Source organism: Hyaena hyaena, unplaced genomic scaffold, assembly GCF_003009895.1.
Source record: "Hyaena hyaena isolate Hyena2069 unplaced genomic scaffold, ASM300989v1 scaffold_381, whole genome shotgun sequence".
NCBI lineage: Eukaryota > Metazoa > Chordata > Mammalia > Carnivora > Hyaenidae > Hyaena > Hyaena hyaena.
The window spans coordinates 502,034-646,212 of NW_024081012.1; the positions used below are offsets into that span (position 1 = coordinate 502,034).

The 144,179-nt window shown below is 35.4% G+C and overlaps 1 protein-coding gene and 1 pseudogene across 1 annotated transcript; one reads left to right on the plus strand and one right to left on the minus strand.

Annotated features, from left to right (window-relative positions):
• Positions 1–234: 234 nt before the first annotated feature.
• On the plus strand, positions 235–116,097 carry KYNU (kynureninase). The gene is made up of 14 exons (XM_039250734.1): positions 235–287; positions 8,111–8,293; positions 25,259–25,379; positions 33,582–33,664; positions 42,119–42,180; positions 43,347–43,418; positions 44,590–44,664; positions 47,279–47,425; positions 67,660–67,758; positions 68,584–68,657; positions 104,487–104,539; positions 107,138–107,223; positions 113,379–113,609; positions 115,752–116,097. The coding sequence occupies exons 2-14, from the start codon at positions 8,125–8,127 to the stop codon at positions 115,887–115,889; spliced, it is 1,410 nt and encodes a 469-aa protein (XP_039106665.1). The 5' UTR covers positions 235–287; positions 8,111–8,124; the 3' UTR covers positions 115,890–116,097.
• Positions 48,461–49,465, minus strand: LOC120244312 (annotated as a pseudogene).
• Positions 116,098–144,179: the final 28,082 nt, after the last annotated feature.

The window sequence follows — 144,179 nt, forward strand, 5'->3', positions numbered from 1 at the left end:
AGAGCCGCCTGTTGCTTAGGTGTTTGTCATTGAGTGGAGATTTACTATCAGTTTAGAGAAAGGGGGAGGAACTAAAGTTGGCTCACAGATTCGCAGCTGGGTGGAGTTTAAGCAGAAGTGCCTGGAGTTTCTCACTCTGAGTTCCGACCTGTAAATCTGCAAGGAAACTTTGAGAGTTTTTCTTTTTCCTTCTCCTTCTTTCTTTCTTTTTTCTTTTCTTTTCTTTTTTTTTTTTTTTAGAGGAGGCAGGGAGCTGTGGATCCATCCCATCGTCGGAATCCTAGCTGGTAAGCACAGAGACACAGATAAAACACTGTACACAAATATAGAGTCAGTGATTGTTCCAGAGGAAAATTCTCTCTGCTAGAATCCTTGTTACAATGTGTCAGAGGTTTTTTTCTCTTATTTCCCCAAATTGTCGTCATAAATGTGACAGAGTCCGCTAATGCCCTCCTCTCGTTTAAAATGTTTGATTATATAAAGAGATTTTCACCAATGTAGTGAAAAAGAATTGCTGTCAATAGTATGGTGCAATTCATTTACTAAAAGATGATTATATTTGACAAATTAAAGTAATCCTGCAGTTACTTGAGTTTAAGTGGCAAGATTAGATAAAAGTTCACATCTTTAAATAAGCATGAGGTCCTCTGTTTTCTGGTAATTCTAGTTGTCTTGTGGTGCTATTAGTCATATTAAATATTTATCTGGGGAAGTGAAAATGTCTATTTCATGAGCAGGGTTTCTTCCCCTTTCATTTTATGAAAGATTTGCCTAAGAATGGAGAGTTAATATACTTTTTTTTAAATAAGTAGTTTTTTTTTTTTCTTTCCTGCTTTATTTTGACAGGGGTGGGATTTTTTTTTTTTTTTTTTTTTTGGTAGTAACATTGAAGCAAATGCATTGGTCTTAATAATGTGAAACTCAACATGTAGCTCATATTCCTTGATATGAAACTCAGTTGTGACAATGTCATTCATTTCTCAAACAATGATACATTTAAAGAACATTGCTCTGTGCGCATATATTAAACAATAATTTATTTCTTTTTCAATGAAATGCCATGCGCTTTCTTTATAATTTGCTTTGTCAGGTTCTAAACTTTGAACTCATGTGCTTAATTGGCTCATTTCAGGCATGAAAACTGAAGCTGTGTAAAGATTAACCACTGAGTATTCAATAGTCATTTATTTAACTATTTAAGCTTAGTCCTGTGGGTGACTGTAAGATCCTGAATTCCATGACTCCCTAAAAACAATCAACTTTTTTTTATTTAAAAAATGTTTTTAATGTTGTATTTATTCCTGAGAGCAGAGAGAGACTGAGCATGAGTTGGTAGGGGCAGAGAAAGAGACCTAGAATCTGAAGCAGGCTCCGGACTCTGAGCTGTCAGCACAGAGCCCTATGTGGGACTCGAACCCACGAACTGTGAGATCATGACCTGAGCCAGTCAGACACCTGACTGAGCCACCCAGTGCCCCCAAACAATCATTTTTCATAAAAGTTTGAGCTTTAAAGTTGTAGCTGTCTAAATAAAATTGACAAAACACAGTTTTTAAAATTTCAAAAGCTAACATGAGGTTAAAATGGCAATTTTCATCACAGGGCGTTAATATTTAAAGATAACACGAGCATACTTTTTATCTCTTTATAAAGGAACTTACCAAATTAATTTCATTTGATCCTAACCATGATCCTCCAAAGAAAGTAGAACTGAAATTAGTTTTATATAACATTTCAGAACAGAAAAGTTAGGTGGCTCGCCTAATACCAAATGTGTATATAATACACATTCCACCTTCTTAATAAAATTAATATTAAATATGTGACATACACAATTTGTAGTTTTTAACTTGGATTAAATTTTTTGATTTCACAATAAGGGCTTGACAGTTTACCTGAAAATGCTAAACCCACATAAGGCATCAAATTATGGCTTGTGAAGCACTAATTGTCTTAGATGGCAGAATGAATGCAGACTGAAGCAGCAATTAATATGAGTTAATAAATCGCTTCCTTGGAGTGAGGGCACTGTGGTATTATGGGCACTGAAGACTGTATTAGCCTCTGGTGACGGCTGTGCCTGAGAGGCCAGGTGTGTTCTCTCAGAAAGACTATTTTGCCAGCAGGTATCTCACTGTCAGTTCAGGTGAGGTTGTGACATCTGCCTGACCAGGACTGTATTGGAAGAACTGATTAAAAAGAGTAGATAGATTCATTGCCTTCGGTATTTTGCAGACTGAGTACAGGGCTGAAAAAAATCATGAAGGGGTAGAAAAAAGGGATCAGCCAAAGAGACATTTTTCAAAAATCATAAAACAAGATGAAAGGAAAAATAAATTGAGAGGGCCAGGAATTCTGCTCTGTATGTTCTACCCGCAGAGTTTTATTTGACTGAGTTCCTCAAGTGAAGTAGAGTCCCAAACAGAGAGCTTTGTTACCCTAATACCTTTTTATTTCTACTCTGTTGATTCCAGAGTTTGGTCTGGAAATGGGAGGAAGTTATTCTGATCCCTCAGGATTGTTACAGGGATTAAATAAGAAACAAATATAAACAAGCTAATGAATGAATATGAATATCTATTTTAATAAAGAAAGTTGGATTTTACTGGGAATATAATGGTAGCAAACTAATCTGTATATTTATTTAGGTAACCTAGTTAGAGTTTACAGTCAGCCCCAATGAACCTTCCAAATGCTTACTTGGGGCACCTGGGTGGCTCAGTCAGTTAAGCATCGACTTCGGCTCAGGTCATGATCTCACAGCTCATGGGTTCAAACCCTGCATTGGACTCTGTGCTGACAGCGTAGAGCCTGGAGCCTGGTTTGGATTCTGTGTTTCCCTCTCTCTCTGCCCCTCCCCCTCTCACACTCAGTCTCTGTTTTTTCAAAAGTAAAACATCAAAAAAATTAAAAATAAATAAAAAGGAGCACTGACTCTCCAAAGACATTCCTAAATATAAGGCAAGCTCTCTTGATTCTTAGTCTCATTGAAAGTGTTTTTAACTTCCATATGGTTGGAATAAGAATGGTATCCTCTGTGAACAGTCATTAATCATGTGAAATAATTCAAGCTATTTTGTGCATTCTTGTTCAACTGCTGTTTTAGGGGAACACTCTATCTAAAAGTCACTGCTAAGGAATGGAATGGCTACAAAGATAAATTAAACAAGATTCAGGCCCCCAGGTAGAATACAGTTTAGTAGGGTAGACCAGCAACTCAATCAAGCCATGGTAAGTAATAGGTTTATAGTAAAGACACACTTGATAGGCAGAAAATAACTTCTGGGATTTTTAGAACCAAGTAGGTGGCCCTCCAGACCTTACACATAATTTGTTGCATGGAAGGATTTGGTGACTCTCCAGACTGGCCTGTCCTGGACCTTTCAGGGGACATGGCTATTCCATCACCTGTTGTTGCATAACTAAGTTGATTCTTACTTGCTATTGAAATCACTTCATACTTTAGCAACCAGTGGCTCTGTTTAACTTTAAAAAAATGAGTCACTCCTGACAGTACTCCTTCTACACCCAACCATTTTATCATTGCTTTCTATGATTTTTTAAATTTTTGCTCCTATTTCTAACTGCATAAATAATTGTATCTCCTATCTCCAGTTCCTGCAAGAATTTGATTAGATGCCCAGCTAAATATCATCATGCCTGTTTGGCTAAAGCATTCACAGCAAGTCCCTCGCAGACCACTGAAAGAACAGCTACATTGTCTCCCGTGGGTCAAGTGTCCTGTAGGGGTCTAATCCAGTGTGCAACCAGGCAGTTGGTAATGTCAAGTGGTAGAGGCACAGTTGTCTCTTGTCAAAAGGCAGGTTATTTCATCAGAAGGCAATAAGGAGGAATCCATGTGGAATCAAGTTGTAGGCATGGAAACCCGTTTAAGCTTTCCCAAACATGTATGCATCTAAATAATTATAGTGTCTGACAATATGCATTACTTATCAATTAAGATGTGCTCTTAAGTGTTACATGTATCCAAAGGAAAAAAACCTACATTTAGCTGGGACAGCATGACAAGACTTCTAGGGTAAAAAAAGTAACATTGGAACTAGGCCTTTGAAGGTGACTCGGATATGAAATGTGTATGAAGGGAAGTAGAGCATTTTATTTTACTATCTTATTTTATTTTATTTTATTTTATATTTTTATTTATTTCTAGGATAGAGAGAGACAGCGTGAACAGGGGAGGGTCAGAGAGAGAGGGAGTCACAGACTCTGAAACAGGCTCCAGGCTCTGAGCTGGCAGTCAGCACAGAGCCCGACGCGGGGCTCGAACCCACAAACCACAAGATCATGACCCAAGTGAAAGTCAGACGCTCAACAGACTAAGCCACCCAGTCGCCCCAGTATCTTATTTTATTTTTAATGTTTATTTTTGAGAGACAGAGAGACCGAGTGCAGGCAAGGGTGGGGCAGAGAGAGAGGAGACACAGAACCCAAAGCTGGCTCCAGACTCTGAGTTGTCAGCACAGAGCCTGATGCGGGGCTGGAACTCATGAACTGTGAGATCATGACCTGAGCTGAAGTCAGATGCTTAACTGACTGAGCCACCCAGGTGCCCCAGGAAGTACAGCATTTTAGGCAAAGGGAAGGACGTGAGAATGACATGAAAAATCACACAGAAAAGTTCATGAAAAAGACAATAATTTAGTATGGTCACATATTGACAGAACAATCAACACCAATGTTGAAATCACTGACTTTTGTACAAGCATGGACTGGAGCAATTTGTAATCATTATTGACATCAAAGCTAAGAACATTTTCATATCAAGATCAGTATCCTTCTTTGAGAATATACAGAACAGCTCATCAGGGAGACCACTCAGTTGAGAAACGAAGAGCTCAAATAAATAAGCAGAAGAATTTAAGTTTAGAGAACAGGAAGTATGCTTGTTTTACTGACATTGTACAACATTCAGACATGTTTATTGCCTAACACTGGGGGTGTTGGTTAGGGTGGGAGAAGAAAGTGTGATGAGTAAAAGACAGATGATTGAATTGAGATTTGAGAGCCTCCTCTCTGTTAGTTTTAGTTGGTTCTTAGGATTTCTAGGCTATAAGTATAGTCTATGAGTTGAAAAACATCAAGCTTATATCTTGTGATGTAATTTTCTTCTGAGCTATAGAACGTAACATCCAATGTCCAGTTTGATATTTCTACTTCAAACTTCATGTGCCCTACATAGAACTTTGATTTCTCTCTTCAAAATTTTTCTTCCCTGGGTGTTTCTTATTTCACCACTTCCAACATATTTGCCCAGATCCCACACCAGAGAAAAATCTATTTGCATTTTCTCCAAAATATATACTGAATCCACACTTTTCTCTACTCTTCGTCACAGTTAATCCATCATCACTTTCCCCCTGAACTACTAAAATAGCCTTACTTTGCCTCTCTTTTTCAAGTCTTCTAATTCATCAGAGAGCAGAAAAAGTGATTTTTATTTTGTGCAAAATTATATCATATCATTTTCCTACCTCAAGTCTCTCCAATAATTTCCCATTAAACTTAGAAGAATATTCAAACTCCATTCTAGCTTCAAGGTTCTTCATAATTAACTTCTGCCTCTGCCTCTTTTACCTCATAGTCTCTCGTTCTGACTGCTTCCCTTAGTGCATTAGCTGAACAGGCCAAGACTGTCTCCACCACAGGATCTGTGTACTTGCAGACATCTTCTCTAGTTCTTGGTCCTCACATGTTTGACTCCATAACATGACTCAGATATGCATGTATATCCCTGCCTCAGAGAGATGCACTTACCTGACCCTCTCCCTGAGGAAGCCATTCCATACCTCAATGACTCTTTTTCCCATTACTCTGCTCTGTTTACTCCTAGCTGTTGAAAGGATCTGAAATTACATGTTTTAAAATTATGTTTTCATTTTCCACTAAAAATTTGTTACTTATACACCATCTTTTTCACTGTTCTATCAGTGCTCTGAACTACATGGTTGATGTTCAAAAAGTACTAGTTGAAAGGTAAGTAAATGGAGGCATGTATAAGTGGAGCAACAGAAGTATAAACTTGTAAATCAAGCTCTATTTTTTTTTCTCTGATACTATTCTTGCTCAATTTCAAAGAAACCTAAACCTTTGGGAAATATAAATAAATCGATACAAAGAAAACTTGGGTAAAGTTTAAGAATATATATAGTTAAATTTCCATTGTTATTTTTCCCCTCCAGAAAATTGAGCTTTCTTTCCAAAATTGTGGGAAATTTAAATGATGATTACACAGAGCAGGATGTGGTTTCACAAAATATCACAGGGCCCTGTTTTCTTCTAAGATGGAATTTATAGTTATGTGAGAGAAGTTTCTCGTTATGAGCGGCAGGAACAGCTCTTTGGTCTTCCTATGGCAAAAATCAACATTACTTAAGGTAAACTTACCTTTTTCATTCACAATAAAAACTTTATTAAGGTTTTATTGCATATATGTCCCTAATTTTAAAACTATGATATAAGGGGCACCTGGATGACTCAGTAAGTGTCTGACTTCAGCTCAGGTCATGATCTCCCAGTATGTGAGTTCGAGCCCCATGTGGGGTTCTGTGCTGATAGCTTGGAGCCTGGAGCCTGCTTCAGATACTGTATCTCCCTCTCTCTCTGCCCTTCCCCCTCCCCAACTCACGCTTAGTCTCTTTCTCTCAAAAATAAATAAACATTAAAAAATTTAAAAAAAATTAATGTCTATTTATTTATTTTGTGTGTGTGAGAGAGAGAAAGAGTGTGAGCAGGAGAGGGTCAGAGAGAAGGAGACACAGAATCCAAAGCAGGCTCTCGGCTCTGAGCTTTTAGCAGAAGAGCCCAATGCAGGGCTTGAACTCACGAATCACGAGATCATGACCTGAGCCCAAGTCGGTTGCTTAACCAAGTGAGCCACCCAGGCTCCGCCAAAAGAGTTTTCTTTTTTTTTTTTTTTAAATATATGATCCAAGAACCTTTGGGAGTAAAATCAAAATGGGATAGGGAGAAGGACAAGCTAGATGGAGTACTGTTTCTCTACACTTCTCACAAAAGCATTTTTTTTAAGTTTATTTATTTCGAGACAAAAAGAGAGAGAGAGTGAGCTGTGTGCATGCATGTGAACAGAGGAAGGGCAGAAGGAGAGAGGGAGCAAGAGAATCCGGGATCTAAGATACCAGCACAAAGAACCATGCAGGGCTCGGTCTTACCAGCCATGAGCTCATGACCTGAGTCCGAGTCAAGAGTCCATTGCTTAATGGACTGAGCCACCTTGGTGCCCCACAAAAGCATCTTTACTGTTACCCCAGTAAGACATCTAGAGGAAAAGGTGATTAAGTTATATATGTTTGAAAGTCACTAATTTGGACCATTACCCAGAAAATAAAAGTGAAAAGGGCTAACATTTATTGAAACCATATACCCTTTCCTGACTACCACTGCCTAATTTATTCCTTTCAACATCCCTAAGTTACTGTCATTTTCTTTATTTCATCCATGAGAAAAACTCAAGCATGAGGTTTAATGCTGTTAGGTTAATTAAAATTATTCTGAGGTTGGAAATGTGAGAATGTTATTTAAGACAAGATTCTTGGGACACTTCGGTGGCTCAGTCGGTTAAGTGACCGACTCTTGATTTCTCCTCAGGTCATAATCTCATGGTTTCATGGTTTTGTGAGTTTGAGCCTGGTATGGGGCTTTGTATGCTGATCATGCTTGAAATCTGCTCAGGATTCTCTCTCTCCCTCTCTGCCCCATCCCAGCTTGTACTCTCTCTGTCTCCCTCAAAAGAAATGAACTTAAAAAAAAAAAAAGAAAGAAAAGACATCAGGCGACTGGATGGCTCAGCTGGTTAAATGTCCAACTTCAGTGCAGGTCATGACCTCACGGTTCGTGGGGTGAGTCCCACATCAGGCTCTGTGCTGACAGAAAGCCTGGAGCCTGCCTCTGATTCTGTGTCCCCCCTCTCTGTGCCTCCCCTGATTGCACTCTGTCTCTCTCTCAAAAATAAATAAACATTAAAAAAATTTAAAAAAAAAGACAAAACATTATTACTTAAAAGGCTAATTTTCTACAGGAAAAAAAAATGATGGTAGCTAAATTATTTTTAATTATTTTTCTTCACTTTTAGAGAAACAACTTGTAATGGAGCCTTCACCTCTTGAGTTACCAGCTGAGACACTTCAACGCATCGCATCTGAACTTAGATGTCACCCGGCAGATGAGAAGGTTGCCCTCCATCTTGATGAGGAAGATAAGCTGAGGCACTTCAGGGAGCATTTTCATATCCCCAAAATGCAGGATCTACCTAAAAGTAAGAACACTGAAAAGGATTCTATTTTTCTTAATTAATTTATTAATTTATTTTTGCCACTGCATGTGTTTATCATAAATCTTTGAAATCGTTGTTCTCTTACATAATAGAGCCATTATAATTACCTCTGAAAAACAGAAAGTTCCTGATACTACTAAATCAGCCTGTCAGCCAACCTTAGCCTCAGATTCTTTATGTTCCTTTTCTTCTTCTGAATAAAATACTTACAGGGTTTTTATACTGTCATCTACTTCTCTTAACAATAGAGTGACTGACTGAAAATTATAGGCAGACGCATTTACTTATTCTCTAAGCACTTAGAGCTCAAAACAATTTCTTTTCAATACAGTATTAGAATATCTCTTATTTGTGGCACCTAGTTTATGATAGCATGATATTAGTCTTAGAGGAAATATTATTTTGGGATTTGGGTATATTAAGATGATATTATGTGAAGAACCATCTTTGTGTGCTGTGAGTAAAGATGGCATGTATAAGAATTACCAAAAAAAAGAAACATCAGTGACTAAGAAATGCATACTGCATTTTATTTTCTTTTAAAAAATATGGTAAGCTGATTCTGTTTTTGGTTTGAGGATATCCTATTTTTAAAAAATAGGCAGTACAAGTATAAAAATAAGACATTTTTAAAATATTTGACTTTGTTCAGTTTTACAGGTTGAATAGAAGCAATCTGTCACAATGGTTTTCAGATTCTTTATAATAAAATTTAATTTTCAGTTTTCTATAGATAAAGTGAGGCAGTATACTCATAATCCAAAAACATCAGCTAATATGATTCTAGGATGAGATTGGGTCACAAAGCTGTCTTGGGTCACATTGGCTGTCTTACTTGGCTTATATGTTGTTATGTAACAAAGGAAAGCACCCTGTGGAATTATAGAAGGATGAAATAAGAGGAAGCATTATATCCAATTTAAAGTTGCTTAATATCAATTGAGGAAGACGTTGGTACAAATGACAACTTTGTGAAACCTGATAAAATGGGTTAAGTGAAGGGAACTGACATCAAAGGAAAAAAGTAGATATTTCTGGAATCTAGTTTGAAAGAGCATTTTGATTTAAAAGTTAAGGGATGAAAAGAACTTTATGTGTGAAAAATGAGGAAGTTAAGTCTAGGGATATTCTTTCAGTGCTGTGAGAGAAGGTTGCCTGGTGACATGCAGCACAGAGGGTGCAAGTCCTCTGAAATCCCCATGACCCACCTGAGACAAGTCAGCTCTCGTGACCCTGCCCCAATGTGCTCTCCAACCTGTGGGCTGCCTGGGTGGTTTGATGGGCTCCGACATCAGAGATGACAGTAGAAGCCTGGAGGACCACAAAGCTTTAGGTGGCCTTCTCAGTGTGCAGCAAGAACTATAAATCAAGAATTAGGACTCTAGAACTTTTTTTTTTTGGTATTTATTTATGTATTCAGAGAGAGAGAAAGAGAGAGAGGAGAGAGAGGGAGAGCATGTGTAAGCTGGGAAGGAGCCAAGAGAGAGAATTCCAAGCAGGCTCCATGCTGTCAGCACAGAGCCAGACACAAGGCTCGAACTCACAGACCATTAGATCATGACCTGAGCTGAAATCAAGAGTTAGAAACTTAACCGACAGAGCCACCCAGGTGCCCCAGGGCTCTAGAACTTTATGACATAGAAAGTTGTCATTTCCTCAAGATTCAAAAAAATTATTCCTATTCATGAATGGAAAAGCAGACATAGCACAGTAAGCAAACAAAAATACGAACAAAATATATTTAGTGAAAACAAATGATGGTATTACAGAGAGAAGGGAGAACATAGAGAAGCATTGGGGAGAGAAAGTGGCCAGTGGTCTAGTATGGCTGCCGTTTGGGCTGTCTTGGGGAATGAGGCTACACAATGGCCACATCTAGATACACATTTATAAGCAATGACTACTTCCTGCACATGGGAAGTGATGCATTAGGGAGTTTGGTTGCCTTGTCTGTCTTTTCTTAAGATGGCTTTCTTCTATATAAAACCATTAGAAATTTGCGGTAGGACTCAACTCTGAATTTCTAAAAATAAGACTGTTGAAAAGAAGGGGTACATGGAAAGTTAAAACGATTTTGAATGCATCACTTTTTCTGTTACTAAACCTAAGATTCATTGACTAACACGATTGTCAGCCCCATGCTGAATCACTTTTATTCAACAAAATATTTATTAGTTACCTTTTCACATTCCCCTCTGGGCCTTGAAACTTGCTTTCTACACCACCTCTCCCAGCTCAATGGATTTGAGACACAATTAACAAAACTCATAGTGTCTGTCCTGGGAGGCATTGTAGTCTTGAGATTTTGGTGGCTTCCTGCTCTAACTCTAGCTAGAGTGAGTTTGAGAAACAAAGTAGCCTCTCAGAGCAAAAGTTCCTCTATGTGGAAAAGACAAAAGACAAATACTGTTCCAAAATGTATAGGGACTTTCTGAGCATCAAAATTAGATTATATTAAGTGAGCCTAGGACAGGGCCAGGATATTAGGTTCCATGCCCCTTTAACAGAATGTTTTTTTACTTTAATAAGGATTTTTAATACTAGATCAAGACAAGACTCTTCTACTAAGCTTTGATATAATTTAATTGGAACCCAGATAAAGATAGCATCATATATCTAGTCACTTACCCAGACTTAAGAGTTGACTCTAGTATCCTTATTATAGTTATAACATTTGTTTTAATTAGATATCAATAGGAAATAACATAAAAAATTACAATCTGAGATAAATTAATCCTGATTCCTTAAGAAATGTAAAGAGAAGGAAAATGAATCGATTCAATAAAGAATATGAACAATTTATTTGTTCAAAAAATACAATTTTGAATAATGCAAAAATTTACTTCATTAACCCTAAAAGTTCTTCTAAATTCATTATTGTCAAAGTACATGGTTTCCTGACCAGCTACAAGAGGATCACCAGGAAATTTACTAGAATATGCAAGTTCTTGGGTCCCAAACCAGAATTACTAAATCAGAGTCTCTGAGGGGAGCCCACTCCTCTGTTCTAGATCTCTTAGGATGGTGCCGCAGAGAGGTGAATTCAGTTTATTCTTGTTTTCACCATACTACCTCTAGGTGCTTCTTACTTGCTAAAAGTTCATTCTTTCAACAAACATTTATTAAGCCCTTACTCCGGCCAAGATACTATTCTCAGAATAGTTTATCAGTGAACTAAAGAGCAAAGGTGTGCTCAAAGTGTTTGGAGGGCTAACAGATACCCATAATCATCTGGGAAGAAAACCCTGATGAGATGACACCAGAGCAGAGACCAGAATGAAGTGAGGAAGTGAGCCTTCTGATTAGAGGGGTCAAGATGAGCCCAGGGGACAAGGTACACCAGACTCAGAGGCAGATGGTGTTCATATTTCTTTCCTTTTCCTTTTTTTTTTTTTTTTTATGTTTTATTTATTTCTGAGAGAAAGAGACAGCGTGAGCAGGGGAGGGTCAGAGAGAGAGGGAAACAGAATCTGAAACAGGCTCCAGGCTCTGAGCTGGCTGTCAGCACAGAGCCTGATGCCAGGCTCGAACCCACAAACCATGAGATCATGACCTGAGCTGAAGTCAGAAACTTAACCGACTGAGCCACCCAGGCGCCCCTTTCTTTTCTTTTTCTGACAAATAAGAATTCATCAAAAAATTAGTACTTGTCTCTTAGTAAAACCTTCCAAGAACATCTGAAAATGATAATGCTTCTCGATAGCACTAAGACACTAAGAACAAATGTTTGTTAGTATCTCTGAATAATGAAAAACAAGAACAGGGGTGCCTGGGTGGCTTAGTCGGTTAAGCGTCCGACTTTCACTTAGGTCATGATCTCGCGGTTCGTGGGTTCAAGCCCTGCATCGGGCTCTGTGCTGACTGCCAGCTCAGAGCCTGGAGCCTGTTTCAGAGTCTGTGACTCCCTCTCTCTCTGACCCTCCCCTGCTCACGCTGTCTCTCTCTCTCTCTCTCCTAGAAATAAAACATTTAAAAAAAAGAAAAAAAAAACAAGAACATAAACAAATTTTGAACAAATAAAAAGGATCACAACTCCCAATGTAGGCTTAAAAAATTCCAACGAAAGGCTGTATGCACAGCTTGTGGCTTCTGGTATTTTGCCATTCCATGTGATGTTTGCTCAGGGTTTCTAAGAGAAAGTTTTGTCAAAATACATACAGGTTTTATTTTTCTTTTCCTAGATGGTTCTTTAGACATTGTTAGAGAAAAGGGTCAAAATTATTTTTACTGAGCTGATGTTGCACTTATGTTCAAAGTTATCCTAAAGACCAAACCCTCAAAATAAAACATGCACACATACATGCACACACAAGCTCACACACGCTCACACACGCTCACACATGCTCACACACGCTCACACATACACTTATCAAGAAAAAGAAAGGAAGGAAGACATGCAAGGCATAAATATTGGAAAGACTTGTCTAAATATCTTGAAATTATTCCTGTTTGAAATATCCTTGTTTCTAAATCTCTGAGAGGATACTGGATACTTCCATAAGATATATTGTTATTTTCAGAGATACAACACAAAGTTTTTATGACCTACCTATCAACATACCAAACTGACGTCCACATTTACATTTACATTTCCTCCAGAAATAAAATCATTTGTGTCATAGATATCTTTGCTTATTCAAAGAAGGAAAATCAAAAATTGTTACTTCCTTGTTTGAATTTGCATATCTTGGACCAGTGTTTGAAATTTGTATTAACTCCTTGGCCATTTGCTTTTTTTAAAAAGTTGTAATTTTTTCTTCATGTATAAGATTTATTGCTTCTAGGTATTTTATTTTTTAATTGATTTGAAATTTTTTTAAGTCTTAGTTATATTAACAGCTTGTTCTCTGTAAGGAATTTTAAATGAATTTGCCCAGTCCATGTAGCTGGACGATATAACCAGAAATGAATCCCAAATTTTGAGACGACTTCTCCAGTTGTCTTGACTTAGAGTTATTCCTTTTTAAAAGATTACTCTAGGGGAACCTGGCTGGCTCAGTCAGTAGAGCATGGGTCATGAGCCCAAGCCTCACGTTGGGCATAGAGCTTACTTAAAATAGAAGTTACTCTATTGAGTTGGAATTTATATACCATAGAATGCACTTTGCTTTATGCTCTGTAAGATACCCCAGGATTTGTTTATCTTATAACAGAGAGTTAGTAATGTTTGACTACTTTTACCTATTTTGCCTACCCCATGCCTGTCACCTTTGGCGACTACCACAAATCTGTTCTCTCGATCTATGAGTTCATTTATCATATTTGTTCATTCATTTATTCATTCATACATTCATTCATTCATTCTATTCCTCATATCAGTGATATACAATATTTTCTTTCTTTGTCTGACTTACATCATTTAGTATTTTAAGCTCACAGTTCAGGACATCTGGATGGCTCAGTCAGTTAAGTGTCAGACTTTGGCTCAGGTCATGACCTCATGGTTCATGGGTTCAAGCCCCAAGTCAGTTTCTATATGCTGAGAGCTCAGAGCCTGGAGCTTGCTTCAGATTCTTTGTCTCCCTCTTTCTCTCTTCCTCCCTCACTTGTACTTGTACTCTCTCTGTCTCAAAAAGTAAATAAACATTAAAAAAGTATTTTTAAGTGCATTGTTTAATAGGTGTTTATAGTTTGATGATCATCATCACAACCTGATTCTTCACTCCCCTTTTACACCCCCAGCCCCAGTGGCCAGTAATCTACCAAACCTTTTACTATTTTGCTCTATATAGACCATTAAATCAGAGAATGTCCTTACCAGTAACTAGTATTTGAGAGAATTTTTACACAAAGAGTTGCTTTAAAATGATTAAGGAAGACAATTTAGATGCTATAGACTTTATTTCACACTTAACCGAAACTGGCAATTTCCATTCCCTAAGGTCCGGGGAACTGCAAAATGGGTGGGAGACAGGAAGCTTTTATAGGACAAAGAATAAAGAACCAGGAAGAGAAAATAGAAAATGTCTGATTTGCTGGGGCCACATAATCAAACTTGTTTGGGGCAAGAAGGAATAAGGTAATAAGTTTAGAGTCTAGCATGGGCGTGGCATTAGGATTGGCTGACAGAATGTACTGCCTTCCTGGCCAAGCAGAACATTAACAGGGATTAGGGAAGTCACCTAAATTTCCATGCTGATGTATCATCCTGGCCAGAAACTGCTCCATCTTCAACCTAGAAAGCGATTTCAACAGTATTCCTATCACTGTTTCTTTCACACTCAAATATTCCCCTCTTTCAATTTTATCATATATTCAGGAAAGATGAGAAAATTGTCATCCAACTTTAATAAGTTAAATTGAATGCTCTCCAAACAAGATCTACTACTAGTATGATTTTGTGATATTATCCTATTAGATAAAATTGGCATGGAAAACTGCCATGCTTGAGTTTATCTCCAGGGGATCCATGTAATATAATAAAGCCTCTTCAGTTCAACTATTGTTAGGCTCAGACCTTAGTGACAAGTATGAGCTATCAGTGAATGAAATATGGGAAAGTATGCTTTTTAGCATGAAGTGTAATCGTTTATTTAACAGTACCTAACATGTTAAATAAAGGCTTTATCCAGCTATATTTATGACTATAGAATATCAATAATGACTTACATATCTAATTTATATAAGAAAAACAAGATTATGTCTTAGTTAAAATTTTGACTATGTAGACATTTTGAACTTCTCATTCCACTTGTATTCTGTAATTTTTGGACTTGTAATCTTATTTTTTAAATTTGTTTAATGTTTGTTTGTTTTTGCTAGAGAGAGAAAGTCAGAGCATGAGCAGGGGAAAGGCAGAGAGAGAGGGAGACACAGAATCTGAAGCAAGCAGGCTCTGACCTGTCAGCACAGAGCCTGATGCGGGCGGGGGCTCTAACTCAACAATCACGAGATCATGACCTGAGTGGAAACCAAGAGTTAGGTGCTTAACTGAGCTACACAGGCGCCCAATGGACCTACTTGTAAATTTGTCTTTCCTTTTGTATTAGACGATTTGTACCCTGAAAGCAAGGGCTGTCTTATTTTTCTATGTATGAATGGGAGTCATCAAGACAGACCCTAAGGTGGAGGTGGCCAGTGAGGTCTTATCCCTCAAAAAGAACAGCATTTGTAAACACACACAAGCAAGAGACAGCATAGTTGCCAAAGAATTAGAAGATGTGTGTGTATGTGTGTGTGTGTGTGTTTCTTTTTATTACTGTGCTGTAATGTTTGAATTTTTGCTGAGTTTATACGTAGCTGTGGAAAAATGTTTAAGCTTGGAACCACAAAACTGTATATTAATGTTACTAATATCATTTCATCAAGAATGTAGACTCATTGAAGAGGGCAAAATTAGAATTAAGGAAATGATTTAAAACACTTTTGCAGAAATCCAAAAGGAACTGTAAAAATCCAAGTAAACGCATTGGAAGTGAAAAAAGGGAGGAGATTCAAGAAATATTTTAAATACTAATTGAATAAACCTGAATTCATTATTCAATGAATAAACTGTTAACTGGGAGAAAAAATTCTGGTGTTAGACACATTCATATTTGAGATTGTTATATCTTCTTATTGAATTGATACATTATCATTATGTAATGTTCTACTTTATCCCTGGTAATTTCTTTATTCTGTAGTCTTCCTTGTCTAATATTCATATATTAATCCAGGTTCGTTTTGATCAGTGTTTCCTTAGCATATCATTTTCCACCTACCTATATCATTGCAACTAAAAAATACACTGTCTACTTATAGACAGAATATAGTTGGATCTCTTTTTTAAATTCACTCTGGTAATGAGTTTTAATTGGCATATTCATACTCTTTATTTTTAATATAATTATTGACAGTTTAGATTTAGATCTGCTATTTTATTTTTTTTTCTGTCAATTTTCATTTTTCTCTTTCCCTCCTTTGCCTTTGCTTTGATCATCTATATATTTTTTGATGTCACATTAAGTTTTATATTAAGTTTTGTATTATATCTTTTTGTGTAGCTTTTTGTTGGTTTGCTTTAATGGTTGCTCTATACATAAAATATACATTATCTCTATAATAATTATTAATATATATTAAATATGTATTAAAACTTTTTACTTGATTTAGAAACAATATTTTATCACTTCAAGTAGGATGCAAAAAGCTTACTAAATAGGATGTAGCAAATTATATAATTAGCTCTCTTTATCTCTTTTTATGTCATAGTTATCATACATATTACATCTGTAAACTCTGAAACCCCAATCAGATACTGTTATCATTTTTTCTTTTCAATATTTATACTCTATGTCATATATTTTAAAATATTAAAGAAAAAAATCTTCTACATTTACCTAAATATCTACTACTTCTATTGGTCTGTCTTCATTCCTAACGTCCAAACATCCCTCAAGTATTATTTCTTCTCACCCGAAAGAACTTGCCGTAGTATTTCTTTTAGACAGATCTACTGAGAAAGGCTTTTCCTTATTTTCCTTCACCTGAGAATGTCTTTATTATGCCTCCATTTCTGAAGAATATTTTTGCCGGGAATAGGATTCTACACTGACAATTAGTTTCCTTCAGTCACTTCTTAAAAATTTTCCTCCATTGGTTTCTGTCCTCCATGGTATTTGATGAGAAACTGTCATCATTATCATCATCATCTGTTCCCCAATAGGTAAAGGACTACTTTCTGTGGTTGCTTTAAAGATTTTTCTTTGTCTTTAATTACCAGCAGTTTGATTATAATGTGCCTGGGCATGCATTCATTTGAGTTTATCCTCCTTGGAGTTCACTGAGAATTTTAAGAGTTTAAGTTTAAATTTTTGACCAGTTTGGGGAGTTTTTAACCATTATTTCTTAAACCATTTTTTGCATCCCATTCTTTCTTCCTTTCCTTCTGATATTTCAATAATACAAATACTATACCTTTTGGCATACATATTGGCGTACATATTCTTGAGATCATATTCATTTTCTTACAACTTCTTCCCACCTCCCCCCACCGATGTACAAATTGGATCATTTCTATTGATCTGTCTGTAAGTTCAATGACTCTTTCCTTTGTCATCCCCATTCTGCTTGAGTCCATTTTGGAACTTCTGAAATTTCATTTATTGTATTTTGCAGTTCTAAAGTTTCAGTTTGTTTCTTTTTAAAATATATTACTTCTCTGCTGAAATTTTTTATCTTTTTATATTCATTTCAAAAGTGCCTTCCCTTACATCTTGAATTATATTTATAAAAGCTACCTTATGGTCTTTGACAATTCCAAATTCTGTTTTGTTTTGGAGTTGATGTCCATTAAGTTTCATTTCCATTAAGGTATGTTGGAACGGTTCTGATTCTTCCTGTGTTGAGTAAATTTGAATTGCATTCTATACATTTTAGTATTATCCTATAAGTCTTTGTCTTTTTGAATTCTATGAAGAATATTGAATTGTTTCCTTCCTTTGGTTTGCTTTAGCAAGCAATCTACTCAGATAAGTTGTTTGCAAGTTCCTACCCACCTTCTGTGGATGGTGGTTCCAATGGTAACTCAGTTTTCAAAGCCTTTGCAGTATTATTTGTATCTGTCCTGTGTATGTGACACTCAACCACTAATCTGAGATCTAGGTTCAGTTCTCAAAGTTTTGTTGTATCTCTTAGAATTAGATCCATTCAGGCACAGTACAGGGGTGAGCTCAAAAGTTCTTGTACAACTTTATATAATCATTTTCCTAAGCTGCCTCTTTGCATGAGGCCTAACATTTCCTTGCTCCCCAGGGCCCATCTTCATTTTCATCTGGCTAGAAACTGGATATTTTAATTGATACTTTTTGTTATGCATTTCCTATAACTATGCTTGCCTCTGATGCTCAGAATCAAGAGGACAGAGAGAACAAAACAACTGGAGTTATCCCACATTCTTAGAACCATTCTTCCTCTAGTTAGAGGGAAGCTTTTCCTTTCTCAGTGATTTGGATTTCTGTGCACCTGTTGTTATTATAATTGCTGCCACTGTCACAGAATTGACTAGTGGTTACCATGGAAGAGAACAGAAATAAATGAAAGAAAAATGGAAAAGCCAACAAGATTTCCCCCACTCTCACTCTCTTTTTTTCGCTGGCCCTTAGTAATTCTCTTTATAACTCTCCACAATAAGGGATAGTGGGCTTCTCTTGGAGTTCTTTTAGTTCACATTCACTATATAGTTTGGAGTTTCTGGCTTTTTTTGAAAGCAAGCCTTAAGAGACTCCTCAGAAGAAGAAAGAAAATAAGAAGCTCAATGCCAAATTGGTGGTATTTCAAATTCTGGCTATCTTCCCCAGTATACTTACTATCATTTATATTTCAGACTCCTCAGATTCTAAAATGCTACTCAATGCATTTTAGTTACATTCATTGTGTCAGAATCTACTTCCCCATGTCAAATTGTGTCTTAAATTTTCTAAAGTATAGAAGGCAAGAAATGTTTCTCTGTGGTTCAAGAAAAAAAAGAAAAAGAAACACTAAATCTAAACTATACTTAGAGGAAAAAAAACATTTATTTTAAAACTTTTTTAAAGATTATGTTAGCGAACTAGTTTTTTTAATGTTTAATTTTAATTTTATTTTAGAGAGACAGAGAATGAGTGGGGGAGGAGCAGAGAGAGAGGGAGACAAAGAATTCAAAGAAGGCTCCAGGCTCTGAGCTGTCAACATAGAGCCTGATGTGGGACTGGAACCAGTGAACCATGATATCATGACCTGAGTTGAAGTCAGACATTTAACTGATTGAGCCACCCAGGCTCCCCAAGCAAGCTAGTTTTTCATTCTGATGATGAGAACCAGAACTGGTCCTTGGGGATTTTGAGATGCAGTACTCTAGGGGTTATGTAATAAAAGTGAGGTCTTGGCCCCCCCAATGGTTTGCATCTGGAGATTATTTGTTTATTGATAAAATTTTGACAGAGTTCCTCAGAGGACTATGGTCTCAGAGACTTATAGACTTAAGTATCAATCTCAGTTCAGCGATATTCCAAATTGTCCATATTGGATTCAGTACTGCCAACAATAACAACAACACAAACCCAATCATATTAGTACCACAAGTATTTAGATTGAGACAATTTTACAATTAGACAGTTCTTATCCAATAAATTCATAAGATCTGCTTATAATCTTCTTAGTATTACCAGGTTCCAAATAATGAAAACACAAATGAAACCAACACAGCTTAAATCTCTATGCTTTCCATTACGATGACAATACAATCAGCAATAATTTCATGTTTTCTAATCTTTGAGGAGGGTCTTTTTAAAAGTTGTTCTTTCTTTCCTTTTTTCTTTTCTTTTTCTTCCTAAATTTGAGAACAGAATTTCTTCCTTAAAATAAATAAACATAAATTTAGCTCAGATTTATCAGGTAAACCTAGAATGTTAAAATTTTAGCCTAGGATTTCTAACCAGCACGGCTCTGCAGTGAGGCCTGTAAACCTACCTGTTGAATGACCCTTTGCTGGGTAAAGCATTTCATCTTTTCATACACATATGGAGGAAACAAGCTCTTAAATATAAATTCTTTCAAAACAAATAAATATATTTCTCATGGGGGTTGACTTTCACAGACATGTTTCTTTCTTTTTTTCCCCATTCCTGCAGACAAAAAGAAAATTTGTTATGAAAATCTTTCAATCACAGCATCCAGCCCAGGACATTGCTTACCAGAGTAACTTTTGAGCAATCTGTCCTTTAACTTTGCTTCTTTCCATCAAGTTGTATCATAGATTTCTGAAGTGAAACAGGCAGGAAGTGGAATTTTCTTGTTCAAGAGAAAAGCATCAATTCAAACTAACTGTATTTAAAAGGAAGGAAATTTATTTTTTGAGAAGAGTAAGGTATCTTCTGTGACCTGGAGAAATCAGTTAAACTTGGGAAATCGCAGTTTTGGTTTTGTTTTGTTTTTAATAGGGGGGCTAGTGCCAGGACTTCTGAAATGGGCCATATAAGGAACTGTTTGGAAAGATTTTTTTTTTTTAATGTTTTTTATTTATTTCTAGGAGAGAGAGAGAGAGAGACAGCGTGAGCAGGGGAGGGTCAGAGAGAGAGGGAGTCACAGACTGAAACAGGCTCCAGGCTCTGAGCTGGCAGTCAGCACAGAGCCCGACGCTGGGCTCGAACCCACGAACCGTGAGATCATGACCTAAGCGAATGTCGGACGCTTAACCGACTAAGCCACCCAGGCGCCCCAGTTTGGAAAGATTTTAAAACAATGTCTATCTCCAGGCCCCATACAGACCAGTTAAATTGGAGTCTCTGTTAAGCTTAGGCACTGTATTTAAGTAAAGTTCCTGGTATGATAAATTAGTACATAAATCCAAAAAAATCTATACAGATCATAAATATCTAATATCCGTCTTTTTAAAATGATCATTTCTTGAATAGATTATCATAACTAGTTTAAAAAGTATTATACCTGCATATCTATGACTATAAATAATAATACTTAAAAAAATTTTTTTAACTTTATTTATTTTTGAGAGAATGAGCAGGGGAGTGTCAGAGAGAGAGGGAGACACAGAATTCAAAGTTGACTCCAGGCTCTGAGCTGTCAGCGCAGAGCCCGTTGCAGGGTTTGAACTCACAAACTGTGAGATCATGACCTGAGCTGAAGTTGGAAGCTTAACCGACTGAGCCACCCAGGCCCCCGAAAATAATATTTTATATCTTTCAAAGAGAGCAGCTAGTACTGGTATCCAACAGTATATCTGCAATTACATCAATATTTAGCCAACTTCAATAAGGTTAAGTGGATGCTCTAAACATACTATTTTTTTTGAAAAGCATGGTAATAGGAAATTCATATTTGTAGAAGACATAAAACTTTACTCAAGACTTTAAAATAGTTACAACTCAAAGTTTAAAATAACTTCATTAGCATTAGAATTACTGTATTAAGGGAGCATATGTCTCTTGAGTTAAGTGAACCCCAGTGACAAGTAGCAGAATTTAGAGCGTTCCAAAAAGACCCTACCAGAGAAAACTGGTAACATCGGCAGAAAGAATCTCGACATATACTATCAAGAGGTGGGAGTGGGCGTGGTAATGGGTAGGATCAAAAGTTATCAACTGGAGTTCCTGTGACCTGTTCAGAGCAACTGGAGGTTGGAGGACTCCACTGAGGGGGAATTTCTAAAGGACCCACAAAAAGGGAAACTACCAATAGAATAAAGGCACCAAAGTCAGACTAACATTTTCCTGCCTCTATTATTTATTTTCTCGCTCCATTGGAGGGATTAAAATAGCAGCAGTGAGGAAAAACAAAAAAAAACTGTAATAGACCTATTCCTTTGTTCCAAACTATAATTTTTTAAAAATTAGATCACCCCTGAGCTGAGGATGCAGAGAAACTTTAAATCTAAAGTGATGTTGAAACTTTGACTTATATTTAAGCAAACATGAAACTGTTCCTGGGTAAGTCTTGAAACATACAGATAAACTAAAAGAGTAAGCAGGCAAGGTCTACAGTGACGGACATTTTTGATGCAGTACAATGTTACTCAGAAGCAACCAAGTGAATTTCCAGAATCATGAGCTCTATAACAGCAACTTTTGTGAAGAAATGGGACTTTCAGACAAATGGCTGTAGAATTGTTGACTTAAGGCCCAGTTGAGGGCCTGTTTGTAGAAAGCTGAAACTCTTGAGCTTTTAGGCCATTTAAACCAAGTGAACCTTTAGAGAGGATGTTATGGGTTGAACTCTGTCTCCTAAAAGTGACTATGTTGAAGTTCTAATCCCTAATATTACAGAATGGGACCTTATTTGATCTTTGCAGTCCTTGTACAGCAGCTACCCGAGGGCTCTCTCAGTACCCTCCAGGGCTCTTCACCGCTTTCACTTGAGGCCTATATCTCCTCCTGAATGCATCCATCCTCCCTGACCTATCATAGCTACTGTTTCTCGGAGTTGGCGACTGACACCTGGACAGGGGAGGGCCATTGTTGTACAGTAGGTATGTATGAAGGGGGAGGTGGTTCTTCCCAAACTTAGGTCTCAGCTGTCCTTCTCACATTGCCAGCTTAATTCTCCCTTTTCTCCAAGAGCATAAACCATTATGGCAGTGCTGAGAGAGAGAGAGAGAGAGAGAGAGAGAGAAGAAACTTAATCTGTAATACCTACAAGTGTGGGACCTATACGAGATATCACACAGGAAGATGAATGTGTCTTAAGTAAAATGTGTTTGAAGAGCAGTGGTTTGAGAAAAATAGTGAGTTCATAGTTTATTCTACAGAATCCAACTAGGAAAATAAACTAGTTCCCAATGTTCATTACACTTAAGAGGAATGAGAGATCACTATGAGAAAGAGGATCTTTTATTTGGTGCAATTAAAAAGTCATTCTTGGGACACTTGGCTGGTTAGTTAAGTGTTCAACTTGTGATTTCGGCTCATGATTTGTGAGACTGGGATTTGCTCTCTTCCTCTCTTTCTGCCCCTCTCCTGTTTATACTCTCCTTCTCTTTCTCTCTCTCTCTAAATAAGTAAATACATATTTTTTTTTAAAAAAAGATCATTCTTATTTATCCTCCTAATGGTCTGAATTACTATCCTTATTTGAATACTTAGTTGAAATTTCAGCCATGGTACATCAATTAAAATATATAGTAAGGGATATAATATTCAGTTTCACACTGGAGGTATAAAAATGGTATAGTTTTTCTTTTTTTTTTAATTTTTCATTTATTTCTGAGAGAAAGACAGCATGAGCAGGGGACAGTCAGGGAGAGAGGGAGACACAGAATCTGAACAGGCTCCAGGCTCTGAGGTACCTGTCAGCACAGAGCCCGATGTGGGGCTCGAACCCACTAATTCAGATATCATGACCTGAGCCAAAGTCAGACGCTTAACTGACTGAGCCACCTAGGCGCCCCTAGTTTTTCATTTTTAAAAAAAGGAATAAAATTGGACACCTACCAGATTTCATGGAAAATCTTGGTTTCTTGATTTGGGAATTCTCCTTTGCTCTTCCTGGGGGTCCAAAAATTTTTGGAGGCTTCTTGGTATCTTAGAAAGAGGTCTGTGGTGAACTATCTTAATCTCCCTTGGCCTGCTTTTGTGGCTATTTGAGAGCAGGTGGCTTCATTGGCAGCAACCTCTCCTTCCCATCAGTGTCTTACCGAGTCCCCAGACACACCTGGAAAGCCACTTCTGTCATGCCTGGGGTCTTCAGTGGGGCCACGTGCAGAGGACACATTCCTTCATTCTTTCAGTCTTATGGAAAGCAGTTTCATCAGATTGGTTCACCTGCTTTTCCTTCAACCTTTGGAGGCTTTGTTGTTTTCTGTTAGCAGCCTATGCTGCTGTAGGGAAGGAAGAATATCTTCTTTTCCCTCTACCTTTGAAGTTCTAGGCCAAAGCCCTATAACAAAAAGACAAATTAACACAATAAAAGCATACAATTTTTTTAAATTACAAGTTTTACATGACAGAGGAAACTTCAAAAGGAAATGAAGACCTGAAAAAGCAGTTAAACCTGAGTTTTTAATGCTAGCTTTGATGAAGAGTGGAAGGTCATGCGGAAATGTGACAAGTAACAAAGGGTATGAGCTAAGTGTAGTAAACTGGGAACACAGTGAGGCCTATTTATTTCAATTCCTCTCAGTGTCTTAGAGATAAAGATGTATGGGGAAGGGGGCACCTCTCACAGGAAGGTTCGATGACTTACTTAGGGGACGGTCAGAAAGTCCTTCTTGCACTTGCCATTTCTCAAATTCTCTCAGCCGAAAATATTTAGTATGCCGAGGTGCCATGTTTTGGTGTAAATGACAGTCTTGAATCCTATTGCTGCCAAGGACGCCAGTTTTTAATAACAAACATTTATCACCTTTCTGGAACAAGAGAAGCCTAGGCCCCGAGGATTACATTTCTGCTTGTCTTTCATGTTGCACAGATCCAATGGGACTGAGGTGGAAAGTGGTAGGCAATCTCTTTCTTGTCGTGGGTTTTCATAAAATGTGTTTCCCAGATATTCTATTCTACCATATTACACAATGCCAATTGAATTATCACATAATGTAATTTGATGTGCTTTGAGAATTCTTAAACCACCAACTCAACTAAGAGGAACATAGTGAAAGGAGATGGGGAAGCATACTTTGGTCTGGCATAGGACAAGGTAATTTCGTTTACAATTCTGCTTTTCTCTCACATTGAACACACTTTAAACATGACTTCCTCAATATGAGCAGCCCACTATTTATTTGTGTGTAAAAGCATCAGCAATGAAAACACAAGAAAAGACAATGGGAACAGACATATGGGTGATTGGCTACTCATGTTGGGGCATTGCTGAGGCTGACGTGCACAGAACATGTTGCATCTTCAAACATGAATTGGTTTGCTAATGAAACTGCATTTGTTGCAGTCAAAGGAGAGTTATAAGATAGACAAATCACTAAAATTCTGATTTGAGTAAGACATAGATACAGAGAATAATCTTTGCAAATGTGTATGATAATATATGTATATAACCAGAGTGAAAAAATATATAAATCTAATATATCTACTTCAGATATGTAAATACTCATTTAATTTTTTATTTGTCTTATCTACAACACCAGTTATTGAAGAGAGTGAGTACTTGTTTAGACTCTGGTAAACTTCTAATATGACAAGATGGGCTGATATACTTCCTATAAAAATTCTGCTACTAACTTTTTCTCTTGCCTTCATCCATTTATGATTGGGTACAGTTGCTAATTTGATTTCCTCACGGAGCACAGTAAATATGAGAGATCTCAACAAAAGTCTATAGATTTAAATTATATTTTAAAATATAAATGTAAAAGAATAATTATTTTTCTGAGAACCTGATATTATCTTTGGAAAGAATTATAAGTTATTTATTATCCTTATTGGAGTTAATTACATTAATTATTTGTACTGAATTAACAATGCCAAATGGAAGAAGGTTAATTAATTGAATAAATGTTTTTTTCTTTTAAATTTCTTTCTGTTTCAGTTGATTTATCTTTAGTGAATAAGGATGAAAATGCCATCTATTTCTTAGGAAATTCTCTTGGCCTTCAACCAAAAATGGTTAAAACATATCTGGAAGAAGAACTAGATAAGTGGGCCAAAATGTAAGTATTATTTCAAAAGTTATCATTCAGCATCTTACACAAGAACTTTATTTTTTCTCCAAATTTTTATTTAAATTCCAGCTAGTTAACATGCAGTGTAATGGGTTTCTGGTGTAAAATTGAGTAATTCATCACTTACATGTAACACCCAGTGCACATCACAAGTACTCTTCTTAATCGTCATCACCTATTGAGCCCACCCCCTGCCCATCTCCCCTCCAGTAACCATCAGTTTGTTCACTATAGTTAAGAGTCTGTTTCTTGGTTTGCCTGTCTTTTTTCCCCCACTATGTTCATCCAGTTTGCTTCTATAATTCCATATATGAGTGAAAAAATATGGAATTTGTCTTTCTCTGACTGACTTCCTTTCTTTAGCATAGTATACTCAAGTTCCAACCACATTATTGCAAATTACAAATTTTCCTCCTGTTTATAGCTGAGTAAAATTCCATTGCATATATACCTTTTTCATTTTAGATAGACAATTGGGTTGCTTCCATAATCTGGCTATTGTTCATAATGCTGGTCTAAATATCAAGGTGCATGTATTTCTTCTAATCAGTAAGAACTTTGAAAATCACACTAGGTTTTCTAATATTTTGAAAGGTGTACATTAGACTCTTGGAAGTTTAGGACACAGAAGAACCTTAGGAATCATGGCATTCAATACTCTCATTTTATTAATGACATAACTTGGATCAGTAAATAAGATCATATGGAAAATTAGTGGCAAAGTGAAGAGTAACACTTTTACAATATTAAAAAAAAGTGTCTCTCCCAAGTGGATCCATTTAAATCATATGTATTCATTTTAATTTATTCAATGACTAATTAAAGGAATTAATATTTAGAATTAAATTCAGTATTTTCATGATCATTCTTGCTAAACTCTATCACACTAATTTTTATAAATAAGAAAATACAAATTATTGAGTGGGGGGAAAGGTAAGTGGAGCAGAAGGTACTGCCATCCCCAAACTGAGCATGCTTACTAAGAAGATGCTCCATTTGGGCTTAGCTACATAGATTTGCTCCCACCATGCAGGAATCTGAAATCTTAAATCCGTTTTTTTCCACCATCTCTTCTGTTCTATGTTTACTCTTCTGCCGATGAAACCCTTCATACCTTCTGCTTCCTTGGATGCTTACCTTTCGTAATCCCAACCTTCTCAACCACACAGATGATCTCTTCTCCCCAACTGCCCATTGCATTAGTTATCACTGCTCTGAGATAAGCAGTTTGGAGGTATCTACTTTCATTAGCCTCATATTCTCAGCCATATTATAAATCCCTTTAGGGAAATAACTTAATCTTTTGTGCTTCTTATCCTTTCTCAGTAGTTACTAATAAAGCTGAAACTAGAAATTTTTTAAAAATACTTTTAACGCTTAAAAAATATATTTTTTACGGTTTCTTTCTTTAATTTTGAAAGAGAGAGAAAGCACAAGTGGGGGAGGGGCAGAGAGAGAGGAAGAGAGAGAGAATCCCAAATAGGCCCCACGCTCTCAGTGTGGAACTGATGTGGGGCTCGAATCTACGAACTGTGAGATCGTGACCTGAGCTGAAGTTGGACACTTAACTGACTCAGCCACCCAGGAGCCCCCAAAATTTTAATATTATTTTAAACTGTTTAATATTTAAAATATTAAAAATATGACCTATGAAAAGATGCTCAACATCACTCATCATCAGGGAAATGCAAATCAAAACTACAGTGAGATATCACCTCATACCCATCAGAATGGCTTGAATAAAAAACACAAGAAATAACAAGCGTTGACAAGGATGTGAAGAAAAAGGACCCTCCACTGCTAGTAGGAATGCAAACTGCTGTGGCCACTGTGGAAAACAATATGGGGGTTCCTCAAAAAATTAAAACTAAAATTACTCTATGATCCAGTAATTCCACTATTGGATATTTACCCAAACCAAACGAGCATTAATTTGAAAAGATGTACGCATCCCTATGTTCATTGTAGCATTATGTACGATTGCCATGGTATGGAAGCAATTCATGAGTCCATCCGTAGATAAATGGATAAAGATATATTTATATGATTCAGCCATAAAAAAGAATGAAATCTTGCCATTTACAACAATGTGGATGGATCTAGACTGTGTAGCACTGACTGAAATAATTCAGGCAGAAAAAGACAAATACCATATAATTTCAATCATTTGTGGAATTTAAGAAACAAAACAAAGGAGCAAAGGAAAATAAAAGAGACCAAAAAAACAAACTCTTAACTAAAGGGAAAAAAATGATGGTTACCAGAAAGGGGTGGTGGGCGGATGAGTGAAATAGATTAAGAGGATTAAGAGTATATTTGTAGTGGTGAGCACTGACTACAGTATAGAATTTTTGAATCATTCCATATACACCTGAAACTAATAAACTCTGTATGACATTTATACTTGAATGTTTTGAAAAAGAAAAAAAATATTAAAAATAATTAGTTATATTTTAAAAATATATTCTGATTATTAGAATCTCAAAATAGATATGAAGTGGAAACAAAACCTGAAGATCAGAAGAAAATGCAGGAAAATGAAACCAAATCAATTATAATAAGAATTCTGAGCAAGACATTTGACTCTCCTAGAAATTCTGTCTTCTCCCTCTTCAGTTTTCATGCCACTGGTCTTACATATTGGGAACAGTACCTCTTTTTAAAATGTATTTTATATTGACTGTGCTAGTACCACAGGCATTAGATAACACTGCAAAGTTCTTTTTTTTTTTTTAAGTTTATTTATTATGAGAGAGAGATAATGTGGGTGCAGGAGGGGCAGAGAGACAGGAAGAGAGAGAGAATCTCAAGCTGACTCCATGTTGCCAGCACAGAGCCCAATGTGGGGCTTGAACTCATGAAACTGAGAGATCATGACCTCAGCCTAAACTAAGAGTCAGATGCTTAACCAACTGAGCCACCCAGGTGCCCCATACACTGCAAAGTTCTTAATTTCAGTGGTTGAGAATATAAATTCACAACTCTATGCAAAAATCATAGAGACATATACAATTTATTAAGCCCATTCTAACTTTATCTGCATAACTTGTATGCATAAATTGAAAAATAAGTATCACCACATTTGGAAGCCTTTTGCACTAGCAGGTTTTAGTAGTTAAAAAATGAGGGTCATAGTTAATAAAAATGGTTAATATTCATTTTTGGCCTTAATATAAAAAAGAGCAGAGAATTAGATTGGATTTGAACTTTAGAGAGCGTCCTTGCCTCTTGGATATTCATTCAGCAAGGCTGTGCATTTTTATCCTTTAGGCATTTAAAAAAGATGCTGACCTGCTCTCCTATTCATCTCCTTATGATTATCACACTTTATTAGGGGGCTGGTTGATTATTTTCAAGACTTTAAAGTTGTATTCCAGGGAAGTGCCTTTATGTGATAAGACCCTTCTATTGTTGTTGATTTTAAATTTTATATTTTACCTTGTGACAATGGGAAAATTATATAATCTTAAGCCCTTCTACCTATTTCTCATTAGACAGATGGTTCAGAAAGGAGGTGCATATTAATGCTTCAAGCAATGTCTACTAAATTTTAAAAAGACTTCTGAGTAGAGGATGAGGTAGTTTGTTTTATTTTGTCTTTCTTTTATTTTGTCTTCTTGCTTTACTTTTTAAAATTAGTTTATTTATTTTGAGAGAGAGAGACAGAGAGAGAGGAGAGAGAGAGATAAGGAGTAAGGGAGGGGTAGAGAGAAGTCCAAGCAGGCTCTATGCTGTAAGTGCAGAGCCCGATGTGAGGCTCAAACCCACGAACTGCAAGATCATGACTTGAGCCGAAACCAAGAGTCAGAAGCTCAACCAACTAAGCCACCCAGGTGGCTGAATCTTCTTGCTTTAAACCATGGTGGCCCAATCAACATCATGTCCCCTGTCACCCTATAGATGTCAATGGTGTTTGAGGACCATGATCAAAATCGTGTTCTATTCTATCCTACTGCCCATCTTTGATCTCAAAAGTGTTCATTGTTTCTTTGATCCTAAATATTTAGCTTAAAATTTTTCTCTGGCCTTTTCCAGCTAAGGTTCTGTTGGGAGGAAAACTTGTCCTCTACTAGTTCACATCCTTTTGGTTGAGGGTCTGCAGGTTAATTGATATGAGAGAGGAGAAGTTTCTCTCAGGGGCACACAGAATACTCAACAAAAAAGTGATTCACTAAGTAGTCGGGGGGTAAGGGTGTATATACCAGTCAGTTTGGCCAAAGGGGATGGATTTAGGACTTCCATAGGAAGTACAGGAAGTGCTATTGGACCTCTCATTCTGATGATAATGGGCATAGCCTTCCTGGCTAGAAGCTCCCTGAGAGGGAGATTGATGGCACCTGGATTTGCACCTCCTGGTGCTGTGTCACCTTCCACCTGGGTGTGGGTTAATGGCAGCTATATTTTCAGGAGACTCTCCCTAAGTCTAGTGTTTCTTGGGCTGCTGTTTGTTCATATGCCTTTAGTTTAAAGTAATCTTCTTGCCACTATGGTGGACTGTTGGTCTATTCACTTTCCTGACTTCTGCTTTTATTTTTTGTACTAAGTACCCCCACATATGTTTGGTTTGCCTCTAGGCCCAGGGCCTCCCATTATTGTGGGAAAATACCCCACTGAATTACACATTAGGAGCAAACAGCCTGGTGTGTAGACAGTGCCTGACTTGACATGGCAATGCATTCAGGGAGGGTGCTGGTGACACACGTGGGGAGGTGTGCTCCTGCAGACACCACAGTCTCATTCAATGCAAATGTTTCTGTAAAAAAAAAAAAAAGAAAGAAAAAAAAGAAAAGTGTATTCTAGGGGAGAAAAATGCTCCCTTCACTCCCCCACATTCAACAACTGGTCTATAAAATAAACTGACAACACACAGATCAATAAGAAATAATAATTTTTATTCATTATGCATGAGACCATCGCAGGAAAAAAAAAGTGAAAACCAAAAAAAAAAAAAATCAGTGAGATTTGAGAGCATATATATGATCTTAAGAGGGAAGATGAAGAAAATGTAGGCCACATAAGGGAGAAGAAATTATTTTTTGGAAGGGTGAAAAGCACTTAGAAGAATAGGTAGGAGACCTGAGGGTTTGTGACAAAATCATCTGGGTGTGGTGTTGACTTGTAGGCTCCTCTCCTGGCACATGAGTCAATCTTCCCTGGTTGATAAAATTCCTGGGGAGGGACTGATGATAGTTGAGTTCCTTTGGAGAACCTGCCTTAAGACAGATGGGGGAGTTCGGAGGAAGCTAGTCCCTGCACCTGCTGCCTTCAGCTCAAGGTATTCTTTATGCCAAAGAGGCAAATTTTAGTGTGGAGCTGTCTGCCAGCCTTCTGTATGAATAAGAAAGTACATGGAATGACATGTTACAAAGATTTTCCTGACATCTGTGTTGGCTAATTATTAATGTCTTATTTATTTATTCATGGGCGGGGCTGGGAGGAGCTTTTAAAAGCCAGGCTAATTTTTATTTTGTAGGATGGTTAAAACATGGTCCTATTTCAAACAGGATCCACTGTTAACTTTCTAATTAACTTTTATGTCCTGAGATCTAATTTCATGAGCAGATAGCACTCTGTAGACATCTCAGAGAGAGCACCCCACTCGGGGAATGATTTATGCTAAGATCGGGATTGAACTGTCTGCCACACTCTTTTCCTTCCCACCACTTGTAAAAGAACATTCCAACTGTGCTTCAAGTATTTTAAGTAGTTTTGAATGAGAGCAATATCATCGTTTTCTTCGATACATATGTTTAAACCTGCACTGTAATCTACATCAACCCTTTATAAAGACAGGACACTTTAGCTGGAGTTTATTGGGGTAACAACTTCCTAAATACATTTCACTACCCCAGGCTAGTAGACTGACAAAATGAAGAAGCAGACTGTGTGTGATATTTTAAAGGGGGTGGGGGGGAAGGAGAGGAGACGGCAAATGCATTGCAGGAAGAAACATACTCTTAAAGATTATTACCATGGTGTCTACCAGAGTGAGAAGTAGGTGGCATAATATTCTTAGATATAAATTCTCTGAGGCAGAACATAGAATTTTACTACCTAAATGTAATAAGATGTATTGTGCTTTCAGCAAGGCCACAGAGCTCTATGTGATTAAAATAAAAAAGGATCCAAGTATCTGCCTTTAACTACCTTTTAATGATAATGATTTTTGTCTTTAGCATTTATACTGGACATCAAGAAGAGGCAAGCTACAGGCTATCTAATAATAATATGAATAATAATAACTAGCAATTGCCCTTCTCTTCCTCCTTAGCTCTTACAGTCCCTGTTTGTTCTCAAGAAAGTCCTCTTCCCTCATCTCAGTTTATGTGGTAATCAAAATATTAGTTTAAAAATTGCATTGTAAGGTACATGCCCAAGAAGGGAGTTGTAGCATTAGATTTATATTAGGGAATAGTCAGAAAAGAGGGGTTATGCGCGAATCTCTTTTACATGTTGCCTTATTTCATAGCGATCCTTTAAGGTACATATTGCCACACATTTCCTTTTACTTTTACAGGCCTTATCAGCTTTTAATACATGTAGCATCATAACCAGTGGTGACCTGGAGTTCACTCTGACCAGGCAGTGAAAACCAGTCATTAAATTTTGAGGATTTTTGTGGATGCCAAGAAATGGACCATAGGGAATATTCACACCATCATAATCAACAAAAGCTAATAACAAGGGTCCTTTCCTCCTGTTACCTCACTGCTCTCTCAGAGAGAAAAAAAAATATTTCTCCATATCTTTCTGAGTTCTTAGCTGAGACCCCCCTATAATAAAAGATTAGCAAGAGAAGAAAAAACCACATTTATTAGCCTGTATACCTCATGTACACTTGGGAGACACTTGGGGTTTTTGAAAAGGAACTCTGCATAATGATTTAGAATTCAGGCTTCAGTCCTGTCGTAATAGGGAAAGAACAGGAGGATATAAGCCACAGAGGAGAGAATAAGTGATTTTCAAGAAAGATGGAAGAGCCTTAGAAGAATAGATAAAAGGATAGATTGTGGCAAAGCCCAACCGGATGTGGTGTTGACTTCTAGTCCCCTCTCCTGTGACAAGAGTCAATCCCCAGGGAGGTGATTGATGACAGCTGAATTCCTTTTGGGGATCTGTCTTCAGGCAGATAAGGGAATTCAGGGATAACCCTTCCCTGAATTTGCAGTTTTTTAATGCCTGCAGCTCAACGTAATCAACATACCACAGCGACATATTTTGGGGTGACATATTCTGCCTCCCTTCACCTCTGAGGGCAGGTTTACCACTTCACTACTGCCAGCTTACTGAATTTCAAGTACAGATCCAAGCACAAATTGCCCTATACAAAAACATACACACTCAGTCCTTTCCTGCAACTTTATGTAGTTTCTGGATTCCTAAAGGATTAAGAACAGTCTAATTCAGAGCTCCTTAAGGCATGAGTTTGTAACAAGCGCATGAAGTCACTCTCACCGTGATTCTTGTTTTCAATTCCTTTCTCCATATTTCAGATGTACTTGCCTTCCTCATTTAATGGAAATTTTTGAAAGTTGAAGTTCACTTATGTATTTTGTATTTTGTCACTATATCTACTGGGATATTTACTTACTAGAATAACAAAATTGAACTAGAATATGGTAGATGTAATTGCTAGAAAATAGGTCATGATACAGTGTTTGCTTTGATTATTGCCAAGTTTATTTAACTACTTAAGATTTCATCATGAGTATAATATTATATATACTTTTATTTACAGATTGTAGCTGTATTTAAAAACTGAATTTGTAATCATTTTAATCTCCAACCTCTAAAAATAGTAGCTATGTTTTAGTGTAGATACTTCTATATGCTATAGGTATACAAGTAGAATGTTCAAATAATCTTGAAATTTTCAAAATAAAGAATAAAAAATATCTTAGATGTTAAGATAGAGAAAAATAAAGAAATAATATCTGGGCAATCTTTAGTACCCTCCAACAAAAAGAGAATTAAAGTCATTAAGAAATGACAAGTTAAAAAAATCAACTTCTTAAGTATTTTGATTTTAAAGAAGCTTGATTTTATATAATTACTAAAACATTACAAGACTCAGAAATGTCCAGTTACTAATGCTGATATAAGAAAAATCACACACACACACACATGCACGCACAATACATACATACACACACACAAACTAATAATGGTTATGACCATTTTCAATTTCAGGGGAGCCTATGGTCATGACATAGGGAAACGTCCTTGGATTACAGGAGATGAGACTATTGTCGGCCTTATGAATGACCTTGTAGGTAAGTGCAAAATGGATTTTTTCCCAAAAGAATCATAAAGGCGTTATCATTTAGATATAAACCTAGATTATAAAGTCAAAATATATTGAAGAGCATCCTGATTTTCTATTTTAACCCATAACATAAAGAGCAAGCATACTTTTGAGATTTGATGGCTAAAGGGAATGTAACTGAGTTATTTAGTACAAAAATAAAATATTTTATTAATTTTTCTTGGGTATTTTAACACTAATATTACTCTCCAATAAAAAACACATGTATTGTATTTATTTATAATTAAACAAATTTCATAAAAATCATCTTAAATTAATTTTCTAATATTTCATTATGAATGATAAAATAAACAGTAACCTTTACATGCTAAAAGCCTAAAACACCAATCAGCATTTGGTTTGTTTCATTTTGATCCATGGTGATTAATTTCAAATTAAGCTGAGAATTATTAGAAATAATATGGTTGATGCTGTTCTTTGATTTATAATGTGTTTCCTAAAGTGAGTTACATATACTCTAGGTATTATTCAAGATAGCTTTAGATGGTGAATGTGTTAACATTTTGAAAAAAGTTATTTAATTGAAAGGCACTTGGGGTCTCAGTCAGTTGTGCATCTGACTTTGGCTTAGGTCATCTTCGAGTTCGAGCCCCTCATCAGACTCTGTTGACAGCTGAGAGCCTGGAGCCTGCTTCAGGTTCTGTGTGTGTGTGTGTGTGTGTGTGTGTGTGTGTGTGTGTGTCTATCTCTCTGCCCTTCTCTTGTTCATGCTCTGTCTCTTTCTCAAAAATACAGTTTTTTAAAAAATTAAAAATATTATTGGGTTGAATATTCAGTGTTGCTTAAAATCTTATGTGATATTTAGGGTATTGAAAAAAAATTAATGATATTTAAGCAATTGGAGTGCCATTATTTGGAGGAAACCCCAAACTTTCATAATGCTTTTTCAAACCTCACTTCCTACAGACTAGTAAAAACATATCTTTATTACCTCATCCCAATTGTATCTTGTCAATGATCAGAAGACCAAAGCAGTGTGAGGTGGGACAAAATGCAGTTAGAGTAAAGAAAGTAGAACTTACATCCTGAAAGAATTATGGCAATTGTTAAACCATGAAAACCTGAGGGATAGTTTGTTTGAAAAGTAATTACTGAACCTCTGCTGTTTGTCTGTCTGGATTTGTGGTAGGCATTGAGGACAAAATGGTGAGTAGGTAAAATAGTGAGTAAGAATCATTAACACCCTTATCCCAGGAGATATCCTCATGGGACTCCCATAAAGGAAGATAATAACAACAAAAAAAGTAAAGTTAATACATACACATAATCTATACATAATATAAAGAAATACAAACAAAACAAAACAAACATTGGGATTCGTGCTTCAAAAGAGAGGTAATTTCCAGTTAAGGATGGAGGACTGAACATGTTAAGTACTCTTTTTTTTAGTTGTTTCTCACTAAACAACTCATAATGAAATTAAAAAAATAAAAAGTATAAAACCCGAAGAACAAATACAATAGCAAAGGAGATGATAGCAACATTTCGAGAGTTGGATAGCAGGTGGGCAAGTGGTAATTGTTTTTGTAAAAAAAATAAAATAAAATAAAATGAACCAAATCTTAATCTCTCAATGGCAAAAAATGGAAAGCCACCTGCTTTACACTGCAGAGCCTTAAAAGTTTGGGAATTACAATACGCATCTCTAAAAGTGGGAGTAAAGTAAGGTGAAAATGGAGAGATGAATTGAAGGTCTGTTTAAAATTTAGTTAAAATGCCAGCTCCCTTTGCCCACTCCATGCTGTCAGGTGAATCCTCTTTCCCAGATGACTGGGTAAGTCTCTGGTGAAGGGAGAAGGTTCCAAAGGGGAGATATGTATCCTATGTTACTCTGCTCAGGCTGCCATAACAAATATATTAGACTGGGTGGTTTAAACAACAGACATTTTCTCACAGTCCTAGATAGAGGCCAGAAGCCCAAGATCCAAGGATTGGTTTCTGGTTGGACTCTCTTCCTGGCTTGTGCGTGGCTGCCTTCTGTGTCCTCACTTGGCCTTTCCTCTGTGCACACTCAAAGAGAAAGATCTCTGGTGTCTCTCTTCCTATAAGGACATCAGTGCTGTTGGATTAAGACCTCACCCTTATGACTTCATTTGAACCTTATTACCTCCTATAGGCCCGATCTCCAAATACAGCCACACTGGTTGAGACTTGAACATATGCATTTCAGCAGGACACAATTTAGTCTATAACAAATTCCTTGGTGAAAACAAGAGTTAAATAAATGTTTATCTGCCTCTGTTCTAACTTAGCATCCAGTAACTGTGCAGGAAACTACTAAAGTCTTCTCTTAAGGTTCTGACATGAGTTTTCCCAGTCTGATGGCTCAATAGGGTTACCTTGCAACAAACCCCATCACATGCACAGTGAAAACGACACTTGTATGAAGTAGCCCAAATTACCAGACTTTTAAGGAAAATCTATTTTTAGTTTTGTGTTAAATAGTGTTACATATTCATAAAGTTGAAAAAAAAATAGAAGGGTTGCAAGCAAAAGCAACTGCTATTTCCTACTAGCCGTTGTTGAGTAATCATTATACTAGATAGATTTATGTTTCATGCGGTTATATTATAGGATCAGAATATTGACTTCTGATTTAAAATAACAGATTTAAGTACAAACTGAAAGTGATCCCTTCTATTCCAAACACATAGAAATGATAGGAAAAACATTAGATTAACCAACATATAGCAAGACTAAAAAAAAAAAAATGAATATAAATCCCTATAGACCAGAAATACCTCTACTGCTAAAGAAAGGAGCATTTGGAAGTCTGGAAGCACAGTTTGGAGGCCAGGCTGAGTATGAAGAGCTTGCATCCTTACCGTTGCAAGGAGCCCCAGGGTGAATCTGCACAGCTCTCCGTGCCTGAGGCTGGGACCCGCAGGCAGAACACTGGTCAGCCAGGGCAGGTGTAAAAACCTAACATCTCCTCCCAGACCAGTTCTTGGGACCACAGGGCACTTGATCAGATGTCAGCATTATCCAGAGGAGAGTATATTCTGATGGAGGAAAGTCCTCGATTGTATTTAAGGATGTGTTAAATTGTTGTTTGATAATGCTTCCATTTGGGTTCATTTTTTTTAGAAGCTAATTATGGTCATTCAAATGTCTATCATATAAATAAAACAACCCTGAAAAAAATCCTGGATTCACTTAACCTGAGCATATATGTTTTCCATAACTATGGATTGTTTTTTTCTTTATTAGGTTTGCTTTCAGAACATAAACTGCAATCTAATCCTGTTGTTTTGTGCTTAATAATATCATCCTCTAAAGACAAGTTAGGATGTTTATGTATAGGCCAGGCAAGTGGGAAGGTAATATTATTTTGTGAGATTTATTTATGAAGCCACTAAGCCCTGCAAAAAGATTTCCTTTGACCATTTAAAAGTTTATAGCTCTGTTGAAACTTATTAAATATGCAAGTATTTTGTTGCTCAGCAAATGCATCACGGCAGTCACTGAAATTTCAAATGAGCCACCTCTCATTTTAAGTACTAAGGAAAATGAAAAAAAAAAGCCCACTAAATAGTCAGATTTATTTAGAAAAGTAAAAAGATTGAATGTATTAAAAAACTAAATATATACATATATATTTATCAACTCAACTTTTAGGGATTTTTCTCTGTCTTTGAAATACCATACCAAAGTTATCACACGTATGAGAAAAAGTTCATTGTTTTTGTGGTTTTGTCCTTAATGTTGTATTAATTAAATTTGATCCTAATGATATGGGATATAAAAGAACAATTCTTGAAATGAGCACAGTCACTTTTGTAGACATGAAGCTCAGGAAATATTATGTATTTTGTTTATAGATATATGATCATTAGTATATATCACAAGTAACTATGATATACAATAAGTATATACAATAAATGATTTATTTAAGGTAGGTAGATAGTCTTATCAAAGTCTCAAGCCTTATATGACAAATACATTGAAAATTTCTATTGAAATATCAGTGAATGAAGGTGATCTTTAGTTTAATTGTGATTTTATAAAATGTCTGTTTTGTTCTCTACAATTTGTGTTTTATCAGGAGAAATATTTCTACTATTATTTATTGACCAAAGGAGTATGAAATGACCACATCTACAAATGTGTATTATAAATGATATTTTTAAAACTTGGTGCTTTTAAAAAAATGTTTCAGTAACTATCATCCTCCAAATTTCTTTATTGTGTAGATTAGAGAAATGGTTCTTAAGACAAGTTGAAAAATGAATAAGTTCACACTGTTTTATTAGGAAAAGATCATTTTAGAAAGTGTTTTTACATATATTTGTGTTTATCTTGTTTGCTGCGGATCCCACCCAGGTTCCCTTTTTACCTGGGTTACTAGGAAATGATGAGAAAATTTGATTGAATTGAAAGTAACAAAAACATTTAACAGTTTCTATTTGTTTCTTATCTGCATATATTGTATTCTAATGCTATTTTTTTTATAATTCTCCCTCACTTTGTAACCCAAGAAACCTCAAATCCTGGTTGGAAGTAGATGTTGTATAAATCATGAAATAATTAAAATAATTATTTGGGAAGTACAGTAAAGAGCAGCAGAAGTCAAATTTATTTTTGCCAGTTGCCAAGCCTACCTAAGTGTGTCATGAGCAAACAGACAAGTTGTATAGTTAGGACAATGATGGCATCTTGCAGGTTCTTAAAACCACAGTCTTTATTTCACCATAAAATCTCTCAAAAAGAAGTAGCAGGAGGATTATAAAAATTATTACGTGTACAAATTGATAGGAGGAGTAGACAATGAGCAACTATATTATTTTCATAGATGTAGAAGAGAATTTCAACTTCAGATGAGAAGAAAAACTGTTAATAAAACATTTTATATAGAGCCAACAATTTTGCAAAACATGGAACAACTTCTGCTTATAATTAATGTCATATTATCAAGATGCTAGAAATAGAATTGCTGAAGAATATTATTAGTATTATTATTAAGCCTACTTCTCCCTGGGTACATAAAAATCACATAGGGCTAGATACATGTGTTTCAGCTTATAAAAATGTTGTAATGTGGACATAAATTTACTTTATGAAACTCATGGTTGACCCCCTGAGAAGCAATAATCTCTGGAAGCTGTTTCCAGTCACGAATCCTTAACCATGAACTAACTACCTACTGAGGCCACAGGAATTTGCTACTTGAAAGACAGAATGGAAAGTTCTGAGACTTAGCCTAACTACAAAGCTTATAAGCAAATCCACAATAACATTTGCATCTGCTTAATAAATTATACAGAACATGGATACAGGTAGATCCATCATGAATTCTCTTTTTAAACACTAAACAGCTGGGGGCCCTGTCATCTTCTCTTGACAAAATATTTGAAATTTAACTAAAATTAGAAAAATGCAGAGGAATGTTGGCAATGAACATGGTCCTCCTATATTTGATTTACAGGGAGTTGATAATGTATGTAGACAATGCTTCCCAATGTAACTTTGAACCATTTTTTTTCTTCTAAGAGAGAGTAAGATTTTCTTTTACTTCTTATCAATGAAACTTTAGGTATGTTTGTTCATCTCTTTGGATGTCGGTTTCATCATTGTTAAATAGGGACAATTAAAGTAGATATATTATTGTTTTACAGTGAAGAGTATGAAAAAATACAAGTCACATATTTGGAAATGTTGGCACATCTCCAGGATTCCGTAAACATTAGCATGCCAGGCATGGAGATAAGAAGGCATGCTTGCATTTAACTAAGGTTCACCTTCTGGTAAAGCAAAAAATTATGTTCAATAAATAAACAAGCAGGAAAGCACACTACAAATGACAACCCTGGCTCATACCCATCTCAGATGAAGTGATTCAAATCTTGACATTTACTGCAGTGAATTGTAGATGATCTTCTAAAGTAAAGATTTTCAAATCTTGATAAGCTTTTAGGAAGTTTAAAAAATATTTTTGCCCTGCAATGCTTGTAGTTCTTGATGTTTCCACATTAATTCAGAAAAAGCTCTTAGGAAAAGGAAAAGAACAAAGAAAGGCATCTTGAAAGAATTTCACTTTGCTTAATTTTTTAAAAATATTCTTATGACATGATGATGATACTGAAATGTGTTAGAAGAACAAGTGTTGGTTTCAGAAATGTGATTTGAATCAAAAGATAGGTCAAATAGGTAAATTTTCCTTTAAAAATATGCTGAAAAACAGTCTGATTTGTGGTCCTTTGATGTTAGGAATCCTTGATTCTTCAGTGCTTTTAGGTTATATTTGAAGTAAACATTTCCATTAATGTTCTGAAACTTTAATATTTGCACTATCCTCAGATATACCTGTGTACGTATGCATGCACATTAAATAGACTAATTGTCTCCTTCACAAAGTTCAGTAGCAGGTGCAGAGACCGTTTTGTGGAGTGCTTGGTTGAATTTGGAGTGTTCTAAGATGAGATCATTTTTGTGCATGTTGACAGATAAATTATTCAAGTCAGTGAGGGATTATTTACAAAGAATTGATCCAAGTGCTAGTAAGCCATTGAAAGTAAGGGGTGTGGGGGGAGCCAGGTCAAGTGTATGTCTAGGTTAATTGTTCCTACCACAAATGGTTCATTATATTCATGGCAAAAAAAAAAAAATTCTAGGTGATACACAATGAACACTGTTATTGTTTAGAGGACTAAACTTTTCAAGAAATCTATAGTCATTTTAATCAGAGTGTAATTGTTAAGCAAAAATAGGATGTCTAAACTTCATCAGAAAGTCTCACTCCCTTCCTGCCTCTTCTATTTCTTTGTTTTCATTTTGTGGTAACTAACTTATTGAATTCTTTTTTCTTCTCACTAAATTCTTTCAGATACTTCTGTTTCTATGAATTCTGCTCTCTCATATTACTTTTCCTTCCTTTTCTCCTTTCACTTTTCCTGCCAAAATATTTTTTGAAATTATGGTTTTCAGAAAAGATGCATGTAACTATCTTCAGAAAATTAAGGATAATAGTACATTAGATATCTTAGATAATGTTTTGTTTTAGAAATAACAGTAAAAATTCATACCATACTGCAAAGAAACAAATATAGTAAAGCTGGCAGCATTTTTCTTACATATTTCCAAAGAATTCTCAGATTGTAGGAGAAGACATATGCCACTATATGCAACATAAGGTTATCATATTCCTATCTATCTTGTATGTCTAGGACAAATTTTATTTAGTGCTAAGCATGTAGAATGATATTGGTCTCACTGCCTCTTGACTTCAGACACTGTTTACCTTAACTAATGACAAGGGATATTTCTTCTAACCAATTGCTTACCAACCTTGCATATCAAATGATCAAATGGAGAAATCGGTCTGCTAAATGCAACATCAAGTTTTTCTTGACTAGATGACTGTGTTGAAATACAAATTTCCAAGTTACAAACTTATTCCTAATGGCCACCCAACAAGTGAATGTATCCTAAAATCTATGCATAAATTAGATTATTTTACTTATGGTTTCTTCTTTTAAAATGGAACTCTAACAGAAATATCTCTTTGGATATGGAATATAGGACTTGTATTATACATGTTCTCTAATACCTCGTGCAGCTTTACAAACATTAAGGCATCCATTTTTCTCAGTAGTAATTAAATAGATTTTCCTATTACACAGGTCTAATTGCTTTTAGGAGACATCATAAGAACTAAAATTAGGGAAAGTATTGTTGTTATTATACTCTGAGTTCTTAAGCATCCGATGTATGCTTCGTCTCTAGGTCTATTTCTAGCAGTCAAAGCTTCATTACTAAGAATGAGATCAGATTATGGTTGTGTAGTGGATATATTAATTTTGCTTGTATTCTCCATCAGATAATACCTATCTGTATTAATTATCTTGTATCTTGGTGTGTATGAGTAAATCCCAGAACTATTTAGGTCTTCATATTTTGCTTCCTAGCTCTTTTGTCTTATAAACTATTATATATCTCACTGCAATAACAGTGAATTATGTTTGGCAAACTAGCTGTCTTTTATTAAAGGTGTGCTTTAATTGGACATTAGAAACAACCAGCCTTCAACCTGTGATTGGCCTTGATTTCTTTTGAGATACACTTAGCGCAAAAATGTACTCTGTGGGAATTTGGCAAACTACCTGATAATAGGATAAATCATTTTTAGTTTACAGGAAAGAGCAAATGCTTCATTATTTTGTTGCAATTATTTACTATATCAAAAAGCAAATATAATTTTAGCTGTCTATGTGCATGTGAGCCCAGATATCATTTTATAAAATGACTCAAGTGGGAAAACTTTCATTTCGTTGTGATGACACATCAAATATGCCGTTATCTCTAAAAGCATTAAGGATGAAGGAGTGAAGCCTGCCTACTTCATTTTTCCAAGTAACTTTAGCATGAATAGAAAAATCTAAATTATCATGTGTTTACTTTGCAGGAGCCAATGAGAAAGAAATAGCCCTAATGAATGCTTTGACTGTTAATTTACATCTTCTACTGGTAAGTAGTTTCCTTTCCCACCAATGTTTAGTATACACTCATTTGTAGACTCTGACATTTTTCTATCTTTAATTCATGAGCATCTGGTGGTTTACTTATTTAAAAATAAGTTGTAAGGTTATTTTCATTTTTACCAGGAAATGCTGGACCATGATAGAAAGGCTTCTTCATCAACATGGGAGAGTTGACTCTTGCAAAGAGCTTTAGAATAATGAACAGTTCTTAGAACATAAGGAATAAAAGTCATAGTGAGCTAAATCAAAACTGCTTGCAAGCACACAAAACAATGATGTACAAATGCCAACAAATACTGAGCTTTTCAGAAAGACAGTTTTCCAGTATGCTGGACTTTAGCAGAGTGAGATTATAGATCAGTTATATTTTTATAGGTTAATTTTGGAGGAGTAGATTAAAAAAGAATAAAAAAACTAAATTGGAGAAAAGGGATCTAATACCTTAAATGAGTTAATGTATTTAAAGTGCTTTGTACTTCCTAAATACTTAATAAATATGTATATCTTGAAATGTCAAATATATTCTTGATTTGGAATTTGGTGCTTATAGTAATGCTTGATGCTTTGAAATATAGTTTTATTTTTAAGCAAGATTTTGAAAACATGTCTCCATGACCAAGGTGCACAATGACTATGTTAATATTTTGTTTTTATTAAGTGAAGAAATGATTATTAAATATGCCTAGAGGAACCTGTTCATGGATTATGTTAAACACGATGGTAAATAGCATAGTTTTAAGTCAGACAACCTGGAGTTTGAGTCCTAGCTAGGTAACTTGATGTCTGTCTGAGTTTGGACAAGATTGTAGTGATTTATATATAGAGCATGATATTTAAGACTTATAGTAGAAGAATTGCCATTAAAAGCACTGGGAAGATTGTTTATCAATTAAAATTTAAATGCAGTTTGATAATTTGATTTTATCTGATCCATATTGTCTCCCAAATTTGCTTTTCCGTTGATAAGAGCCAATACCTTTATCTTCTTTGTAATTCATTGGATATAAGGCTAATTGGTAAAGATGCCCTTAATAGGCATGTAGGTACGTAATTAAGTAATGCTGGAGATTATAAAATGCAAGTGTGGTATAAAATGAACACATGTATAAATTGTGCATTAATGCTTTTCTCAATAAATACATTTTATTGCAGCTATCATTTTTTAAGCCTACAGCAAAACGGTATAAGATTCTTCTGGAAGCCAAAGCCTTCCCTTCAGATCATGTAAGGATTCTTTGAATTATATTTATATTCTTTCTACTCTTCCTAGGGGAGCACGCCAATTGCCTGCTTTGAATGTTTATTCACTAGTCTTTTCCGAGTAACCTTACAATAAAAAGATCTGTCAAATGCTTTTGATTAGGCATTTTTAAAATATAGAAAGTAGGTTATTTTTTTTCATTCTGTTCAAGTAAAACATGTGTTAGGGGAAGAAAGGATTGAATAAGAACATTGATTTATTAGTCTTTTTAAAAACATTGAGTGAACTACTAGTTTGTCAAGTGCAGTTATAAATGTTTTATTAACTCGTTGCTGTTTTATTTTATGAAATCAAATCAATACATACCCCAGTGCTAACCCTTCAGCAATATAGAATAAGGATATAAACTTTTATTTGTCCATAGCATGATAGCATAATTATTTGTGCTCTATTATTGAAAAAATATTTACTAAAAATTAAAAATGTTTGTTCATTAAATCTTGCTACTTTAAGAAGTTTGGTTGTTCTAGACTGGGACACAGATAAAGGTATGTTGCATATTTAGATTTAGTGTTAGAGAAATTTGATTTCTGTCTTTCTGTTATCACTGTTAACTATTCTAACCCACATCTTATAATTTTAAGTCATTTAATCATGTCCAAATTAATAGCTGTTACTTCACTAAAAAGGATCAAAACTGTAATATTGTGAAAAATTCAGAGTCCCTGTAATTTCTTGTTTTCATTCATATCTTGTGCGCTCATTGAAGGGAAATTTCTAATCTTCTTTCTATTAGCTGCTTTTTTTTAGGGTAAAGCATTTCTTTTTAGAGTAAGCCCTTTCTGTACCCTAGTTCAAACATAGCAAGTCCACATTACTTACTCTGGTTATTTGTAAACTTAACCAAAACTTAAATTTTAACTCAAGTTTGGTGATTTAACATCTTCCAAAAATCACTTGGATCTCCCTAAAGTCTAGATGAAAAAATAGTGTTTCAAGGAATGTTTAGATTGCTGTGTATAAATAGTATTAAGCAGTTCTTTTCTGATGTATTCTGTTTAGTCGCTTTTAACCTTGACCTTAGAGTTAATATAATAATACGCTTTTATCGTCATTTTGTTAACTCTTTTTGGAGTTATTTCAATGTATTTCTGTGCATTGGACTTGATTTAATAAATCATTCTTCTTTTCCAGTATGCTATTGAGTCGCAGCTTCAACTACATGGACTTAACATCGAGAAGAGTATGCGGATTATAAAGCCAAGAGAGGTACAAGAGAAAGATAAATAAATATTCATATGCTTCTATCTGGTATTGATTTTTTTTCAGTTTCGTCAAAAATTTATTATCTTCATTACTTAAAAAAATTTTTTTAATGTTTTATTTATTTCTGAGAGAGAGAAAGAGAGAGGAGCATGAGCAGGGGAGGGTCAGAGAGAGAGAGAGAGATACAGAATCCGAAGCAGCCGTCAGACTCTGAGCTAGCTGTCAGCACAGAGCCTGAAGCAGGGCTCGAACCCACTAACTGTGAGATCATGACCTGAGCTGAAGTCGGACGCTTAACCGACAGAGCCACCCAGGCATCCCATTGTCTTCATTACTTTAATAGAACTTTCAAGATAATATAAAAGACTTATACATCTGTTACTGTTAGGTAATTTTGCTTAAAATGGGGAACTAACTCAGAAGTGTATTTATTTTCATGTTTGAAGGGATAGTCATGTTACAAGCAAACTATTTTCCTATGAATACCACTAGAGTCTCCCATATTCTTCAGTGAGATGGATGGGATGGCAAATTACTTATATCATTTTCAGTTTCAAATGCCATTGCCTGTGGATGCCTTTAAAATGATATTTGTTGAAATTGAATAATTCCTATATATCTTTTATATCTCTTTTTAATCGAAGTATCAGATGTTGTTTTTTGTGCTTGACACAAAGAGAGTGTAGAAAGGGATGCTGTATAGTGGAAAGAACTTGGGCTTTACAGCCTAGCTAATACACTCCACAGAAATCCCAGACCCATCAACTTTTTGGGTAAGGAACTTTGAGATAGTTACTTTATCTCCCTGAGGTACCCTCATATTTAAACAAATAACAAAAGAAATACCTAATCAGGTTTGACATATGTTCACGATCTAAAATACTATGCACTTTACATTATTAGAGATGTAAGGCTAAGTTGTACAGACTTTGACATATGAACTCCTCAGCTTGTATAATTTGGCACCAAGAGATCCACACAGAATAAATTGTAGGTCATCATTAGTGAAATGATGCTCCCAGGCTATTCAGCCAATGTTTGAACAATTATTTCTTTCAACCCAGAATACTTTGAGAAATTAAAATCAACTCCATTTAGTTCTATTTGGCAACATGCAGTAAATGAATGGAGTAGGAAGGTCTCACACCTGTGACAGCATATCTATTTCGTATGTCCTATAAAGATTGCTAATTTCTGCTAAACATGAATATAACCAATAATTTATCAGAAGTTTTAATGTTAAAAGAGACAAGTGTTGTGGAACCTCATGAGTTAATCATAATCTTGGGAGCATTCTTTAGCATTACTAGATTAGATCAAGTCAACATCAGAGAGAACCACATTCTGTCATTAAGAAATATATTCCTTATTTGCCTTATATGGATTCTTTAAATATATAAATTATTAATATATAATACTTTTATTAATCTTTTTGAAATTACGGTGGACAAACTGTATTAGATTCTTCTAAGCAAAAGGCTTTGGATTACCATGCTGTTAATTTTACTTAGAATTTTTCTTACAGTTACTAAAATCCTTCTCTTTACATATAAAGTACCCATCAGTTAATCATTTAAGATTTCAACATCAATACTATTTTTATAGATTTTAGTTTTGTAAACAAGTTCCAAGATTCTAGTAGAAACTTAAGTATGTGCTATATTTGTGACATATATGTGCCTAATATGGGACATAGTAATTTACAAATAGAAAGAATTAACGAAAATTAAAATAACTGAAGGAAAATTTGTGAAAACCTTAATGAGCTTCCCCCAGATATTAATGCAGTTGATTATGCTTTGACATCAAAACTAAGTCCTATTTAGCACTGTAGGAAGCTCATAAAACTTTGTAATGATTAAGAATGATTAGAACGAGTGTCACCTGGGTGGCCTTTAAGGAGAGTTTCTCCTTAAGGTAACAGAAAACACTGATTAGGTTATGCTCAGATGAAAGATGTATAAGTATTGTTTAACTGGGAAAAAATACTGTGATAGATTGATAAATGAACTAATAATTTTCAGGAAATTTTCACCATTTAATATTTAATGGACTTATTGTACTTTCTGACATTTTACTGGATGGGAAGAGGGAGAAAACAATTCATAGGTATGCAGGTACTTAAGACTAATTGAAAAACAAGAAAAAATCAAGCGAATAGGGTTTTGCAAAGACTTTATAAACCTTATTTTTACTATTTTATTATCATTTCTTATAATAACAAAAAGCATACTAAAATCCTGTTCTCTTGCCAGATTTTTGAAACTATTAATCTGAAAAAAAAATTGTTCTTAGGTGGGAAAAGCTCAAGGTGAATTTTATTTTTTACTTTTTTAAATGTTTATTTTGAGAGAGAGAGTGCATGCGCACACTCACATGCATAACAGAGGGACTGAGAGGCAGAGAGAGATTTCGAAGAAAGCTTCACACTCCGAGCAGAGCCTATCTTGGGGCTTGATCCCAGGAACATGAGATCATGACCTGAGCCAAAATCGAGCCTGGCGCTTAAGATTGAACCAGCAGGTGTTCCATCAAAGTGAATTTTAGATTGGAAAAATTTGAAGTTATGAATTTGTTATTATGGATTTGGTGTCATTTGTGCCTAACTTGGCTTTAGGGGGAAGATACATTGAGAACAGAGGATATCCTTGAAGTAATTGAGAAGGAAGGAGACTCGATTGCGGTGATCCTGTTCAGCGGGATACATTTTTACACTGGCCAGCTCTTTAATATACCTGCCATCACCAAAGCCGGACAAGCAAAGGTATGCACATCGTTTTCTCCTTCCCACATTGCCCAAAAAAACCACTTTACTGGAATATGCTAACTGCACATTGTAGTGAAATAATTTTGCTTGCATCTGTGTAAAATTATTTTTCTTCCCTTGCATATAACATTGATGACATTTATTTAGTTTAGATAAAGACTTCCAACACAGAACACTGTTAGGGATTAACATTAGGAACAAAGTAAAGAGATGTGATGTAAAGATGAGATAAACAGTTTATATTTTTCTACAGAATTTACTGCAGGTTACCATGCTGTGAAAACAAAAGCCGATCACTCTTAATATGTCAGATTTGTTTGGTAACTTAAAGAAAAATATATGACTCCCATCACACAGATAATTCTACATCTACTTTGCAAATCAAATCATCAAGAAGTATCTATCTGGAAAGACTATGGGCCAACTGTCACATTATAACAAAAATAAGGTTGCTCTCTTCACAGAATATGTGGGTAATTAGTAATCAACCCTTAACATAGTGAATGTTCTAATATTTGGAGAAACGTTAGAAAACTAATTTTTTAGAAAACTAATTTCTCTGGACAGTGTTTACCATGCTGATGAGATTAGTTTGGAAAAGGGGTCTTGTTTAGTCTAGAAAATCTTCAGAGTCCAATATAGCTCCGGGCTAAACAGATACTGAAGAACCTTTACAAGGACAGGTAGGCTTGGAAATCACACAGTCTTATTTTGAATTAGCTTGCTTTAGTCCAAGGTATGGAATTAATGATCAGGTACCAGGAATTTCTGTAATGCACCCAATGCCAAATGGCTACTAACATTCTACTTCCCACCATGATGACTCCTTGATTAGAGGTCTGTGGGAGGCCTAAAGCATATTGTGAGCTATAAAATAAATTGTACTCCAATGCCCAGATTTCTAAAGATAAATCTTGTTTTTCAATATAAGAAACTCACTAAATCAAATGAATGCTAATTAGAGCAAAAGTAGTATAAGTAAAACTGGAGCAGGAAACTTCTAGCTACACAAGAAATACATGAAAGACTTAATCATTCTAAGAGAAGAATCATTTTCCCAGTAGCCCCACTGCCATGGATGATATTTTCATGAGCCTGGGCCACCTTCTTCAATGACTACTGAGAACCTATTACAGGTTTCAGCCAATCAGTTTTCATTCCAGCTTGAAGGGCTGCTGCATATTGCCTAAATTCCCCCGTAGTTGATGAGTAGAGAGAAACTCCAATTATACTAGATTCCATTGTCATGGTGTCCCGTGGGCTTATCTCAATCTGACCTCTGCTGCCCACAACTATTACTCGTCCTCCTTGTGATAGAAGATTCAAATCATTATTAAGATTTACATTAGCTAACATTTCAATGATCACATCAATTCCTTTTTCACCAACGGATTTCTTAATTTTAGCAATATAATCATGTTCCCTGTGGTTAAACACTTTATGGGCTCCATTTTGCAAAAACGATGTTTTGTCCTTCCTCAGTACCAGCTATTCCCAGAACCTCTAAACCATAAGCTCTAGCAATCTGAATGCTGCCAGTCCAACTCCTCCACTAGCCCCATGTACCAGAACACTTTCTCCAGCTTTCACACGCGCGCTGAGCAGAGCGCGATCAGCGGTAAAATGTGAGATGCCGATGGCAGCTCCTTGTTTAAAGTCCAGTTTTTCTGGCAGTGGGTAAACAGTGTGATTTGCTGCAAGAGCATACTCGGCATAGCCTCCAGAGATGGTGTTGGCAGTGAAAACTCTGTCACCTTTCTTGAAACATACATTGTCCCCAACAGCTTCTATTACCCCAGCCACATCTGAACCAGGAGTATAGGGTAAGTGTGTTTTTTTCCTGTGAGTACCAGAACGAATATATGTTTCCACTGGGTTTACACCACATGCGTGGACCTTGATTAAAATCTGATGGTCTTTTGGAGTTGGCACTGCCACGTCCGACTGGAGTTTCAGCACTTCCGGTCCACCAAATTCAAAAACTCTAATTGCTTTCATCAATTTCAGTCCGGTTGCCATGGTGATCCGGTTCTAGAGTGGGGAAGCAAACTCCGAGGGCTCATTCAGATTCCACAAAAAAGGGGACGGTGCATCTGTGTAAAATTATTTAAACAGTTAAAAAACAAAACAGTAAGTCTTACATTAAAAAATCTGTAGGCTTTTGCTTTAGTCATCTCTATTTAACCCTCTTTTGGTCAGTTCTGGAGCCTCACTCCCTTACTACCTTCTACTCTGCCAAAGTTTGCCTCTAATCAGCAAGACAGGTAAGCTTCCTGCATGCTGGTGATGTCCTTTGTACGGAGTTACTCCATCAGCAGGCACCAGACAGAATACCTCAGAGATCACTGCATATGCCAGGACTCTTAGAAACACAGCACTGCTACTTTGTCCTACTCTAAGGCATTCTAAATGTAATTCAGTTCTCACTTAACCCTGGGTGTTCAAAGAAATGGAGATGCAGAATAAAAATTAACAGTAGATCAAGTTTTACACAGTGTAGTTTTAGAAAGCCACTTTGTTCTTAAGAATCTTGAGAAATCATTATCCTGCCGATAACAAGAATTTTTCCATACATGTTACTAAATCACACTTAAATTGTTTACTATTTTGAAATTGTGTCTTTTTATATAAGTGTTTGTAAAAAAGTGTTTTTAGTATTTGTTTGCCTGAAAAAGGAAATCAGAGGAAGAATGTTCAACAGTCACAATCTGTATTTAAAATCCTTAAATAACAGTTCTGTGTGATTCAGCGATGAAATTATGCATTTAAAAAGGTGACAATAGAATTTTCTTTTGAACATTAATAAGTTATGGGATTAATATATGTGTGAGGTCTAGTTAATATATTCAGTTATTGAAGCTAATGAATAGAACTAATGAAAAGAAATTTAGCACCGTTATTAGCCTTCTCTAGGAATTTCCAACCACGGCTTCCAACTGGCTTGATGGATAACCGTGAAGGTGGTGCATTACGAAAGATATAAAGATAATGTCTTCTTAATTTAGGCTTTAAATGTTAAACACCAAAATAAAGAGAGGTCAATAAAAATTATATTTTACAGTGCTGTCTGAGTAACCAGCAGTCCCTGATCTCCTTAGTGTACATGCATGTCTCATTAACCTTCATGGAAATGAGGCAGGAAGATAGAGAAGAAATACCATAGGTTTTGGAATCAGTATGAGGTTTAAATCTTAGCTAGGTCATTTAATTGTTATATGATCTCAGGCAAGTCACTTGACTTTTCTTAGCCTCTTTTCAAAAGTGTTAACTTGGGACAACAGGACCCACTTTATAAATCCAGTTTTGAGAAAGAAGAATGTAAAGTATTGCACACATTCCGCTGTTTGGTGAGGGATCCCTCGCACCTTCTACTGCTCTCAAACAAACACGAAGTTGGAAAGTGGCTCTTTTTATTTCCCATTTAAAAGCAAAATAAGTTTGTTTGTTTAGGTGCTGCATGTACTTCTCATTCTTAACTAATTTGGTTGCTAAAACCATTCTCTTGGCATTTTTCAGGTTTCCTTTTACTTAAAAAGTATAATTAATGCCTACCAAGTGAAACTCTCATTGAGCTTTCAGTCAAATAAAGGTAGGAATGAGCAATTCCATCTAAATGTAACTGTACAGAAGTGACAGATACTATGTGAGTGAAATGGTGATAGACTTCAATCTATCCATTATAGAAATTATTATAACACTAATTTATACTCTTGCTAGACAATTTCCCCCGTTCCCAATGGATGTTGAGAAAAGTTATTTGAAATGTACACTTACATAGCTCTCTTGGGTAGTCTATGAAGATAATGCTGAAGACAAAGGCAGAGAGAAAATTAAAGGTGTCAGTCAAAAAAGAGTTAGGAAATTCTAGGAAAAAAATGGCATAAAAGAGTCACTGTGAGAAATGGCTAAATAAGATTTAAAAAAGAAAAGTTTCCCAAAATAAAGGAACCAAAATTTTGGCAGGAACCAAAATGATATTGGGATAGAGCAATGAAAGTCAGCAAGAATACTTTTTATTTCAAAATCATGTGAAAAGAAAGTGGGGACAGGAAGTTTGAAAAATATATTAAAGAAGTGTACATATACCAGAATAAGCACACATCATAAATAAGTGCCTTGCTGAGTTATTCTGAACCCTTATAAAAATCATCCACATTAGGAAACTTCTAGAACATTAATGCCACTCAGACAGAATCCTTAATTATGCCTTCATCCAAATACTATTACCTCCCCTCCAAAGGTACCACTCCTGACTTCTAGCCATTTTTATTAACTTTGTCCATCTATAAGTGTGTTAATATGTACTCTTTTGTATCTGTCTTATTTGCTCACTATTATGTTTCTAAAATTAATTCATGTTGTATGTAGCTTTGTGGGGATTTTTGGTAGCAGTAGTTTTGTTTTTCTTTTCATTTCAGTATATTGTTATAGCATATGAAATAGATCACAATTTATTTTTGTTTTCTATTCTAATCAGGATAGATATTTGGGGTTTATTTCTATTTGAGGGCTATTGCAATAAATGCTATTTTGAACATTTTCATATATTTTTTTAGGTAATCATTCACACCGATTTCTGTTAAGTATATATACTTAGAATTAGAAATATCACAAATAAGGTATACAAATGTTCCGTCCTAATCAATAAAACCAACTTTCCAAAGGGGTGTATCAATTTGGTATATATGCCTCTCAGTAGGTATGAGAGTGTTTGTGGCTCTACATTCTCACTAGTAGCCAGTCTGATTAGTTTGTAATGGTACTGCATTGTAGTGTTTATTTGCACTTCCCTGACTATTGATGAGGTTGGGATCTTTCAAATGCGTTTTTGCCTGAGTATTTTCTTTTCTGAAATGCTTGTTCAAGTGTCTTGCCCAATTTGCTATTTGGTTGTCTGTCTTCTGTTATTTGGTTGTAGATGGTATAGAAAGTGATTTTGAAGCATAGACAAGATACACGACTTCTAGTGATCATCTAAAAAGAAAAAATATTAATCAAAAGAACAGTTGACAGTATGTAATAAATTTCAGATGCTGAGGCTTTTCTTAAATGAAAAGGCCTGAGATGGTGACAAGTGGGGCAGGCCAAGGAAAATTAAACATAGCATCAAGTTAGAGAACCACATTATAAGGGAAGGCCAGCATATGAAAATAGATCTTAATTTGAAGATACATTTTTATTTTTTCTTTGAAGCCATCAACTTTATTTCATATTATTGGCCAACTCACTAGTTTGGATCTCTGCCTTACATCTCTGTTTCTAAATTTTCATATTCTATTATTTGTTTCTACTAATCATTTCTTCTTTTCTACGCCCACTGAATGTAATTGTTCTTCATTGTCCTGTGAATTGCAATCCCTAGAGATTTACACTGCTGCCAAGATTCCACTCTCACTATAAGTGAAACTATAGGGTACTCCCATTTTCAAAAATGGTTATTTATGCTCGTCTGTATCTTTAACTTGGAAATTCTATATGCACTTTGAAGTCAGCATGCTCTAGTTTGTATCCCCTTAAGATGACTGTTTCCTACTGCTTCATGCCACCACCCTTCTGGACCTTTACAGTCAACTCTAACACATTCCTCTTCTTTGCCTTTTCAACCAATCACTTCTTAATTCCACCCTCTCAGGTTTGGTCTTTTCTTTAATATCCCTAAACCAATTATGAAATTTTTAAACTTTAGGAAATAAAATCCCAGTTAGAAATTAGCCAAAAATTAGGAATATCTTTTTCTCACCATTAAAGAATTGAATTAGGAGGCTTCAGGGATGCATTAAGCAGTTGAGTAATGTCTAAATGGCATCTCCAGGGCTCTCTTGTTTTTTTCTTAGGCTTCTCACATCATGGTCACAAGACAGTTGTCCCAAATCCAGATATCACAATTCTATTTAAGGCAGAGAGAAGGAAGGAAGGAGAAGTAGCAGTGCAGCTTAATCTATCCCTTTCATTCAAAGTGTAAAATTATTCCCAGAAAAAGCCAGCAGATTTCTGCTTATGATTCATTGCCTTCTGAAGTGGTAGCTTCAAAAGAGCATGAGTAAAGAAATTTTAACCTTTATGGTCATGTAGTAGAGAGAAGCTAAGAAAAAGGGGTTGGGAAAGTGTTTGAGTTAACCAGCCCACAGTATTTTGTACTTTTCCCATTTTCACCCCCATGGGGCATTATTTTTTATTTTAACTTATTTTGTCTTTCCTCTTCCATCCCTTCCTAATTTTTCATTTTTTGCTTCCTTTCTTCTTTTCTTTTATTCCTTTCTTACTTTATATTTTATTTTCTACCTCATTTCACAAAGCATTTGAAAGCAATTCATAGGAAACCGATTAGGCAACATAATGAAATATAAAGAGAGAGAATAAAGGGAGAATCTCTGGATCATATGGAGAAATTAATGGACTCCCCATAAATTGTAATTTCTCAGTTTGGATTAGGATAAGAAAAGGGTAACAAGGGGCGTCTAGGTGGCTTAGTCGGTTAAGCGTCCGACTTTCGCTTAGGTCATGATCTCGCGGTTCGTGGGTTCGAGCCCCGTGTCGGGCTCTGTGCTGACTGCCGGCTCAGAGCCTGGAGCCTATTTCGGAGTCTGTATCTCCCTCTCTCTCTGACCCTCCCCTGCTCACGCTGTCTCTCTCTCTCTCAAAAAAAAAAATAAAAAAAAAAAATATATATATATAAAAGTTCTTTATAAAAAAGAAAGAAAAGGGTAACAGAGATTATTTTCAATGGAAATAAATTCTTGGTGTATTAGGTAGACTAGGTCTTGGTAACATATAAATAAAGCCACAAATGCTTTCGCTGTGACAGATGTCTAGTTATTGTCATGCAGCAGCCAGGAATTCACTTTTTCCCATGAAATGATCCAGTTTTCCAATGACTCAGTATTGTGTCTTATGGCTTTCAGACCCTGGAGCCTCTGTCTGGATTCAGTCAAAGGAATGGTATGAAAGGATTTGAAGGAACATGCTAACTTCTTAAAAGCATTAACATGACCATGGCAAAATTTATTTCCACCTATATTCCATTGGGTAACACATGGACATTCTGCGAAATTAAGTATATTTGTGCACTCAAGAATAACAGCAATTAGTTTTTGCCATAACTGGGACTCGGGTATTTTGTCTTGCTGATGGAGTAGGATACCTATTATGAGATGCAGGGTAGCATTTGCATTAGTAAAAAGTTGAGATAGTGGAGACAGAGTCAGACCTGGTCTTGAGTTTATGTCTCTCCCTTCATTTCTATCATAGTTTGGCTATCGTAATTATCTTACCAATGTGACTTCATTTCTCCATTAATAATTGCGGAAGGTAAGAGTGCCTGTTTCCTAAGAGAATTAAACAGGTTGCTATTCTTCCAACACTTAGTATTTAGTGCATAGTAGGTACTCAAGTAAATGTTAGCAATTTTCAATATATGAGAAAAGACATATTGGAATATCCAGTCTGCCAGAAAAAGACATAATGGAACCTTAAGCAGAAAGTGAAATATTTAGGATTTTAAACTAAAGACTCACTGGACACTTCATACTAGAATATAAGAGGAAACAATAAACAACATGGCTAAGACTCAAGAGATTCGTTTGAAATTTTAAAAGGTAAGGTAATGGAATAATAAAAATTGTAATAATCTTATCCCTAAAAAAAACTCTATACCAATTGGTTATACTCCACCCACCCTCTTCAATGCCATATAAAATGGCCTACAACATACTGGAAATCATGGTGCCAGGCAGACAGAAGGTACCACTAAATATTTGTTGAATCAATGAATGATTGATCCCTTTATTTATTACATTTTTATATTATATTTTACTGTACTTCTATGCATGCTAGCATGTTAGTTTTCTTTTAGCCGACTGAAAATTGAAATGAAAATGATGGCTATAAAAAAACCCTAAATCTTGCAAACCTGCATTTTATTTTATTAGCTCTACCTTGTCCTGTGTCACTTTCTGATGAGTCTGAGTACATGCTTCTCTTCCACCATCATAAGCTGCTTAAATTATTAATAAATAATAATCACAATTAGAGCCCAAACAACTTGAATAGAAAGGATTTAATTTTAGATTCGGAATAATGTAAGATGATAGCAGGAATAGAAGTAAAAACACCATTCCAAAAAAGAAAGATCTATTTTAGTTTTAACATCATTTAGTAAAATTTGAAGCATCTAAACAACACTCATATAAATGATCACCTCATCAAATCATCCATTTATCTTTAGAGAAGGCCTAAATTCTTATTAAAAAAAAAAAATTTGAGGAGACAAATAAGCCTCAAAATCCCACAGAAGGCTTGGCTGAGATGCTCCTAGTATTAGAGATTGGGGATAAACTCTGTAAAGGATGATTATGATAGAATAATAGCAACAGTACTTGCATGGGATTTGAACAATGGATCAGCTAGGAAAAATGAGTACCAAATATATTTGTATATAACTATAATATAAATTGCCATGTTGTATGAATTTTTATGCATAAAATTAACCTTTTCCAAAAAGGTTTAATATTAGAATGTTAAATATTAAGTAATATTTACTAGAAATTGTAATGAATACAACTATTAAAGTCATTGTGAATTCACTTAATAGGATCTCCCAATTACTGCATAAGAAGAATTATGTCTCTATACTTCCTACAGTAGAATGACATGCATTTGGTTCTTGCATTCTTTTTATCATAAATATTTAAGTAGTAAGTTATAATAATGGAGGTCCAAATAGAAACACTTATTTTAGCCTGGAATGTCAAAGTGATGACTTTCTCAGAGAAAGAGACCCAAGCCAATTCTAGATTATGGGTAGGAGTTAACCAGGTAAAATCCCCTCCATGCACCTAGCTTTGTGGTAAGGCCATTCGAAACAACTTTAAAAAAAAAAAAAAAAGATTGAATTGCCAGAAAGCCAATACTTTAGTATAATTTGATTGTACAAAAGATTGGACAGTTAAAAAAGGTATGACAAGAGAAGAGTCTATAAGACAGACAAATGTAAAGAAGGGCTTAGTGAACTTTATTATATATCTTGAGCTTCTCCCTCAAGACCCACAGACAGCCATTGAAAGCTTTTAGATAATAAAGAAACTAGATTTTGTTTTAATTTTACAAAGAAATTTCCTGCTTACAGGAAATTGTAGGAATAAGATAAGAATGGGCAGAAATTAAGAGGCAATTGCCGTTGTTATACAAGAATTTGAAAAATCTCTATCATGATACAGTTCAACATGGGGGTACCAGATAACAAACTTATTTTGTGCTGCATGATCTATTGTTCAGATCTCTCATAGAAATCATTTTTATTTAACTTTATTCTCTCAGTCATGTTAAAAACAGGTTTTATATAAATATCAGAAATCAAGCATCTGTACTGAGCTCCTGCTGTTTCACCCAGATTTGGTTCTATTCACAGAATCCAAGGATAAAAGAAAGACCATAGGTGTAGATATACACATAGAAATAGGGAAAAGGGAAAAATGGCCTAGAGATTAGATGAAATGTCCCATTAACTAAACATCCTTTACTTGGTAATAATGAAGGATTATTCTACTCAGACATATACAGTAAACTATATCTGTAGTATTAAATTCCTCCATATTGGATCCTGCAATATAAGTCAAAATATATTGGTCAGGATCAGTACACAAGAATCTAAAAAATTTGAGTTCTTTCTAAGAAGTTTTCATCAGATGTTTTATTTAAGTTTTTCATTAGATGGATGATGTGAGAAGGACAGATTAATTCTCAAAAAAAAGAGCTATTTCAGATTCAAGATGGTATTTTAGAATTACAGATCTGGGAAAAAAGCAAGCCTCCCCATTGCCAATCAGGATTGTTGCTTCTGCAGCCACCCTCATTAAAACCATGGTAGATAACTATTTTTCTGGATCTAGTTTCATTCAAACATATGCCCCCCTCCCTGCCCCAAATGAGATATTACACTTAGGGTTTTGTTTTTTCTTTTTTGTAGATGATATGAATTTTATAAAATACTTCAGTTGTCTAAAACCTAGGCTATTTTCTCTAGTATCCCATTGTTCATACCAATTGATTAATCAAAGGAAGAGTAATGTAAGTCTTTGTTAAACTGAAAAATGAAAGTGTTTCAACATGAAATATATACACTAGTTCTAATTCATTCACCAACCACTATAAGAATGGTAAGGCAATTTTGTGCCTCACAGCAATGAAAGTGCAATTTCAAAATATCTTGAAGCAGAAAAAGAAAAAACTCAACAAAATATGAGGGATGTCCCTTAATGTCCTCTTCACTGTGCCCTCCTGTTATTACTTAAATTATTTATGCAAACAAGATTAAGAATATCACACTTCAGTTGAGTAAATACAAAATGTTCATTTTCTTAGCAAATATTTATCTTAAGTAAGGTGGTGAACAAAGAAGACTGCTATCATATTGTCTATGAAAATAAGCTTCAAGGGAAGAAATTTAAGAATGATATCTTCAAGTCCTATGGACTCCTTTGAGATATTACCAAGTTCAGTATGTAAGTAAATTTACATATATAAGTAAATCTGGTTGAGAAATTTGCCATGTAAATTGACATAGTAATCACTGGAAAATATCATATGAAAAATTGTACTTTGATTTCACATCTAAATAGAGGTCTTACCAGATACAGCTATTATTACCTTATGATGGATAAAGAGTTGCTTCAAATCCACTTTGTAACAGGATAGGTAGATAAAAGAGAAAAGTAAATATTAAAAGTCACCATGCATTGGATAAGTTAATTGCCCGTGTTTGGGAATGCTATGATTAGATCCATGTGTCTAATAGATCTATGTACCTATTAGATGCCCTGCCTCATGTTTCTCCCACTGATGACCATCACACTCTGCCATTTGTGGAATAAAATCCGAATCACTTGAGACTTTTATGATTTTGCATATACCTAAATTATCAATATCACATGGGCCTCTAATCTCTCTCATGTAACTTTTTTCACCTACTCCAAATGTTTCATATGTTTCTTGCCCAGATGTCATACTTTCTGTCTCCATGTCTTTATTCTTAGCTTTTCCTCCTCTTAGAATTCCTACACGTGGGGCACCTGGGTGGCTCAGTCGGTTAAGCGTCCGACTTCGGCTCAGGTCATAATCTCACGGTTCGTGCGTTCGAGCCCCGCGTTGGGCTCTGTGCTGACAGCTGAGAACCTGGAGCCTGTTTCAGATTCTGTGTCTCCCTCTCTCTGACCCTCCCCTGCTCAAGCTGTCTCTCTCTCTCACTCTCTCTCAAAAATAAACAAAACATTAAAAAAAAAAAAAGAATTCCCACATGTGAAGATCCTATTCTTCCGGATTAGCCACTACCTACTTTACAGGTTACAACCTGTCCTAAAGAGTTGCTTTGTTTAGCCCTCTTTATATAGGCAAACATGGTATATTTATTTAATGCTTATTTATTTTTGAGAGAGAAAGACAGACCATGAACAGGGGAGGGTCAGAGAGAGAGGGAGACACAGAATCTACAGCAGGCTCCAGATTCTGAGGTGTCCGCACAGATTCTGATGCAGGGCTTGAACCCATGAACCATGAGATCATGACCTGAGCTGAAGCCAGCTGCTTATCTGACTGAGCCAGCCACATGCCCCATGAACATGGCATCTATATATTTTTCTAAATCATCATATACCAAGAAAATGTCAAGAGGTTTTATATAAAAATTCCTAATTTCAGATATCTTCTGAAAAATTAGAAGATTGGCAATACTGGATCATCATTCCTGTAGAATAAGTGGCAAGGCTGGGTAATAGCTCTTCCCATTAAACGGGATTTGAGCTCTTCAGCACAACTCTGTAGCTATTGACCCTGGCACTGAAGTAGTGACAGCTGGTATATGTATTTATGTTTATATTACAAGAAGAGGTAAAGTGAAGTATTTCTTATATGCCCAGCTCATATACTTCTTGACTAACTCCTATAGAAAAATGAATGTACAATCCTTGACCTTCATCATCAAAATTTTCTTGCTCCTCTGTGTCAGGCTAAATCTCTTTATGTTGTATTTTCATAGCATGATAGAAATTGTATTACTGGCCACCTTTTGCACTATCTTGTAATTATTTCTATGCTTACCTTAAGTCTCAAATTTGGGAAGTTTATGTCAGCAGAGTATTCAATGACTGATTGAATGTGGACCCTACAAACTTCACAGACACATGCTAGTGCTTTGCATGTAATCACTTATATTTCTTTAAATTCATACCTGTTTGGCCAGTGGATGAATAAGTATGTATACATAAGCAAGGATGAATCAAGCTAATTTTATGTATCACATGTTATATAAAAAGCACAACTCTGTCCCCATTTAAATAGAATCAGAAAATTTGGAAGAATTATTTATAATGGGTAACTATTCTAAAAATCAAAAGATGTTTTGTAAATTTTCAGTTCTTTTTCAAATTCCATTTCTATTCTTTGACACACTTGGGACATGCAGACTGTTCCATTAAGTCATTAAATATTAAATGAACTAAATTAAGCTTGAAAAATTACCTTGAGCTATTTTTCCCATCTTGGGTATCTGAAATAAATCAAACAACTATTTTGTGTGAGGTCCTTGCCAGCTGGAGAAAGACTCTAGAAGAGAGTAGTGCTACTCAACTTGTTTTATTTTTTTCCCTTCAGTTTTATACTTACTTCTGACAATAAATAGAGACGACAATCACTTTTTTTCTGGTGAAAGAAATAGTTGAAATTTACTCCTGAAAGCACACTCTTTGTTATGGGAAGACATTTTTACCTGCAAATTACACAACACTTAAGAGTCTCAAGATTTTTTTTTTTTTTTTTGCTTTTTATGTCTCCTAAATCCCTTAGTTTTTCTCTCCATAAGCTGTTGGCTCTGTCTCATACCTTCTTAACTGACACATTGCTCTTAAATTTCAGCAACAAATGCACTCCATGCTTCCCACCTCTGACTTCTCATCTATGGATTTGTCAGTATCATCAATATTTACTTTAAGCAAGTCCGACTGAAAGGATTAATTTAAGTTTCTACAAATAGCACTTTATACAAATGTGAATAATAATACTCTACCCTCAAAGATTGTTCCGGCTGATCTAACAAGTTGACATGAGACAGGTTAGCAGGAGAAAACCAAATTTGGTTTTGTATATATGGGAACCCTACATACATAAGTGATTCAAAGATAGAAAAGTAAACTGAGGTATATATCCCATCCACAGCTAAGGAATCAGGTAGAGGCCTGGAATTCAATGGGGAGGAGGGCAATTCACACAACAATAGGAAGAACATGTTTGGTATTTAAATGTCTCAACTGTCACACAGGTGGTTCATTCAGATAAAATTTATCTCTGCTAATAACTCTTATTCTGAGAAAGGCTAATTTAGATTCCTTTAGGTAGTAACTAGGGTAGGTGTTTCTCTTAAGTTTGCAGACTCTTGATTGCCTTCAGCTCAAAATATTCCACATAAAAGTGGCACATTTTGGGGACACTTGCTCTAAACTCTTTAATATTAGAATAAATGAAAAGAAATTGAAGAACATAATAAATTTAGGCTGAATGAAAGACATTCAGAATAAAAATTCACTCTGAAATGAGATATTTACAGAGATGATAGAGATACTTTTGATAGAGATCTTTATTGAGTATTATTATTATTTTTATTTAGCATCTGTGTATGCTTTTGAATCATAGTACTTGAATGCATTTTGGGAAATTAAGTGCTTCAAGACTATACAGAAGGGCACCTGGGTGGCTTAGTTGGTTAAGCGTTCAACTCTTGATGTAGGCTCAGGTCATGATCTCAGTGCTCATGAGTTTGAGTCCTATGTCAAGCTCTGCACGGACAGTATGGAACCTGCTTGGAATTCTCTTTCTGCCCTTTCTCTTCTCTTCTCTTCTCTTCTCTTCTCTTCTCTTCTCTTCTCTCTCTCTGTCTCTCAAAATAAGTAAATAAATTAAAAAAAAAATAAAAGACTATGGCAAGAAGACTTACCAGCTTTTACATTCTTTCTCTTCATTCCCACCTTCCTCCAATACTATTCAGCTACTCCCTAATTATGTACTTCTTTGAGGGATCCCAAGATAAGAGCTAACTGATTAACCTATTACTGTTAATCCACCATTTGTTTTTACCATGTATATAGAGTTGACCAACACACACTCACTCACTCAGTCACATACACTTTTAAAACTTTTTCTTCTTTGTTGTTCACTTTCCTCAAAGTTTCCCATCAGCTTTACTTTTTAAGCTAATGTCCAAATTTATAGCACTGCAGTTCTTTGATTGTTTCCTATGACTTTTACACCAAACCAGGAATTATATTCACAATATTTAAAGACCTGATTGGTATGGTGTGAAAGCTGTAGTTCCCCCAAACAGCTATGAAAATGTCACACTCTCATCACTAGTACCCATTGCTAGCCCTGAAGGGACTTACAGGCATCTGTAATTTACCCAAGATGACCGGTGCCACTGCCAAGGGCAACCACTGGTATTTGGACATGCACTATACAGGGAACATGAAGAGACCAGTATGTATGAATGGCTCCAGCTAGCTGGAAAGCACCCCTGAAGTTATCTCCCAGGGACCATGGGACCTACAACCATAGGTTATTACTCAAGTGGTTCAGGGCAAATATTTTAAGTATCTTACTACTTTAGCAATGATATGAGTATCCTAAGGCATACCAGCGGACTATCAGCTCTGTGTACATCCACTAATATCTTGAATAATTACCCTTTTTACACTAAATCACTGCTTATTGATGGTCATAATTTATAGGATTTTTTTTGATGAAGAAGAAACAAAATCATATCAGTCTAAAGTCAATTTGTCTGAATGAATCAATAAACTTATCAGGAAACAAATTAAGCTGTACAATCACATATTTTAATAAATAGACAAATAATGTCAAACTTGAGAGACAGTGAGCTCCCCCTTCACCTGGAAATCTCAGAACAGCCCCTGAGCGTATTATTTCAATGGTTAGAAAAATGTTAATGTTGTGCTCATGAAGACGGCAAGGGAAAAAAAACCACATATTTTTTGTTTTGTTGAGAGGGAATTTGAATGTATTTTTAACTACTATTGTCCAAGAAATTTCATTTCAAAAGATGCCAGGTCTTAATAAATTGCTATGCCATAAAACTGCAACAGGAACAAAAGGCCTCAAATAATATTCTTTTAAAATTTAGTATCAGCTTAGAGAACATTTATTGACAATTGTATGCCTTTTTATTCAACTATTATTTAAGTGCATACATATTATGTAAAAGTTGAAAACAATAAGATTGGAAAATAACTGCGAGAGATCTATGCAAACAGGGCTGTCAGATGGGATACAAGAGAGAGTTTGGCAAAATAATCTTTCATAGAATTTATCTTGTTATTAGAACCTGACTTACCCATGCAAAGTGAGACAGAGAAAGGTTTCTGCAAAGAGAGGGAGGCATGTAAGAGGCACTTGAGACATGAAAACTCAACCAGATCATAAAGGTCTTTAAAAGCCATACCGAGCAAAGTGAGTTATATTCTGAAGTTAATAGGGGTTCTTTGAAGGGACACAGAGATTCTGACCCTCAAAACTATGACTTAGCTCGCTTATTGCATGAGGTTGTGTCAGTATGAGTGTGAACTCTTTGGATAATTTTATACAAATCTGTTGAAAAATATTTGATTTTTATTTTAAAAATTGCATGAAGTAGACACTCATATGTGCAGTTTCTGTTTTTAACCTATTCATATTGTTTTTCTACCTACTCTTAAGAGATAAAATAATTAAAATATTAACTGGATGACTGTGGGAAGGTTTTGGAGAACTATTAGTTTTTCCTTTATTTTTAAGATGCTGCCATCTAGTGAAACTTCTGTAAAATCACTTTGTGGTGATCTTCAAGTTTGTATCTTCAGGTCCTTTCCTCAAAAACGGTTCCATTTTAATAATTTATGTTTCTGCCATCCATGGGGAAAGAATTGTCCATACATTACAACATATTGTAAGAGCCTCAAGTGACTTTTTTATGTGTCACCACAGAAGTGACTACAGGGCTCTTAATGATGGGAAAATGGTAGGTGAAGTTTGCTTGTTTCTTCATTGTGACACTCTTTATAAATAATTGATAATAAAATAAAAATGCTGCCTTTTCTATTACTTAAGTTTTTGAAGAAAAGTTGAGTTTTAAAAATAGATATATAAAATGAATTGTAAATATTGTTTCACAAAAAATTGATCTTAATTAGAAATATTGGCAAGAAAAGAGAGGATTTCAAGTTCAGAACTTTTATTTTTTTCCAAATTTAATTTCAGTATTAAAATATATCTTAACATACAAACAGACAAATCTGTGTGTGTGTGTGTGTACTGAATTTAAACATTAGTCTGCAAACCCAGATTTTGATCACCTCTAAATCTGGATAGAGATTAATTATATTTCTTTTCTGTCCTCAAAATTTATGACATGAATTGCCCTTTCTTTCTTTTCCTGAGAGAAACAAAGTACAAATCCATCCCCTCCCCCAAAACAAAACAAAAATAACTTTTTTTCTATGAGATACTAGTTCTGGCCACATTATACTGCATAAAGTTTCTAATTGACTCTTCAATATATTGAGTTTTCTTTATGAAACTAATTCTATATGTTAGAGGTCAGCGAATCTTTTCTTTAATGAGCAAGATAGTAAATATTTGAGACTTGTGACCCATATGGTCTCTGTTGAAACCACTCACTTCTGCTTGCAAAAATGAGCAGAGGTCATAGACAAAATTTATAGTCATAGACAAAATTTAAACAGTGAGGGGCATCTGGGTGGCTTAGTTGATTAAGCATCTGACTTTGGCTCAGGTCATGATCCCCTGGTTCATGAGTTGGAGCCCCACATCGGGCTCTGTGATCATAGCTCAGAGCCTGGAGCCTACTTTGGCTCCTCTGCCTCCCTTTGTCTTCGTTCCTCCCTAACTCATGCTGTCTCTCTCTCTCTCAAAAATAAATAAACATTTTTAAAAAATTAAAAAAAAATAAATGAAACTAATTTTGTTCAAATATAACATTATCTGTTAAAAACAGGTCATAGTTTGCATCCCTCTGTCCTGGGAAAGGACCTGTAATAGCAGTTTGAGGTTATTCTTTTTCAAAATTAATTTACTTATTTTGAGAGAGAGAGAGACCAGAGGAGAGCTAGAGAGAAAGGGAGAGAGAGAATCCCAAGCAGGTTCCATGCCGTCAACAAGGACTGAGACGAAGCGCTCAATCCCATGAACAGTGAGATCATGACCTGAGCCAAAACCAAGAGTTGGTCACTTAACTGACTGAGCCACCAAAGCTCCCCATAATTAGTTATTCTTAGAGCAATCTAAAATTGGTCCCTCTGAAATTATTTACTTCAATAATTTCAATAGATAGATGTATTTCTTCAAAGTTGAAGGAAATCTAAAGTCTTGAAAATATAATTATTATATATGTACTTAGTAAGCAAAAAATAAAAAAAACATTTTTGCAAAGTGAGCTAGCACTCCCATTTAATGATCAGGATTTTTTTTTTTTTAAATTCATGTTTATGTACAAAATTACCTTAATGTGGAATGAATCACTATACTCTCAAAGCAAAACCTTTAACATTTTCATTTACAGGAAGTTAAAGGTTTTAATGTTAAGCTGTTAAAATGAATTTGGTACTTGAATACAGCTTGGGTAATAGAAGTCATTGCTTCAGGTTTTCCTTCCCAGAACTCAGTAGAAACAGAGGGTTAGTTTCTAAAACAGTGAATTCTTCTAGGGCTGACATAGAAAACACTTGGACCGTGTAAACAAAACAAAATAAAGTCAGATAGTAAGAGGCTGTTAGGGTCTCAAGAACATGTATAGGGAGAACACAGTGCAGAGTCATATAAACAGTGTCATTTTTGTTGGTCACCTTTGTGTCAGCTCATCTAGGTATTACTTAGTCATAGATCCTGCCAGTCTCATCTGAACCTACTCATGCATCCCTGGTCAAGGAGAGGTGGGGACAGCAGCTGACCCAAGCTGAGCTCAGGTGAGGATGACTCTGATCCACATTTCTTTCATCTTTCATCTTCTATCTGAGCCAGCATTTTGGCTAAGCAGGTCCTTGTTACAGAGACGGCAGCGAGCAAGTGAAAAAAAGTCTAATCTAATCATTCTGGTGCTTTTGGACTCTCCTTGTATTACATGTGCTAACATTCCATTGATCAAGATGTCACTTGTTTAATCCCAGTGGCAGAGAATTACATCCTGTCCAGAGTGGGAAGAACTGAAAAATTACATGACAAGGAAATGGATATAAGGATGGACAAAGAATGGAAACCATTAAGGCAATTTATAATATCATATATGTACTTGAATTAATTAAATTAAGTGTGGGCATGATGTGGGATTCAGCAACAAACTGAAAACTACTATTAACTCCATCAGACTTACAGTAGGATATACTAAAGTAGAGGTTCTCAAACTTTTAAATTATTTATTTTAAAAAAAAAAATTTTTTTTAATGTTTTATTTATTTCTAGGAGAGAGAGAGAGACAGCGTGAGCAGGGGAGGGTCAGAGAGAGAGGGAGTCACAGACTGAAACAGGCTCCAGGCTCTGAGCTGGCAGTCAGCACAGGGCCCGACGCGGGGCTCGAACCCACGAACCGCGAGATCATAACCTAAGCGAAAGTCGGACGCTTAACCGACTAAGCCACCCAGGCGCCCCAACTTTTAAATTATTTTTAAATGTTTATTTGTTTTTGCTAGAGAGAAAGAGAGAGTGTGTGAATGGAGGAGGGCAGAGAGAGAGGGAAACAGAATCCAAAGCAGGTTCCAGGCTCTGAACTATCAGCACAGAGCCTGACACGGAGCTCAAACTCATGAACAGCAAGATCATGACCTAAGTCGAAGTCAGATGCTTAACTGACTGAGCCACCCAGGCACCCCATGGTTCATATTTTCCAATCAACTATATATTTCATTATATATTATTAATATATATTTTATTATATATTAATATTATTAATATATATTTTATTATATTAATATTATTAATATATATTTTATTATATATTAATATTATTAATATATATTTTATTATATATTAATATTATTAATATATATTTTATTATATATTAATATTATTAATATATATTTTATTATATATTAATATTATTAATATATATTTTATTATATATTAATTTAAACAGTACATATTACTACTAAACTTATTAGAAATATCTAAAGTATTGGGAAGTGGTCCTACTCATAGAAGTAGATACAAGTTTTCAAAATCCTAAATTCTCTTGGAAACTTTTTTCATTGGCAACAAATACTATACCTTGTTTTCCTTGAATTGGCAGACTCACTTCATTCATTTTCAAAAGAATGTCTGTCAAATACCCAAGTATGAATTACTGTTGTTTGTCTCTTGGTTGCTTTTTCGTGCAAAAAAATTGTTCTCTGTGGGGTAAGGTGGCTAGTTCAGCTTGCAGCTCAAAGAATTGCACATGTGAATTACTGTGAGGCAACCCTCTTACTTGAGAATGTGGTCAAATGTTTTAGGCATACTTCCCATGTTAAACCTTAAAAATATGAGAATTAAGGCATTGAGATTTAAAACACCTTTATCATTTTTACAGATGTCTCAAGAAAATTTTTTAAAATGTTTATTTACTTCTTGAGAGAGAGACAGAGAGACAGAGACAGAGAATGAGCAGGGGAGGGGCAGAGAGAGAGGGAGAGAGAGAATCGGAGGCAGGCTCCATGCTCAGCCCAGAGCCTGACACGGGGCTCCATTTCATGACTGCAAAATCACAACCTGAGCCTGTGTCAAGAGTCAGGCACTTAAACAACTGAGCCACCCAGGCATCCTTCTCAAGGAGATTTTTAAGCAACATTATCTTCTTATTTCCCCCTGCAACTGAATGGTATTGACATATAGTGACTGCTAGTATAATCTGGTGCCACTTCCTTGATTAAAATAACTTGCCAGCAATTTTCTCCTGTTTTTGAATTATTATTGCAAATGTCAACACAATGAAGAAGGCAAAGAATGTCTTCATATTATGAAAACTATTTTGACCTAAAAGGATCTTGGGAATGCCCAGTGTTTTGTGGTTTACACATTGTGAACCATTGCACCAAAGGATAAACTGTATTTATAGTACAGCAGTCTGTCAAAGACTTTCTTAGAGATATTTGTACTTATTTTTCTAATCATTGAGCAAATTCAAAACTTGTTATTATGTTCTTCCCTAGGGTTGTTTTGTTGGCTTTGATCTAGCACATGCAGTTGGAAATGTCGAACTCCACTTACATGACTGGGGAGTTGATTTTGCCTGCTGGTGCTCCTACAAGGTACAAATTAGTGAATATGTTCGTATCCTTTTATTACACATTGATCTAAATGAACAGCTAGATCGGTGGCCAGTTTTAACTGTTTGATTTACTTTCCTCCGATTCTTTTGTTACTTTTTTTCCCTGACTTTAGTTAATTATAAAGTTATATAATAGTATAATAAATAATTAAAATCAGGTATTTCCATCTGCTATAGAGTACTTATTCCTTTAATTACCTGGATACTATAGAAATCAGAAGATTTAGGGAAAAAGCTCCACACTTAGAACTTAATTCAAATTGATTATGTTCTTAGGTTTTTGGTCATCTGTTGTGACATTTCTACATATGTAAAGATAATTTTTATGGAATCTGAAGCAGGCTCTAAGCTCTGAACTGTCAGCACAGAGCCTGATGCAGGGTTTGAATCCACAGACCGCAAAATCATGACCTGAGCCGAAGTCAGATGCTTAATCGACTGAGCCACCCAGACTCCCCAACTTCGGTGTTTTTGAAAGATGATGCTTTATTATTATTTAAATATTTTTGTAACAAAATAATTGAAAAGAATAGGCTTTAAAATTAGATAGACTTCATTGAAACTGTTATCTATTAGTTGGGGCAAAATATGGCCAAAAATATTATAGGTATCTAGTCTCAATGAATAATCCTTGTGTTTATTTTGTTTTTTTGAGCAAGGTAATGCAAAATTCCATTTTATTATAAAAGGTCAAATAATCACACATTTTGAGCTGGTCAGACATTGGTTTCATAACAAAAAGTCAAATGATTTTATTGTTTATTTTTATCATAGGCTCACACAATTTTATTTCTTTTCAATCCAGTATTTAAACTCAGGAGCAGGGGGCCTTGCGGGTGCCTTTGTCCATGAAAAACATGCTCATACAATTAAACCTGCGTGAGTACCACCTTCAGGTTTGGTGATGAATAAATTAATTTGCATTAGTGATACGCAAAATTTACATGAGCTCTTTAAGGTGCTATCCAATAAGAATCTAGACTGATTATAATTATATTACCACTCTATTAACAACGATGCGCTTTATCAGAAATAAATGCTTTTTGAAGAGTTCAATTGGTTGAACATGAAATTGGATCACAAAAATGGAAGCTTCGCTGCTAAAAATGAGTCACTGTAATCATGTAGAGCAGATGGTTTAATGCAAAAAGACGACTTATTTTTTTTTCAAAATTAGACTTCAGAAAATTTCTGATTCCTCACATTGATGAATAAATCAAAGGCAACCAGAGCTGTGCCTAATAGAGCCTTAAATGTGGTATGTTATTATTAAAATTACATCTACCTTTAAAGCTAGAAACATTATATGATGGTTTTGTGAGGATTATCTTCTGTCCTAAAAGATTTTATAATCCATGAAAACTGAGGAAGCTGAACACTGAACAACATGGACTGCATAAAAAGCAATACTTTCCTACTTTATATAACTTTCTCCTTTTTTAGAGCAAGCATAAATGCAAATGTGATACATTAACAAATTTATACATTTTTATTTGACTGGGGAACTTGTAAGTTTGTTTTTATCTATATGGAGATAAATAATATTCTGAAAAAACTCGTTCACAGTTTTGTGTCCAAGCATGTGTGATGAGGAGACTGTCTAGACTCATAATAGGTAATATAATAATGTTTGATTAGTTTTCTGAATCCTCTCAGCCACTAGCTGAGTGGTGTAATCTTTACAAGAATTGAAGCTGAATTAGTAATAAAACTTGGAGCACCTCACATTTCTGAGGGTCTACGCATATAAATCCAAGAAATTGAAGATGATTTTCTACAGTTCATTTAATCATGTCTAAAATTTCTTCAAGATTTTAAAGTTTTAAAATTAAATAGAGCATTTTCTTTAGACAGGTATTTTGTCAGGCAGACGTCTTCCACAAATATATTACTGGTATATTAGATTTCTCCCCATGCCCCAAATTCTCTGAAAAGAGTATAAAGCATTATTATGTTACAGGAATACTATGCATTTTTAAAAAGATCTCTTTTTCATTTTTAGCAAAACTCATTGAAAGTGTTTTACCTAGCATAATTGTTTTCCCTGTGGACAGTATATAAGATACTGCTTGCTTTTGTGTGAAGACTAAGTACTCTGATCATTTTCCACTCCCCACTTATTTAAATTGTAATAGACGATCTGGCATATTATACCAATCCAAAGACAAGTTGGTGGGGGTGGTGAGGGATATGTTAAATAATCTACACAAATTCTCAAGAATTTAAGGGTTAGCAGCTAAGCTCTGATCTTACAGCATATGTCTGTTGCACTTGAAATTTCTTTTGTCATTATTTGCCCTTCATGGATGAGAAACAGGAGAAGGTAAAGCGGCTGTAGTGTCCTCACATGCACTTCATCTTGTAACATCCCAACATCCTCTAGAACACTGTAATTGTTAAATCTTTGGTCGCAGGAGAAAGACTATAGAGACCAATCAAATTCACATTCCAGCATGATCACTCACTGGTCCACAACCTAAAGAATGTTCCTTGACCTCTCAGTGTTCTAGCCTCTAAATAAAGATAATATCAGCATCTACCTCATAGACAATGGTTTTGAGAATAAAATGAGATGGTGTATGTAAAGCACTAAGCACAGTTTTGTAAGAATCACATGTTGTCCATACTTCTAAATACTTTGTCGCTTCACTGGGAAGTTGTAGGTTAACCCTTAGACTTTTGAGTAGCAGTGATCATTCTCTCAAGTAGAAAACATATCCTCAGAGGCTGTGGTTTGTAATCTTTAGAATATGACACTGTTTTTGGTTGGGCATCTGACTTCGGCTCAGGTCATGATTTCATGGTTATGGAGTTTGGGAGTTTGAGTCCCTCATTGGGTTCTGTGCTGACAGCTTAAGGCCTGGAGCCTGCTTCAGATTCTGTCTGTCTGTCTGTCTCTCTCTCAAGAATAAATAAACATTTGAAAAAAAAAAAAAAAGGAAAGGACAGGACATAGTTTTGTATCAGTTACCAAGTTCACTTCAGCAGGCCTTTGAAAAACTGACTCTGTAAGTCTCTCTTCCTTGAATGCTCTTTTACAGGCCTTGCCATCTTACTGGTTCCTCGCCAATTAGTGAGTTGAATGAGATCTATATGCATCTTCACTTCATATTTATATGAGAGACATGCTTTTAACATTTTGAAAATTATATGTTATTATCTCTTGTTACATTTTAACCATCTGGCTTTGGAGAATGACAAGACTCAAATCGGGCTTGACTCGTGAAGCTCTTTACAGGAAACCCTGGTTGTTGTTGTTGTTGTCTGTGTGTTTGTTGTTAAAGCTTCTTTTTATGTCATGTCAGAATGACTAATTCCAATGGTGCCAAATTCCACCCAATAGTGGAATATAACTGCTATTGATGCATCAAACTTTGTGAAGCCAACTCTTGCTTTTTTAAAGGGTGACATCTAGTGGCTAAGCATGTTATTTCAAAGAAATAGTATACAAGTGGTATTTCTTTTATGTCATTTATTCTCTCTCAAGAATTTTTAAAGTATATATATATTTAAATCAGATTTTCTTTTGTAATATTTCACTATATTTATAGTGTGATAATTGTGTAGTCAAAGCCTCCAAAAAAAGTAAAACAAAATGAAAGTCAAAGTTAAATTAGGGGCATTCTAAGTGTGTGGTTAGACAGAATGCATAAATGTCATCAAGTGTGGGAAAGAAAGTCATAATGGGAGTGACTGACCCTCCTGGTGTAGAGAGTGGATCCCAGGATATATAACCCTGAATTCTAAAGTTTAATATTCAGTATATAACTTTGAAATATCTTTTATATGTTTCCATTAGCAACTGGTAAATTACATCTGTACCAAGAAATTTCACTTCTTTTTTTTTGTTTAAATAGGCATTTTGGCCATTGTTCAGAACAGATGACCTAAGACTTTTTCCAAGAACCTTTTGCCAATAAAGAGTACAGACTATCATCAATCCACTGCATTAAGCATCATAACTCAAGCTGTTATTCTCAAGTAAAATTTGACCTTGTCCTAGTTTATCATCACCTTTTCTCACTCCAGTGTCATATTCTAAACTTTGTCTATAGCTAAGAATTATTCTAAATTAGAACTGGTTTTGAGTAAATGCCATCTTGTTGGGGTTTTTTTCTTCAAGGATAACTTCAACTCAGTCTATAAAATTAATAATTATTGCTCTGAGAATAAAGGGAAATACTTTTAGCTATAAGAATTTGAAAATCAGAAATGCATCACTAAAAAATGACTTAAATACATTGAATTTTTTTAACTTTATAAATGTTGACATTTCTGGTACACTTTAGATCAATACTTAACCTTTTGATTTTATGGTATTCAAAATATTTAAGCTCATAAAATGATTCTTCTGTAAAAGCCCATAGACTGCAATTCAACACCCCCTGCAACATCTATCTATCTATCTATCTATCTATCTATCTATCTATACCTATATATCTATATCTAGAGAGAGAGAGAGAGAGAGAGAGAGAGAGAGAGAGACTCTAACATGAAAAAAACAAAACAGGGCTGGATCATACGAGCTATTTTTTAAAAATGTGTTTTTATTTATTTTGAAAGAGAGAGTGAGATGGAGAGGGTAGAGACAGAGGGAAAGAGAATGCAAAGCAGGCTCTGCACAGATGCTTAACTGACTAAGCCCCCTAGAAGCCCCCAATAAGATTCCTTCTGTCACTTACTTTTTTACCCCATCCAGTGAAACCATTCATACCAGAAAATTGTTGTTCCTCACTTTCCGTGCTGGCATAGTAAAACTTCAAATGCTCCCATGTATTAGATCCCTCCAAATGTTCATTTCCCCTAGTTTTTTTTTTTTTTTTTTAAGTTTTTTTGAGTGACCAAGAATGGGGCCTACTGATAATTTTGTTGAAAATGCTAGAATTTGAAATCATTTTAACACATTCCCATAATCAGCTAGAAGTGTTTGATTGAAGCCTATAAATAGAGATGACATTTTAAAGGCTTTTTAAAGGGCTTGAGTCATATTCTTTATTATAGTAAGTAATTTCCAGGTTAAAAAGAACCAGCTGAAGAGACTGGCCCACTTCAGTGCATGGTTAAGGCAAATTTTAGAACTCAGACATGTAAGTTATTGTTATTTTTATTTGGCATCTTTAAAAAATAAGAAGACATGCCAAACAATATTCAGGAAAGTCTAAAATGTGGTAAAAGGAGACATGTAGAAAATTTAGCAAAACAACTTTAAAAAAGATTATGCTATGGTTGACCCAACTGTACAATTAATGTTATATGGGAAGACTATCTAATGCACATTTGTTTGGGGACTGCTGACTTGATACATCGATTCTACGTACTTCTCCAGGCAATGCTGGAGAATAATAACATCATTGAAAGCTTATAATTTAAACCTTGCTTTGGTTTCTTAGTGATCCTTTTGGACTTACTACATGTCCATTCTTGTCTACTACCTGTGTAAGTTCTCCTTGTTAAAGACCGGAGAACGAGGAAGTGTAGGTGACACCAGCAAGGTGTATGAATTCATAAAACTCCAGATCCTTTGAAATGCAGTAGGCCAATATCAATAGATTTCTCAGTTGTCAGAGAATCTCTAGTTGAAATGTGACCTCTACTTCCTAGGTCATCTGTTAGCCTGTTTCTCAAGTCCGGTGTTTAGTATTAACATGTATGACTTCTCAGCCATAACTTTTTGACTTCTCAGTTATATTAGATATCCTTCACCATCTCCTTTGTCATTAATGTTTCTCTTCCACAGCCCTAGGCGTCAGTGTGCCATTCTTTCTTGCTTAAGCTCCAATTTATGTGATGACTCTTCTAAATTTTACAAAGTTTACTCTCTCACTTTTTCACTCTCAGTTGCCTCAACCCTTGGTCCCTGAACCCAGAAATATTCACAGTCATGGTTTCAATAACAGACATTTGTAGAGGACACCAGTTTGCATTTCCAGCTTTATCACTTGCTTAAATTTTAGCCCTTCTTTAAATCTGATTGCAAATTATAAGAGTTTCTGATTACCAGAGCATTATTCCAGTTCCCAAAGACACATGGTAATGTTGGAAAGCAAAGATTACTATAATAGGAGGAAATATTCCCTAATGAACTACTCGCAAAATTAGCTATTACTGAACACTCTTTCCCAATTAGTATTAACATCTATCTCTATGACTTATTATCAAAAGTCTTGGTCTCTTGCTGACTATAGAATTTATAAGTATCAGGTAACACAATAAAAACATGATGAAAATGGATTGTAAAGTAAAATTTTTCGAGAGATTCAAGATTTCCTGATGCAAGTGATACTGAAGAATTGCTGAATCACAAAACTCTGACAACGAGAATCTGTCAGAGTTAGAACTAATAACAGATGAAGAAGAAGAAATTAGACACGGTACTTCAAAAGCAAATGACTTGAATATCAAGTATTAAAAGGAAATGATGAATGCTTCAAAAATTTTTATAGAAATGATCATTTCTATGGTCATGCTGAAAAAGTTAAATGTAATATGAAAGAGATTGTATTTCTCTATCCTAACATCTTACAAAATACACCAAAAAAATCAATTGATTTATTATTTACTTCATTTAATAATTAATACATTATTCTTTTAACTTATTTTATCAAATATATACATGTTTAAATAATATTAAACTTTATTTTTAAGAGCATCTCTATCAAATTTTTAAAATTTCAATTAATTATTCTAAATATATGGTTATTGGTTTAAAAATGTATTTTATTTAAATTGCCTTTTTCCACTATTCTATTAGCCATCAAATAATGAAGATTTCCATTATGCCATATATCTTTCTAATTTCAGGGTTTAAACATGGTGAAACTTCCATTTTATCTTACTCCAACAGAAGTATCCTTTCTAAGGTACTCATCTTTGTCATGTAAAGAGAATGATCCTGGGGCTCCTGGGAACCTCAGTCAGTTAAGCATCCTACTTCAGCTCGGGTCATAGTCTCAGGGTTCATGAGTTGGAGCCTCTGGTCGAGCTCTGTGCTGACAGCTCAGATCCTGCAGGCTGCTTTTGGTTTCTGTGTCTCTCTATCTCTTTGTCTCCCCCCTGGTCATGTCCTCTCTCTCTCTCAAAAGTAAATAAATATTTTAAAAAAAGAAAGAGAAATCCAATTAAGAAGACATGAACAAATATAACCAACACATATTTTTGTACAAGTAACTTTCACAGATGAAAATAAATATAAGATATTGCCTAAGATTTTAACTTATAACCCATTAAGAGATATTATTTTAATAACTGAATAGATGATTTAAATGACAAGTGACACAAGGTTAGAACATGTGTTTTATATGTTTATATGTTTTATAATTGCTAGGTGAATTCTCAAACCTTGCCATAGGAGCAGTGGATAGATATCTTTAACTCAGGTGCTTTGGAAAAGCTTGAGCAAGGTGGTGGGGAAATTTACAGTTACAAATCCTCTGCTAAATGTAATGCTATGTTAACTAAGTGAATAAATTTACTCTCTGCTACTTTGAGAGCTCAAATTGTTGCCTATGAGAAAGATTTCACTTGGTTAGTTTTATATATTTGAGAAAGTATAAAGAAGAAAAAGAATTACTTAAATGACATTTCTTAAAGGGATATGTCAAGTGATCATTTTCTTTTTTATCCTTTTCACTAGAATTTTTATGGAACCTGAATTATTGACTTAACATTTAAAACTCTGCCTATTATCATGAAATTGCTCTTTATCCCCCATTCTACAATATGTTAGAAATTACAAACAGTGGTAAAATCAAGTTTGCTTCATGCTCACACTAAATTTCAGAGCCATGCTCATAGATATTAAACTTGTTCTAAGTCTTAGTCCCCAAATCCTTACTATAAGGGGCCCAAAAGATGGCACATTGATTAAAGAAAACTCATCGATGGAATCATGACATATAACCTACACCTATCTTCATTCAGAAACCATGTTAGATCAGTAACTCTAAAAAGATTCCATATCTTATTGGCTTGAAACAACTTTTACTATTCAAAATCATCTAGATGATTTTTGTGTGTTGTGAATTTAAGCCATAATCATAAAAATAACATTTATATTCTGAGGTGTGATCACAATTAAGAATAAGTTCAGTAAATAATCTGTTTTTTTCAACTCAGGAGGTAAAGTAATCCTGACTCTTAAAGGAAATCCAAAATAGTAATTATCAGTATAAAAAGATACATTAAAGCCATACTTGCTTGCAAAGCACTACTGTCAGATAATGGTGACATAATCATTACTTTGGGAAAATTGTGGAGTCCTTTAAAATCTCAAAATTTATTTATTTTATCTAAAGTTGCAGTTTAGTGTCTCTGAAGATATATGAGGTCAGTCCAACCTTTCAGACACCAAAACCAAACCCTGCCAAAGAGCTTCAGCTCTTGTTTTAATTACTTAAAGTTGCCCCTAAAGTGACCTTTGGAATTTGCAAGGTAGTTTTATATATTTTATTAATATTAATATATTAATATATATGTTTTATATATATTTTTTCTTCATATATATGTATATATTTATATGAAGAACTATTGCTAAACTTTTACTTGTTTGTATGGAGAAAAACCATGTATCTATTTGGCTCCTTATGATTGCCAAAACAGCCATGGTGCAGTGATACCTGCTGTGTCGGGGGCACACACAGACCCACTGGGTCCTGGGTGCTTTCAAAAGACTAGGCTGGGCTAACTTCACCAACCACAAGAACACTTGTAATGCATTGTTCAGAACAAAGGTCTGAACTCATGTGATCCTTTTTTTTCTTTGCATACTCGATTTTACTCCACTACAAAGGAGATTTGATTTGGTGGAAATGATCCTTTTCTCTAGAGTTGAGGTCTGTCTTTGTCATAACTTGTTTTGCTTTGGTTCCCATATCAATCTCTGCTCCAATCAGTTTGGGGAAGATTTTAGAAGATTGGGTACAAGTCATAGAGTTAGGCTGAAAAATGGTCTTTTGTTTTTTATAAAAGGCCTGTGATACTTGTGAGAAATCATCTTTACATGTTCAATATGATAGTTTGGATATTGATTATAAATTACTTCTACATTTCTTGAGTACAAGGACATTGTCTTGTGATATTTCTTCCTCTCATAATCTGCATTGCCCCCCAAAATTATATATATTTTTAATTTTGTTGAATATATGGTTTTCTTTACTCTCAGCATAATAGACAAACCATCTTATAGCATATGGAAGCATTTCTACTTTGCAAGTTATTCTGAAGGGGGGCATGATTTGCAAAATACTGTCAAATTAAATATGCATTTCCATATGCTTCTACAAAGACCAAATATATCCAGGAAAAGTAGCTACAGACAACTTAAAAAATCCTTCATGAGTATTTTAATCAACATTGCAACAAGTCTTTTAGAGAGTCCTATTTTCAGACATCTCTCTGTTTTTGTGCTTTTAACATCAATATTACCTCAAAAGATCATAAATCAGTATTTCTAAATAATAATATATCTCAAGAAAATATATGTAATAGAAAATTTTCCAAAGGTTTATTTGTTAATAAAGCTTTCACACCAAGAAAATATTGGCTAAGCTCTTTTAAAGACACCATATTATTCTGAAACTTCAGGAAATAATTGCCATTAATCAAAACTCATATCAGGAAGTGCTTTTTTTATAACTACCCTTGTCACACTGTTAGATCCCTGGACATACTTGAATAAACCACCCCTTGAATAAGATTTGAAGATGTAATTGGGGCACCTGGGTGACTCAGTAGGTTAAGTATCAGACTTCAGCTCAGGTCATGAACTCTCTGTCTATGGGTTTGGGCCCTATGTGGGGCTCTGGACAGACAGCTCAGAGCCTGGAGCCTGCATGGATTCTGTGTCTTCCTCTCTGTCCCTCCCCTACTCGCACTCTGTCTCTCTCTCTGTAAAATAAATAAACATTAAAAAATTTAAAAAAAGATTTGAAGACGTGATGCATATGTAACAGAACGAAGTGGAACACTCTAAACAATATGTATGAGTGAGCAAATGAGAGAAGGAAAAGGAATTGAATTTCGTAATACCTTCTACACAGTTTTCCAGAGTAGTTTTAAATTGGTAGATTTAGAATAGAGCAGAGCAATTGGGAATAGATGATTTTGTTTTTCAGAAAATAAAATTTGATAGAGATTTTCTTTACTAACTAGGAGTGAGTTGGTAATGTTTTATCTGTTTAGGGTCATGGGCATTTCAAGCCTTATCATAGTCTTGCTTGGGGACTGTTTGCTGGCATCCCAGGATGGATGTACAATTTATAAGCTAATGCAACCTATTTTGTCAGTTTTCAAGATTATTGTCATTAACACCTTTGAATCTTTTGTTACTTAGTCATGATTTTCCTTTTCCTGCAAATGTGCTGGTCTCCAACTGCCTAGAATTAGACACTCCTTGCTTTTTCTAGTTTACTTTTTTTTTAAACTTATTTTTGTTTATATCTACTGCTGTCCCTGATCTTTATTCTGATGCACTAGCTCTGCCTTCTTTATATACTGATATACTGTTATTTCAGGCTTCCAATGTATCCTCAAATGGTAGCAATTATGTTTGTTTCCATACCTGTTTTCTTACTCTGCAAGGTGGTTTTGCAGCATTAGTACAATGCTGTGAAGAATGGCCCAAGAGTGGGATTGGGGAGACTTAGGTACCCATGAGACCGTGCCCAAATCCTACCAAACGGATCTGCCCTGAGGCAGTTTTAGTATGTCAAACCCTCCCTTGTTTGCATTTCATCATTCAAATTGGATCGATTGGCTAGAAGAGACAGTCATTGGAGGCTGGAAGAAGCACTCTGACTAATGATAGATGAATAGAGCTTGGAACAACTAAAAATAAAGAACCAAAAAAGTCTAATTGTTAATGAAAAGAAGTTAATATCTTCACTGAACATTGTAGGGAAAAATGACTTCTAAATTTATAATGCCCTTGTAATACATTTGTAGTCATTGAATAAATATTTAGTGAGCATCAGAGATGTATATATACACTCCAGGCAGTTTTTAAAGTGTTTGGGATGTATGTACAAAGCAAAAATCCCTGTCCTCAAAGAGTTTGCATTCCAGCAAGAGAAGACAAACTATGCATATAATAAGGAGCAAATTATATAATGCATTTGAAGTTAATCAGTCCTATGAACAATTGGAAAAGTAGAACAGGAAAAGGAGATGTGAAAATACTGTATGTGGGATCCTTGGCAATGTGAAACATTTAAAAGGCATTGAGAAAATCCCACACTGAGAAAATAAGACGTGGATAAAGAGGTGAAGGAGATGGAGGGTAGGCCAGTTTTCTGGTGAAGAAAGTTCCAGGCAGAGGGGGTATCTAAATGTAAAGACTCTAAGACAGGAATGTCTTAGGAGAAATAGCAAGGAGGCTAGCATGGCTGGAATAGAATGAGCAAACTGGGGATGAGTAGATGAAATTAGAGAGCTACAAGAGTCCATAACATGTAGACCCTTAGAAAGCTATATAAAGATAAGGCATCCATTCCCATTTTGCTAGAAATGCAACATGGCATAGCAATGTTCAAAATGATCCCTCTGGTACTTTATTGTGAATAGGCTATAGAAAGGTAAGGGGCGGGGGGGGGGGGCGGGGAGAGTTTCAGAAGACCTGATGGGGAACTGGTACAGAAAGTGGGCAAGAAGTGGTCACAATTCAAAGGACAGTAGGTGATGAGAAGTTGTAGGATTAGGGATCTATTATAAAAGATAGGTGGCAACATTCTGAAAGGGGTCAAGAATAGAAACATGTATGCCATTTGAAGAATGTTTGCAATCATACAGAAGTGATCTGCTCGCTATCTAAAATATAGTCATGAATAATAGGACGAAAAAACAGGATAGGGTTAAAAGTGATTAAGAAATTGAATCAATAGGACAGAAAAGTTTAGATAGACAGGAAAGATTAATTTGATATTTGGGCAAAAGATTGCTAAATCATTAATCAAATGCCATGTGGTTATTTCATTTATCAACTAAAAATTTTTTCTTGAGATCTATTGTAGGCAAAGCAGTACGCAGGTCTTAGTGGATACAGACGTGAATGAGATCCTATTGTCCCAATGAGAGCAGAGAAAGGAAAGAGAGGTTGGAGAAACCTTTGTTGAGGAGGTGATACTTGAGCTGACTGGAGAAATTCTCCTAACTGAGACTGACTCAAGGGGAAGAAGCAGTGGAGGTATGTTCCAGGCAAGGCAGTTTTACATGCATCCCAGTAAGGGACCAGAAGATTGAGGTCCTTGAATTTCAAGTAAGTAATTTTCATTTTTAGCTTAAAAACAGTGGGGAGTGATCAACTGTCCAATTAGAAATTCAGGTCTTTTCAGCTCTCCAGGTATTGGTTTGCTTGTGGGAAAAATAAATAGTTAGGCCTGGGGAATGGCTAAGATTTCTTCCAGCTCTTAAACCCTACTTGTAAGCGTTAAAAAATAAACCATCAGAATAAGGGGAACCACTTTCTAGAGGTTGTTGAGAAACTAAAACCAGCTTGGTGGAAATCTGTGTGTCATCAACTATATTGATGGTTTTGATGACCCTCTTCCCCTCTACTTTTTTGTAGTAGGTAGATGCAATAAAGCAGAGTTAAGTCCAGACAAATTTGTAACAAACTTCACTGTAACCATCCCATCTTTTTCCTTTTCTCAAGTATAAAAGAGTACTATAAGCATATTTCTGAAAGTTCACTTGCCAGAATTTTATTATGAAAATTAAGAATATATAAAAGCTATTTTCATGAATACATTTCTCATTGCTTTCTGAATAAAACAACCTCTGTAGAACTTTTTGATTCTGTTGAACATAATTATTTGATGAGGAATTTAAGTAACATACTTTTACTTGAGGTTAGGTTACAGAGGACATTAGAATATAAGATGGCAGGCATTCAAACTTGTCCTCAGTTACTATTACAGATTTCTAACAATAAATAATTATGCTGTAGCCCAAATGTTCCATTTTTTTGAGTGTTATACCAGTTTGTCTGATTCAACACATTTTTTGAAGCCATGAAAGAAGTAAGACAATTTTACTTAGTTCTCATTTGTGACCTTGAGTAAGAGAGAGGTGGGGAGAGGAGGGGATGGGGTGGGAGGGAAGAGAATGGAGGAGATGATAAGGAAAAGGTAAAGGAAAAAAAAAACCTTATTCTGGCAAGGTTCATATTCCTCAATACAGATGAAAATTATTAAATGTATGATAATAAGTTATCAAATTAAAGGACATTGTGTAAGCAGTCTTTCATGCAAATATACTTCCTTAGAACAGCTTGTGATCTGCTTTCTTATTTGCTGAATTTTGCTCCAGCGATGAACTACATTTTTAACAAAGAAAACTGGGAGAAGTTGTTTTGTTTTGTTTTGGTGTGATATGGAATAAGGAGAGGTAATGGGGTTGCAGAGTAAGTTAAATTAATTCAGTGCATGAAATATTCAAGGATTCATACCAGAAATTCTGCCATTAAAGGCTTGCTAAGAAGATCAAGGAGAGTTTGGGTATTTCATTTCATAACTCTTAGCATCCAAAATCGTATTCAGTGGATCCCTGGTGGCTTTCTCTTACTGAATCTGAATATCATGCCTCAAAGATGTCTTTATAATAAGTGATGTTTCCCATTTACTAATACTTATTTGAAACTCCACTTAGGAAATTTATGATGTTCAAAGAACACAAAGAATATTAAAATCTTTACTTTTTATTTATCAGATCTCTTCCTACAACTTATCTCAAAATTCTATTAATATCTTCATTCTAAGTAAATGAACTCCCTGCTTGATTTTTAATTTTTGGTGGCAAAAGATTCAAATTTGTGGTTCAAGTGAGAATAAATTGCATCTTAATTGTTATTGTTCATATTCAGTTCATAGAAATGATTTATGAGCTTATGATAATAACTACTTATAAACCAATTTAATGGTTTTTAATTTTACTTCATTAACTTTAAAAAATTTGCTTTTTAGAATTCATGCCAAGATTTCATTTAGATTACTTTTTTTTTTTTTTTTTTTTTTTGTATTTTATTTTGCCTTTCCTACACTCCACGTGGTAGGGCCTTAAAACGAATTTACCTTGCGGCACCTGGGTGGCTCAGTCCATTAAGTGTCCGACTTTGGCTCAGGTCATGATCTCATGTTTCTTGGGTTTGAGCCCCGTGTCGGGCTCTGTGCTGACAGCTAGCTCAGAGCCTGGAGCCTGTTTCAGATTCTGTGTGTGTCTCTCTCTCTGACCCTCCCCTGCTCACGCTGTCTCTCTCTGTCTCTCAGAAATAAATAAAACATTTAAAAAAAATGAATTTACCTTTCCCTTAAGTTTTTTTATGATGTATTTTGTGTTTGAATGAAAATTAAAAAAAAAATAATCATTCTTTATTTGACTTTAAACAACCCCCATTCCATCTGTAAAGACTTCAAGGTGTGATATATGAGCAATATGAACAGTATGTTTTTCCAAGTTCACTAAATTAGATGCTTCAGTCAGTGCCCTTGAAGAAGAGGAATTGATTACAGAGATTATAAAAGAACAGAGAAAGTAAAAAAAAAAAAAGTTTTTCAAGGAAAAAAAATTATGTATTTCTGCCAACTCGGAACTCTAAGTACATTTCTAAAGTAATCTTAGGAATATTGCTTTTATAGAATCTTTGACTCATTTTTTTAAAAAATCTGGCTTAGGTGGTTTTGCATTTTGCTAGAGAGAGAGGGAGAAGGAGAGGGAGAGACAGGGAGAGAGAAGGGAGAGGAAATTTGCTAAATGTTTGAGGTGTCAATCACCTGGGTTCACATTGTTCAACTGGAAGATAATTTGGGGAGAAACTTTATCTCTCTTACATATTATTTTACTAAATAGAATTCTTTTTTCTTTTATTACTGTACTTAAATTAACAGAGATTTATTCAAAAGTTTAATCTGGTTAATAGGGTAAAGAGTTTTAGTATCAGAGGCTCTTATATTAAAAACATATAGGTGTTTTTTTTCTTGAAAATATCCAGAATAACCTGAAAAATGTCAAACATTATAGAAGAGATCTTAATACTTTTTTACTTCACAAGGAGTTATTTATAAAAATAAATTTTAATAAGGTGAAAATGTCATTCTCTTGTTATACTATCCCATTTAAATGATTAAATTTCTTTGTATCAAGTGAAAGTTTAGAGCAATTATTTTTAGACATTTGCAATCATTGCCCTAAGAAATAACACTTAGAATTTCATTAAGATTGAAGATAGATGCCCTCCCCCCAGCAATTAAAAGAAGATGGTAATTATTAATGCTTTATATCAGAATGAAGATGCAAAGGGGGAAAAGAAAACATCATATGAAAAATCAGTGACAGTTTGAAATAATTCACCACTACTGGCCCCAGAAGTTAGAAACACATACAGCTTCAAATGTCTCTTCCTGACGTTTTTTATGGCTACATGACATAAAACTAAGAGAGTTTGTATTTGAGTTTGTTGAGTTGTTTTGATGAGTATTTTCATCAAGTAATCGCTTTGATAACTGAGTTTAATGACATTACTATCACATCCAGATATCAGTCATGTTACGCAGACATTTATATTATCTTCCTGCTCTGATGTACTCTTACCCCATTTATGACTACTTGTTGGGGAATGATGGTATAATTGGCCTCTATGAAGACCTGTATCTTTATTCTGTTTCTCTTATTCTACTTTCCTTCTTTTAATAAGTTCAATATTTATGCTGATAAAACTGAACTTAACCTTCCTAAGCCTGTAGTTTCATTTCTTTAGGTTTCAATCCACTTGATATCTCACTCCTAATAGAATATGTCAATGGCTTTATCTTTCTTAACTGCTATCTGCTTATTTATTATTTTTTTGTTTGTTTATTTTTATTTTTGAGAAAGAGAGCTGGAGCACATGTGAGCACAAGCAGAGGAGGAGCAGAGAGAGGGGGATACAGAGGATCCAAAGTGGGCTCCGTGCTGATAGCAGACAGATGCAAAACTCAAACTCACACTGACTGAGCCACCCAGGCACCCCACTTCATTGTTGTTTAATATCAAACATTTAGACTGCAGTCCACTTGCCCTGTTCTCACTTCTTCCCATCTCACTACATTCCGTGGATTCTTGCTTCTTGATGAAGACTCACATAGTCTTGATGAAGTTTACCCATAGTTAAAAGGAAAGGGGTAACCCAAAGGCAGGAATACCAAGAGGCAGGGATGGGGGGAGTACCCACCCACCCTTTTTTGAATTAATGTCTATTTAATTAATTCCTGGCCCCAGCCTACCCAAGAGACTTTAACCTCTGTGGGCAGGGACCATTTCTGTTCTAGCTCAATGTACTGTTTCTATCTGAAGCTTCTAGCAAAATGTCTCATTAACTACTTCTGAAGAATTAATGAATGAAATATAGAAAAAGTCCGATAAGCCTCAAAAAGGAGAGATAATTTAATTAGTAGCATAAGTGATAGAAATAAACTCCTTAATAACAAGTGTCAAATTTAACCTTTTATTAAACTATTTTACTTGACCCATGTCTATTGTAGCTACTGCTCTTCCACTTAGCTTCTAGGGCCTGTGTATCTAGTTTCTACTTGCTTATTGGCTCGTTGATACTTGCTCTGAACCCTGATCTTCAACTTCCTTCTGATGGATGATGCCATCTCAACCACAACTTCTTTGGGTCAGAGTTCCAGCTTATAAGCAGGGAATGGGCTTACTTAGGTTCCTGTGGATAATCACTCAACCTCTCTATAAGCCTTACTTTTCTCAAATCTAAAATGGTGGAGATAATACCTCCACATTAAGATTGCAAAGATTAAGTAAAATGACATGCAACTGCCTTGTCCATGTTTTGGTTTCGGTCCTTTTTTTCCTCAGCACTTTGCTTGCAAAAGCTTGGCTCAGGCAAGTCTTTTGTATAAGATTTCCTCTTGGCATAAGAGGAAGACAGACATAAGACAGACAGACAATGATTTGATTAGCTAGACTGCTCTTACATGTACCCTGGAATTACATAACTTCCACCCCAGAATGATGTGGTTGATGATGCAGGAGATGATGACTCACAAACATTTGGAATCTCCACTGGGGTCTGGGGGTTGGTTCCCTTCGTACTAAGCCCTTGAGTAGCAAAATATGATTTCTTCAGTAAATTAATGCAGAAGAAGCATGTTATCATCAAATAATGAGGTAGACCATTCAGAAACAATCATAATGCCATATTTGTACTTTCTCAGATATAAAGTTAAAGTGCTTTGTATAGATTCAGTAAGTAAAGCATAAAAAATGATGCCTTGACCTCAGTTATGGAATCAGTTCTGAATTGTTTTTTCTTTAAGAAGAACACATTTTTCCCTTCATGTAGTCACTTGTTTCTTTCACATTTAGGTTATGAACATGTCATCAGTACTTTCAAGCACACACTATTATTCCTCATCTGATACCGTGTTCGCACACTTGGTCTTTGATGTTTCTGTCAGATATTCCCAGCAACCATCATAACTCATGCTCTTGAATTTTTAATATCACTCCACAAACAGAAATGACAAATACCTGGTCCTTTAGCAAATACACAGAAATGAAAGAAAAGGTCCTCAATAAAAATAACATTGAGATATTCTCCCAATTTTTATTTTGATCCTATTTGAAAAGTAATGGAAAAAAACATGTTGCCATCATTTTCGTGACCTCTCTCACAGACACTATATTTGCCTCAGATATTTTAAAATGAAAATGCCAAGGGTAAATTTGGAATGTTTCTGTAGAAAGCATTATGTGCAATATGTTATTTTTCAATATGTACCTACAGAAGAAATAATTCTCTTTAACAAACTGTGGTATTTTTCTTCTCTTTCATAAAATAAAAAATAAAATAATAGTCAATCTCTTTGTTATAAAGGATGATGAATAGATCTAATTCATTAGACTAGAACTCCTTCCCTAATCCTTCCTTTTTATGCAAATATAATCCAAGTTTCAATGACAGTGAGTCCCCTCAGTACCTATCACTGTCCCATTCTGCTGAAAAGATGGGCTTTCAATAAATCCACATCACAATAGCCATAAGGAAAGACCTCAAATAAACAACTACTTTGTATAATGGTTTTGCTTTCCCACTCCATTAAACTCATTGATATAGCCCAGTTATGTGTTCAAATTAACTTAAAATAGGTTTGGATTCTGATATTTAATGTAAAAAACATTTCAGAACTTTGATAAGTATACTTTTAATTCATTATTACTTATAGTTATCAGATATTTGATAATTTTTAAAGTTATATATGTAAATATCATCAGGTCATAAACTGTGGTGAGTAAATACTTTTATTTTTTTTAAATTTTTATCAACTTAGTTGATGCAGGAAATTCAGTTTTGTCGCTTCTAAGTAAACTTAGTGCCTTTTGTGATTTTTTTTCAGTAAGTCTAGAGGTTAAGTTCTGTCAGTTCAGACTTTTTTTCTTGTTCTCTTCACCTTAAGAGGGCATATGAAATTGTCGGGGTGGGTGATGTACAGAATACTCAAATATAGTTAAAGGAGAGGCATCTGGCCCTATGCCATCTCTTGGAATCTACTTGGTCAACTGTTCCTCTTACTGCTGCATCCTCCAAGCTCTCTGTGGAACCACCATGGCCCCATTCCCTTTATTTTATTTTTTAAAATATTTATGTATTTATTTATTTATTATTCATTCATTCATTCATTCATTTTGAGAGAGGGGGCTGAGAGAGAAGAAGAGAGATAATCCCCAGCAGGTTCCACGCTGTCAGCACAGAGCCTGATGCAGGGCTCAATCCTATGAACCATGAGATTATGCTCTGAGCCAGATCAAGAGTTGACACTCAACCGACTGAGCCACCAAGGCACCCCTGTCCCAACCGTTTAGATCCACTGAGGATGCTGAACCTCTCAGTCATTTCTACCCTCTTCTCTGGAGGCACAGGAATTTCAGGATTTTCTCTTGGGTCTCTTAGGTTAGTATAATCTTGGTTGAATGTGTTATCATTGCTTCATTTGGCTCACATTTTTACATGAAGACTAAGGCACCAAGCTGTCATGGAAGGATTCAGTACAAACCCTCTGGATTGATGGTTTAGGCATGTTTTATCATCAGTTCTTCCTAAACATACCTGGAGTTCCCAGTGACCTCACAACCATCCGAACACCTATCTCCTTCAACTTAACGAAGGGTAGGGAGTCCAGCAGGGCTCAGTATTAGGAATCTGAATCCAATCTTTCTCTTCCCTTTCTGAAGTTTCTCTTTCCTTAGCATGATCTAACATCATTTTATTCATGAGTTAAGATCATTTTGTCCTCTATTCTCTTTTCAATTTTCTGTTTATGGAATAAGCTTTACATTAGGCTATGTGAGACACATATGATTAGAGTTCTAAAATGTCTATTTATTGAAAACCAGAAACCATGGCTTTTAAAGACTACTGTCTTTGTTATAAGTTTTGAAAGCTCATTTTGGAACTCAAAACCAAAAGTTTTGATACTATACACATGCTTTCCACTTAACAAGTGACCCTGAAACAATAAAATTTACTGATTCACCATGGAGATGAAAGTTGTAGGTGATTATTTGAAAATTATGGGATAAATTCTTTTTAAAAATTTTTAATGTTTTATTTATTTCTGAGAGAGAGAGACAGACAGACAGACAGTGTGAGCAGGGGAGGGTCAGAGAGAGAGGGAGACACAGAATCTGAAGCAGGATCCAGGCTCTGAGCTAGCTGTCAAAACAGAGCCTGACATGGGGCTCAGACTCATGAATTATGAGATCATGACCTGAGCTGAAGCCAGACGTTTAACCGACTGAGCCACCCAGGCGCCCCTAAAGGGATAAATTCTTAATTAGTTTCTTCAAAGTGTTACCACCTCGAACATTTTTTTCCAAACAGTATTGTGTTAGTAACTGTTCCTTAATCCATAAATTTTCCATGTTGGGGAAATTGGCAATTAATATGTAACTGAAAATATCACTGGTAGCAGGAAGAGAACCCAACCTGGACCATCAGCTTTTTAATCAGATTTAGTATTTTATTCTGGAAAAATCATTTGACAACAGTATTGAAGCTGAATATTAAGTGTAGATAGAACTACACTTAAGTGAATATTAAGTTCTAGATAGAACTTATTAACATAATTTTAAAAATCAGAATTCTTTTAAGATTAAACAGCATTAAAAAGAGTGGACAAGGGAGGTGGAGGGAAATGGTCCCACGTAGTCTATGTGTGTGAGAGGTGGAGGACACATCAGGGACATCATGCAAAATGCTCAGTGAGCCGAACAGAATAAATTGGTGTGTGATGATTATTCACAGTGTCAATGTATTCAACTGAAAATCTCACCAGTTTTCAAATGCTAGAGATTTCATGACCAGTGGCTAAAGATAAAGAACAGTAACATTCTAACACTCAAACTCTCTCATGGTCCCCAGAGGCAAAATGACATGCTAAATGTAAGCTTAGATATTTGTTCGTTTACTTATATGTAGAATATTTCTTCTTCTTAGTAGCTTTTTCCCCCAACATATCTTGGGTGTTTTTTTTTTTTTTTTACTTTGTTTTGTTTACGGAGATTGGCAATTTGTTAATTGGCAATTGGCAATATGTGAGATTACTGAAGTATAATCATAGATTTTTAGGCACAGAAATGAGACCATTTAAAATATTTCCTTGCATATTTTGGGATGGACAAGAATATGTCATATAAAATAGGAAACTCAGATTTTACTAGTAGTGAATAGTGTCGTTTAGATGGAATGTCAACTTCAAACAATGAGAATTTCATGTATGGGCTCTTTGAATTAAACTCAGTGGCTTGAACTGAATTTAGAGTAATGCCGAATAAATGGTTTTGTGAAAACTGAGGAATTGCCTTTCCTATTTTCTACATTATAAAATATCCTGTACCCTTTGCTTTTTTCCCGTCAGACTATTCCAAATCTATCATTCAGCCATCAGTATAATATCAACCTATTCTGGAATATACATTGCTCTCAAAGTTTACTCTGTTGAAATTTTTTGGCAAGTTAACTTTTAAAATAAAGCTTTCCCTAAGACTTTTAAAAGGAAAAGTAGAAATCTATGTGGATAAATTATTAAGTTCATTGCCATCATGTAAAATTTCACAGAGTTAATGATTATTTCATTTGAAATGAGATGATACAGTCTTTACATCTGAGGAAAGACCTGAGATGCAAGCATAATTAATTTTTTTCATAGATGCATCTTTCAATATACCTTTCAATATATGTTTATATTATATATTATATTTCATAGAATTATTAAATTCTTATATTGTACACACAATATAAGCTGAAAATTCTTCCTTTTACAACAGTATAAGTTGAAAATTTTCTCAAAAATTTCTGTTTAAAATTTTCTGGATTTTATAAATTATTTTCAGAAAAGTCTCAGATACTTTGTTATAATTGTCTTTTAAATCAGTGCTTAATGTTTTTTGAAGTAAATATCCATTATGATAAATTTCAGAAACTCATGTAAACAGTTGTGTCATAAAATTTATTTTCTCTCAATTTATCCCATAGAGTTCAAACTGTTATATGAGCTTATATTTACATTAGATTTGAGAAACTTCTGCCTTATATTCTAACCATTAAAAAATAATAACTTCTGATAATTATATTTTTTTCAGTTTGGTTCTGGTTTAAATGAGGGATTTTAAAAGTTGAAAGAAAAGCAGGTTTTTAAAATGTTGAATAAATTTCAGATAATACCTCTTCATTACATACTAGTTACATCTCAAATAGTTGAGATAATTATCAGTTGGACAAGATAGAGATTTCTGCCTTGGGAAAGTCACTCAACTCCCCCCAAAAAACCTTGCCCTCTCTTAGCTCTAGTCTTTGCACATGCAGCTCTGACCATCTGTAACAATCTTTCCTTCCTCTTTTGCCACGGTATACTAATTCTGCTCAGCTTTCTCTGCAGAGTCTCCTCTGACCGTATTCACACTGGTTCAGCTGCTTTACCCAATGCTTCACTGATTAACTGCTTACACACATCACATCACCCACTTTACAAACACTCTTCTACAAACAGTAAGAGGCAAGTCCCTCATCTTATCAGCTTATGTGCCAACTGGGGACAAAAACAAAAATAAGTAAGTCATTATATAGTATGCACAAAAGATATTCAATATTCTATTCTGTATCTTTTGTTTGTTTCTTGTCTCTCATAATCTTTCCCTTTTCGGGACACAGAAGTCTTCCTCAACTACTTTTAATTTAACAACTACATAGCACTTTATTATGTAGACTTACCATGGTTTTAAAAACAACTTCCAATTGAAGAAATTTTATGTTCTTTTCAATCTTAAACTTACTAAAAGGCTGCAATGACTATTACACAATTCATTTCATACTTGCAGAAGTTCTCCTGAGTAAATTCCCAGAAGTGAGTTTGTCAGGTTGAAGGGTATACGTTTTTGTAATTTTGTAGCTGTTATTCAATTATTTTCCAGAGGATACATCAATATATACTCCCACGATGATACATGAGTTACTCATCACCCATGTTAATACCAAGAGAATGTATAATCTAAGTTTTGAATTCTTGCCAATCCAAGAGGTAAACAATGTTATTCCATTGTAGTTTTAATTTATCTTTTTCTTACTTTTAGTGAGGAATGGAGAGGTGTTCTTTTTAACATTTAAGAGGCATTTTCCTTTTCTATATGATCAACTTACATCTTTTGGTCGTTTTGGGGGGTTATTTTACATTATTGATATCTAGATATTTTTGTACTAGGAAGATTAATCTCTTGTGACATGAGTTATAAATAAATACTTTTAAATAGATTGTGTTTTATAGAACTTTCTCTTATGATTCATTAATCTGTGGAGATGATGTTATGACTTTCACTTTAGCATTTTAAGTGTAGCACATTTATATTAATTGATTTGTTAACACAGTATTACATTTTTTTCATTCTGAAGTTTTGTGATATAGTAATATTTTATAGAAATATTCAAATTCATTGCTCTTATTTCTTAGTATGATTTATTTTTCCATGTGGCATTAGCATCACCTTGTCTTGTATCCAATTAAAAAAAATTCTTCAGGGGTGCCTGGGTGGCTTAGTTGGTTAAGCTGCCGACTTTTGCTTAGGTCATGATCTCGCGGTTCGTGGGTTCGAGCCCCCCGTCGGGCTCCGTGCTGACTGCCAGCTCAGAGCCTGGAAGCTGCTTCAGATTCTGTGTCTCCCTCTCTCTCTGACCCTCCCCTGCTCACGCTGTCTCTCTCTCTCTCTCTCCTAGAAATAAATAAAACATTAAAAAAAATTTTTAAAAAATTCTTCAGGGTTGATTTGGGCTTAGGTCATGACCCCAGGGTCATTGGGACTGAGCCCTGCATCAGGCTCCATACTGAGCTGGGAGCCTACTTAAGATTCTCTCTCTCCCTGTGCCCCTCTCCACTGCTTGCACTCTCTTTCTCTAAAACAAAAAAATAAAAATGAAAATAAATCCTGCATATTTTTTGCTGGGATCATACTAAATTTGAACATTAACTAGAGGAAAATTATTTTTTTCTTCATGTTGAATATTATCAAATATTTTTACTGTTCAGATTCAGGAGAGTTTTAAATTTTTCTTTATGTAGGTCTATAACATTTCTTGGTAATAGATTCATTCGTTGTAATTGCATATTTCAAATATTTATATTTCATATTAACTTTGTGCCCGACTTCCACATTAAATAAGGTTTTTTGTTCGTACAAGATACAAAATCATATAGTTTGAAAGTAGTGATAATTTACTTTCTCTTTTCCAATTTTTATAACTGAAAAATCTTAGTGTTGGTTGAAAGCATTTTTAGTGTTTTCCATTAAGTGCAAGTTTGACTTTTAGTACAACAAAGATATTCTAATATGTATTATCGTAATCATTGTAATAACTTATCTTCCTGTTACAATTTTGTTTCATTTAGATTTTCTTTTAATTAACAACAGTTGCTGAAGGTAGCAGATGTCTTTACAGGACCTTAAGGAATGTTCCTATGATGGTCTCTTTAGCTTTATTATACTGTAATAAATTATATAGTAATAAATTTGCTAATATGAAGCCATTTTTGCAATTCTTAAATAAACTCACATTCATAACACACTATTATTTTAATGTGCTATTTGAGTCTCTTTTTATGATTTTTATATTAAATATTCTTAAGTCATATGGGCTTCAGCCTTTCTTTATGTGTGCAATTCTATTCCGGTTTGATATTGATATTATATTTGTTCCCAAAAAAGTGGAAATCTCTCCCATACTCCTTTTTTTCCTTGGTATTAGTTTTGTTTTTTATGCTTTTGAATTGTTTAAATAATCTTGGAATGATCTACTCTGAAAAATGTGGCAGAATTTCCTTATGAGATCACTTTCTCTTAGGAATTTTAGGTTTTGAGATGTTTCTTTAATTCTATTAAAATCTTTAGATTTAGATTTCTTTTCTTTTCTGGAATTAGTTGGGATAAATAAATTCCCTTAGAAAATTCCATTTTAATATAGGTTTTAAAACTAATTTTAGCAATCTCTCTTGTGATGTACTTACTTTTCCCCATTTTGTGATTATTCTTCCCCATGTTTTATTTTTTATAGCTACACTTGTCTTGTGTTTTCTCAATTCATTGATGTCTCTCACCCTCACAAAAATTAATTTTTTATTTATATATCATTGTAACTTATTTTATGTTTTCTAATCATTAATTCCAGCTTTTATCTTTATTAAATTTTATATTACAGCTTTATTTCAGTTATTTTATTGTTCTCTTTGACTTTTTTAATCTTATTATTGATTTATTTGCTTCATTTAAAAATGTTTCTGTTGATCTGAATTTAAAGGTATGAATTTTTCTCTATGTACTACTATTCTATCAATATCCAAAAGATATTGGTCTGTAGTGTTTTCATTATTTTTTAAAGAAACTCTACCATTTCAATTTGATCAGAAAAGTAATTTGAGATAGACTTTATTTTAATTTCCCAAGTAATTGAGTCTTCTTGGGGTTTTTTTGAATTTCTTATTAATTGCTATTTTTATTGGATTGTAATCAGAAGATATAATCAGCAATTTAACCACTTTGGAAATATTACATTTTTTGTAGTTAATTTTAGTCAATATTTTATGAGCATTTCTTAGAAAGCTATAATCTTTATTTCAGAGCAAAGCATTAAACATTTATCAATTAGATTTACCTCTTAATTGATATTTTGTTTACCTGGTCTGTCATAGACTGAAAGAGGTCAATAAAATGCTACTGAAATCATAAGATATTTCAATTTCTGTAATGTTACTTCCCTGTTGTGTGATGTCTAGAAATTCATATCTGTTTGTCTTTTGATGAATATCTTAATTCATCAGCATTATAAAATGCCCTTTTCCAAAACATTTAACTCTTTTTGGTCCGAATTTCATCTTGTCTGATATAAAGATTTCATCTACCCTTGCTTTATTTGTGCATTTTCTATTTATACCTGTGATTAACCTTCTAGTCTACTTATTTCTGAATCACTCATTTTAACTGATTGTCTTTGATTTATGGTGCAATCAGATAACTTTGTCTTTCAGCACTTGAATTAAACCCATTGACTTTCATTGCCTTGATGGCTATGTCTGGTCTTATTCCAATGCCACTTAATGTCATATTTCTGTTTCTAGATTGTTAAAATGTTTACTTATTTAAAGAGAGAAAGGGGGAGAGTTGGGTGGGAGAGAGGTGCAAAGAGAGAGAAGAGATAGAATCCCAAACCATGCTGTCAGCAGAGTCCCACACCAGGTGTGAACTCATAAACTGAAATCAAGAGTTGGATGCTTAACCAAGTGAGCCATCTAGGCATCCCTGTTTCTAGATCTTTTTAGTCTTTCAACATGAGATCTGTTCTGCTGTTTTGTTCGTTATTTTTCAGGTATTAGTTCTGATATTTCGGATTTTAGTTTAAAATTGTAATCCTTCTTGTTTTCTTCTATTCGTTCTCTTCCATGAGCAGATGTCTGTTTCCTTCTGCCCAAACTCCTATCACCCCATGCCTTAGACAGTTTTGACTTTCTTGGTGTTTAGTATGTATTCTTCGATCTAATTATACTTCTATTACTTCATTCATCAAGTTTAAATATGGATGATCAGTGAAATTACTTTACTTTCCCTCATTTTGCCAGCTGTCTATTTTCACGTTGTCATATAGCATTCTCTTTCATCATGTTCTGTCACCTTCTTGCCCACGCTTGTTTAATCCTAGTCCTGCCATTAAATGGATCCTATAACCACCACATGACTTTTTGTCATAGTGCCCTCAGGCATCTCGTGGCTGACTTAAGTTCACCCTCACATAGATTTTCATGAGAATTCGTGGGAAAAATATCAGCTGATCACTTGCTGAAGCAACACCAGTAATCTTTATACAATTTGGCTTATCCACACATAGTATTTATGCATTACATTTCTTTCTATTTAGGGAATATTACATAGATATTTCTACATTACTCTATAGATACTTCTACATTATCTCTTCACTAGAGTGTTGTGTTTATTGAATTTGAAACAGATCTAATATTTTTCCTTTATTTTCTCTTTACCAATTTGCCTGAAATCCCAGTATTTTTCTTCATCCCTAAAATTCAGTAACTAATAAACTTTAAATAAAATTGACCAATCTTGAACAATTCTCCCCAATTCAGTGTTGCATTTTTTCAATATGGTTGATCCAAAGCATTTTCTAGTCAATATAGTTGTCTTGAATTATAACTTTTTAAAAAGTTCTTACTTTTTTATTGCTTTTTGTCTTTAGAAATTTACTTTTGTTTTGATAGAGCCCCTTTGCTAATTACATTTATTACTTTCCCTCTTGGCTATTTCAAATTTTTCTTTTTTTTTCTTTTTCATTTTATTTATTTTTCTCATAGAGTTTAATTTTTCTCACAGTTTATTTTTCTGACCATTACTGTCTTTTCCTGAGCTTATTAGCTTCCTTGCATTCTTTCCAAATTCTTTTTATATTTCTTTTAAGTCTTTTATTTTTCTTTTTTGAATTTTTCTTGATTTCTGCAAGTTATCCCTCCTATTGTCAAGGTATATCAATCTATTTCTGCATTTCTACTTGGCATTTTTCCATCATATGGAATATTTCTTCATTCAGTTGCTACTGTTTTATTTATTTACTCACTTGTTTTACATTTTCTTCAGCTTTCTGGCAACATTTTCCTGGTGCATGTTTTTCTTAATCTGTGGGTAGATTTTTCTCTTTTTACATGTTTCATGTAAAATCTTTGTGACAGTGCAATATCCAGTTCCTTTTCATACTGCTCCGCAGTAAATGGGTTGAATTTTCCTGGGTCAGCAATCTGGGGAGATGACTAAACTGGAAGTTAGGTAAGGAGCCAGGGTAGCCTCTCAGGTATCTTCTTCTCTGACTACTTCCAACTATTAGAGCTCCTCTTGTTTCTTTATATAAAAATCCTTTCTCTTCTTTTCTTTTTAAATATAGCAGCCATTCTAAAAGTAATCCTGCTGACCCCTGTACTTTACCTATGATTTTATCAAGGGTATAGCTTTTGAGATTAAAATAAGAAAACCTTGCCTTCACATCAGAAAGTATGTTTTTACTGGAACTTCCGCAGGTATTATATCCCTTGGGCTTTCACTGCTTGGCCCTGATTCTTTTCTTTCATTGCTCCTACACAGCTTCTACCCATGTCAGCATTTCCGGCAAAAAAAATGTGGTGTTGAGGTGATGTTGGGGTGAGGTGGGAAGAGGTGTTTCATAAAGTTTGAGGATGAATCATTTGAAATCAGACAGAAATATTAGAAATAATGTTTGAAAGTTAAGCTTGGACTAATAGGCTATGGATGTGTCCTTTCAAGTAAAAAGAAGCCATATGATATTTTTAAGTGGTAGGGTAAAAGCATTAGTTATCTTACATAATTAATCTTTGCTGACTATAAGTATATGTTACATATACGTAGAAAAATATATGTATGTATATATATATATAGGTATATATCTAATGTACAAAATAAGCTAATTTTTAGAATTTAAAAAAGTTTGAACTAATAAATATAGATTGAATATATAATTATAGTTTTTCTCTGATGCAATAACAATATATGCCTGTAGAAAATTCTGAAAAACATAAGTCCAAATAAAACAGAAAATAAAAATCTTAACATCTTGGCCAGAATTACATATCAGTGCATACATTATATTTTATCATTGTTGTTTTTTAATATATTCTCTAAAATTGGAATAATATTCTAAATATTGTGGTCTCCACTTTATACGTTTTGAATACATATTCTTTCAAGTAGGAATTTTATAATGGATTCAATAGTATTCCATTGTACGACAGTAGTATAATTCATGTTATTAACTCTCTATTCCAAGATATTTAGGTGTTTTGACACTGTAAATTGTATTGTGCTCATTGTCTGAGTACATAAATTTTAGCATACTTCAGTTATATGATCCAAATAGTCCTTTGAATAAATTGGAAAGAACAAAAGTCCTGGGACATGAAATTCTACATATTTTTCACATATGTTTTTAAATTGTACCCCAGAAATGTTTTATTACTTATTATTCTCATGATTAGACAAACAACTTACTTTTCTTTGAATCCTTGGTGAAAATAGGCATCATACTTTTTGAATGACTTTGCCAATTTGGTATATGGAGTTCATACGGCCTCATCTTTTTTTTTTTTTTAATTTTTAAAAATGTTTATTTATTTTTGAGAGAAAGAGAAAGAGAGGGAGAGACAGAGTATGAGCAGGGAAGGAGTGGAGAGAGAGGGAGACACAGAATCCGAAGCAGGCTCCAGGCTCCAAGCTGTCAGCACAGAGCCCGATGCAGGGCTGAAATTCAGGAACCGTGAGATCATGTCATGAGCCGAAGTCAGACACTTAACCGAATGAGCCACCTAGGCACCCCTTGGACAGTCTCATCTTAATGTTATTTCACATTTTAAAAATCATTACAAAGATTAAGTTTTTCTCCCTGAATTTGTGGTACATTTGTATTTCTGCTTTTATAATGCCCTGTTCATCCTCTATGTCTGGGTAGCTCTGGGGGCAGTGCCCTTTCTCTGGCAAAAAACAAAAAACAAAAAAACAACTTGATGAAAACTCATACATGGCAAGTAGCAGCCTTCTCCCCATCTTTGGTTTGCCTTTTAATTTTATCTGTCCTTTCAGTACAAAATTTTAAATGTTTACAAACCTATTGGTATTTCCTTCTACATGTTCTTTTGTTTTTAAAGTAAAAAAATTTTTCTTTTGAAAACCATATAAATATGGGGATATCTTTTTCTTCATCCTTGCATTATTTTGAAATGTAACAATTATCACTCATTTTATTATTTATTTATAAATATAATTTAATGTCAAGTTGGCTAACATACAGTGTATACAGTGTGCTCTTGGCTTCGGGAATAGAGTCCCATGATTCATCGCTTACATATGACACCCAGTGCTCATGTCAACAAGTGCCCTCCTCAATGCCCATCACCCATTTTCCCTTCTCCCACCACCAATCAACCCTCAGTTTGTTCTTTGTATTTAAGGGTCTTTTATGGTTTACCCACCTCTCTGTTGGAACTTATTTTTTCCCCGACCCTTCCCCCATGGTCTTCTGTTATGTTTCTCAAATTCCGCATATGAGTGCCAGCATATGATATCTGTGTTTGACTGGCTTATTTCACTTAGCATAATGCCCTCCAGTTCTATCCATGCTGTTGCAAATGGCAAGATTTCATTTTTTTCTCATTACCAAGTAGCATTCCATTGTATATATAAACCACATCTTCTTTATTCATTCTTTGTTGATGGACATTTGGGCTCTTTCAATAATTTGGCTATTATTGAAAGTGCTGCTATAAACATTGAGTCTTTCCTGGTCCCATACAAATGTTAGGACTGTTTGTTCTAATTCTGAGAAGAATACCAGTGCAATTCTGATTGGGATTGCATTGAATGTGTAGATTGCTTTGGGTAGTATTGATATTTTAACAACATTTGTTCTTCCAATCTATAACATGGAATGTTTTTCTATTTCTTTGTGCCTCCTTCAATTTATTTCATAAGTTTTCTATAGTTTTCAGCATACAGATCTTTTACATCTTTGGTCAGGTTTACTCCTAGGTATTTTATGGTGTTCGGTGCAATTGTAAATGGGATTGATTTCCTGATTTCTCTTTCTGTTGCTTCATTATTGGTGTATATAAATGCAATTTATTTCTGTACATTGATTTTGTATCTGGCAACTTTGCTGAATTCATGTATCAGTTCTAGCAGCTTTTTGGTGGAGTCTTTCAGTTTTTCCATGTAGAGTATCATGTCTGGGAAAAGTGAAAGTTTGACTTCATCTTTGCCAATTCTGATACCTTTGATTTCCTTTTGTTGTCTGATGGCTGATGCTAGGACTTCCAGCACTATGTTAAACAACAGTGGTAAGAGTGGGCGTCCCTGTCGTGTTCCTGATCTCAGGGGTAAAGCTCTCAGTTTTTCCCCATTAAGGATGATGTTAGCTGTGGACTTTTCAAATATGGCTTTTATGATGTTAATGATGTTCCTCTTATGCCAACTTTCTTGAGGGTTTTTACTAATAAAGGATGCTGTATTTTGTCAAATGCTTTTTCTGCATCTATTGACAGGATCATATGGTTCTTATCCTTCCTTCTATTAATGTGATGTATTACATTAATTGATTTGTGAATATTGACAAGGCCTCAGCCCAGGAGTGAAGCCCGCTTGATCATGGTGAATAATTCTTTTAATGTGCTGTGGAATGTGATATGCTAGTATCTTGTTGAGAATTTTTGCATCCATGTTCATTGGGGATAGTGGCCTCTAATTCTCCTTTTTAGTGGGATCTCTGGCTTGAGAATCAAAGTAATGTTGGCTTCATAGAATGAGTCCGGAAACTTTTCTTCTATTTCTATTTTTTGGAATAGCTTTAGAAGAATAAATATTAACTCCTTTTTAAATATCTGGCAGAATTCCCCAGGGAAGCCATCTGACCCAGAACTCTTATTTGTTGGGAGATATTTGATAATTGATTCAATTTCTTCACTGGTTATGGGTTTGTTCAAAATTTCTATTCGTCCTTGAGATCTCGTAGTACGTGGGTATCTAAGAATTTTTCCATTTTTTCCAGATTGTCCAGTTTGTTGGCATATAATTTTTCATAGTATTCTCTAATTTTTTTGTATTTCTGGATAGTGATTGTGATCGCCTCTTTCATTCATGATTTTATCTATTTTGGTTCTCTCTCTTTCTTTTTGAGAAGTCTGGCTAGGGTTTTATCAATTTTATTTATTTTTTCAAAAATAATACCAGCTCTTGCATTCATTGATCTAGTCTACTGTTTGGTTTTTTAGATTCTATACTGTTTATGTCTGCTCTAATCTTTATTATTTCTCTTCTTCTGTTCACTTTGGGCTTTCTTTGCTGTTCTGCTTCTAGTTCCTTTAGATATGCAATTAGGCTTTGTATTTGGGATAAGATAGGGCTGGATTGCAATGTATTTTCCTCTTAGGACTGTCTTTGCTGCATCCCAAAGGGTTTGGGTTGTTGTGTTTCCATTTTCATTGCTTCCATATATTTTTTACTTTCTTCTTTAGTTTCCTGGTTGACCCATTCATTCTTGGTAGGAATTTCTTTAACCTACATGCATTTGGAGGCTTTCCAAATTTTTTGTCATTGATTTCAAGTTTCATAGCATTGTGATCTGAAAATATGCATGGTATGATCTCAGTTCTTTTATATTTATTGAGGGCTATTTTGTGACCCAATATGTGACCTACCTTGGAGAATGTTCCACGTACACTCAAGAAGAATTGGGTATTCTGCTTTAGGTTGAAAAGTTCTGAATATATCTGTCAAGTCTGTCTGGTCCAGTGTATTCTTCAAGCCTTTGTTTCTTTATTGATTTTCTCCCTAGATGATCTGTCCATTGCTATAAGTAGGGTATTAAAGTACCTGCAATTACTGTATTCTTAGCAATAAGATTGCTTATCTTTGTAATTACTTGATTTATATATTTGGGTACTCCAAGTTGGGGGTCTAAACATTTACAATTGTTAGCTCTTCTTGATGGATAGTGGCCATAATTATGATATAATGCCCTTCTTCATCTCTTGTTACAGCCTGTAGTTTAAAATCTAGTTTGTCTGATATAAGTATTGCTACTCTAGCTTTCTTTTGACTTCCAGTAGCATAATAGATGCTTCTCTACCCACTCACTTTCAATCTGAAGGTGTCCTCAGGTCTAAAATGAGTGTCTTGTAGACAGCATATAGATGGATCTTGCTTTTTCTTTTTTTTTAATCCATTCTGATACTGAATGTCTTTTGATTGGGCATTTAGTCCTTTTACATTCAATGATTATTGAAAGATATGGATTTAGTGTAATTGTGTTACCTGTAGGTTTCATGCTTATGGTGGTGTCTCTGGTCCTTTGTAGTTGTTGCAACATTCCACTCACGAAGTCTCCCTTAGGATCTCTTGCAGCTCTGGTTTAGTGGTCATGAACTCCTTTAGTTTCTGTTTGTCTGGGAAAACCTTTACCTCTCCTTCTATTCTGAATGACAGCCTTGCTGGTTAAAGGATTCTTGGCTGCATATTTTTTCTATTCAGCACATTGAATATTTCCTGCCACTCCCTTCTGGCTGGCCAAGTTTCAGTGGACAAGTCTGCTACTACCCTTGTGTATCCATGCTTGTAGATTAAGGCCCATTTTTCCTAGCTGCTTTCAGAATTCTCTCTTTATCTTTGTATTTTGCCAGTTTCACTATCATATGCCTTGGTGAAGACCTATTTTTGTTGAATATGAAGGGAATTCTCTGTGTCTCCTGGGTTTGAATGTTTGCTTCCTTCCCCAGATTAGGCAAGTTCTCAGCTATAATTTCTTGAAGTGAAACTTCTGCCCCCTTTTCTCTCTTTTCTTCTGGAACTTCTATGATATGGCTATTATTATGTTTCATTGAATCACTTAGTTCTCTAATTCTCCTCTCGTAGTCCAGTATTTTCTTATCTCTCGTTTTCATGGCTTCATCTTTTTCCATAATTTTATTTTCTATTTCACTTATTCTCCCCTCTGCTTCCTCCATCCTTGCTGTCACTGCATCTAGTTTATTTTGCACTTCATTTACAGCATTTCTTAATTCACTGTGATTTATTTATTAGTTCCTCGATCTCTGAAGCAAAAGCCTGCTGTCTTCTGTGCTCTTCTCAAACCCCAGCTATTATTCTAAATTCTTGATCAGATATATTGTTTATATCTGTTTTGAGCAATTCTCTAGCTGTCCTTTCTTCCTGGAATTCCTCTTGAGAAATATTCTCCATTATTCCTGGAGATTTCTTCCACTTCATCATTTTGGCTAGTTTTCTGTCCTTTATGTGTTTTAATAGCTTGTTTTGTGTCCTACACCTGTAACCACTTCTATATTAAAAAGAGGTCATACACTCTCCAGACCCTGGCCTTTTGGGAGGTGTTTTTGGAGTGTGCTGGATACTTCCTGTTGTGACTCTGGTAGCTTTATCCTCTACTTGCAGTGGTGGTTTGGACCTTCCAACACACGTGCTTTGATTTGTTCATCGAAGTAACTCTCAAAAAAAATAAAAAAAACATTAACATTTATTTACTTTTGAGAGACAGAGCATGAGTAGGGGAGGAGTAGACAGAGAGGGAGACACAGAATTTGAAGCAGGCTCCAGGTTCTGAGCTATCAGGATGGACCCCGACATGGGGCTTGAACATACAAACTGAGAGATCTTGACCTGAGCCAAAGTTGGGATGCTTAACTAACTGAGCCACCCAGGTGCTCCCTACCCTGGAAAAAATTAAAAAGGGGAGATGGTGGAAGAAGCCCTATCCCATACAAAGATAGAAATGACAGGATTAGGGAAAATGAAAAGAAGAAAAAAAATTGACCAGGCAGAGAATCAGAGAAACTATATGGCTTAATCCAGAGAGAGAGAGAGAGAGAGAGGAAAATAAAGAAGGAGATACAGAAAAGGTGTAAAAAGAATAGATTAAAAATGTCTGCTTGAACAAACCAGCAACCAGAATAGAGAAGGAAAGTAATAAGAGGAAGAAAAGAAGAAAAGAAAATAGTTAGAAATAACCAAGAATCAAATCAGAAAATGAAAAAAAGCTGGACTGACATCTGATGCTGCCTTGGAACCGATGGCTGCACTGATCTGGAGGAGGTACCCTCTGGTTTGGTCATTGTCAATCTTGCTCTGATAGATTTGCAGTTACCAGGCACAGAGGGGCAGGGTTTGATGTAAGTGGGTCCTGCCTCCACTGTGGGTCCAATGTCCTGCTCCCTGAAGCCCCACCTCATTGGTGACAAGGAGAAAAATAGTGACACCCCAGTCTCTCCTCCCCGAACCAGGTGTCCCAAACCCTTCTGTTCAGGCCATCCTCACAGTCCCACACAGGCATGAGCCAGCCTCTATGTCCTGGTCCACAGTCTCCGGCTCCTCCCTGGTGCTTGGCTGAAATTCAAACCGTGATGTCTTAAAGGAGCTGGCTCCACCCACCCTCCCTGGTTCTAGGGGTAGTGCCACTCTGCCCAGCTGACAAAGGGCCTCTGGCTGGTGGGTGCCTGCAGAGTCTTTTGTTCTTGGAAGCTATTATCTTCTTCCCACAGCACTCAAGGGAGGGAACTGCTGTCTCCAACTGACCCTCCGAGCTGACTACAGAGCCCAGGGCTGGCTCCCCCTCCCCTTCTGATGCATATAAAGGACAACAGGCCTCAGTCTGGAGAAAGACCCACAACCAGAGATCCAATTAAAAATTGGTTCTTTCTCCTTTTTTTTCCATTCCCTGGTCCACGGTTTTTCTCTTGTCCAAATACAATCCTACACTTCCACAGCCTCTCTTCCTTTTGCCTCTCCACAGAAGGGGATTCCTCCCCTCTGTGCCTACACCACTCATTTCATCTCTCAAAATTTGCAGTCATGTACCTGTGGCCTGCCAAGTTGTCCTTGTGGGTCCCTGGAGATGTTTCTGTCACTCTGTAGTCTGGATTCCTGGAATTCTGTCTTCTGGCCTCAGTGCTGCTGTGTTTGAGGGATGAGGGAACTTCAGTCCCCTACTTTTCTGCCGTGTTGACTCCTCTCCAGTTATCACTTATTTTAAATTGTTACATGATCTGAGGGCTATTTTTTTTTTATATTTTCTCTCATGTTCCATTTGTCTCCTTGATGCTTCTCTCAGTATTCTTGTGCACAATCATTTTGTGAATTTTATAACATGCTAATAGAATAATACATGGAATATTAGCCATTATAGTCTTCTATTTCAAAATTTATTATTTTTACTCATGTTTTCTCTAAACTTAAAAATATTTTGGGGCACCTGTGTGGCTCAGTCGCTGGAGCGTCTGACTTTGGCTCAGGTCATGATCTCACAGTTCGTGGGTTTGAGGCCCTCATCGGGCTCTGTGCTGACAGCCAGCTCAGAGTCTGGAGCCTGTTTCAGATTCTGTGTCTCCCTCTCTCTCTGACCCTCCCCTGCTCACGCTGTCTCTCTCTCTCTCAGAAATAATTAAAAAATATTAAAAAAAAATATTTTGCCCAATTCTAACAAAATGACATGGAATTTTTTTTTTGCAGCATTAAAACCAAAACTTTATTGGGGCACCTGGGTGACTCTGTCAGTTAAGTGTCTGACTTGATCTAGATTCAGGTCATGATCTCACAATTGATGAGACTGAGCCATGGGCTCTGCACTGACAGCGAGGAGCCTGCTTGGGATTCTCTTCCTCCCTCCCTCTCTGCCCCTTCCCTGCTCACTTGCCTGTGCTTGCAGCTTGCTTTCTCTCTTTCTCTTTCTCTGTCTCAAATAAATAAATAAACTTAAAAAACCTAAAAATTTATTTAAGGAGAAGAGATTATCAGAAATATTGAATTCATGTTTCCCAAACTTTATATTTTCTTTAAATTGTTTTATAATTCTTTTCCTTTACTGTACACACACAAATACATGTATATAATTTTTCTAATTTATTTCTCACTTAAAAAAAAATGAAGTAGGGGCGCCTGAGTGGCTTAGTCGGTTAAGCGTCTGACTTCAGCTCAGGTCATGATCTCATGGTTCATGGGTTCGAGCCCTGCATCGGGCTCTGTGCTTACAGCTAGCTCAGAGCCTGAAGCCTGTTTCAGATTCTGTGTCTCCCTCTCTCACTGACCCTCTCCTGCTCACGCTGCCTCTCTCTCTCTCTCTCTCAGAAATAAATAAAACATTACAAAAAATTTTTAACAAAGAAGTAAAAGCAGTCAATTTCCCTAGGAAATTATTCAAAAACTTATAACAATTGGTTTTTTTTACACCATTTCTCTTTAGGGAACCTGTTGTGAAAAATATATTATTGTATTAATTGCTTTGTCATTTTGAGCTTTTACCTTTGTTTTAAAACCTAATAAAAACACTCAACATTTTTTGTTCAATTTATTTTATTTTAAATAAGAAAATATCATTAAGTATAGATTTTCAGATGATTTAACTGTAGAAAAATAATATAGTTATATGAATAAATTGATTTTATCATTCTTGATAGGGTTATAAATATTAATTGCCTTATGATATCATATAACATATATATGCTTATATATTTGATGAATCACAACCCAAATGGCTTTCATATGCAGACCCCAGGTTACTATATTAATTGCTGTTACTTTTTTAGACCAAAATATTTAATGCTCTTATTTATGTTTTAGGTTAGTGGGATGGTTTGGCCATGAACTCAGCACCAGATTTAAGATGGATAACAGTAAGTACATTCAGTTTCACTTCACAAGTCATTTTAATTTACCTTTATTTCAGTTTTCATCTGTCTTTGCATGGTATGTACTATACATGCTTCATGAAGAGTGCACTTTGAAAATGCCACTGAGAATTCTTAAAATAAGAAATGACATTTCCAGAGTGTAAGACTAAGTGCTTGTAGATTTTAGCATGATTTTGAGTCTATCCGTTTGTAGGGAGGTAAGTAGGAATGAATTGGAATGTACAGGACTCTGATCTCATCAATCCCGAGTACCCAAAACATCAGGCAGTCAGGACAGGAAGGAATTTTGGGCTTGTAGTCAGGCCCAGAGAAACATGGGTGACAGTTCTCCTTTGCTGCCCAATAGTTTTGTGATGCTGCACAAATTATAACTTCTTGGGATTTTTTTGTTTTCTGTTTTATTTTCCTTCTTGCATATGTAATGTGAATAATAATATCCATTTTAAGATTTGGTTTGAGGGTAAGACAAGTTCAAAGCTATAAGTCAAGCAGCACAAAGCACTGCTATTTAATAAATGTTCACTTTTATCTCTCTCTTTTTCCAATTTTTCTTCCTTCCCTGGCTTTTGCCACATACAAAAACAATGGCAGTTGAACCCCAGTAGGTAGAAATGAAAGTTCAACACGTGCAAGTTTCTCCCAAACTGCCCTACTTATTTTTACTGAGTGACTCCCTTCTTCAATCATGTGGGATATAGAAAGCTTCATAATGTTGTGTGAGTTTTCAGTTCAACTTTATCCTTCAGACTACTACTAACCTAAGTTACTAGTTTAAATATATTCATATTTGCAAAAACCAAAATGTAAAAGATCAAGGTGGGCTCTTCCGGTCAAATCAAGAAACGTGTCTTTTATGTTGGCTGCTGGAATAATTAGCTCTGTTATTATGTCAGTTACTTACACTCACTGTGATGGCTTTTCTTACCAGTAAATGAGAGAATTGGACTAGATCGAGAGTGGGCAAAGTATCTCTCTGAAGGGCCAGAGATGAGATATTTTAAGCTTTTGGGGCTACACTGTCTCTTACAAATATTCAGTTCTGCCATTGTAGTGCTAACGCAGTCATAGACATACATAAATGAATGAATGTGGCTATATGTTCCAGTGGAACTTTATTTACAAAAACAAGTCAGGGGCCAGATTTGGTCCTCAGTGCATAGCTTGTTGAGCCCTGGATTAGATGCAACTCTAAAACCTAGACTATTCTAATGCTCCTTTAGTCAGTTTTAGCTTTAATTTGATCTCCAACTAGCAGTCTTAATGCTATTGGACTTACCTTGCTACTATTCTGATTCTTTTTTTTTTTTTAAATATTTTTATTTATTTCTAGGATAGAGAGAGACAGCGTGAGCAGGGGAGGGTCAGAGAGAGAGGGAGTCACAGACTGAAACAGGCTCCAGGCTCTGAGCTGGCAGTCAGCACAGAGCCCGACGCGGGGCTCGAACCCACAAACCGCGAGATCATGACCTAAGCGAAAGTCGGACACTTAACCGACTAAGCCACCCAGGCGCCCCTCTATCTAACTGATTCTAATTGGAATGTACCTGCTAATAAATTACCTTTTAAATGTATCATACTTAGGCAGATCATTTTTTAAAAAGCCCTTTATCCCCCCAGGAGAAGCCACTTGACCTAATAACCCTACTGCTAGAAGTCACCTTCATAGATCATTTAATTCACATTCCTGCTTTGGATGACATTACAATTACAAACCATTAAAATGTTGATGTTTTTCTCTCATTGATATGGTTTCATAGTAGAAAAGCAAAGTATGGGGCAGATTAAGGAATGCTGGCTTGGGAGTGTGGAAGGACAGAGAATGAGGTCCAGAGAATCTTCCTCAAGAGGTCATTTTTATATGTCTAAGGGCTCTAGTGTTTCGTAGGCTGCTAAGAAAGTGGGGCCGGGGAGACAGACCTTGCAGGTGAAGGGGAAATATGCCCATACTTTACATCCATAGAGTTTCTTTTAAATAGCTCAGAAATCAGGGAGCCTGGGTGGCTCAGTTGGTTGAGCGACCGACTTTGGCTCAGGTCATGATCTCACAGTTCGTGGGTTCGAGCCCCATGTCTGGCTCTGTGCTAACAGCTCAGATCCTGGAGCCTGCTTCCAATTCTGTGTGTCCCTCTCTGTCTGCCCCTCTCCTGCTCATGATCTGTCTCTCTCTGTCTCTTAAAAATAAATAAATGTTGGGGCGCCTGGGTGGCTTAGTCGGTTAAGCGTCCGACTTTCGCTTGGGTCACGATCTCGCGGTTCGTGGGTTCGAGCCCCGCGTCGGGCTCTGTGCTGACTGCCAGCTCAGAACCTGGAGCCTGTTTCAGTCTGTGACTCCCTCTCTCTCTGACCCTCCCCTGCTCACGCTGTCTCTCTGTCTCTCCTAGAAATAAATAAAAAACATTAAAAAATAAATAAATAAATAAATAGATAAATGTTTAAAAATAAATAAATAAATGGCTCAGAAATCTTAGAAATAAAAGTTTTTAAGTCTCATTCTTCTCTCTACTATAGTGTCATAAAAAATTCATAAAGGACACTTTTCCAGGTACATTCTATAAAAATGATATGATGTTAATTTTTCAGAACTGCAGTTAATCCCTGGGGTTGGTGGATTTCGAATTTCAAATCCTCCCATTTTGTTGGTCTGTTACTTACATGCTAGTTTAGAGGTAAGTGATCTATGCTTCAACCTGCCCACATCTTTGCCTTTTTTTCACCTGACTGTGACATGTTGTAGGGCCTTCTCTGCTAAAGATCAAGATTAATGTTTACAATGTATAAACAATGGTCAAAAGCCAGTGTTCTCCTTTGGGACAGTGACTGTGCTAATTTGTATCTTTTATTTTATGTCTCCAGCCCCAGCACTGTGTTTGGCACATAATAAACGTTGTTGGCACTTAATAAATGTTAATTGGAACCGACCTGGGGATATATATTTTTAGTTCCACTTAGAATTTGTGTGAACTTAAATAAATTGTTTAATCTTCTTCTGGTCTCTCTGTGATAGAATAAGCGTGCAATATTTAGTTCTTGATATTTCACTCATTCAACATTTATTTACTAAGAAAGTATTATGTGCCAGACATTGTTGGGATTACTGGAGACTCTCTTCTCATTCAGCAAGTCAATGAACTCACAAAGTACCATGTGCTAGAACTATAGGAAGGCATACTTTAAGGGAAAAGAATACAAATAAGCAGAGTAAATCAAAGATTGAGAAAGGTTGTCTCATGAGGTAAATGCATCTTTCTTTCTTTCTTTCTTTCTTTCTTTCTTTCTTTCTTTCTTTCTTTCTTTCTTTCTTTTTGTTGCAGTGACTATGCCATTATATTCTTGTATAATCTCTCTACTGATTATACTGGCTCAACATATATTTTTTAGTAAATGCATATTTTTAGTTAAAATTAGTTTCATCCTAAATAATAATATCCAAAGAATCAATTTGGTTTTCAGATATTTATATCTACCTTTCCTTCTCTTTATGTAGATATATAGATACCTACTTTGTCCACTTATATCTGTACTCTATTCATATCCATATCTATATAAATTAATTATTGGGGTATTAATTTCAGAATTAGACTAAATTGAGACTAAATTGGGGGCACCTGGGTGGTTCAGTTGGTTAAATGTCTGACTTTGGCTTAGGTCATGATCTCATGGCTCATGAGTTCGAGCCTCGCGTCAGGCTTTGGCTGACCACTCAGAGCTTGGAGCCTGCTTTAGATTCTGTCTTCTTCTGTCTCTACTCCTCCCCTTCACATGCTCTGTCTTTGTCTCTCTCTCTCTCAAAAATAAATAAAACATTAAAAAAATTAAGTAAAAAAGAATGAAACCAAATTTATTTAAGGAAATACATCTTGTAAATAATTATATGCTATATAATTAGTAATATCAATATACATATTAAGTAAATATATTTTATATATTTGCATTAAAGTAAAATATATTTTAGATAAATGTGTTTTTATAACAGAGCTTTTAAATATATAGCTATTCAGAACTGAATTTGACTTTTTAAACTTAAAGTCTTTTAAAATCATCTGTTTTTTGATATTTTATGAAATTTTATTGTGGAGTATTCTAGGATGAATGACTAGATAAAGACTTCCAAAATCTCTAAACCTAAATTTTAGGATTCTGTGAACACGCATAGCAGTTTCTCACTTTGGCCACTGGATGGCAATGTGAAGTTCTTTTTTTTAATAGAACTTTACCTCTAGACGGTGGCAATCAACTCGTTTCACTTCATCTGGATTTAAAGAACATCTACTCAGTGTGACCACTAGATGGAGCTTGTGTTTTTTTCACTTTTTGGCAGATTTTTTTTTTTTTTTAACTGAAAATAGACCCAGTAACAAGATTTTTCAGCCAGTGGAAAAAAAGTTTTTTAAACTTTTTTTTGGGGGGGGGGGGTGAGAAGGGATAGAATCTGCTTAGCAAGTCAGATAATGATATTTGAATTATTTTTATAATATCTATTCAGAGAAAACTTCTGTTAAACCGTTTTAAAATGATACACAGTTTTTCTCACTTTGCAAGTATGTATCAGGGAGAAGGTGACTTACAATAGGAAAAGCACAGAGGTGTGCCTTAGGAAGAACTGGTACTTGAAGTTCTCTGATTTTCCTTATCTTTGCAAATGAGTTCTCGGCCAGATCTTGAAATTTTCTTTTAGATGCTCTAACTTTGGTATGTTTCTACAGTGGGCTGGTGTCAAGTATTTATCCCTTCTGCCATGGAAAAGAAGTCACATTCTCAATTTTCCTGCTCTGGTCCCCTAGGCTAGGCTTGAATAATAAAAAGCTCAGAAGTATTCATCACCTTATTACACTGTATTGTAGTAACCTAGACAAGGTTTTAATTTTCAGCTGGAATCTGAAGATTGATTGATTTTTTTTTAACATCTAAACGAATAGCAAAAGGACCCTAAAGTCCACAAGAGTGGGATATGTACTTCTTTTATCACATAAGTATTTTCCTGGAGCCTCTTAGAAATATCTTAAGTAAGTGGTGCTTGGTGGCTCAGTTGGGTAAGTGTCTGAGTCTCGATTTCAGCTCAGGTCATGATCTCAGGGTGTATGAGATGGAGCCCCATGCCAGAGCTCTGCACTGAAAGTATGGAGTCTGCATTGGATTTTTTTCTCTCCCTCTCTCTCTGCCCCACCCCTGCTCATACTCTCTCTGTCATTCAAAATAAATAAAAACAAAAAATGAAGAAAAAAAGGAAAGAAATACTGTACTTAAGTTATTTACTGCTAAGGCTACATTCTAACCAAAATTGTCATTAGGTAATCAAATGTTGTGTTGAAGAAAGTGTTTTTGAAATTCTTCCTCCCCATTATAAATTGCAAAATTCTGACATTACAAAACAATGCATGCCATTCTTCTTATTCTTTACCTAACTGCTAAAATGGTCTACCCCCCAGATGCCATGTGCATAAGCATCATTGCAGTAATCATGTTGCTACTGTGCTTAAGTTACTGCATTATAGGAGATAGGTGACTGAAATTTGAGTCAATGAGAGAAGTAGATGCATGAATTACAGTGCTTTTCTTTGTTGTAGTTACTTTTCTTTCAAAAAATATTCTACATAGTCAAATATCAACTGGAGGAGAGATTCTAAACTTAACAATCAGTATATATGGATATGATCTCAGTTTTGCAATGCAATGATTTTTTTAAAAAAATAATATGTTTTATTTACAATTGTATGTGCATCCAGTTGATTGATAACATGAAAAATAGCACCTTATTATTAATTTCCAAACTGTCCTTTATATTAGTGGCTCTTAGTCATTTGTATTATATATTTACATGGTACAAATACAATGGTACAAATATATATGATAAAATATGGTACAAATTTTACAAATAAAAACATGTGGATCAATAGAAACCAGGGTAGGAACCAGGAGGCATATACCCTATCCCTCACCTGGGCACCAAGTGTGACCTTAGATAGGTGACAACTTTCTCTTGATTCTATATGCTCTCGAATTCATTTGTCTCATTTTTAAAATGAAGATGTTTAGACCAGATTATTTCAGAAGTCTCCTCAATCTTTGAATTGCTAACTTGAAATTAAAAATACATCTATTGTATTTTGTAGGGTCATACTTGCATGCAGTAAGTAGACAGTTTTTAGACCATTTTAGTATATGAATTTATAGTGAAATAAATGGCTCCAAAATATAAAATTAGAGTGCTCAATTAAAATACACTTCAGGTGGGGCACCTGGAGGGCTCAGTCAGTTAAGCATCTAACTTTGGCTCAGGTCATGATCTCACATTTCATGAGTTCAAGCCCTGCATTGGGCTCTGTGCTGACAACTCAGAGCCTGGAGACTGCCTCAGATTCTGTGTCTCCCTCGCTCTCTTCCCCTCCCTCATTCATATGCTTTCTCTCTCTCTCTCTCTCTCTCTCTCTCTCAAGTGAATAAACATTTAAAAAATTTAATTTCACATCAAGTAAGAAGAAATGTACTATATCCTCAGAAAGTTATTAGGCAGCCAATTTTAAGAATTTAAGAGAAAAAATTTTTCAAGAATTGAAAATGTCATACTATACTTCTTTTTCCTGTTTAAACTTAGCTAACTTTTCTAGCTTTGTATTCTTTTTCCTTAGTAAGAAAAATAACCCAAGTAGTTGAACCTCTGCCAGGAATTGTTATAAGCTGAATATTTTTAACCTATGGTTTTCATTTTTATTTAAAAAATAATCCTTTCTCAATACCGAAAGCATAGAAATAATGAGAAGCCAAAAAGAAAAGATATTTATTCTGTTCTCTAGTTAGCTCCTATTATCCTCTCTTAATTTTTTATGTGAGGCCTCAGAAGAGACCTTTACACCCTCTGACAGGATTTTGAGTGCCTCACAATGAAGCTGACTTTACTGTGGTTTAATGATGGAAAATGGTTTCATGCTTAAAACTTATTTTATTATCAAAGAGTAACAGTATGTTAAAATTGAGACTGTCATAACAAAAAAACATCAGTTTCGAGTTATCGGAGAAATCTGCAAGAACATACTCTCCTTAAAAAAAAGCAATAAATTTAAATAATTTTCCCCCAAGTCTTACTAACCTATAAATACAAATGAAATATCATTAAAAGTAGTACTTTGCACATTGCTCTTACCTGTTATCTTATGGGGCTTATAACAGAACCAGAAAGTTTTTCAGAATTATTTATAAATGAAATTTACCTCAAATTACTTTTAATGTGCAAAGAGAAGATTGGGAAAACGTCTCTCCTATTCTTTTATTCCTGTGCTGACAACGACACCACATGTGGGTGGTGCCTTGCCTGTCCCTGCTCCTGCCCTTCATGAGAAGTGGTTCTTCATCCGGGCTCTCTTGATCCAAAACTTGGCTGTGTGCCCTTGAGTCCACCTTGGGCGAATCTACTTACATTTCTTTTACACAAGGCAACAAAGAGATGCCTCCTCTCAAACTCAGCATAACTAGGGTTAACTGAGTCCCAAAGCAGTATTGCTTGTATTGCTGACCTCAGACACTTTCTGAAAAGACATCAAGCTCTACTTGCAGTCGATTTCTTCCATAGTCTGTGCTATCTGGTGGGGGAGAGAGATGGAAACCATTCTATCCTGTTTCTCCTCTCTTCCTTGGATTCTGTTACCCTCAGTGCACCTCCCTTGGTCTCCTTCAGCCAAATCCATAGCCTTCATGCAATATAGGTCACGGAAATCTTTGCCCAAATGGTTTGAGAACAGGTTTGAATGCCTGCTCGCGCATACCACATGTATATACGGAAGTAACTATTTTTCCAAGCTTCATACAGTCTTCATAAATGTCCCTGAGTGACCCTATCTTTGCTCTGTGGCATAACGTGATACAGAAAAGGGATATTAAGTGGCATGCCAGTGCATCGCACTCTGTTTGCAGTTCATTCAGTTCTTATATGTAGGATATATTTTTAAACTCTACTTGACCTTAAGAGATAAGCTAGAAAAGCATGTCTGTTCTGACCTCTAATGTTCCAAAACCAGTTATTGTGTGCACTTGTCACTCATCTTAATATAAAAAACTTCAGGCAGCAAATGGCAGTATTTTCACCGCAGTGCTAGAGTTTAGCAGGGGGGAAAATAATGAAAGAAGAAGGAAAGATAAAAAAGAAAGAGAGAGGGAAGAAAAGAGAGATAGAAAGATAAAGAGAGACAGAGAAGTGAACCTAACTGCATCAGTACTAACATATATGTATTATCTGACATGGTTTGCCTCCCTGGCTGACAAAGCTCAACTTTATTATACAACTGTTTGCTTACTGTTAAGCTAGGGAGATTTAGGAATCGGGTAGACAATTATAAATAATATTGGTAACACTGCCTTTCATATATACATGAGTGTTTATCTCTTATTATGCTTTTGTGTGAACTAAAAAACTTTATCAGAATAGAAAAAAAGTCTTCTTGATTATGATTGCGTAAAATGATTTTGGGGAAAAGATTTGACTTTCATGATCTTTAAATGCATTTATTGAGGTATGTTTTACTTATACTAATTATACTGAGCTAATGTAAAATAACTGTAAAGGAACATTATACTACCATACTTTTTTCTTCTTCTTTAGCAAGTATTGTTCAAATGACATTTGTACAGTTTTCCTGTCATGGAAACTTTGCATTTAGCTTTTAATGGCCAAGCATTTAAAAGAGATATGTTTTTTACAAAGGATGTAAAACAGGATGTTTTTGGAAAGGTCAAAAGTAGGCATTTCCTTTTTTAACATGATTTTCAGTCAACTTTTGCTTCTTTGTAAATCAAGAAGACACTGTTAATCTGATTGTTTCTCATTCTGTAGGTCTTTAAGCAAGCGACTATGAAAGCATTGAGGAGAAAATCTATTTTGCTAACTGGTTATCTGGAATTCATGATCAACCATTACTATAACAAAGATAAAGCAGATACCAAGAGACCATTTGTGAACATAATTACTCCATCCCGCATAGAGGATCGTGGCTGCCAACTAACACTAACATTTTCTATTCCAATAAAAAATGTATTCCAAGAACTAGAAAAACGAGGAGTGGTTGTAAGTATATCTCTTGCTTTGCTACCAGGTTTTCTCTCTGGGTTGCATGTTGGGGTAAATTTTGGGTTCTTTTGTTAATTCACTGTTGCTTGTTATTTCACATGAGTCAGTTTGGGAGGATGCATTATGTGTCAACTAAGCATGCATCACTGTGTTAATTGAAGGACATAGAGGTCTGTCATTTCTGATAAAAGAGATAAAAGGGAAGAAACCACAGATTTTGGATGAGGAACCAGCTTTCCATAATTTATTCATTCTTTTTATTATGGTTTGAGCAGAAAAAAATGATTTTATCGTAGTCAATTAGGAAATGTTTTCACTGGGTTTTAGTAGTGAAAGCCCAAATATATATGTTCATTGAATAACTAGAATTAAAGAACATAATACAGTGGAGGAGGAGGAAAAGAGTCAGTCTTATTTAGTTGTTTGATTGAGCCAAGTCACTTTCAAACTTGTCATTTTAATCAAAAAAGAGCTGTAAATCCATCTCAAGGGTGTTAACATTGTATGAAATTATTTTTTTAACCCTTGGGTCTAAGTGATCATTCTATTCTCTTAAAGAAAATAAATGTTAATAGGGTGATTTCAGGAAAAATGATGGTCTTGTATCTATATCCAGTAAACATCTAATTTAGAAATTGCTCCACTCATGTGATCCTTATTTTTTTTGCTTTGTTTTTTTGTTTTTGTTTGATTGCTTTGTTTTAGAGAGAAAGAAAGAGCGTGAGTGGGGGCAGAGGGAAAGAGAGAAACTTAAGCAGACTCCATGCTCAACATGGAGCCTAGCCTGATGCAGGGTTTGATGCCATGATCCTGGGATCATGACCTGAGATGAAATCAAGTATCAGACCCTCAACTGACTGAGAAACCCAAGTGACTGGCTCACTAACTCTTGAGGAGAGGTTATCTCAGATCCTGGAGGCACAAATCCATATATTGGTGTTCCAATGCATTTGTAAGCTGTGTGCTCCTTGGGAAAGTTTGTTCGTGTCTATTGTCCTGAATTTTCTCATCTGGATTTTGGGTGCAAAAATGCTTACCTCCAAAAGTTGTTATGGAAATTAAATGGTCCAGAACAAATAAACAATTTACTGTATTGTCTAAGCCTAGTGAATGTTTCTTAAAGGTTGATCATAGTGATCTTCAGGCTAGACCAAATTATCTGGGTCAGTTTCATGACATTTCAGGGATATAGCCTATTCCTTACCTGTGAGATTAGGGATTAGAGGATTATGTACAAATAAGTGACTAAAATGCTCCAGGTGTCAGTGAGGTTCTCTTTCATTTCTTTTTTCATTTTCAATTGTTTATTTTATTTTAAAGAAAAAGTGAGAGAGAGCACAAATGGGGGAAGGGACACAGAAAGAGAGTGAGAGGAGAGAGGGAATTGAATATTAAGCAGGCTCCAAACTCAGCAGGGAATACAATGCAGGGCTCAGTCCCAAAACTCTAAGATCATGGCCTGAGCCAAAATGAAGAGTCAGATGCTCAACTGACTGAGCCACCCAGGCACTCCCTTTTATTTATTTATTTGTTTGATTGTTTATTTACTTATCTACTTTTATTTTTAAGGTTCTCATTCATTTTTTGAATTATTTTTTTTATTATTTCAAGTTTTCATTGTTTTGAGAGAGAGAGAACACAAGTGAGGTAGGGGCAGAGAGAAGGAGAGACAGAATCCCAAGATCCTGTGCAGAGCCCAGTGTGGGGCTTGAGTTCACAAACCATGTGATCATGACCCAGGCCAGGATCAAGAGTTGGACGCTTAAGCTTAACCGACTGTGTCCCCAAGATGCCCCTAAGGTTCTCATTCATTTAAATGTGCCTGAGGGCTCCAGTCTCTTACAGTCCCCCCACAGATAAATTGCATATATGACTTACTAGATGTTCAAGAAGATGTTTGCTGAGTGGATTTCAGGAAAGCACTTTGGATCCTTATGATATTCATTCATATTTTAACTATTATTAAGAAGAGAGCTCAAATGATGTGGAAATATTGCATCTTAATAAAATTAACAAAATGCTTATATATTAAGTTTTAGAGAAATCAGCATGATTGCTTTATGTGGGTTTATCTTGAATGTAGATTTTCATTATGTGAAAAGTGCTAACATTCCTGTGGCTTTATTTTCTCCACCACAGTGTGACAAGCGGGAACCAGATGGCATCCGAGTGGCTCCAGTTCCTCTCTACAACTCTTTTCATGATGTTTATAAGTTTATCAAAATACTTGCTTCTGCACTTGACTCTGCAGAAACCAAAAATACCAATGTTCTTTAGAACAACTTAAGTAATACTAAAAGCTACTATGGCTGTTTTATTATCGTTGTTCTAATTTTAATAATTGAAAGCTTTTCAAAACCTATTGCACATAACTGGCAATAAATTGTATGGTTTACAGAAAAATCTGATACATTATCTCTAAGGGTCTGGGGTCCTGAGGAATCCACATGTCTGTCCAATTTTTCCATGCATGGTGGATCAAAGTTTTCACTGGTCCAAGTATTATGTATACAGTCTTAGCTAGCTGTCACATTTCATGGTCAGTGAATGCTTTATGTTGATTTAATTTATAATTTGACTGACAACTTCATAATATATGTGCAATTTTTTGTGTCAATTTTAGAAATGTTGCTTTAGTTTTAATTTACCAAAGAGTTTCTTATAGTCACTGTAATTTCACAGTCTGATATATGTATGATTTTGCAATATTTCATCCAACTCTCATCTAAGGAACAGAAAATACATTTTCTAGAGTAGTAGCTTTCAAATATTTTGGCCACATTCCACACTAAGAAATATGTTTAATATAAGATACTAGTATGTATATGTTTATGCCTTATTTTATTGATTATAATATACAAATTTTTATCATAGTTCAACATCTATGAAAAAAGAATTTTTTCAATTTTCAATCAATGATTGTTATAATTTCTCTTGACCATTCTTTCATGTTACCATCCCTGACATTAGCATGTTTCTCACAATGAAGAGATAGCATCTTAGATATGTTTTTTTTAAAAAATGGTATATATACCAAAAATAAGAGTTTCATAAGTTATTAATGCTCTGCTATTTATTATTCACTTTATCTCATTACATCAAATGTTGGTTGAAACTCACTAAATTTACTTGCCCAGCTACTCTTGGATCCTAATCCATTTTTCAAGGTTATCCCTGTCTTAAATGTTATTATTATTATTTTTTTTTTAATGGGAACCTCTCCTGATAGAAGACTAGGTTTTAAAAAGTTTATTTATTTATTTTGAGAGAGAAATAGAGAGTGTGAGTGGGGGACGGGCAGAGAGAGAGGAAGTGAGAGAATCCTAAGCAGGCTCTACACTGTCAGTTCAGAGCCAGATGCGGGGCTCCATCTCACAAACTGTGAGATTATGACCTGAGCCAAAATCAAGAGTTGGGACACTTAACTGACTTAGTTACCCAAAACAGTGACTACTCTGTCTCTAAAACAGTGACATAAATCACCCCAAGATATTTGCAATTGAGAATTAGAATTAGCAAATGAGTGCTTGATCTCTCAACCTCTAACTCAAATCTCTGGACCTTTGTTTCCGCTAGGAAAATTGCAGTTACACTCAGCCCTGTTGGACTTCCCTAGTTTTCAGTTGTTGATGATGCAACCACTTTCATGAATTGGCAAAACAGTCTACATTTATATACATAGGCAGCAAGAGTGACTACAGTGTAATCATTGCCCCCAGTGAACAAATTTGAATGGAATTAACTCAGACAATCACTAGAGTTAAATAAAAAGATGCAGACTGACACCAAGTCCAGCAACTATTGATATGGACTGTGTACTCACCACGTACCATGCATTGTGCTAATATAGTTATACGTTGGCTTACTTATTTGAGTGGTTGCATAACTGCTTTAGCAAAGCTGCCACCTCCAACTTCTGGCAAAACTCATCTTTGTGGATGGAAAATTTCTCAAAACCCTAAAATTTGACTATATACAACTTCATGTAGGAGAAATCATTTTGAAGCTCACAAGATGTAAGCAAAACAGGCATGGTTTTAGCTCTCAGGGAGCATGTAGCTTAGTAGGAGAAATGGGGAGTAAACATATAAATACCCAAGTAAATATGCAATTACGAACTGTAAGTTTTATGAAAGAAAAACAAATGATACTATAAGAAAAACCTGAAGGATATTAATTAGATGCTCAAGTAAGGGGAGGTATATGATGGTGCTTATAACTTTAAATTCTAAAACATGCAAAAATTTTTTAAAAATAAAATATGCTAATCACATTAAAATTTCATCAAGCTATATATACAAACCATTTAAAGCATAATCAGCACTATGTCTTCCATTATGCAAGTTTAGAAACAAAGCATTAGAAATTCCCTTTCTCTCTGCTTGCATTCCCATTCCTCCCCAAATTTAGACATAACCAGCAACTCATACTTTGTACTAATCATTCCCTTACTTCCATTTAAGTAGTATACCTACATATGTACCATAAGAATATATCAGCTGATTTTGCCTTTGTGTGAACTTTATGTGAATTTAAGTGTATTGTATATATTCTACTTCCTTTGCTCAGTGTTAAGTTTTTGAGATTCATCCATTTGTTGCATATAGCTTTTCATCCATTTTCATAGCATGTAATTGGGGTTATTAATTTGTTCCATTACTAGTGAAAATTTGAGTTCTTCCCAATAGCTTTAATATTGCAATGGTGCTGCTATTAACATTCCTGGTACACAGATTCAAAAGTTTCCCCTGTGAAAATGTCAGGTCAAAGGACACACACATGATCAACTTCACTAAGTATCAAACTCTTTTCCAAAGTGGTTGAACTATTTTCCATTCCACTCAATAGGAAACAGGAGTTCTCTTCACTTGATCCTTGCCAATAGTAGCTGTTGATTGATTGCCTTTGTGACGTATGCAGGCTTACATAGCCAGGGTGATTACTAAAATAACAGAGTGAGTGTTATTCAGTAGAGCAGAATGAATGTTCTTTTTCCACACAAGTAGAAGTAGAAACTCAATGAGGAGATGCATATACACTGTTGTTTATGCTTCAGAAACTATCCTTAATCTATTTATTGAGACAAGACTAGAGCATTACATGACTTTTACCCTTGCTCAGCTCTTTCCCTTCCCATATTTTCCTTTATTCCTTCTTTCACAGTTTTTTTTTTCTTTCCCCCCTGAGGAACACTCCTTCAATAAAACATATTAACCCAAATACTGGTCTCTATTTCTAGGAAACCCAATCTAACATAGCATTTCCTTCATCTAGTGCAAATAACCATAAGCCTTTTATATTTCTATATCCAATGCCTGATAAATTTCAGTTATGTTTCTGTTGTCTTTCACAAATAATACTTGTTTCCTTGCGTATATTGTGCTTGTTAACTTTAAACTACTCATTTATATTGACTCTTTTGGAATTCTTTGAGAACTGGGTTAAATGTCTTTACAAAAATATTCATTTTTGGTTCTGCCAATTACTTGGGGTCATTACTGACACAAGAACACTTCAAATTTTTGTTTTCAGGTATTTCAAATCACATGGATAGTATGAAATTAGAAGTGTTAATCCTTTTGAGGGCAAATTTATAGTTACCAACTCTCTGAAGATATTAATTTTTCTTGCTGACCTTTTACATGTTATTTGGTTGCTAACATTATGCAGGGCTCTTCCATCAGTTTATTTATGTGGCCAATCCTAAGCTTGTTCAATGTCCCATTTAGTTATCAGCAATGAAGCTCAATCACTCTAGGATGTAGCAGACACTTTTAGTCTGCAACCCATACTTTTACTTTCCAGGTTCCTGCTTTTATTTCATTTCAAGGTTCTTAAAATTTCTTACTTTCATGCCATCTCATTATAAAAGGCATTTTTTTGCCATTGATTTTTATTTTTGTTTTCAATTATTTAATCCCCCATAAGATGCTAAATTGTCATGAAATGTTTTATGACTAAAAATGAAAAATATTATGCACTTCCTGTTTTCTCTGTAGAAAATGAACTGTACTTTCTTAATAACTGATGCACATTGATATAAATATAAGTTTTTTACTTTTGTTTTTAATTTTTTTAATGTTTGTTTATTTTTGAGAGAGAGAGAGACAGAGTGTGAGAGGAATAGGAACAGAGAGAGAGAGAGACACAGAATCAGAAGCAGGCTCCAGGCTCTGAGCTGTCAGCACAGAGCCCAACGCAGGGCTCAAGCCTACAAACTGCTAGATCATGACCTGAGCTGAAGTCCAACGACTAACCAACCTAGCCATCCAGGTGCCCAAATACAAATTTCTTCATAGTGATATCCTTGGGAGCTATTTTAATACATAGAGTTATTTGTGTAACACTAAAGTATACTTATTATAGAAAACTGACTGTGGAAAAGGCTGGGTGTGAAGTCAATAACTAAATTTCAAATTAAAGAAGTAAAGTTTTTCTACAGTTATTTTCTACTCAGTAACTTTCTAATTACTCTTGAGTTCAAAATTATGTGAGTTTACATTCAAATTGTGTTATGCTTTTGTTCCATAAATTGAAATTGCTAGATCATTGATTTTGAAGTAAATGGGTTTTTGCATCATCTTAGGAAAGAAACCTGCAAATACCCTGAAAGCATTATATTATAAAGCACAACATGGGAAATCACTGGAATAGGGCATCTCTAACTAAAATGATGGGTTTGATGCTTATGTGGATGATTAGCATCTGTATCTTGTGTTTTCAAAAGATCAAATTTGTTTCCTGCCCTTTAGTAACATTGTATTTTAATCTCAGCAAGACGTATTTTCAAAGAACAAAATAATACAGAGGATTATTATGAACAAATGGATTTAAACATTTATGATGTTTTTTGGTTTATTGCAATTATTTTTTATTAATGCTCTTTTTTCCAATTTTCGACTCATCAGTAGGACTCCAGAGTCCTTTTGATAATACCTTAATTGTTTTTGGTTATTTGTATTGTTTATGGTGTGCAAAGATGCAGACTCACCTTGTATATTTCCTATCTTAACCTTGACATCACTTATTTCTCTAAGAATATTCAGTTCCTTTGGAGGAAAATGGTATTTAGAAGCCATAATCTTACAGTAAGCATGCCCATTATAATCTAGTTAATCATAGTTTTCAGGATTGTATTATAAATTATTAAAATTATATCTTTATTTCATGTTCATATTTTAAATTCAATATAAGAAAAAGGATTTTTTATTTAACTTAATTTTATACTTTTTCTCTTAATGCAGAAAATCTTGGTTCTGGATTTTTTATTTAACTTAATTTTATGCTTTTTCTCTTAATGCAGAAAATCTTGGTTCTAACAATATTAATTACTTGTTTTATCATATATAATAAATACTAACTTATCATAAGTATATACATAATCTTAGAATTAATGGATATTATACCAAAGCTATTATGGACCATATTATTAAAGCAGTTTAAGTAATTTGAAGCTTTTTAAAAAAATATCTATTGATTACATCTCACTAGGAATAGTAATTCAAATTCCTGCGTTTTAAATGTGTATTTATTTTGAGAGAAAAATGATACAAAGTCTGGAGTTTGCTTTGAAATTCCTCTGCCTCCCACCCCACTCAAAAAAATAATAATAATACGGACAAACAAGTTACCACAAACTTAGTGGCTTAAAATGTGTTAAAATATGTTAAATCAATAACACACTTATTATCTTACAGTCCTGTACGTTACAGAACTGGTTGGTTCACTGGACCAAATTTGAGGTTTTTGGTAGGGTTCCTTTTCAGAAGCTCTTGAGGGAATTTCCTTGCTTTTTTCAGCTTCTAGAAATTTCCTATATTCCTTGGCTCTGGTCTCCTTCCTCCATCTTCAAAGCCAGCGATGTTACATCTCTCTGATTCATTTTTTCATTGTCACAGAGGTGCTAACTCTACCCTTCTGTCTCCCTCTTCTGCTTTCAAGGGCTTTACTAGTTTTTCTGTCTCTTCCCCTTCAAGGTTTTTTGTTAATACAGTGAGCCCAAGTGGATAATCCAGGATTATTTCTCTCTTACAGTAAATAGATTAATAATCTTAATTCTGCCTGCAATCATAATTCTCCTCTGTCATATAATCTGAAACATTAATATGTTCTGGATATTAAGACCTGAACATTTTTACATCTTGGGGGGTGATTACTCTTTATACCACAGGAAGAAAGGATGATGGAAAGAAGGAAAGAGAGAAAAATGTATGACAAAATCTTGATAATTCTAAAGAATTTTAAGATTCTCTCTACTTTTGTTAATATTTGAAAACTAAAAAGAAACAATAAATTGTGACGACTTAGATAAGAATCCAGGACACTACCTCAAAATTTATGATTTTAATAAAATCATGTATATAATCTTTTCCACCCTTATTCTTATGGTGGAAACAATCTCTTGTATCTCCACATGCCAAAAAATTTTATCTGTACTTTCCTCGTGATGGATTTTGAAAGGAGCATTGTATCTTACATCATACTTGTATGTGTCTTTTCTCTCTACCTTAATATAACTTGGTTAATTTTTTTTGTATGCCCCTCAGTACTTACCGCTGTGTTGTGTAGGCTTTTTTTTTAAAGTTGTTATTTTTTATTTTTTAAACATTTTTTATTTATTTTTGAGAGAGAGAGCATGAGTGAGGGAGGGGCAGAGGCGGGGGATGGGACAGAAGATCCAAAGTGGGCTCTGCACTGACAGCAGTGAGCCTGATGCAGGGCTCTGACTCAGGAACCCTGAGATCATGACCTGAATGAGCTCAAGTCAGACACTCAACCAACTGAGTCACCCTGGTGCCCCAAGTTTTTATTTATTTATTTTGAGAGAGAGAGAGAGAAGGAGATTGAGAGAGAGAGAGAATGTATTGGGGAGGGGCAGAGGGAGAGGGAGAGAGAATCCCAATCAGGCTCCACACTCAGATGGGAGCTCTACTTGTGGCTCCATCTCAGAACTACAAGATCACGACATGAGCCTGTATCAAGAGTCAGACACTTAATCAACAGAGTCACCCAAGCACTCCTACTTACGCTCCTGTAAGCAGGCAATTAATGAGAAATATGCAATTATAACAAGTCAAATATGCTATCCATCTTTACCTTGAGGCCACCACTGGTTAGGTCACGTTTACTATCACATTGCATCCTCCTTTGTCTTAAAAGGGCCTCAAAAACGATCTTCCATTACCCACCCCCCGAGAACCAAAGTTGAGAATGATTTCATTGTTGTAAATCATATGAGAATAATACTTTGAAGCATGACTTCTCACAGAAGACAAACTAACTATGAATTCCTGGGTCTCAGTTGAAATTTCAATTGCATATATTCACAATATTATTTTAGGTGAAAACTGCATTTTTGTGCCAATATTTACTAAACAAAGGTCTTAATTTTCTCTTCCACAGTATGTGGGAGCTTCACTTTATGCAGCTCTCCTTGCATTCTATTGTGTTAAAACAGCAAGCTTGTCAAGAATGGAGACATTGCAGTGATATATGCAGAGTCTATGGGAGACATTTTCTCTATGGGTTAAAGTAAGTAGTTGGATCAAAGTCAGGACATAGATGCTACAGCTGGTCTAGGAAAAAATGGCAATTAAGAGGAAAAAAAAGAACAGAAAGAGAGAATCACAGACAGGCTTTTTTTAGGAGGCAACAACAGAACCAGACTGTTTGAAACTGGTAACTGACTCCAAATGTCACATTTTTCACTGAATTCTAAATAATATTGCTATTTTGTAATGGTTACTTGGTTTTATTGATGGCCATATTAACTTATTTCATAACAAACTTGCTATATATATTTTTATACACTATATTTGTTATCTTTCTCTTACATTTTCTTCTCTCAACAATACTTAGATTTGAAAAAAAAAGTATGTTAAAGGTTAAAGAATATTTCTTTTGAATTGCTTTCAATTCAGTCAAAGTTGACTGTGATCAGTTTATGTACTTCCAGTACTTGTGTGATTACTTCGTCAATTAAAAAATCTCAAGTTCTTTGAAGAAAAAACATAAAAATATAAAAGTAAGACAACAAGTAAACTAAATGTTTTCAAATACTTCCACTGGGAAAGTTGGGTCAGTTACAATCATTTAATTTTATTTTTTAATGTTTATTTATTTTTGAGAGAGAGAGAGAGAGAGTGAGAGAGAAAGGGTTTGGGCAGAGAGAAAGGAGACAGAATCACAAGGAAGCTCCACACTGTCAGCACAAAGCCTGATGTGGGGCTCGAACTCACAGACTGTGAGATCATGACCTGAGCCAAAGGCAAAAGTCAGATGCTTAACCAACTGAACCACCCAGGTGCCCCTATGATTATAGATCATTCTATAAGGAAACAAAATTACTGCATACTAATCTATATTTCTAGGTAATATTATACATCTATCTCACAAAAAAAATAGTAGTAAATGAATAAAAGTGGCATAAACATAGGCCCCCAAAATGATAAAGGATGAGAGTACATGAAAGTGTCAAGACACTTCTGAAGCTGGAAAGCAGAGGAAACTGGGAACAGAAACCTAAAATATGATTCCTTGTGTGACAGAGAGGGATATTAAAGAATAGCAATCTGACTCAGGTCAAAGAACCATTGAAATGGTTAGGAATTGGGGGTACCAGTTATTTCAGAAGGCCAGGTGCATGTGGGATGGGAAACAGGTGGTTGAGAGTCTGTAAAATTCGGCTGGACCCTAGATCCCTTCCTCCAACCTGTGCAGTCAGAATATTGCATCTTTCCCCCACCCACAAAGGCAAGAGTTTACTTCTAGAGGGGTCAAGCTACTGTATTTCTTGGCTTAGGAACATGAGGACAGCTGAGGAGATGGATGAACCATTTGACTGAAAATGGAGTGATTCAGCAAAATTTGTATTCTAAATAGTAAAAGTCCCAATTCACTCCCCCTACTGGCTCCCAAGAAATTACCCATGCGCCCCAGGATCATATCCTCCATTTCTCCAGCCCGCCTGAGGAATACAATAGAGATTATAGATATCTCTCTGGGAAAACTGTCCAGTCCACTTGATAAGAGCTACAAATGCTTGTATTGGGTCTCATTGTGGTACAATGCTGCCCACCAATCAAAAAGTTCTGCCCCTGCACAAAATGCTTGCACCTGGTTTTTAGAGTTCCAGTTTTAAAAATGAATGAACACAAAGTAGCACCACACATTTGACAATAACATTTAAAATGCAGGATAGAATCCAAAAGAGCAAACAGAACACAAATAATACAATGGAAAACAAAAAGAAAGAGGAAAAAGTGAGGAAAGTTATTGCTAATATCTTCTAAAGGAAAGGAAAGCCATGGAACAAGAAAACTATTAAAGAGGACAGAAAGCAAGGAAAACCTCTTGGAAATTAAAAATATATCAGAAATTATATATTCAAGTGAAATTTTGGAATATAATTTTAGGCATTATCTCAAAAGTAGAACCAACGAATTATGCAATTGTAAGATTACAAGAGTTCAACACCTAAGAGTAGTTAAAAATGAAAGAGCAGAAAAAATAGAAAGGAGAAAATTATTTAAAAAAAAAAAAACCTCTTCAAGAACTCATCCTAAAATATATACTTTCAGACTAAAGAGGCTTATTGAGTAATAAACATAAGAAATTTATTTTTTAGTGTAAACCACAGGGCGCATGGGTGGTTCAGTCGGTTGAGCATTTGACTCTTAGTTTCAGATCTCACAGTTCATCAGATGGAATGTCATCAGCACAGAGCCTGCCTGGGAATCTCTCTGTCTCTGTCTCTCTCCCTTCCCCCACTTGCACTCCCTCTTTTTCTCAAAATAAATAAACTTTTTAAAAATAGAAATCACATCACAGGAAAAAAAAAGTAAGGCATTGGGTATAAAAAGAAGATTATAAAACAGATAAAATTAAATTACACTAAAAACATCAATAACCATAACCTATAGGACTTCTCATCACCAAATTTGGAAGATAGAGAACAATGAAGGATGCTTTTGAAAAAGTATTTCTACTTTCCAATCCAAACCATCAATTAAATGTAAAGGTAGAATAAAGATATTTTCAGGTAGGCAAGGTCTTAGGATGTTTTCTTTCCATTTATTACTTCTCATTATTTACTGAAAAAGACTGAGTCACAAAAAGGAGGGAAAAAATAGAAAGATTCCCAAAATGAGCATGAAGAGAAGTCCCAGGACAATAACTGTCCCTCAACCATAAGGAGGAGCCATATGGGACTAGAGCATATCCTGAGAAGGCTCCACTCCATGGGATGGATGTCTTCTCTCTCTCCCTCTTTCACTTTCCCTCACTCACTCCCAGCCCCACAAACTGATGGAATGCCTAATGCTTGTTATAGTTCACTATTCTGAGAAGAGTTTTAAATTCTGTCAAAACTAATTTAAAGATCCAAATTAGTATAGAGACCATACTAAGCAAATTTAAAAGAAGGCAATTATTAATAATAAAAAAAATAAGCTGTACACTAAAAGAAACAGCAGAGTAAACAGTGTAGGCAATACCCCTCAAGGTCTCAATGTGATATTACAAAAATGCTATGTTCTCAATGTTTTTTTTACATATGTTCTTATTCTATCATATACACACAATAACAGGTGTAAATAATAGTTGTGCAATTGTAAACATGCAAACAATGAGCATTGCTGTAATCTAAATCATGACTGTACCATATTTGGAGGATGAGTGAAGAAACATTATGTTTGTGTATATATGTTTGTGGGCATGGGGAGAAGGAGATCTCTAATAACTAAATCCTCAATTTCTGCAGTAGAAAAAAATAATGTTGCAAATGTGAAGATACAGAAAATTAATCAATTACTATTATTTTAAAATATAGAGCTAAAATTAAGTAGAAACAGTAAAATAATTGAGAGCCATCAGGTCTTGGTTAGAAATTAAAGGTAGGTGTGGATGGGTCAGAAGACCACTAGTTTTGGGCATAAAATTCAAAATATGCAAAGAAGTATGGTGTAACAGCTAAGTGCAGAGACTCTGAAACCAAACTACAGAGTCCAAATATTGGCTTCATACCTACCATTCATGTGATCCTGTGACTTAAATACTCAGTGATTTCATTTCTGTTCGTAAAATCTGATAATAATAGTATTGCCTCATAGGGTTGTCCTACAGATTAATTGGTTAAATACATGAAATCATTTAAATGGTATGTGGCACCCATTACTAGTACTGGCCACACTATGTACTGTCAACTATTGACATGAATTACTTTAATAAAAAATTAAAAAGAAAACATAACACATTGTGTGATACATAGAAAGTAGTCAAGAAAGAAGAATCATTATATTTAAAAGCTAACGATTGATGAATAGTCATTAATGGAACAGAGTTGTCTTTAACTACTACAGTATGTTTTTTGTTACCTAATATCTAAACAAGATCATTTCATTAATTATGCTTAATCATGAAAAATTAATTTGTGTCCATTGTAACCATCATAATATAAACATATTGCTTAAGGTATGAAATTGAACTTCTAGAAAAGCAGAATCACATTCACTGAAAGGAATGAAGACAGTAAAATTGATTTCAAACTGATAATTGATTATCTGAAGACTGATTAATACTTAAACTAATATTCTTCTGTTCTGCTGAACATTAGCCCTGTATCTGCTTTCAATATGTTCACATGGCAGTAGGTATACCTTCTGTCTGAACTTAATATTAAGAAAATCCTAAATTCTGAACATATTTTTACATGTCTCTACTGGTTAATATACAGTGACTCCAAAATTTTAGCGAAAGCTGAGACTGAATTTTTTTCCTGTCTAGAAGACTATAAGGATACAGACTTAAAAAAAAAAAATCAACTGTATTTAAAGAGATGCTGTTAACAAGGGGGGAAAACAGGTAATGTTTGGATTGTGCTGGTTTATTAATTGTCACATGCCGTAAACCATGCTTGTGTTTTTATTTATATTTTCAACATACAGTATAAATAAGAGCACCTCCAGATATTCCTTTGGCAAGCACAAAAGCTGTTTATTTGACAGATGATATAGACAATAATGTATGGCTCATAATTAGGGAGAAAGCTGTGACTTAAGAAGTTCTGATGGCATTCAAACAGTTTGTGTGTAACTAAACTAAGGCTGTTACTGAATGGCAGCTTTAAAACATTTTAAACATGTGGACAAAAAAATTGAATTTTTATTATTGTAAATGAAAAAGGAAGATTTCTGGAGAAGCTAGACAACATACTGTAATCCAGGCTTGAGCAAGTCGAGGAAGAATGGTGTCATATAAATAGAAACCTGCTCTTCTTTCGGTGTATTTAACATACATAATCTGAAAAAGAAGAGAGTCTCAGATGACAATGTACAACACCATACATCTAGTGCAGATGTAGAAGGGTTTTTATTCCAAATATCAGAAACTCAAGAAAGAATCACAATGAGATCTATTTATCTCAGCAAACCTAGGTATATTCGGAAAATTTTGAATTTTCTGAGAAAAATTAAAGCCTGTGAGTTTGTGTAGATGTATGTATTATGACTGAAAGAGAGAATAAGTTATCCAAAGGACAAAGCTCACCCCAGTCATTGATACCAGACATATGACAATATTTCAAAACATTTCTAGTAAGAACTGAGTTTGGATATAGGGAAACTATATAGTAAAGAAAAAATTATCTTCATAGTCCTCTGCTCATCCAACTCATATTGTAGTTAGCTATTTACTATGCAGAGCTTAGATAATATTTTAAAATCATATCCATAGTTTCTTTACAAGAGAGAAAATGAATAAAGACAGAAATAATTCAAGAAAGAAGGAAGAATGAATTAGTTGGACTAAGGAGGTAAATTGCTGCTTCCCCTTTGAAACATTTGCTGTAAAGAAAATTCAATTCATTTTATTTACGTTTTTTAGGAATTGAGAAGATAATTTTTTTTATGTTTATTTTGAGAGAGAGAGAGAGTGTGTGTGTGTGCAAGTGAGTCAGAGAGGGGCAGAGAGAAAGGGAGATAGAATCCCAGACTCCACAGCTGTCAGTGCAGAGCCTGACATGGGGCTTGAACCTACAAACCATGAGACCATGATCTGAGCTGAAACCAAGGGTCAGCCATTTAACCAACAGAGCCACCCAAGATCCCAGAGAATAATTTCTTAACAGAGAATCCTGGGGTTTGGCTCAGTTAATTAAGCATCAGACTCTTGATCTCAACTCAAGTCTTGATCTCTGGGTCATGAGTTCAAGCCCTGTGTAGGGCTCCACACTAGCTGAGAAGCCTACTTAAAATAAATAAATAAATAAATAAATAAATAAATAAATAAATAAATAAAATCCTATATATTGAGTGATTACACTGGGTAGCCCATGTTAATGCAAAAATATGTACAGAATGGCAAAAACTTTAAAAATAGTGATAATACCAAATTCTGCTAAGAATGCAGAGAAACTGGATTACCTATACATGTCTGGCTATGACATAAAATGGTATGTCATACCCTGCAAAATAGCTTAGCAGTTTCTTCTAAAACCAAAAATATGCTTACAATACAACCCAGTAATGGTACTTTGGGGAATTTATACCAGAGAAATAAAAACCTACGTAATGCAAAAACATGTATACAAATATTCATAATATCTTTACTCATAATATATAAAAACTGTAAATACTCAAATGTCTTTAACTGGATGAGTGGTTAAGAAAATTGTGGTACATTCATACCATGAAATACTACTCTTAAATATAAAAAACAAACTATTGATAATTTTAGCAACTTAGGTGGACCTCAAGGGAATGAATTAGATTGAGTGAGTCAAAAGTCTATCTTAAAAAGTTACATACTGTAAGTTTCAATTTATATAACGTTCTTGAAATAACAAATGTATAGATATAGAGAACAGATTAGTGGCTGCCAGAGTTTAAAGATTGAAAATCAAGAGACAAATGACTACAGAGGGTTGACATGAGATAGCCTTGTGGTCATAGATGAGCTCTACGTCTGGATTGTTTTGAGAGTTATATGATGCTACACATGTGTGATAAACTTGGATAGAACTACACATACACACACAGAGGGGTATGAAATGTGAATAAGCTCTATGGATTGTATCGATGCCAGTCTTTTTAGTTTATTATTACACTGTAATTATGCAAAATGTCAGCATTGGATGTAGGCAAATGAACCTTGCACCAGACCTTTTTGTTGCCTCTTGGCAACTTCCTGTGCATCTATATTTATTTCAAAAGTTTTAGAAATATGGTAATAAACATTCAAAGCTTATTACTTCCTACTCATTTTACTATTATCTATAGTTTCAAATTTATTTATGTCTATTAGATGTGAACAGTAGAAATATTATGTAATGGCATAGGTGTGTTTCTTTCCAGTTCTTCATGCATAAACATACATTAGTAGGTTGAAATCAGCCATGGTGGTAGTATTTGTATCATGGGAATTGACAGACACTGCAAATCAGGATTTGATTTTATTGGTTTTTTTTTTTTGGATGAGAAAATAATAATTATAGATATAATTATATAACATCTGTAACTTCTACACTGTGAATAACAAAAAATTGAGGAATGTTCTTTCAATATTCAAAAACTATGATGTTTTGGCCAAATGACACACATCGTTGAGGAATAGGTTCATTATATCTTTTTTCCCCCTTTCAGCTTAGACATATTGTACATAGATAATCAACTAACATGCATACTTGAAACATACTCAGATTGCTGGCTGTCGAACATTTATCAGCACATTTTAGAATGATCTGGAACAACCTACCAGTGAATAGGTGTGAGTAATGAAACTAAGGATCTGGATCTCACTGTTAGAACTTAAGCATCTGTAGCTATAGAGCATTCTGGGAATTGGATAGCAAGAAGGGAACAGTTTGAGCCCTGTGTAGAATTATAGGTAGCACATGTGAACTGGGCAAACTGCGTTTTGGGTAGGGGGCCTACACATATAGTGCCGATCCAAGTATTAGAGATGATCTGTTGAAGTCTCCACACACTTAAGTGGTATTAGGCACTACTTAAAACCCTCTGGTAGGTTCAATGATGGTGCTCGTTGGTCTTTATATATATATATCTTTAGAGCATAAACCTCTGCTCAGGTACTAGCCAAAAATTATCTACTCATAACTTTGCCAAGAAGGAGAATTCTTGGACTCCTTCCTGGGGGGCTCTCAGTAGGTTTCAGACTTGCAGTTGGAGCACATAGTCATCTATTTGTCTATTTCAGGCTTCTCAATTTCTGGACTGGGGTTTCCCTCCTTTGGACTCCAAGCAGACAAGAACATGCAGTTCTTGTGAATGTGTTCTATTGAAACAACTTTTTCTGCATCCCCAGGTTAAAGTTCTTTTGCAATGATAGAAAGACATTTTGAGTTTTTTATTTAGTAGCAAAGGAGAATTCTAAATTTCTGAGACTTCTGTGGAATTAAATAATGATACATTGTCTATAAAGTTGGAAATAGCAGATTCTAGCTGTTCAGATGCTGAGGAGAATATGAGCTCACTGCAGTGGAGATCATTCACATTCTTTCACACTGCAAAGTAGTGGTCAATAGGCTCATTACTGCTTAGCCTCAATAGTGTTGGTGGGACAGACAAGGATTCAAAGAAAAGGGTACCTTTAAATAATAAAAAGTGAGAGCATTCGGAACATCAAGAGAGAAATCAACATTGGTTTAAATATCCAGTCAAGCTTTTTCACATCTTATTTGTTAAATCAGGCCTCTATATGTAAACTTGTCTAGTAGGAACTTGTAATTTATCCTAGGATTCTCTCACTTCTCCTAATCTCTCAATTCACTGGTGACCCGCAAAATGACCCTATGTCTGTGTTCTCTCCACCCACTCATACTTAGTTTAGGCTGTAAACATTTTTTTTTTTTTTTTGCCTCAACTAGGCTCCTAGACTATTCTTATCGCTCTACATCTCATCCCTTTCTATCCATACTTCACACTTAAATTTCTATGTGAGCTGGATTCCACAGATGTCACTAATAAACCATGTCACCTGGCATTTGGGATCTTGTGAAATCTCTTCCCACACAGAAAAATGGGTTTGTCTTGAACTTGCTTTAATCAATATGTAGCAGAGGTAACACGTAACCTCCAAAATTTCATTTTAAGAGATCTTCAGCTTCTACTTTTGCCACGTTGAATGTTTCTCTTTGAAGCCAGCTACCATGCTCTGTGATAACTCAAGCAACCATATGGGGAGTTCTATATGGAGGTGAACTGAGACCCAGCCAATAGCTTAAACTGAGTTCTAGCATATAGCCAGCACCAATTACCAGCCATAGAACTAAGACCATTTTGAACTTTTACCTTATCTCAGTACTTTAGCTCATACCATATTAAGCAGAAGAATCATCCAGCCAGCTTACAGAGTTGTGAGAAATAATAAATTGTCCCCATTTTAAACCAGTAATTCTGAGGTTGGTCCTTACATAGTTGAAACAAAATTACACATAATTGAAAAAAAAATTGTTACCTAGAAGTGAGGTGCTGATGTAACAAAAACTTAAAACATGTGGTGTTGGCTTTAAGATCAGGAAGTAAGCAGAGCCAGAGAATTTTAAAAGGTGCTTTCTCTTTTAACTTTTTTATATATATTTTTTTATTTTTTAGAGAGATAAAGTTTAAGCAGAGGAGGGGCAAAGAGAAAGGGAGACACAGAATCCGAAGCAGGCTCCAGGCTCTGAGCTGTAAAAGACTCTTAAGGGAAGTAGGTAGGTAGTGAGTATACTGACACCCGAGGCTTGAAAAAAGTTAACCTTGTTAGTCAGAGGCAGAACATTGGGCAAAGTGGTTGCTAGGACATGACATAAAAAAGTAGAAAAAATATCTAATTAATCTGCCTATTTATCTAAGGTGTCTAGACATAATAAGTATTAGCAGTTTTGTTTTAATCTTTTTTTTTTCATGTGATAAGAATCAGATATAGAGACATGAAGTAAAGAAAGAATGCTGTTTAATTTTTAGTCAGAATATAGGCAAAACATTTTTAATCCAGGACTTCCAGGGTTGGGAAATAAAATTGTTTCTCAGTTACAGACTTCTCCATTTCGAAAAAGATTCCCAAATTAAAATAAAACCTGGTGGTAAACATCAAATCTTTCCATTAAATGTGATCTCAGGCTCAAGATCAGGTGACATCTATAGCTGTAAAACCTTTTGTTGAGATTCTGAAGACCTCTCAGCTAGACAAAATTGCTTCTAAGATCTTAACTGCTTTTCACAGCATTATAACTCTTAGCCCAATATGGAATGCAATCTCTCTGGGTGCTTTAAATAATGAGGTGGTTTATATGATTCTATTTACTGCAGTTGATTATAACTTGATACAAAAAAGAATCTACAATTTCTAAAAAATCAAAGACAGTTCAAAATGAAAATAGGTTCACTGGGTCCCAAAATGTTATGCATAGTGTGCAGGTGGCTCATAACATCTCCCAGTGATGCCCTTATATAATTTCTTCCTCTTGGGTATTGAATAAACTTAGTGACTTGCTCTTAATGAGTAGATTATAGCAAAAGTGATGAGATGTCACTAGAAGATGAGATTGCAAAAAGACTCTGCTTCTGTTTTGCTCTCTCTCTTGCTCAGTTTGGTGGAAGTTAGTTAGATGCTATGTCATTACATGCCCTAAGGAGAGCCATGTGTCAGGGAACTTAAAAGATCTCTGGCCAACAGCCAACAAAGAATGAGGCCCTTCAGCCCAATGGCTCATGAGGAATTGAATCCTGCCAACAACGCTTGAGTGTAGTTGGAAGAGAATCTGCCCCTGTTAGAACCTTGAGATGACTGCAGCCTCAGTAAACACATTGGTTACCATTGTGCAAACATCTTTGGTTCAGAGGATCCAGCTAAGCTGTTACTGGATGTCTGAGCCACAAATATCAGATGATAAATGTGTAGCTTCAAACCACTAATTTTTTAGGTAATTTACAACACAGTCATAGATAACTAATGTAAGGAGGAAGCAGGTTAAGAAAGCTACTCAACTTCAAACAGGGTCTATTTCTCATGGAAAAGAAGTAAAGACTCAGAATGCGGAATCAAGGGAACAGAAAGTAAAGCCAAGAATTATAGATGACCACTCCATGGGAATAGAACTGAACCCTAATATAGGACTGGTGACCTATTGTTATGCACCAGTGATTGTCTCCATCATTTTCTCTCTCAGTATTTGCATATCTGCCATGGCTTTTCTGGACCTGGCTCACCATATTATGCTGAGAATGTGGGGTTGAGTATGTGTCACTTTTATTCACAGGTTTTTAGATGAAGAAGAGTCATATTTGAGGAGCCTCAACCACACAAGGACATGATTTGGATAATGAGAACTTGGATTTTATCCTGAGGCCATAATGAAGTGAGTTAGAAGTCTTATAAGTGACTGTATTTTACATTTGGAAGAGATCTCTGTTATTAAGGTCAAGAGAATTGACTGTAATACCTAGTCTCAAGATGACATATCCTGGGCAATTGGGTGGCTCAGTCAGTTGAGCATCTGACTTCTGCTCAGGTCGTGATCTCAAGGTTGATCAGTTTAAGCCCCACATCAGGCTCTATGCTGACAGCTCAGAGATGTGTGGCCTCTGCTTTGGATTTTGTATCTCCCTTTCTCTCTGCTCCTTCTCCAGCTTTGCTCTGTCCCTCTCTCTCAAAAATAAGTAAACACTAAAAAATTTTTTGAAAGATGATATATCCTGATATTGGTACCCTTGTGTGGCCCATCTCCATATTGAATCAGTGCTAGCCTTAGACTTTCTTTAATATATAGAATACAGTGGAGGTATCATTCTACAACTCTCAAGGCTTAGCCTTAAAAAATAAGCAGCTCTACTTTTGCCATTGGGAATCATTTTTGAATTAGACTAACATATTCTAGGGAGACCTAATCAGACATATGGAACTGCCCAAGACAAGTAAGGGATGAGCACTGGGTGTTATATGGAAACCAACTTGACAATAAACTATTTGTAAAAAATAAAATAAAATAAAGTAATTTGGAGAAAGTTAAAAAAAAAGAATATAGCAATACCCATGGTTGAGCTCCTAGACAAAAATCAGAATAAACCTGACAAACATATGAGTGAGACCATATTGAATCTTGTAGTCAGTCTAGCATCTTAGTCACCACCATGTAGAACCATTCATTCAGTCAATGTACAGAATCATGGAAGTCATAAATCAGTGTTTGAAGCCATTAAGTTTGGCATAGGATATTATATAGAAATAGACAACTAAAATACTTCTAAAGTACAAACCTGTAAATTAATTTTTACTTTAAAACTTCCTTCCATAAATCTGTAACCTTCAGAAAAATATCCAATTCCTTGACATAAAATTCAAAGCTCCTCTAGATATGGATCTTTCTGCACATGAGCATTAACTTCCTCCAAACCCCTCTTTACACTATGGTATTTAACACTATTTGTTTCCATGAAATGCTCTTTACCTTTGTCTCTTTAAGTTAATTTCAGTTAACTTTCACAAATCAATAGAGACTTTACTTTGCATGTAAGATTCTCTGACCATGTTAGCCAAGCTGAGTATCTTCCACAATATATTTATACACTTGGGAATATCTTCGTTAATGCTTTTATTACACTCTATTGTAATTTGATTCCTGTAACTACTGAATCATGGCTGATTCATCTTCCTATCCTCAAAATTTAACACAGTGCTTAATACATTAAATAAATGAATGAATGATTTTAGGACTGATGACCAAACTCTGAGATGTAGAGAACATTTGAAACCCTTGAAATATTAAAATTCCATGAGTGAAAATATAGTCTTGAGCAACCAAGAATTACTTTCAGTGCTTTTTTAATTATTTCAACTGAGTTCTTAGAGATTAAAATTTTCAAGTATTTCTCTCTCACAGGTGTAATGATAAATACTAATTCAATTATAGTGGTTATAGTTAGTTGTTTGGCTAATATGTGCCAGACATTGTCTAAACATTTTTTATTTAAACCCAATTATAACCCTATGAGATACATACTTTACTGTGGTCATATTATAAATAAAGCAGGGAAAGGACTCCTGGGTGACTCAGTTGGTTAAAAGTCCAACTCTTGAGGCACCTGGGTGGCTCAGTCGGTTAAGTGTCTGACTTTGGCTCAGGTCATGATCTCACAGTCCGTGAGTTCAAGCCCTGTATTGGGCATTATGCTGACAGTTCAGAGCCTGGAGATTGCTTCAGATCCTGTGTCTCTCTCTCTCTGTCCCTCTCCTGCTCATGCTCTGTCTCTCTCTCTCTCTCAAAAATAAAATGAACATTAAAAATTAAAAAAAAAAAAGAAAGAAAGAATCCAACTCTGGGTTTGGGATCTGGTCATGATCTCGCAGTTTTGTGAGTTCAAGCCCCACATCAAACTCTTTGCTTAGTGTAAAACTTGCTTGGGATTCTCTGTCTCCCTCTCTCACTGCTCTTCCCCCACCCCACTGCCATTCATGCTGTCTCTGTTTCTCTCAAAATAAATAAATAAACTTAAAAAAACTTAAATTTTTTTAAATGTTTATTTAGTTTTGAGAAAGAGAGAGAGAGAGAGACAAAGTGCAAGTGGGAGAGGGGCAAAAAGAGGGAGACACAGAATTGAAGCAAGCCCAAGGCTTTGAGCTGTCAGCACAGAGCCCGGCGATGTAGGGCTTGAACTCACAAACCATGAGATCATGATCTGAGCTGAAGTCAGACGCTTAACTGACTGAGCCATTGAGGAACCCCCTCCCCCCCCCGACACACACACACACAAACAAACTTGAAACAAAGCAAGGGAGATTAAGTAATATGTCCAAGATCAAAAAGCTAGAAAATGGGAGAGTTGGGATCCAACACTGTTAGTCTGTCTCTGGAGGTCACATATTTAACAAATGTATCATTTTTCTTCTCTTGGAGCCCACGGATAATATGGTTTATCTTAATTATTCACCTTTCACAATGTGCATGGTAAACTCAAAATACATGCGACTTCTCTAATGTAAAATAAGATACAATGTTGACTGAGCTCACACCCTTCTCAGAAAAATAAACAAAGAAGTATTTTGTAAACTCTGGAGTTCTGTCATGAGGTCTTCTGTCACAGGTCAGTGACATCTGGCAGTTTATCTTCTGTCTTTTTTTTTTTTTTTTAAATGTTTTATTTATTTCTAGGAGAGAGAAAGAGAGAGAGACAGCGTGAGCAGGGGAGGGTCAGAGAGAGAGGGAGTCACAGACTGAAACAGGCTCCAGGCTCTGAGCTGGCAGTCAGCACAGAGCCCGATGCGGGGCTTGAACCCACGAACCGCGAGATCATGACCTAAGTGAAAGTCGGACGCTTAACCGACTAAGCCACCCAGGAGCCCCAGTTTATCTTCTGTCTTAAAGTCATCTTGCTACTTTCCTGTCTTCTATCTTTCAACCATCATTTTCATTCTACTTCTTACAGTCTGAATCTTTCCAGACACTATTTCCCTAAAAGGAAAAGCAAACATAATATTTAAGGTATTTAGGTACCCAGATCCTGCATTTTGAATTATTGTTCTTTAGTCTCTCAACTTTTTATTTTACTTTAAACAATTGTTTAAAGTTTGTTTATTTATTTTGACGGGGGAGGCAGAGAGAGAGAATCCCAAGCAGGCTCTGCATTGCCACCGAGGAGACCAGACTAACCCAGGGCTCAAACTCACAAACACTGTGAGCCACAACCAAGAATGGGACACTTAAGCGACTGAGCCGCCCAGGCACCCCTAGTCTTCTCATCTTAAACTGCAGTTCTGCAGTTTCCTTAAATGCATTAAAGGACAATAACCAGGACAAGTGAAGGTACAGGACCCTCATTACTGCACCTCAACCAAAGATTACTGATTTCATCGGATTTACAGATTCATTTTTAGAAATATTCACAGAGTCTCCAGGGAAATAGGCATAATGTAAACACACTGCACACATTTAATATGTTGGTAAGGGCTGTAAAGTAAAACAACAGAATGACAAAGGGAGACTGACAAGGGGAAATTTTAATGATAAGAAGGACCCATTGAAGAGATGATGGTTAAATGAGACCTGGAGGGTGAGAAATGGGCAGCAGAGGGTCTGGGAAACTGTATTCTAAACACAGGCAAGAGTCTGTGTGGTATAAAAGGGTTCCATGTGGCAGTGAGCTTTAGTCTTTAAAGTATTAACAAACAAGATTTCCTATCTAAAAATTCAAAAACTTTTTCTAAGTGTTTTAAGGTCCTTTCCAGTTTGAAACGGATAAAGTTTGATGAAACAAAGCATTAATGTCCAAGTGTTGTTTTCAAGCTTAGCTTTAGTGTTTCTCACGATAGTTCAGTTAATATAAAATAGCCTATTGGCCAACAGGTCTGAAGTGAGTTGTAATCAAATGATCTGAGGCATCTCTTTGATCTTTGAATGTCCCTTTTATTTAATCTGCTCTTGTCCCAAAGGGAGAGAAATGTTTGTCCTTTTTGCCCTACGCTGACCGTTCAACTGAAAGTCATGGCAATGGAGGCAGCAAAGCATGGCCTGTGGGCCAAATCCAGTCCAACATCTCTTTCTGTTCATCCTGAAAACTAACAATGGTTTTTATACTTTCTAATGGTTAAAAATAGTATTTCATGACATTTGATAAGTATATGAAAATCATTTTCTTGGCAACTTGTTTTTGGGAACTCAGCCATGCTCACTTTTTCAGAGTATCTCTGACTTCTTTCACACTGTAAGGTCAGAGCTCTGTGGTTGTGACAGAGGCCTTCTATCCTCAAAGTCTAAAACACTTAGCCTCCAGTCTGTATGGGAAAAGTTTTACTGACCCCTGCATGAAAGCATTAGTCTACTGAGGTACAAACATTAACACACTCTTGCCACTAATCTTCGATTCTGTTGTATGCCCACGGCTTTGTATGAAGTCCTGCATGTAAATGAGCTGCTCTTTCTACCTTTAATTTTCAGGAATATTACCCCAATAGACAATCAAATAACTTTATTTCATAAAGCAATATGATTTTTTGTTGTTGTTTAACTTTAATTCATTAGTAACTTTCTAAATTTTATTTTGGGGTATTGAAAAAAATCTCTGAAGTTTTAATACAAAAAGTTAACATTAGGTGTCAGTATTTTACATATTATTTAGTAAGTGGGTGACAATGAAAAAAATATTGGATTATCACAGAGAGGAATTTCACTAGAAAATTTTACCTCTTGCTCAAATGCTTGCTCTATCTTTTCTTTCTCCCTCCCTCCCTTCCTTCCTTCCTTCCTCCCTCCCTCCTTCTCTTTTTCTTTCTTTCTTTCTTTCTTTCTTTCTTTCTTTCTTTCTTTCTTTCTTTCTTTCTTTCTTTCTTTCTTTCTTTCTTTCTTTCTTTCTTTCTTGTATTAATGAAATTGTTTTTAATGAAGCCTACAAACCAAATTTTTTAAACTCCTCACTTTTTAGGTATCTGCTGCTACATTTTTGTCATACGTCTGTGAGTGGGAACAGAGACTAACATGGTCTCAAAAAGTGTCTTTTAACTGTCCTCTATGATAATCTGAATAAGATTTCAAAATAGAGACTATTTGGTGGCAGGATGGTTTTGCAGGGAAAATGCCAGGGAAACATCATAGGGAAGTAGAAAGGATACTAAGTTTGAATTCCTACCTTAACTTTATCATTGATAACATTGCGACTCTTATTCCTCAACCTTCTAATTTATAGTATTGTAGGTATGAAGAGTAAATCATCTAGTTTCTACTGTGCAGGGTTGCTGTGAAGATCAAATACCTTAACACTTATCCACAGGCCGCTTGTCAAGTGGCTGGCTCCATGGACAACCCACAAATGTTAATTCTTCCCTCTCACCATTTCCTGTGTTTCTTTTATCTTCAAGTTATTTTGAGTAAATAGATTAATATAACATGTGAAAGAGACCTAGCACGTGACCTTCAAGAAATAGAAATTTTCTCATTCCTAAATCGTTTAATCACTCAGTCTCCTCACACTGGGTGTATGTGTCCTGTGTGTGTCTCACATGCCTTTTATTTGTGTTCATATCACTAAGCTTCAAATAATTTCCCACAGAATCAGAGATTAAATAAGATCAAATCCATTCTATAACTTCAAATATCTCTGAAAATGATTTAGTCTGAGCTCCTTTTAGTACATCCATATCTATACACAACATATAAGCATAAAAGATTCCTAAAGATATCAAGACTATATTGAACCTTTATAAATCAGTAAGGGAAAAATCAATGCCCAATAAATGACAAAGAATTCATAAATAATGCACACCTATATACACACACAATTATAATGATCAATAAATGTTTAATGTAATATTCCCTCCAATAGTAAAGAATAAAGTAAAAGTGAAAACATTAAATTTGATAACTAATTGCTAAAAATGATCATATGTTTTTCCTTTACTTCAACAACTGTAATAAAGACGGCTTAAGAGTTTTTGGTTGCTATTCCAATTGAGAAGTGGAATTCTTTTCTTCTTGAATCTGAGCAGACTTTAGTGATTTGCTTGACCAGTAAGGTGTGTGCCTTTTGTGACTGTCGTAGAAGACTTGCTACTTATGCTCATCCCTTGAAACAGTCTTTCAGCTCAGATTATAATCTCATGGCTTGTGGGTTCGAGCCCTGTGTTAGGCTCTGTGCTGAGAGCTCAGAGAATGGAGCCTGCTCAGATTCTGTGTCTTCCTCTCTGCTCTTTGCCTGCTCATGTTCTGTCTCTCTCTCTCTCAAAAATAAATAAACTTTATTTTTTTTAAAAAAAGATGAAAAATAAAGAATAGCCTAAATTGTGTGGGTGAGCAGTGCAGCTCTCCATGCCACTGAATGAGTAGAGGACCCAAGTGAGTGTGACAAGGTTGGCAAAATTCCTACTCTTTTCTTAGATGCTTCTCAGGACAGAAGCGTATCTCACATACATAGAGAGAATGCATAGAATTCTAGTGTTCAAAGGTAAGATCTATTTTTTAATAACTTTGTTTCCAAAATACAAACTAAATGCTTTATCCAGAAATCAACCAAAGTATCCTGTTTTCCAATAATAGAGGAAAACTCAGAATGGACTTATTTCAAGAGGTTAGGTCTTCAATATGCCACCTCCTTTGTAGTTTTGATTTGCTTGGTGTCACTGGAACCCTTAAATCTTGTATCCCCACAACTTACAGAGGTAGAAACTCAGAACCAATGCAGTCAAGCTCTAGATCCCTTATGTTCTCACTCTTTGCCTGGTACTTTTCCCTCCCTGTCCTCCACTGTGTTTCTGTGAGGATTCCACAATTCTCCGTTGCTATGCAATCCCTTTCCGTGGGAATTGCTGATGATTCTGTTAGCTGCTTCAGCAGCCTCACAAACCTGCTTCTCTTCCATCAAAAAAACAGAAGAGTACATCAGAAGCTTCTCTGGCTTCAGTCACTACACATTATGTTGCATACGGGAGTGGGAGCATTGAAAGCAGGATCTCGTTATTGATTTGCAGGAAGTCTGTGAGGAACCTTTCCCATAGATTCACCTCCATCTCAGTAGGGTGGTCTCACCTGTGGAGCTTTGTTCTCTCCCCAGACCTGTCTCCACTGCTCTCATGCTAAGTTTGAAGAGAAAGGAAGAATACTCAAGATTTCTGCCATCCAAGATACTTGATATTAACTTAGTCCCAACCTCCTGCATCCTATGGTGACGGGAAGATGTTGAGTACCAGGACCCTTCTGACCCTTAGTTCTCAGAGTCAAAGCCTCTTCAATCAGATAGCTTTGTTTTGTTTTGTTTTGTGTTTCTGCCAGCCCAGCAAGTTTTGCAGCAAACATATAAGCAGGAAATTAGTTAAAAGAGAGAAATCCCACTCTCTCACTCACCACAATCTTTCATCCAATCCATATTGATAGATTATTACTTAATGGAATTCATGTTAAAAATACAAAGAAACTGCCTTATCCCTTACCACTCCTACCTGGCATTCTCATAGGGACAGTTTGTCTTCCTCAACTGGAAGATCACTTCCTCCTATATTTTGTGAGTAATAATATTGAACATAATTTTTTTAAAAGCCATCTATTCCCTGGCCCCAAAATACCGAGTCATCCTTCAAGAGCAAGGCTAGACTGGGTTCACTGGGTTCTGAGCCCTCATTTTGCTTGTGCACATTGCCTAGCATCTTTGGGTGACATGCTTGTCTATTGTATCCCAGACATCACTCTTTCCACTAACTGGAGAATCAGGTGCCCATCACATGTTGTAATGATCTGCCAGCATCAGAAATGTGAGAGCCTTGTCAGATCTTCTGTAATCAGCCAGCCAAGGAGAAAAATAATAATAATTACCTAATATCAACCATTGTTCTCCAGTCTGCTGTGCCACTTACATGAGAACTGACTTCAGTTCCTTCTCCAAACTGCCCTTCCTTCCTCCAAGCTACTATCAGTTTCTGTTACTGCTATTCACCACCTCCCCATGAGCCTTTTCTTTTTCTTCAAGTTCATCCCTAGGCTGGTATGTTTGTTTTCTATTGCTGCTGTAACAAATCATTACAAATTTAGCAGTGTAAAGCAGCACGCACTTATTAGCTTACAGTTCTGAAAGTTACAAGTCCATTCCAAGGGCTCACACCAAGTTGTTGGTAACGTTGCATTCATTTTTGGAGAATCTATTTGCCTCTTCCACTTTCTAGAGTCTGCTTACATTTCTTGGCTCATGGATGCTTCGTCCATCTTCTGAGATGAAAATCTAGTAAATACAAAAGGGACCAGCCAGATGCCTGAGGCTGGATACTCTCCTTGCATACTTCTGGCTTCTGTAAACTTGTTTGCCTCCTGGGTTCACCAACTACCTGCATAGGGCCTCCTCCGCTTTTTCTTTTGTTTCTCCACCCCCTACCTTCCCAGCCATAAAAGGAGGCCGATGCCAAGGTTTGGGGCTCAGCCTTTGAAGGTGGGTCCGCTAGGCTGGCACCGGTGTGCAATTAACAGTCTTTTCTGACTCCCCAAGCACATGTGACTTGTCTCTTACTGGATGCCAAGTACTTGCTATAACATTCAAGGCCAGAAACATTGCATCTCTCTGATGATTGCTCTGGATCTCTGACCATAGCCAGAAAAGGTTCACAGCTTTTAAAAACCCGTGTGATTGGGTGCACCTGGGTAATCCAGAATAATTTCCCCATCTTCAGGTCTTTGACCTTAGTCACACGTGCAAGGTCCCTTTTTGCCATGTAAGATAACATTTATAGTTTCCAGGGATTAGGGCATGGACATTTTAGCGGGTCATTATAAGCTGGGATCAAAAGGTCAAGAAAGAATCCTTTAGGCATTTTGGTGCATAAAGGTGTTTTTATTAAAGCAGGACCGGTGGGCAGAAAGAGCTGCATTAGGATTGTGAGGAGCAATTGATGATATACTTTTAGGTTGGTAGAGTGGATATGAAGGAAGTATCCAGAAGGATTTTCATATGTAAGAGATTTACAGGATCCTGGAGCTATTGCCAAGCTGAGGTTGCTTTTTGCCTCTAGCAAAGCATTAAGGCAGGTGTGTGTTCCTTGAGGAATGTCTTACTCTGCCTGTCTTCAGGTATTTATCAATGGGCTGCAAATTGTAAAGAAATTTAATTTTATCTACATTTCTTTTGCCTTTTTTTCTCCTCATCAATTCGATTGTCTATCCGAGTTGGTTTCTGACCATTCCCTTTTCTCTCCTACTTTTACTTTGTGGCCTTGTTGAATTCCTGCTCCTTTTTACTCTAAAATACTTTGCCTCCATCTTCTACTACCTGTCAGTAATCAGAGACAGGTTTTTCCTTGGAAATTTGGCTTCCAGATCATTCTTCCACACTCCCTTTGACCTGCATAGTTTCAGGAATCAGACTCAAGTGGGGATTTGTATAAAGGAGGTTTATTGGAAAATGCACTGGAAATAAACTGTATCTTTGTGGAAGGGAGGGCGAAGGAAGCAAGATCGCACTGATGGGTGATGATGAACATTAATGAAGTCACAACAAAGTTCTCAGCCAATCCCACCTGGTGTATCCTGGCTGAAGAGGTCCTTCAGAATTGCCCTCCAATTGAAATATTTTGTATGGTGTCGGAGGCCGCGCCCGCTCCGACAGGTCCAGGGGTCCCTGAAGGATGGACGGTGCCGACGAAAGAGAACAAGAGAGCCCTGAGATTCTTATCACCAGGCAGTCATCTCCATCCTGTCGGTTTTGGTGTCTTTATTTATGGGTCAGATGTTAACGTGGCATCAGGAAATGGAATTTTTACAATGGATAGCTCTTTGTGATAAGGTGTTTTTGAAAAATGTACAGAAATAGGTTTTACAGAAGTCTTCTTGCAGAATTGCCCCAATTATAGTGAGGTTGAGTAACTAAGAAAATAACAAGGTGTTCACATTTAATAACACTAAGATTAAGTCATAGGTTTGTAGATACTCTTATCCATCCTCATCACAGCTGCCAGGGTAAGGGAAGGTGTTTGTGGAAAGTAGGCCTTAGGGAAGGGGCTGCTATACACCATCAGTTAGCAAAGGTGTATGTACTAACTTATCTTCTGTCCTTCTCTCTAGGTTAGGCTCTTTGTCTCCAGGCAAGACTTGATTTTCCAGTTATATGC

Bases quoted from the DNA above. Each gene is read 5' to 3' on its own strand.
- KYNU (XM_039250734.1), top strand. From the start codon at position 8,125: ATGGAGCCTTCACCTCTTGAGTTACCAGCTGAGACACTTCAACGCATC. The intron at 33,665-42,118 runs GTAAGTGCAAAA...TTTACTTTGCAG, and splicing joins CCTTATGAATGACCTTGTAG to GAGCCAATGAGAAAGAAATA. The intron at 44,665-47,278 runs GTACAAGAGAAA...ACTTGGCTTTAG, and splicing joins GGATTATAAAGCCAAGAGAG to GGGGAAGATACATTGAGAAC.